Here is a 142,922-nt window from a genome sequence, read left to right as displayed (position 1 = left end):
ATTAATTAAATTTATTCGTACGTCATGGATTTTGGCTGTCCAGCTAAACACGTATTTTTTAAGTAAATTATTATTTAGTCTTTGATTATATTAGTATTAATAATTTTTTTTAAATATGTAATTTAAAAAATATTTCTCTTATAAACTAGCCAAATTAATTTTTATATTCTAAAAATATATTGACATGTTTATTTTTAAAATTTCTTAACTTATAAGTTAATTTAATTAAGTATTTTATTATATTATTTTTATTTAATATTTAAAATTTCATCATAAATTTTATTTAACATTTTTTAATTATTTTAATAATAAATGTACTTATAAGTTATTTTTTATTAAACATATTAACTATTTATCAATTACCTATAAACACATTAACCAGACACTTAAGTGCTTTAAATTTTAAATACTTATAAATTTAAATTAACTTATAAGCACTAATTTTTATAAGTTAAGTCAAACACTCTTTTAATTTTATTTCATTTAACTATTTAGTTCTCTATCCCTCCATTTATATTTGCCAATTTAACTGTAATTAAGAAACTAAAAAAATAATTAAAAGAATAAAGTGCCAACATTGATTCAGAGAGAAATCAACTCTATAATCAACTGTTATAATAAAATTGTTATATTTATATCAGTTTCACTAAATAAAATTCTCGGAAGCATTTTTTTAACATAAGAAAACAGGTTAGGGCATGTAATTTGGAGAGAAAACACGCGAGTCACTAATGGTCGCGTGTGAATGCCAAATTGATTATAAAATAGAAAATTTTGGGAAAACTAAATCCTAGGGCTCCAGACTCTTCCGTTTGCCACTATGATTAACAATTACAATAAAAATGTTATATGCACATCAATTTTACTAAATAAAAATTTTAATACAATATAGAATAGATTTGTATATAAATTTTTATTTAGTGAAAACTGATGTACATGCAACGATTTTATTGTAATTATTCATCATGATGGGACCTATATAGAACTCACCATAATTAATAGTTATAATAAAATCGTTGTACATACATCAATTTTATTGTATAATTTTTCATCGTACTGAGGTTCTTTTGGCAAAAATAACTCAACCCTAGTAACCACAATCCATCTTTTCAAGAAGCAGAGAAGAGAAATCAATTGGGAAAAGAACTTGCCAATTAAGCCCTCAAGAGTTTTATCTTTTCAACTTTCTCTTATGTATTCTATTTCTATTTAAGATGATTAGTTTAGGTTTAGGTACTATGGATTTAGTGATTGATTCTTGTACCATGCTGAGCTAAATATTTTACTAGGGAATCTTGATGTAACTTGAGATTTTATCCAATTTCATATATCGACTTGATTTTTTTCATCAATGCGAGAGTATATTATTTGTATTTCATTCTTTTGAGTATTGATTAATATTTAAATGATCTTGTTCTTTAATCCATATAGGAAGGGAAGGTTATTGAATTGAAATATACAATAAACTCCATATGAATAATCGGACAGAAGACCTCTGAGAAATCTTTTGAATAATTATATAACTTAAAGAATCAATTAGAATTTATTTTTGCTATTGAGAGATGAATAATAAATTGTAATTGATATTTTTGATATATCTTGGGAAAGAATATTGAGTAAATTACGATTGTTCTTCCTTAGATGTGATGATCAAAGTTGCATTGTCAATAGAATAAGTTAAATTGGATTAACTCAAGTGAAATCAAGATACCCTAATAATACTGGTTTTTATGGGTCAGAGGCTCTTTATTTCGTTTTCATAATTCATAGTTAATTAGGTAAATATTAATACAATAATCCAAATAATAATAAAATTACATGTATTTTTGATAATTAATGTTTAATTTCATGGGATCTAATGTTTTATTCACTTTTATATTCTGTGATTTCGTGCACTTACGAATAATTATCATTATCGGACAATCCTTATATTTATGTTAACACTCTATAAAATTTTGATTAAAAATTAATTTTTATAAATTTAGTTTTAATTAAATTTTAATTAAATTTCAATTGTAAATTGCAATTCTAATTTGAACCCAACTATAGTTAGGTCTACTCCTAACTTGACCTACGTATGCATTAATTATATCCGAGATGTTGACTACAACATAAAAAAGATCTATTAAGGCAAATAACAAGAACTTAGAAGGATTTCTAGACAAGTATGAATCTTTCCGATGCATTTAAAAAAAGAAATAATGCATTAAATTAATTATTAATCACCTAACCATTAATCTAATGAAACTAAGTTGATGCATCTAATAGAATAAAATTCGAATATTACTATATGAACTATGGCAAGATACCCAACAATAAGAAGACAACAAAAGGATGCCAATTAAAATCTATTAATTAATAATTTAATAAATTTTAAATCAGTACGTAATATTAAAAATATTTTTAAAGATATGAGTTATCAAATTCAAGTTGTAATTAGAATTGTTATATTAAAAATAATTATAAATTTAAATTTTTAATACTTTCATTTTCTTTTTTTTTTACTTTAAAAGTTTTTGAAAAGAAAAAATATATTTCAAGAATATTTGCACTATAAGATAGATATTTCACCATTAAACCATATAAATTAATACAACAATTATCAAATTGTAAGAACATTAAAATTAACTTGAAATTACTTAATTTCAATTGTAGTAAGTGACGTTATAGTGTCAGAAGTAAACGAAATTAATTTTTTTGTGAGTAATTTGTAATTATCGTCCTTAAACTTTAAGGACTATTTTATGTTAGTCCCTTAATTTTAATTTATTACTACAAAATTATTAAATTTTAACTTTAGTATCTCAAAAATCCATCTTTACCTGTTTTAGCAAGTTAGTAAAGGGTTTGCTAGAAGTTAAAATTAAAGTTAAAATTACCACTGGTTTTAGCTAGGAGAGGGAAATGAAAAGCCACGAGCTTCTCTGTCCCAATTTAGTCACCACAAATAATGATCAAGTTGAGACCCATCTTCATCCTGCAACTCGTTCCCATACAAATCTATAGCCATTAGAAAAGAAAAGATCAAAACTCTAAAGAAAGAGAATATATTAGGTCGAGTTGCGACTTGTAAACTCAACTAGGATGAAATTTTTGCTTTTCAATGCATTATAATTAAACTAAATAAATAATATAACTTTAATTAAATAATTAATAATATAAATAAAATTAATTAATTAAATTTTAATTTTTAAAATTAAACTTTCAATATATATATATATATATATATATATATATATATATATATATATATATATATATCTATATATATATATATATATCTTAGATTAATAGATTAAATTTTATGTAAAAATATTGAAATTTAAATATTTTTATTTTTAATATTTTTATTAATAATAAAATAAAATATTTTTATAAATAAATAATTATATTCTTAATATTTATAAGGTGTTAATTATATACATTAAAAAAAATAAAAGAATGAAAAGTGTTAGGAGGGTAAGTAGGTAATTTTGGCTTTTAATAAACCATGCAAAGAGGGACTTTTGTGATACTAAAACTAAACTTTAATGATCTTTTGATGATAAATTGAAGTTAAATGACTGAAATGAAACATCCTAAAGTTTAGGGATGACAAGTGCTAATTACCCACTTCTTTGTCCATAAAAAGGCCCGGAATAATCCCAGTCCAACGTGTTAACGAGTTAAAAAAAAAAAAAAAAAAAAAAAAAAAAAAAAAAAAAAAACAAAGAAGAGAGAAATGTGTTTGAATGCAGTGACTGCAGCAGATAAACCACATGCAGTGTGTATCCCATTCCCAGCTCAAGGTCACGTAAACCCAATGCTTCAACTAGCTAAAATCCTCCATTTCAAAGGCTTTCACATAACTTTTGTCAATACAGACTATATCCACAAACGCCTGCAGCTGAAATCCACAGGTAACAGCTCCCTCAATGGCTTCCCTAACTTCAGGTTTGAAACAATCCCAGACGGACTCCTACCCTGCATTGATGAGGATGGTGATATTGAGGCTCCTCAAGACATGCCTTCTCTCTTTCACTCCATTCTAAACAACTTTTTAACTCCATTTTGCAACCTCCTTTACAAGCTCAATGACACTTCGTCTTCTGGAGTCCCTCCCGTGACTTGCATTGTGGCCGACGGTGGCTTGACCTTCACTCTTGATGCAGCTCAACAATTTGGAATCCCGGTCGCTCTTTTCTGGGTGCCCAGCGCCTGTGGTGCTTTGGCCTACACCCAGTATCGTCAACTTATTGAAAGAGGTTTAGCTCCCCTCAAGGGTATGATCTCTCTTTATCCATTTCAAAGTATATATTGCACCGATTTTGGATGTAGAATATGTGGAACACACAATGAGAGTTAGATTTTTTTCACCGAATAACTTTATAATAAATAGATGAGAATACTTAAGATATTTCTGCTACTTACATTTGCTATTTACATTTTAAAGTTGAAGAAAGATCAATTAATTCATTTTAAATATCTAAGAGTATCATAAAAAATATTTACTTGTTTCGTTAAAGTTTTTATTAATTAATGACATGTCAAAGAAAATCTAAAATTTGACAAAAATAAATCTTGTTAGATTTATTTCATTAATTTTGTTATCATTAAAATCACTTGATCTTACACTTGGATTTTGCATATATAAACACAAAAAAATAATTATTAGTAACAAAATTTTAAAAAAAATGTATATGTATTTTATTTATTATTTATAATTATTTATTAAATACAAAGATTAGTATTTATTAATTAAAGTATATAAATAATGTATTCATATTAAATATAATTTTTTTCACTTCATCTCAAACACAATAATTACATGTAATAAGCTCGTTATTAGAAACTTATAAGCTATATTTTAATAAATATGTTAAATTTTGAAGTGAATACTGGTAAAATTATATTTCATTCATTTTTTATTATTTATATTTGCCATTTTATTATTATTTGCTGCTAATGTGAGACTTAGTACCTGTTTGGTATTGCATTTGAAGGTTCAAAATTATTTTTCTGAATAAAAATATCATTTTAAATATTATTAAAAAAATAATTTAAAAAAAACTATTTTTTTATTTTAGTATTCTTATGACTAAAATTTATCAAATTTAATTTTAAATTATTTTTTAATATTCTTTAACTAGTATATCTAGAAAAGTGATTTTTTTAACTGTGGTTTCAACAATAATGTCAAACAAACCCTTAGATTTCTATAATTATAAAAATTTGATATATATATATATATATATATTTAAAATCTTATATATCAAATTTTACATGGACTATAGGGTGGAAAAATGGACAATGTTCTAGTATCAAAAGAGCAATATTCAGATTAAGCAAGATCTATGTATATTTATAATTAATCACCTAGATTAATCCTAGTAATTTCAATTTAAACTAAAAGGTTATCCTAAACTTATGTAATTGATCAACTTCTTGTGCTTCACACAGATGCAAGCTGCCTAACAAATGGCTATCTTGAAACTAGCATAGACTGGATTCCAGGCATGAAAAATATCCGTTTAAAAGATCTTCCACCTTTCTTCAGAACTACGGACCCAAATGATGCCTTTCTTAATTGGGTCTTGACAGAGGTAGAGAAAGCTTCCAGAGCTTCTGCTCTGATTCTGAACACGTTTGATTCCCTGGAACATGATGCGTTACGAGCTCTCTCCGCGATGTATCCTCGTTTACACACCATAGGTCCTCTTCAGTTGCTTGTTGATCTGATCAAAGACAATGAACTGAAACATATGGGTTCGAGTCTATGGAAAGAACAACCTGAGTGCCTTACATGGCTTGATTCAAAACAACCAACTCCGTTTTGTATTTAAACTTTGGTAGTACCACTACAATGACACTTGATGAACTCACTGAGTTTGCTTGGGGACTAGCCAACAGCAAAAAGCAATTCCTGTGGATAATAAGGGCCGACCTCGTCACAGGTGGCTCAGCAATTTTGCCACCTGAATTTGCATCAGAGATAATGGATAGGGGCTTGTTGACAAGCTGGTGTCCACAAGAACAAGTCCTGAAGCATCCATCGATAGGATGTTTTTTAAGTCATATGGGATGGAATTCAACTCTGGAAAGCTTTTGTGTTGGAGTGCCAATGATTTGTTGGCCATTCATGGCAGATAACCAGACAAACTGTAGGTATGCTTGCACTGAATGGGGTATTGGCTTAGAGCTTGAAAAGGTTGAGAGAAATGAAGTGGAGAAGCTTGTAAAGGAGCTGTTGGAGGGAGAGAAAGGTAAAGAAATGAAGAAGAAAGCAATGGAGTGGAAGAGAAAGGCAGAAGAGGCTACAATTCCTGGTGGTTCCTCTTACAAGAACTTGGATAATCTTTTGGAGATTCTTCTAGGAGACAAAAATAAAAATTAATAAGATAGTTTGTTGTCAACTTCAATGCTAATTTCAATCATGATCACTGAATCAGTCAGTCAACTTCAATGTTATTAATAAATTTCTATATATTTATATTGATAAAATTATTTTATTTTGATAGAGTTATTAATCTTTTTTTTTTTTTCTTTTTGTGTAGGTACTTGACTAAATATTAGATCCCAGGATCTAGTGACTATATTAAAATAATTTTATTTGATTATTATGTAAAACATTAATATAATTGAAATTCTATATAAAACAATTGTGTGATTTTGTTAAAATAAAACATAATATCAAGTGAATGTGCTAATATAATCAGGGCTAATTATAGAGGGAGACTAAAATTTACAGAGTCATATTATTTATAAATTATATATTTTACAATTTTAAATAATAAAAAAATTTAATAAAAAATATCGATTACACCCAAGTTAATAAATACATTCAATACACACAACTTAATACTTAAAACGTTAAATAAAAAAATTGATAAAAAGATATCTTATATAGGGACTAAAATGAAATTCATCTTTGAGAAACCAAAAAATAAACTAAATAAAATTTTTATTAAATTATATAGATCAAAATAAACATATTAAATATTACTATTTAAGAAACAATTGATTTTTTAAAGTGATTATGCACCTTATAAATTGCCATTTAATTTGTTTACTAAATAAATATAAAAGTTTAAGAATTCCCCCTTTTTTTTTTTTTATTCGGTGCAGTCAATCTCATCTATCCGAAATATAAACATTAGGTCGCTTGGAGAACCAACAGGGGGTGGTGGCGCAGTTGGCTAGCGCGTAGGTCTCATAGCTGCTTGAGTTATCCTGAGGTCGAGAGTTCGAGCCTCTCTCACCCCATTGTTTTATTTTTTCTTCAATATCATACGATGCGTCGTTTATGTAATTGCTTTGTTTGCCCACCGTGCGTGCCTGCCTCTCCTTTCCAAAATGGCTAATCGCACACCTCCTATACTCGACCTCTCCTACTCACCAAGCACCACAGTCGCCACCACCACCACCACCAAAATGGCTGCTTCCACCGCCGCGCAACCACCAGGCCTAGCCTTGGACTTCCTCCCGTTCATAGACATGACAACGCTCTCCCAATCAGAGCTCCGTGCCCTCTCCCTCTATTCTTCTTCCTCCTTCGGCCCCCCGCCTCACCGACGACATAGTAACAGTCGCCATAGACCGCTTAACCTTCAATGAGACCGCTGGCTCACGCCGCCAGACATACTCCCGCCTTTCGTCCCACCATCATCATCGCCACCGCCTGGCCGGTCTTCTTCCCAAAACCCCCAATTCCTGCAGTCCCAGTCCTCCTCCCTCCAACCATCATTACACTGACACCGATCACCTCGAAAACCACTCCATCATTAGTTTCCTCAAGCAATTCCTTTCCACCCACCCCGAATTCCAGCAATTGGATTTGGTAGACTTCGATAGTTTTAGCCATCTCAATGATGCCATTAATTTCAATTCTCATCCGTCATCACTAGCAGCCGTAGTAGAAGCGCCTTTGGTTAATCGGAACTTTAGAATTGGGGAAAGGAAGAGGAAGAGAGGAAGGAAGCCGAAAGTGAAAGTAATAAGTGCGGAGGAGAGAGAAAGTGCGGGGATTGCGAACAAGAATGGGGTTGTGGTGCATCTGGTGGGGTTGGCGAGTCTGGGGGATCCATTCAGGGAGGAATTGAGGAGGAGAACTGAATGGATGGATAACGAGGAGGAGTTGTTGGGATTTTTCAGGGACCTGGGAGGGCAGTGGTGTTGCAGGAGCAGGAAGAGGAAGAGGAAGATTGTAGATGCTAGTGAGTTTGGCGACAACTTGCCCGTTGTTTGGAAGCTCCTGCTCGGGCTTAAAAGGAAAGAAGGCCGTGCTTGGGTTTATTGCAGTAGATATATAAGGTGCTGCTTCTTCTTCTTCTTCTTCTTCGTCTTCTTATTCTTCTCTGGTTTTCTTTTTCGGTTTAATGTGATTTGGCGGTTTGGTTTCTGATAAATTAAAGGTAAACAAAGGAAAAGTAAAAGGGTAAACTAGATCATGTTTGGTGTCTTGGGTTATCTTTTTTGGCTGTTTTTGTATGAGGTTTCTTGGGTGGTGAATTATGAGATTATAAATATTTTCTGTTTTCTTGGACAGTATATGGTGAACAATGCATATTTGAGTTCTTTAAGCTTATGTTATCTTTTCATAGCCTTATTCTTCCCCCTCCCACCCCACACCGCGCCCCCCCCCACCCCCACCCCCACTCCTCTTTCTTTTTTTTTCTCTATTTCTGTAAAATGATGATGTTATATGAAGTGACATAATCTGTTTTCTGTCTTTCTTTTATCTCCGCTTCTATCATATGTGATGCCTAAATAAGATTGCTTTCACATATGTACATGGGCTTGTTGTCATTTATGTGCATTTTAGGAATGCTTTCAAACAAAGGAATTGGATGTGGAACTATTCAGAATTTATTTTATATGGTGTTTTATGTTTTTCAGATAGATTCTGAGTTTTGTTATTCTGGTTTATGATCATTGTGCTTTGTATACCTTAAGCTGGGATTGGGAATTGAGATGAGTTCCCAGTTTTTGCACCTTCATGACAGGAGACATAGAGAAGAATTTAAGGTAGTGACAATGTGCTTGTTTGGTATAAATGACTATCCCATAGACAACTTCTGATACAAAAGAATGCTCTAGCTATTTCCCTTGTAAAGTTTAAACTATCTCTGGTGTTAATATTTTTATCCAAAAAAAAAAAAAAAAACTCTGTTGTTAATACTGCTCTTGCACTGAGTCCAACGAATAGGATTGAGGATACTGGTTTTGATGCTACTTCACCTTCACTGATCAAGTTTCTGGCAAGAAAATGACAAGTGAAGAAAATCTAATTGTTATCAGCTTCTATGAGCGAAACAAATCTAACTTAAAACACAAAGGGATGCCTATCAGTGTGATCTACTGTGCAAAAGCCTAATGATTATCATTCATTACTTCTCAAAATTTTGGATAGAGTAAAGGCTTTAACAGTATATTGAGATCATAAATAAAAGTATCTATCTTATATGTTCATCATGAGTCACGATGATACTTCAATTTTATGGAAAAAAAGGTAACCTCTTATGTCCCTCTTAACTTTGCTTTACAGGGTTCTTATTATTGGATGATGCATATAGTATTGCTCAGTATGCATTAGATTTTTAAGCCACTGATGTATAGTAAGCCTACCTCTTCATATGGAGAAGGTAGCTTGCAATGTTCTGTTTCCCATCCCTTTGGCATAGTGATTCAAAACTTAAGGTAACTTGGCTATTTAATTTAATTTGAAAGCTAGAGTTGGTAACTGTGCTAGTAATTTGTTACTGGAGTTTGAAACATAAGTGTTTAATCTCTGAAGTACAATATTTAAATTTTTTTTATTGAGCATGGAAATTAGTTCTAACTGTTGCTGCTGCTGTTCAAGGTTTGACTATGCCACTATTGGGATGTCTTTTTTCCATGTCCTCTGAGTTGTCGTCACATTTATAATGCTTTGAAAGTAATGTGTTTAACCCTGGCCTGTTTAAGTTTTGCAACTGTTGACCAATCCTCTTTTTAGGAGTTTAATGACTTGTATCATTAACAAATTGATTGCAGTGGCACTGCCCAATTCTTATGCATGCCAGGTTTCTTCTCCACCAATTGATTTGTTAATGATTTCTTTTTTGTTATTTTCCTCTCATTAATATGCTCATATATTTTCTTTTATATATGGGTTCTCTCTCTGGGCTTATTATTATTATTATTATTTTCCTTTTTTGATATTATCCAGCCTAGCGGACAACAATTTGTATCTTGTAAAGAAGTGCTGCATATTTGCAATCATTTTTTGGACCATATGGTGCTCGACAGGTGATGGATCATGCAGGGGACAATACTCAGCATGTCCACAGAGTAGCTTCTGAAAGTGTAAGTAAATACTTGCTTCACAGCTTTGTCAGGTTTAATCTTGTTCAATAAGCCTTACTGTATATGCAAAACAGTATGCAGGTGCAACCAGGAAGGATGATGTTCAGGGGCAATCTAGTGAACATGAGAAGGCTGTTGCCTTGCTGAGAATTGACAATTTGGAGTTGGCAGGGGTTCCAATGCATGACTTTTTTGAATGCCACAAATGTAACATGACATTTGATGAAAAGAACACATATTTGCAGCATCTTTTGTCATTCACCCGAGGGACACAAGGAGTGATAGACTTGGTTCTTCAGTTGGTGATGGTGTAATAGTTAAAGATGGAAAATATGAATGTCAGTTCTGCCATAAGGTATTTCAGGAAAGGCGGCGGTATAATGGTCATGTAGGAATCCATGTGAGGAATTATGTGAGAGGTATTGAAGAATCACCTGGTAGCAGGATGGCTTTGCTAAAGAGAATTGACTCTTCAAAAAAAGATGAAATGCATATAAGAATCTCCAAAATGGGTGCTTCAATTGAAATAGCTCAGAATTCCATTCAAGAAACATCGTCTTCTGGCCCTAATGGTGAACCCAATAGTGGGTTTTCTTCTAGTAAACAGAATCTGGCTCCTAATCAAGAACTTTTAGCTTCTGTTTCTGATTGTGAACTGAAATCTGATTCTTCTCTCAGTGAATCCGACATAGAATGTGGCATGATTGACGAATCTCAGGAATTGGAGTTATATCAGCAACAAAGTGATCATATGATTGATAAAGGGATAGGAATGATTGATGATGCTAACAATGTCCTAGATGTTGCGTTAGATTCTTCATTTGCTATTGAGCAACATGGTAATACATCTAAAGCTCTTGGTGGAACATATTGTCTGGCAGTATTCACTGATGAAGTGGACAATTCTGTCATTGAGCAGGAACGAGGTTCTGAATGTTGTTCCCCTGCACCAATGAGTGATCAGAAACTTTGTAGCATTGAGAATGATGTCAATTTGGTTGGCACAGACAAACAAGAGAACTGTGAGACTGACAAAGTGGATAAAACGAGTAGTGTAGAGGTTGAAATTGGCATTGTAAGCAATGATAGGGATGCAGATAATGATATTGTACCAGAAACTGTGCAGCAATCTTTCAAGGAAGGTGGTGGACTTTAGCATGGGGTTCCACAGCCACCTGTATCCATATTGCAACAATCCTGGGGTTTTTCAGCACCCAGTGTGAGGTTAGATCAGGTATTCATGGGATCATAGTTGTTTTTGGTTACTTTTTTATTTACAGTAAATTTGAACACTTAAAACAATATTTCAATAATCTTTGAATTTTTTTTCTCCTTTTTGTTGGTGATGGGGAAAAAATTATTAGGAAAGAGAATGTACACTATGTGACTGAGAGTGTCCTATTATGTTTAAGAAATATGCTTAATGCTACAACACAACCATCTAAGTTTTCATCTTACTTTGCTCTACATTCAAGTCAAATTAATTTGTCTTTTGTGATTAATACATGCTGATGGTACAGGCTACGTTGGAAAATATTTAAAATTCTGGGAAGATGGACGGTACATGTGGAACTGAGAAGTGCTGTTTAATTACCTCCCCCTTGTCTCCTCTTCCTGCTGTGGTTTAATTTGCATATTCTAGGGAATTTTCCCCTATATAACTTCATTGCAGATGGTAGACTGAGCCATCACGTCATTCTCTTTGCTGACAATGAAAGAATTGCTGGTTTAAAGACCATAGTGATTCCTATAACAGATGTGAAAGAATTCTGGTTTAAAGACTAGAAAAGAAATCTGTGTCTGACATTCTCATTCCACTTATTTAGGAATATGAATTTGCATATTGACGAGGGATACCTGCTGAAATTTTGCGGCCAAGATTATCGCTGTTATCTTTATGTGCGAACATGCAAGTATTTGTTGCTGGTAATTACCATGTATCTGTAAATATTGACAATGAGGACCAGTTGGATGTACATACTACACAATGATGTATATCATAATATGATTTTTTGTGTTGCTCTTGTTTTGTTGTGTGCAAATAGAGTAGTCTTTTGCCCTATTTCTTCATGAAACATGAACTGGGTTTCAAGAATCATGATGTCTAGCTCTTGGCTTTAATCCCTTGTATAACCAGCCGTCGATATGCAAATCCGAATTGTGTTTTCGTCTTCCGTTTCAAAGTAGCTTCAACTCTTGAAGAAATTAAGTGCAAGAGTGTACTGTGGTATCATATAACAGATTTGAAAGATAATTTTGTTCCTTAAGTATAGAGACGAAGATGAAGGGGAATCAACTAGCCTGAAGTCAGAAAAAGCAATTAAGCTGATTTGTGTCTCTTGCCTGGGTTGAATAAAGGGTAGGGGATTTGATTCTTCTTAATAAAGAGACGAATCTAGCCGAAAGGGAGGAGAATGGGTGGAAAATAATTTTTTTATTTTAATAAAATGAACGGTGGCGAGCTCAAAAACTAAAAATTAATTCCAGCCGCTCAATGGATATTATAAAAGACTTAAGTTTTTTTTAATAGAGATGGAGAGAATACTTCATTAATTAGAAATAGAATAAAAAGTATAAATTAAAATATTATATTTTTATATAAATAAAATTAATTATTCATATCAAAAATAATATAAAGAATTTAAAAAATTTAATGTTATTGATAGAATATATAAATTGATTAATAGGCTAATTATGTTTTTTAATCTGCTATATGGATCAATTATGGTTTAACAATAAACTCATCATTAAATTTATCGTTAAATTTTAATCTTTCGATATATATGTTTTTAATATTTGTATTTTATATAAGGATATATATTATATAATTTAATTTATCATTAAAATAAATATATAAAATTTATTCGTAATCATATTTTGAAATATTTTTTATATATTTGAGACATTTTTATGGGTTTCTTTTTTGGTTTTTTGCAATGTGAGTATGCGGGTGAAAATGCTTGTTAAATATTTACTTTTAATTTTTCTAATTTGTTATTCTAAAGAAAAGGGATTAGATTTGACATTTTAGAAGATTGATTGATAGTTTTCCATAAGAATATTTAAAGTGGTTGATCTTGATTTGTCAAGCATTAGTCATGCCTGACCTTAATGAATTGTCATATGAAGGAATTTCATTTTGAAATTTAATTATCCGTTGATTTGATTTCTTCTTTTACCAAATATGTTAATATTGATAATAAAATCTAATTAACCAAATGTAGACGAAAAGTTAAAGTCAATCGATATTTGGCCAACAAATAGAGAAGAATCTGGTTCTGTTCTCTCCCTATAGCAACTTTAACAAGGTAATGACAGAATAAAGAAATGAATATGTAGCAAGGATTTCTTCTTTTTATTTCAGGCCAGATTTACTATAAATTTAAGATATAAAATATGTAGTGAGATTCACTTATTAAATATATGAATTTCATATATTTATATTTTGAATTCATAATATATCGGTAAAAATTTTTCGTATGTCAAATTAAAAGGGAAGAGCCAAATATATTTTAATTTTATTAGATAGAAAAAAACGTGAAACTTCATATATTTTTCTTTTTAAAAAATAAAATAAATTTAATTTAAAGTAGAAAATTTTATTAATTATATGTCCAAGATTTTTATTGTGGAAATCGCTTATTAAATCAGATCGATATGCCACTCTTTTACATTTAAAAGTCCTGGTCGACATATTTAATAAGTATGTTGGAGTCTCACATAAAAAAAATATAAAATTGAAAGTGAATATAAAGTAAGAGGGAGTCAAGTCATATTGGCTTAATTCATTTTAGTAGATATAACTTTGAACTATAATAATTGAACAATACCGATAATCTTTATTACCTTCTAGGTTTCATAGCAAAAGTACACTATTCTTTTTTTTATATTAATGACATAAGTGTTTATACGAGTGTTTAAAATTTAAGAGAGTAGATTATTAGCTCTTCAAACTTTAGTTTTAAGATAATATTTAATGTTTTGACAATCAATTTAATAATTATTTTTATTGAATATTTCTGCTTTCTCAACAAACACTAACTCATTGTATGTCATATATCCAGCTTTTTTTTTTATTTTTTCCTAACATGGGAAGAATTTTAAAAGAGAAGTACTTAGTATATATGCATTGGATGTTCACACACAGCATTTTGGGCCATATGATATCAAATCAAAGTTTCAAACTTACGAGCTTTTCTATACTTCGTTAAACGCATCATCACATCATCTTATAATTTCAAAGAATTTCGAAGAAATTAATAAATTAAAAGAGAAAAAAAAAATCCAAAAGTTAAAAATATGCCTTTTTTAAAATCGACACAAATCGAGAAATGCACTTACCATCGATCTAAGTATGCGAAAATGCTTTCTATTAAAGCAGCATTAGGAGAGGCCTCATGAACTACGAATCATCAAAGTTCTATTAGTTAAGTGTTTGCTTGGTGATCTTGTCTCATCAATGTCTACTGATGAGAGAATGAATCCAAGTAATAAGTTTGTCCTCATGAAGGATACTAGAGGATACAGTTGTGGCAGATGCCGACAACGATTATTCCCAATTACAATAAATGTCTCAGAAATCCAGTTCCAATGCCCAGCATGCCAAAGAGTTGCATCTAGTCCAGGTCGACCATATGAAGGAAGCTGTAATAATACAGCAGATGGCAGAGTTTCTAATGTTGTCCAAAAGTACAGGAATAAGTTTTTCGGATGCCATGATCGTCAAAACAGTGATTCAGAAAAACCCAACTCATTGAATTGGAATCCTTCTCCTTTACAGTCCTCCTCATCTCCATCGTCTTCTCGATCTGATCAGAGACCAAGAAAACGAGCGCTGCTAATCGGAGTAACTTACAAGAAGTGGAAGTACAGGCTAAAGGGAACTGTCAATGATGTCAGGAATATGAGAAGTTTGTTGATCGAAAGTTTCGGTTTCAAACCACAGAACATCCTCGTTCTCACAGGTAATTTGATCCGTAGTCCGTAGTTGATAGGTTTTTGAAGATCAAATGCAAAGTTTGGTAAAGATCAATCATTAGTTCTCTTTATTTTTTTTTCATTTAGGTGGAGACTTGGCAGCTCTCTGAAAACGGCTTTTGTAATACTGATTTAAAGCTTACTGGTTTTATATACATTGGTGCAGAAGATGAGACAGAGCCAAATCTAACTCCTACAAAGAAAAACATTGAGATATCCTTGCAATGGCTTGTGAAGGATTGCAGGAGGGGTGACTCCCTGGTGTTTTTTTTCTCCGGCCACGGCTTGCGACAACCGGATTTCAATAGGGATGAACGTGATGGGTTTGATGAAACTATTTGCCCTGTTGATTTCTTGAACGAAGGAATGATTCTTGATAATGATATTAATTCCACCATTGTTTGGCCGCTTCCTGAAGGTGTCACTCTTCATTCAATTGTCGATGCTTGTCACAGCGGAACCATTCTTGATCTTGTCTATGTTTACAACAGAGAAAAGTAATTTCACCCTTTTTTTTTTAATTCTTTTTTCTCAGTTTGGAATCTATAATTTTATAAGAATTGAATTCAATTAATTTCTTTTTAGTCAATTTTCATATTTGAAATAATTATATAAAATTTTTTTTTTCAAATGATTTATTTCAAATGAAATCTATCTATTTAATTAATTAAAAATGCAAGATTGCACTAACAATTTCGGATGACTTAGTTTAATCATCATTAAATTGTAAAAAATAGGGTGTAAACACCAAAATAGTAATACAACTTTTTCTTTTTGAAGGAATCACAATATAAGAGATAAGAATTCAAAGGAAAAAAAATTACTTAATTAGAATCTTGAAATTTTAATTTTATAAAAAAAAATTAGAACAAAATTGATGTTATATTTTCCTTTTCATAAAATGCATATGGATTGAAGATGCTAATTTTGTTGCTCGAAACAGAGATAAATGGGAAGATAATAGCCCTCCAAATGGTACAAGGAAACATACAAATGGTGGATTGGCAATTTCTCTCAGTGCTTGTGAAGATAACCAAATGGCTGCCGACACCACGGTAAGATACATGTTCACGCACTATATTCTTAATATATGTACATGGAAAATTCTCTTTTACATGCAGTCCACCGTAGATGAAGATATATAAAAAAAAATTTAGACCTTGTTTAGTAGCAGCTTTTAAAATAGTGTTTAGATCATATTATTTATACTATTCGATGATATAAGTATTTATATTAATATTTAAAGGTTAAGGAGTAGATTATAAAAAGTTATCCCTTCCATTTAATATTTTGATTATAGTGAAAAAGATGATACTATTGTATTTATATTTAACAATTAATCCAACTAATTATTTTTATCGAATAATTCTGCTTTAAATCACTATATAAATAATTAACCACTTAACTGATAAATATTAGAACATCTAATATTGTTAAATAGAACCCTGCCTCTTTCTTTTAAACTTCTGTTCTTTTTTTCTTTCTTTATTAATATGAAACTTTAATTAGTTCCATGATCCAACATTTAGCTCAAACAAAGCCAAATAATCTATTGCAGGCTTTCACAGAAAAGGGAATGAATGGTGCTCTAACCTATATTCTAATAGAAATTGTGAAGAAACACCCAGAAACAACATACAGTGACCTACTTGATAAGATACATGCGACCATTGATGACGTCAATAACAGTGGATGCCTTTTTTCAAGGGTTTTAAGATCCATGTTCCACAACAAGATTTTACAGGTTCAATGCGCTTCTATTCTATATGTTTATATATCGATCTTTGTTTCTCAAGGAACACATTTTAAATATGATTTCTGATATAATGCTCATTGATGTGTGCAGAAGCCTCAACTTTCAGCTTCAGAACCATTTCAAGTTAAGAAAAAAAAATTTATTTTGTAATCATAATAAAGAACCAGATGATGATCAGCTTCACTTCAAAAGAGTACGACTCAATAAATATGACAAGAGCAATGAGAAATAATAAGGTCTTTGTGGATCATCCTACCCATGCATCGTCACTCCCAATTTAATTCTAGTGCAAGCATTGTCTCAAATTATTTAGGTTAAAATGAAATTCGAGTACAATTATTTTTGTAATCTTAAGAACCAGAAAGTTCAAAAATCATTCAAATTAATGGACATTGGAGAAAATTTTGTCACAGAAACAGAGAATTGTAGAATTTAGACATTAGCAAAACTTTGTAACTGCTGAACTCTTACTTCAATTGCCTCTTGGATGATAACAAGGATATGTGGTGTACAAGATCTGTGAACCAGATAACCACACGACTGATGCCAGGGCTTCTGGCAATGCTCAGAAATTTTCCTGAGCACCTCCCATAATAGACTTTTTGGGTTCAGAGCTGTGTCTGGCAAGCAAGTGGAACATTTGGGCAACAACAGAGTCGCTTCCAAGAAACCAAAAAAATAAGTTATTGTTAAGGAGCCAATTGCCGGCAATTAAAAAACTTAATTAAGGGTTTCAGCCGTTATTTTGAACTGCTAATACTGAATTTGAAAAAACTACTTCAACTTGATAACCTTATGGTCAAGTGGTTCGAAAACCTTGGCTTCCAAATCTTGTACAACTGTTTCTAAAGATTGAGTGATGGATTCAAAGATTGAGGTTGAGAGTGCCTAGAGTTATGCCAAGCTTTCTTTAGGTAATGGCTAACTAGAAAATTTTTGTTGAATGGACCAATTATAATACATCAATAAAAAATATATATTTTTTCTGTACTCATTTAATTACAATCGAATAAATTTAATACTTTAATTTATGTTATAATAAATAAATATAAATGATTAAGATCAATAAAAAATTTGAGGGGTTAATTAACGAAAAAAATAAAATTTACTATACATATTAAGATTTTTTTTAAAATATTTATAGGAGCCAATAGAAAATCTAAGAGACTAATTAATTAAAAAAAATTACACCTATAAAAAAATTTATAAATGTCTGGGGGAAGGGAAGGCCCCCACTTGCACTCCCAGTTCCGCCTCTGGCTCTGGGTTCTTCAAGGTGTCTATTCATGGATCCTAGCTCGGCTTCTCCCATGTTCTCAGGTTGTTTTTCTTTTCTGGGGCCTCTTGATCTTGCATGGACCTTTTGTGCTTCTCGATGTTTTTGAAGCTTCTCCGCCGACTATACATTGGCAGCACAACATTCTTGAGATTTTTTTAATTTTATTCAAGACGTTGTTTATCTTAATTTATAAATTAATCAAATAAATTTATAAGCTCTATAAAAATATATACACGTTTGTTTATAAATTTTTTAAATTTATAAATTAAAAAAATAAATTAAAATAGACTAATTTTTTATTTTAATATTTATAAAATATATACCTATAAATTAATTTCACCAAATATTTTAATTTATTTTCATCGTTTAACCCATTAATGCCCCCCTAGTGTCGTCCCATCATAATCTCTTTCTGAAAGAGAATTTCTACAAAAAATTTTCTTGGAGTGGGGCGCTTTTGTTGAACAAATTTCATCATATATCTCATTTATATTATTTTTAATTATTTTTATAATAAATATATTTACAATGTATTTTTTTTTAAATACATCAATTTATTACCACTCACTTATAAATATTATAATCCAATATTTAATTATTTTAAAATTTAAATATTTATAAGTTCAAATTAATTTATAAGAATTAAGTACTTATGAACTTATTTTGATAAATTAAGTCAAATATTTTCTAAGATTTTCCATCATAGGACGTTTCTTAAGTGCTCCATCTCCTTTAAATTATCAACATTCTTGAGATTTTCTTTAATTTATAAAGGACTCATTTCTCCATTTCTGCCATTAATTGCACTTGATTAATCTGGCAGATTGCACTAAAAATGCTTAGTCTTTTAGAAAGAAATGACATGATATGATTAACAAATTGGTCTTTTCTTCCAAAATCAATCCAATTTTCAAAAATTAAACTGGACTTTAATTCTGAACAGATAGAACAATTTATTAACAAAATTAAATATTAAGAACACAATCATTATATTTTAAAAATATAAAGACCGACTTATGTATTTTATTAAATTATAAGATACACTAAAAAAAACAATGAACAAAGCCTGGGCCTAAGCAGGTCTCGGTCAAGGTGGGTTAAAAGACCAAAACTCTTACCCAAGCTACCATATTTAGAGAAAACGATTTGTTTGGAAAAAATAATTAATTTAATTCCAAAATGTTATAACATTAATATTCCGAATTAACTGTAAAAATTTTATAGCAACATTAATTTTGTTGTTATAATTTGCTATAAAATTAAAATATAGTATTAACATAAACAATTATTGTTAATGATATATAAAAAAATTATGATAATAATTATTATTATCATCAATAAAATTTTTATAGTAATAATTGTTGCTATGAATAGTTTTTGCTATAACTATAATTTTATTGTAAAATAACTATAGCCATAATTTTGTAGTAACAATATACAACAATTTATATATTATTGCAATAAATTTATAATGATAAATTTTATAATTTTAACAGTAAAAATTTTTGCTGCTAAATTTAACATTTACTATAGTGAAAATAGTAGATAGATCTAGAGATGGCAACGAGTCAAATTTTTGAGACTAGTTCAAATTTGAGGAATAATACTAGTGATGGATTTGGTTCAGGTTCAAGTTTACATGTTGGGTATCCGTTATCCGAATATCTTTATATAAATATTTAAATAAATATAAAATATATGTTTTTATAATAATTTGTAAATTTTTTATATTTTTTATTTTATATAAAATAAATTTAAATATTTATGGAATTATTAAAATTTTAAAATATAAATTATCAATAAAAATATTTTTTTATTTAGATTATTAATTAAAATATATAAAACTAAATGGGCTCGGGTATTTTTTGGTAATAATAATCGGGCTTGAAACGGGTTCGGATAATTGATAATAAATTTTAATCAGATTCGAGACGAGTTTGAATTTTAAAAATGTTAATTAAGTTTAGGTAAAGTGATTTTTATGGATATCCTACCCGTTACCATACATAGATAGATCTATAGTGTTACAAAAAATATGTAGTCAAACTCAAAACTGGAAAACTAGGAATCCAAGAAAAGAATGCACCACTTATTAAGATTAAAGAGAAATGCATCTGATTCTCCCTTCTTTATAAGGTGGCAGAATAAATAAGAAATGAATCAAAACAAAAGGAGGCATAAACTGTAAACAATGAAACTGTAATCGAAGAAAGTATGATTCCATTTGTGAGAATATAGATCTTACAAAGCAATCCAAAATCCAGAAAAGAACAAAATGCATGGTGATGGTGTCTACTTGCATCATTTCTAATTGATTCTTTTACAGAGTGTGTAAAGAATTAAAGCATTGTGTCGATCCAGTTCTGTGTGGTGGGGTGCACAATTTGGATATTGTTGGACTTGGTTGGACGATCTTTTATTAATTTAAATTAAATTGTTTAAATCGTTTTAATTAAAAAATAAATTAATAAAAGGAGAAAAAAATCTTACATACATTAGATATTGTCTCTCCACTATTTATAGTTGGAGGTTCATGTAGCTAGGCTAGATACTTTTAGAAGATATCCCCAAAGAGCCCATGGTTTTGTGATGGTAGGTGGACAACAATTCCCATGAGTTGCCTATAGTTTTATCCATGGACCATAAGGAAACAAGGCTTCCATGGTTGATGAGCAGGAGGTTCAGTCACCTGGTGAAAGGAATCTCAATGTTCTAGTGCATGTTCCCCAAGGAAAGGTACGAGTGGTTCCATGTACACAGCATCTAACAATGGCATTCCAAGAATTATTTTTTTTTTTAAACCATAAATACTATGCAGTGACTTCGCAATTTTTTTACGATTTCACAATTAAGTTTTAATCACCCAAAATAAATTTATATTGTCCCATGTAACACACACACACATATATATATATATAGAGAGAGAGAGAGAGAATTGTGGGATAAAAATTAAAATTTTTTTTTATGATATTTGAATTAGAATATCTATTGTAAATACTTATATTTATCATTAAATTTTGATAATCAAGAGGATATTTTAGTATTTCTCAATTAGTTAACCATAATTAAGGTATAGAAAACACAAGAGAAAGGATAAAGCTTAAGTGGATTAGAATCTCAATGAAACTTAATGCACAAGACAAAGGATAATGCTTATAATATTTCAACTTGCCTACACAATTTCCTGTCTTTCGTATCTTCCTATTTGCATAGCATTTTCGCTCATCAGAATTCCTGAAAGCGAAGATGTGTGCTAAGTTTGATAAAAAACTTGTACAGAATAACACTGAAGAGAAAGGAAAATTTTTTAAGAAGCTTGGCTTGGTTTGGAAGTTTATCTTCAAGCCTAAGAATAAGGAATCTCCGGACACTAAACCATCCTCCCCTTTGGATGCATCCAAGTTGGCGGAAGCCCCGGTGCCGGAGGACGGGAGGAGAAAACATGCACTGCTTATCGGGGTGAGTTACAAAGGCACGAAGTATGAGCTCAAGGGAACTATCAATGATGTAAAGACAATGAAGGATTGGTTGATTAATAACTTTGGATTTAAGGCAGAGAACATTCGCATTCTCACAGGTACATATATACATATCTTCTCAATCATTTTTCTTATTTGAGTTCTTGTAGCTCTGCAAGAGACTCCAAAATCACTGAGTCAAAGATGATTAATGTCTTTGTAAAGCTTTATGAACAACCTGTCAAGAACATATTGAAAAATAATTCATCTTGTATTTAAAGCAAATAGAATTTTACATTTTTACTCCTAAAGATTGATTGTTTTCAATTTTATTTGCTGAAACTGTGTATAAATAGAAGAAGAGCCAAATGAAGAATTGAAACCAACAAAGGAGAACATTCGGAACTCAATGAAATGGCTTGTGAAGGACTGCGGAGGACGTGACTCCTTGGTGTTCTACTTCTCCGGACATGGCTTGCGACAACCGGATTTCGAGAATGATGAGCGCGATGGGTTCGATGAAACTATTTGCCCGATCGATTATCTCACAGCAGGCATGATCCTTGACAATGAAATTTATTCCACCATTGTTCGCCCACTTCCTGAAGGTGTCACACTCCATGCAATTGTTGACGCTTGTCATAGTGGAACTGTTCTTGATCTATCTTATGTCTACAACAGAGAAACGTAAGTGTGTTTATTTACATTAATTTTCTTTTTATATGTATACTCATTTATCTCTTAGTAAGACTTATCAACCAACTAAATCGGTTGCTAATCCACTAAAATCAGTTGCTAATTGATTTAGCAACTGATTTAATAATCGATTCAGTCAGTTGCAATGAGTATGATTGTAAATAGTATCCAATAATTAAATTGATTGCTAAATTAATTAAAGTTAAAAAAATAAAATTTTTGGTAAAAAAAACTATCGATTGCTAGTAGCAACCGATTTAGCAACCGAAATCGATCGCTAATAATAACTGAAACATAATCAGTTGTAAAAAATTTGATACCTTTAATTTTGTAATTTTACAACTATTTTTGTAAATCTATTGCTATTCACAACTAATTTAGCAACTGAAAAATCGGCTGCTAATTTTAAAAAAATTATATAAAAAAAATAAAATTTCAAATAAGAAATAAGAAAATTCAAATAAATAATTTTTCAAAAAATTACTACAATAATAAATTATTAATGGAGATTAGTACTAAAACTTAATATAAAAATATTATAAAAAACTACTTATAATAACTATTATAAAAAAATATTAACAAAAAATTAAATATAAAAACATATTTATAAGACAAATTATTTAAAAAAACACTATATATATATATATAACCAAAAAAAATAATTAAAAATTAATTCTACAAATAATTTACTAACAAAAAATATATTTGTATAAATATTTTTATTTTATGTAAAAGAAAAATTAATTAAATAAAAAAAATTAGAAATAAAAAGAATATGAAGAAGAAAAAAGATGAGAAAGAACAAGATGATGAAGAAAAAATGATGAAAAAGAAAATAAATAAGAAAGAAAAAGATAATGATGAAGAAGAAACTATATGAGAAAGAAAAAGACGAAGAAGAAAATAAATAAAAAAATAAAGAAAATAGATAAAAAAATGATAAAGAAAATATGTTAGACAAGAAAAGATGATAAATAAAAAGGATGAGAAAAAAATGATGAAGAAAATAAAAGGAAAGTGAAGAAATAAATAATAGGGAAAAAAATGAGTAATAATTTATATAAGTAAATTAGCAACCGATTTTAGAAACCAATTATCGGTTGTAAATTTTTTTAAAAAATTGGGCAGGAATTTTTTAAAGAAAAATTTTATAATCGATTTATAATTAATTGTAAAATTGGTTACTAATAGCAATCAATTTCAATTGATTGCAAAAATCGGTTGCAAATCAAAATTTAAAAAACAAAAAACAAAAAATAAAAAATGGGCATAAATTTTTTGAGGAAAAAATCGATTGTAAAATTAGTTGCTAATAACAAACTATTTTTAATCGGTTTCAAAACTTGGCTGCTGTTAGTAATTGATTCATAAATCCATTACAAATAAAAATAAAATAAAAAATTGGGCAAAAATTTTTTGAGAAAAAAATCTATTGTAAAATTGATTACTAATAATAACCAATTTTAATCGATTGTAAAAATGGATTGCTAATAAAAAAATAAAATATTTGGTGAGAATTTTGGAAGAAAAAAAATCAGTTGCTATTGGCAATCGATTCGCAAATCTCTTACAAGTCAAAAAAAGAAAATAAAATTAAGCGAGAATTTTCGGGAGAAAAAATTTAGCAATCGATTTACAATTGATTATAAAAATCAGTTGCTATTAGTATCCGATAAGAAATCGGTTGCAAATAACAACTTATTTTAGCAACCGATTGTAAATCAATTATTTACTTTGTAGCCAATTAAAATAATTTTTTAATTTAGCTACTGATTCCCCAAATCTTAAAATTGGTTGTTATTAGCAACATATTTTATCAATTGATTTTTTTATTAGTTGCTACTAATAACATATTTTAAAATCGATTGTTAATTGTATATTTAAGGTTTTTCTAATATGGATTAACAATCTATTTAGTAACCAATTATAAATTGATTGCTAGTAATAATTAATTATAAATTAATTGCTAACAATAACCGATTTAGTAACCGATTCTTGAATCGGTTGCTAATTTCTTTTAAATTAATTATTGTATTAAAAAAAAAAGAAATCACAAATTGATTATAAAATTGATTATTAATAACAATCGATTTTAGTTAGTTACAATAATTGGTTAGGAAACTAGTTGTTTTTTGTAGTGTTTAATACTTTATAACGAGAGAATGACCTATGGTTATTAATAATTTTAATTTTTGTATATATTTTTTATTTTAATATATAAAAATAATATAATATCTTAATTTTTATTAATGATTGCATATTTATTAATAAGTATAAATATAAAAATACAAATAATTAATATATATTAATATATTATAACTTACCATGTAATAATTACTAAAGAGAGTAATTATTAAATGTCATATAACTTTTAGAGAATTAATAACTTAATTATAATTTAAAGTAATTAAATAATTAATTAATAAAAAATAAAAAAATTAATAAAAAACGTGATAAAGTTTTGGGAATAACTTCTTATTTTATATATATATATATAAAATTGATAATGATAACTTGTATTGATACATAATAATCAATAAATTAAATTTTTATTTGATGCAGTGGTAATTGTTGTAAATCACTAATAATTAATGGCAAAATGTTAACAATTATAGGAAATATTCGAAAATTAATTAATTGATATATTAGCTTTGAGTGATATAATTATAATTTTAAATTATTAATTATTGATGTTTACAAGCTTTATTTAAATTATATATATATATATATATATATATATATATATATATATATATATATATATATATATATATATATATATATATATATATATTAACTCTATCAATTCCATTAAATAGACAATATTTTTCTTATTTTAATTGATTATACTAATTAAAAATTCAAAGTCAATTTTTAATTTTAGTTTATCATAATTTTTTTTTTCTGTACAATTTTTTGACAATACTGCAGATTGATATATATAAAATTTTTCTATGAAACAGGAAGACGTGGGATGACAACAGTCCACCATCTGGTGTTAAAAAAAATACAAGTGGTGGATTGGCGATTACAATCAGTGCTTGTCGAGATGATCAAATGGCTGCAGATACTGATGCAAGTGTTTCATTTCGGTTCCTATTCTTCATTTTAATGCTCTTTTTTTTTTTTTTTTTTACTTTTCCGAATTGCCATTCAATACTATTAAGGATAAACCCATTAAATTAATAACATAATAATAGCAGAATTTATGTTTTAAAATGCAATAAATTGAGACTTTTCATTTAAATATTTAATTAGAACAGATTTTCGTAGCATAACATGATAACAGTGTGCTGATTATTAGACTGTACATATATATCTTTTTAATGCATTAGGTGCTGAATTGCAGGCCTTCAGTGAAGATGATGTGAAAATGAGTGGAGCTTTAACCCATACTCTGACAAGTCATGTGAGCAAAGGCAATGAAATAACATATGGTAAACTACTTGACGCCATCTATAAGGACATTGAGGACGCTGACAAACGAGGCTGGATAGTCGGCAGGCTCTTGAGAAAACTGTTCAATGCGAGGTTATTACAGGTTAGCGAATTCCTTTAAGAACTTAAATTCAAAAGAATCATTTGTAAATTTTACTAAATTTGATTGATTTCTTTTTTTTTTTTTTAATATAAATGTGTGCAGAAGCCTCAACTTTCTACCTCTGAACCCTTTGATGTTTATCAGAAGCGTTTCTATTTATAACAAGCCAGAAGATTTGCTGTTGGAGGAATGAGAATTGATTGAATTACATGACTATGAAATGAAATAAGGTTGTCTTTGTGAATATACGCCATGTCATGAACCCAATATGAGCTGCTGAATCCTATATTGATCATCTCTTCTGTGCACCATATATCCTCTGCATGTCATGTATACAAATGCAACATAGAGGAGAAATGGGGAAGAAAGGATGTATTATTTTATAATATGTACGTATGTGTGTCCTGAATTATCTTCAAAAGTTAAGTTTTTTTTTTTTTTTTAAATGATAGCTTTTATACTTTTTGTGTATTTTTTGAATAAATCATTACAACAAACTTATACTGTAATAGTATACTTTATATGCCATTGAAAATTAAAAATATAACGTTAAAAAGAATTATCCGTAAGCACGTAATAATATATATAAACCCCATAACCTAAAATTTTTAACAATAATTTCACACTAATTTATATCATTATTATGCATCACTACAAAAAAAATTACAACTGATTTTTGCAATTGAATGAATTTGATTGCTAATAATAACCGATTTGTGACTTCAGTTTTTTTAGTAAAATAGTTAGTTTTAAAAAAATTTAGCAACAGATTCAAGAATTGGTTGTTATTGATTTTTAAATCGGTTGCTAATCGATATTAGAAAAACCTTAATATATGATTGGCAAATGATTTTAAAATTAATTGCTATTAAAAATTAATTAAAAAAATTGGTTGCTAACATTAAATAATTTAGGGAATCGATTATTAAATTAAATAATTATTTTAATTGGCTCTAAAATTTAACAACCGATTTAAGTTAATTGCAAAAATCGGTTGAAAATAGCATCTAATTTGCGAATCGATTACTAAATTTAGAGCCTCATTTTAAAAGGCTCCAAATTTGCAACTAATTTCTTGTTAGTTGCTATTAGCAACTAATTTTTGCAACCGATTTAAATCATTTGCTAATTTACCTCCAAAAAAATTTCACCTAATTTTTGTTTTTTTTTTATATGCAACTGATTTGTAAAATGATTACTAACAGTAACTAATTTTTATAACCGAATAAAATCAGTTGCTATTAGCAACTGATAGGAAATCGGTTGCAAACTTTCCCCCAAAAAATTCCCACCCAGTTTTTTTGTTTTCTTTTCTTTTTATTTGCAACCAATTTGAGAATTGGTCCCCCCCCCCCTGTTAGTAGTATGCCCTAGAGCATATCATTTAGTATATATATTGTACATATTTTATTAATAAAAGATATTTTTACTTTTCCGTTTACATAATATATTTATATATAATAGAAAAAGTCCATTGATATTTTGTTAGAAATTCTATTCTTAAGTTGTTAAGAATATGAGGGACAATATTTTTAGCACAAAGTATCATAAATTGGTTCACAATCGAGGATACTTCACAATAAGGACATGACTTATCCAGAAAGATTGTAATCATGTTTGTTCCCAAGTTATTTATATGAGATGTAAATAAGATGGAATGGTGAGTCTCATGCCATATAACAAACATGATAGGCACTTATACATGATAAGTAGGTCGAACCAGTGGTATTTATGATAAGCACATGGAGTTTATTCTTGTCAATGTATTGTCATAAGTCATATTAGTGCATATAATCTTTAGCCCTGAGATAGCATAGTTATCTTGTATATAGGTGGTTTGAGTTTGATACTGCTTTCATACTTATACTGTGTATGAGTATATGGGCATGTGTTGGCTCCTACTAGTTATATATGGAGGTAGGTGTTGATCAAGATTGAATCTGTTCCTCTAAGTAAATAGGGATAAAATCCTATATTCATTTAATTGTTCTTGATGTTTCAAGTTCCTGGCCAGGATAGATAGATTTAATTAGAAAAGAGTTTCTGATGAGAAAAATCTTTTTAATCAAGAACTAGAATTAAAAGAGAACATAATATTCATAGCAAATGGGGTTTGACATAAACCATGACTTCAGCTCGAATTGGGATTTTGTAACAGAGAGATTCTAGTGCATGGTAACATATGATTATAGGTTCATTTAAGGTAAACCTTATTACTAATTGGGTGACCATGGCTTGCTATGCTAGGTGTTAACCATGGTCTATGAGGTGCATAAAATGATTTAGAGAAATCATTTATGGTAATAAAGAGTTCTGATGATATTAAGAGTTGATATCATGTCTCATTGCCAATTAGTGATGAGCTTAGTAAGTCACACACATACACAAGTAATCACCAAATTAAATATGATTTAATTAATTAATTAAAGAGTTTAATTGATTAATTAAATAGGTTTGATTTGCAATTAGATTGCAAAGTCCCTAGCATGGCTTGAAATCAAATCTAAGTTATTGGATGTATAGTATAAGTTAAATTTATATTTAAAGTGTTTAAATATGAATTTAATTAAAGAGAAATTAATTAATTAATTTATATTTGATATAAATTGATTAGAAGAAGAGAAATAATTATTTTAGGTTGAGAACTCAAAATTAAGACACAGGGGTATTTTGGTCATTTCACAGGGTGACACGTGGCACCATGAGATGGTGACATGTGGCACTACACATAAGCTTGCCATATGTCTTTTAATCTTATAAGATGATCAAAGTCAAGATTAAATATAGGTTTGACACTTGGCACAATGTGATTGGGTCAATTAAACCAAGAGCCAATCAGAAAGTGATATGTGGCAAGGGTTTAAGTGATGACCTAGCTATATAAGTGTTGTTATGAAAGAGTAAAATGTGTGGGCTGCTGTTCTTCTTTGGTGCCGCCACCCAAAGAACATCTCCCTTCTCTTCTTCTTCATCTCTCATCAATTCAAAGAGATTAGCCAACAATCTCTTGAATTAAAAATACTAGAAATCGTTTCTAGTGTCCTGTATACATCTGTAATCTCTCAAAAGGCAAAATTTGATTTTCTAATTGATTGGAAAAGCCTTAGAAGCTGTTCAAGGGCTGCCATTGGTGATCTTGGTGTGGACAAGCTAGAGGTACAACATCTGGTGTCCTAGGCGCATCCGAAAGATGCCAAACACACTGCAGTACATCAAACAGGTTAGTGCAATTGTTCTTGATCTAATCTAGGGCTCTAATGAATTAATTTGTTAATTCTAAAATATTAAATGGCAAATATAGATCCAAAAATATATTAAAAGAGTTTTAATATGTTGTTTATCATTGAAATCAAATAGATAAAAATGAATCTTGCATGATGCATGTGACCCTAGTTGAAAAATTTTTGAATTCAATGATCTAAACTTATGTTTTTCATGCTTTCGCTCCTTCAATTGGTATCAGAACCACTATATTTACTATTTAGATTGTTGATTATATGATTTAATTGTGTGGTATGATTATGAGATGATAGATCCATTGCTGGTTGCAAATGAATGGTAGTGGCTTGGTGATAAACACCATTGGTGCGCACACTTTGTGGTCACCAATGGTGTGCACAAGGTTTGGGTTCTTAATTTATAATTGCTGTATGATATAAAAGCTCATCATATGTCTAATTAAATTGTTTAATTAGAGATTTAATCACACAATTAAATTTTGATTCAGATCTGAATTTTTAAAATTGTTTGAATGTGATTCAAATCTGAATTTTAAAGTTGTTTGAATATGATTCAAATCTGAATTTTGAAAATTGTTTGAATGTGATTCAAATCTGAATTTTAAAAGTTGTTTGAATGTGATTCAAATCTAAATTTTTAAATTTGTTTGAATGAGATTCAAATCTGAATTTTTAAATTTGTTTGAATCATGTTCAAATCTGGATTTTTAAGTTGAATATGAGATATTCAATTTAATTTAAGTATGTATATTTTATTTAATTATTAAATAGTGATATGCATGATGGATGATCATGGACTATAAAAGACCAATGTAATTGGATTTATTTATTTTATATTTCATTGGGTTGTAAATTAATTAATTTATTTTAATTTATTTTGGGCATGTATTATAAAGGCTATAATATTTTTTGGGTTGTAATTTCATTTATTTAGTTCTTGTAAATTCGCCTTGGTATGCCAAGGATTAATATGTAATTGGATTGCAAGAAGATCAAGGAGGTCAAGAGCATTGGTGGAACCAGTGAGAAGAATTCAAGAACAAGTGTTGATTATGTACTCCTTCAGCAACTCTTGTAAAATGAATGAATGAAATGCACCTAGGAATGCCCTGATTCAATTCTTAGTGACTTAGAATTGAATCCCTTAGAAAAGTCCATGATAATACCATATTTATTTATTATCCATGAATGCATGAGATGTATAGGAATGTATGCAAGTATATGATATATGCATGCTAATTGGATAATGTGCAAAGTGAGACCTTAATAGTAATTAGGATGACCACAAAATCTTCTAAACAAATGATTAAGTTGGAAATGCTATAATTAAAGTAATTATAACATGGGCCCACCATTGAGGCGATTATTTTAAGAAAATTTAAATACTTGTATAATATGCAATTAATTTAAGAGATTTTCTTAAGAATAATTGTTAAGCATGAGATGTTGTAAATAAGTAAATGGTTTGGTGGCCAATATTGGATGTACCTGAGGACATTAAAATTATTTGCATAATTACTGGCTCAATGGGATCAACTTAACTAATGCAAGATAAGTCAATAATTGATGTACCTGAGATTTTGAGCATTAGGGGCTAGGTAAAGGATTGAATCTCACATGAGATGTGATGGGCAAGGAGTTGCTCACTTATAGTTTATTGTAATTCCAATAATGGATGTACCTGAGGATGGTCAATAGAATTATAAGAATTCAATCACCCACTAGAAATCCATCCAACTAGGATTTCCGTTTTCTACTTTGGAAGTGTAGGATTCGCTAAGTTAGTGGGAGGACCAATTTAATTAAAAGACCATAATCATTTTGGTTAATTACATGATACATTTACTAATTAATCTAGTTATTTTCTACAGTTAATTTTTTGATAATAATGAGCACAGAACAACCACCACCATCCAATATCCTTGCAAGCATACTTGATCACAATAGATTGACAGGACCTAATTTATCTGATTGGCTAAGAAATTTGAAACTTATCCTGAACCTTGAACATATAGGATATGTTCTAGACTCAAATGTTCCTAGTCCCTTACCTTCAGAGGCCACTCAAGAGGAATATGAAACTTTGGACAAGTGGAAGGAGCATGATATGAGAGCTAAGTGTTACATGCTTGCTTTCATGAGTAATGAGTTACAGAAGCAGCATGAGAACATGCAGAATGCGAGTGAGATCCTCCTTCACCTACAAGAGTTGTATAGTGAGCACAGCAGGAATGCTAGGTATGAGATATCTAGACAGTTATTCCGCATGAGGATGTTTGAGGGACAGAATGTTGGGGATCATGTCCACAAGATGATTCGGCTGATTGAGTAGCTGGAACATCTTGACTTTAACATGGATTTCCAACTGCAGACGGATTTGATCCTCCAGTCCCTTCCTGAGTCATTTGGTAATTTTGTGACAAATTTTCATATGACTAAACAGGAATGCACCTTGGCTGGTTTACTCAACATGCTAATTATTGCCCAAAAGAATATGCCTGGCAATAAAGGAAAAGAGGTAGCTTTGATTACATCTTCTGCTGCTAGAAAGTCCAATAAGAAAAAGAAATCTTAGATTCCTGGTCCTTCCAAGAAAATAGCTAAACAGAAATGGAAGACTAAAGCTGATGAAGGTAAAGGAAAGTGTTTCCACTGCTAGAATGATGGGCACCTGAAAGAGGAACTGCCCATAGTATAGCAATCTAAAAGAAAGCAATGCTATGGTGAAAATCAACTCAAGTTCAAAATATATTTGGCACTTAAGGTTAGGTCATGTTGTAAAAGATAGGATTGCAAAGCTAGGGAAAATGAGGATTTTATCCTCATTGGGTTTTGGACCTACTCTAACTTGTGAATCTTGCCTTCAAGGCAAAATGACTAGATCACCCTTGTTGGACAAGGACTAAGAGCTGAAAAATCTTTTGGAACTAATACATAGTAATGTATGTGGTCCATTTAAGGAAATGGTTAGAGGCAGTTTTCATTACTTTATTACCTTTACTGATGATAAATCAAGGTATGTGTATTTGTATTTGATGAAATACAAACATGAATCCTTTGAAAAGTTCCAACAATTTAAATCTGAAGTAGAAAATCAAACAGGAAAAAGTATTAAAGCTCTTCGATCAGATCGTGGAGGTGAATACTTGAGTACTGAATTTGATGAATACTTAAGAGAGCATGGCATTGTTTCCCAGCTGACTCCTCCAGGAACACCACAGCTGAATGGTGTATCTGAAAGGAGAAATCGTACCCTATTAGATATGGTACGTAGTATGATGAGCTATACTGATATGCCAATCTCCTTTTGGAGATTTGCATTAGAACCAGCTTTGCATATTCTGAATAGGATTCCATCAAAATCAGTATCTTCCACACCTTATGAGATATAGCATGAAAGAAAACCAAGTCTTAAGCATGTTAAGATTTGGGATTGTCCAGCTCATATCAAAAAGCTGAACACTGATAAATTGGAGACTAGATCAGAAAAGGGTCGATTTGTTGGATATCCAAAAGATAGTTTTGGATATTATTTTTATTTGCCTACATCACAAAAGGTTGTGGTAAGTAGAGATGCCATATTTCTTGAACAACAGTTTGTTTAAGAAGGAGGCAAAGGAAGGCAAATAGAGTTAGAATTGGAGAATTCTAACCAACCAACAGATCAGATTGATATAGATCCATCTAGTCAACCTATACCGATTGATGAAACATCTACAGTTGTTCCTTGTAGAACAACCATGGTATCTCACCCACCAGTGAGATATGGTTTCCTTCATGAAGAAGAACAAGAGTTGCCTACTCATGAAGAAGTAGATCATGGAGATGATCCACTTACCTATGAAAAAGCTATATCAGATATAGACTCTTCAAAATGGATTGATGCTATAAAATCCGAGATTGATTCCATGTATAAGAATCAAGTTTGGAATCTTGTTAGCCCACCTGAAGGTATTGTACCTATAGGTAACAAATGAGTTTTCAAGAAGAAAATTGGTTCTGATGGAAAGGTAGAGACCTATAAAGTAAGGCTAGTAGTGAAAAGGTTTCGCCAAAGGCAAGGAATCGACTATGAGGAGACTTTCTCGCCTGTTGCCATGCTTAAATCAATTAGGATTCTATTAGCAATAGCTGCATACTGTGATGATGAGATTTGGTAGATGGATGTCAAAAACAGCTTTTCTCAATGGATAAATTGAAGAAAACATTTTCATGGAACAACTTTAGGGTTTTGAATCCCAAGATAATTCCAAAGTGCGCAAGCTAAAGAGATCCATTTATGGGTTAAAACAAACTTCGAGGAGTTGGAACATCCGTTTTGATGAAGCCATTAAGTCATTTGGTTTTATCAAAAATGAGGATGAACCATGTGTATATAAGAAGGTTAGTGATAGTGTCATCACTTTCTTTGTCTTATATGTGGATAATATTCTGTTGATAGGTAATGACACAGGTATGTTGACAACTGTAAAGGTATGGTTGTCAAATACATTCTTCATGAAAGACTTAGGGGAGGTAACCTATATTTTTGGGATTCGCATCTATATAGATAGAGCGAAAAGAATAATTGGTTTATCCCAAAGTCTATATTTGGAAAATGTATTAAAGAGGTTTAACATGCTCGATTCCAAGAGAGGATTGTTACTAGTGAGACATGGTATCCACCTTTCTAAAGAGATGTCTCCAAAGACACCTGAAGAAATATATAAAATGGCCAGGATTCCATATGCTTCGGCTATTGGAAGTTTGATGTATGCAATGTTGTGTACTAGGCCGGATATCGCATATGCTGTTAGTTTGACTAGCAGGTATCAATCAAATCCAGGTTTGGAACATTGAATAGCTGTCAAAAATATCCTTAAGTACTTGAGAAGAACTAAGGATTTATTCTTGATTAATGGAGGTGGAGACTTGCAATTGGATGGTTATACTAATTCTGATTTCCAATCAGATATCAATGATAGAAAGTCTACCTCTGGGTATGTGTTCATTTGTAATGGAGGGGCAGTCAGTTAGAAGAGTTCTAAAAAGAGTACGACTGCAGATTCCACTACAGAGGCCGAGTATATTGCTGCATTAGATACTGCAAAAGAAGCTGTTTGGATAAAAGGAACCCCGGTCTCACCAGAAATCCAAACACATAGAAAAGGTGCTACCACATTATCAGAGATATAGTTGGGCAAGGCCATGTAGCCATGTAGAAAATAGCATCAGTTGAAAATACAGTTGATCCATTCACTAAGCCTTTGTCACAAGTACAATTAAACCGATATCTTGAGAAGATGGGTCTAAGGTATTGTAATGAATGGCTCTAGTGCTAGTGGGAGATTGTTAGTAGTATGCCCTAGAGCATATCATTTAGTATGTATCTTGTACATATTTTATTAATAAAATGCATTTTCACTTTTCCGTTTACATAATATATTTATGTGTAATAGAAAAGGTCCATTGATATTTTGTTAGAAATTCTATTCTTAAGTTGTTAAGAATATGAGTGACAGTATTTCTAGCACAAAGTATCATAAATTGGTTCACAATCGAGGACACTTCACAATAAGGACATGACTTATCCAGAAAGATTGTAATCATGTTTGCTCCCAAGTTATTCGTATAAGATGTAAATAAGATGGAATAGTGAGTCTCATACCATATAACAAACATGATAGGCACTTATACATGATAAGTAGATCGAACCAGTGACATTTATGACAAGCACATGGAGTTTACTTTTGTCAATGTGTTGTCATAAATCATATTAGTGCATATAATCTTTAGGCCTGAGATAGCACAGTTATCTTGTATATAGGTGGTTTGAGTTTGATATTGCTTTCATACTCATACTGTGTATGAGTATATAGGCATATGTTGGCTCCTATTAGTCATATATGGAGGTAGGTGTTGATCAAGATGGAATCTGTTCCTCTAAGTAAATAGGGATAAAATCTTATGTTCATTTAATTGTTCTTGATGTTTCAAGTTCCTGGCCAGGACAGATAAATTTAATCAAAAAAGAGTTTCTGATGAGAAAATTTTTTTAAATCAATAACTGGAATTAAAAGAGAACATAATATTCATAGCAAATGGGGTTTGACATAAACCATGACTCCAGCTCGAATTGGGATTTTGGAACAGAGAGATTCTAGTGCATGGTAACATATGATTATAGGTTCATTTAAGGTAAACCTTATTACTGATTGGGTGGCCATGGCATGCTATGTTATGTATTAACCATGGTCTATGAGGTGCATAAAATGATTTAGAGAAATCATTTATGGTAAGAAAGAGTTCTGATGATATTAAGAGTTGATATTATGTCTCATTGCCAATTAGTGATGAGCCTAGTAAGTCACACACATACACAAGTAATCACCAAATTAAATATGATTTAACTAATTAATTAAAGAGTTTAATTGATTAATTAAATAGGTTTGATTTGCAATTAGATTGCAAAGTCCCTAACATGGCTTGAAACCAAATCTAGGTTATTAGATGTATAGTATAAGTTAAATTTATATTTAAAGTGTTTAAATATGAATTTAATTAATGAGAAATTAATTAATAGAGATTAATTAATTAATTTATATTTGATATAAATTTATTAGAAGAAGAAAAATAATTATTTTGGATTGAGAACTCAAAATTAAGACACAGGGGTATTTTAATCATTTCACAGGGTGACATGCGACACCATGAGATGGTGACACATGGCACTACACATAAGCTTGTCATATGTCTTTTAATTATGTAAGATGATTAAAGTCAAGATTAAATATAGGTTTGACACTTGGCACAATGTGATTGGGTCAATTAAACCAAGAGCCAATCAGAAAGTGACATATGGCAAGGGTTTTAAGTGATGACCTAACTATATAAGTATTGTTATGAAAGAGTAAAATGTGTGGGCTGCTGTTCTACTTTGGTGCCGCCACCCAAAGAACATCTCCCCTCTCTTCTTCTTCATCTCTCATCAATTCAAAGAGATTAGCCAACAATCTCTTGAATTAAAAATACTAGAAATCGTTTCTAGTGTCCTGTATACATCTGTAATCTCTCAAAAGGCAAAACTTGATTTTCTAATTGATTGGAAAAGCTTTCAAAGCTGTTCAAGGGCTGCCATTAGTGATCTTGGTGTGGACAAGCTAGAGGGACAACATCTGGTGTCCTAGGCGCATCCTAAAGGTGCCAAACACACTGCAGTGCATCAAATAGGTTAGTGCACTTGTTCTTGATCTAATTTAGGGTTCTAATGAATTAATCTATTAATTTTAAAATTTTAAATGGCAAATGTAGATCCAAAAATATATTAAAAGAGTTTTAATATACTGTTTATCATTGAAATCAAATAGATAAAAATGAATCTTGCATGATGCATGTGACCCTAGATGAAAAATTTTTGAATTCAATGATCTAAACTTATGTTTTTCATGCTTTCGCTCCTTCCCCCAATACCTAAAAAAGAATTAGCAATATACAATCGGTTGTTAAAATCTATTGCTATTTCGTTTATACAGATCACTTCTCATTTTCTTTCCCCACTACTAATTTTCTTTTTCTCTCTTTCTTCTCTTTTCTCTCATTTTTCTCATTATTTTTTTCTTTCTCATCTATTTTATTCATCATCTTTTTATTTCTAATATATTTTTTTCATGTTCTTTTTCCTTCTCATCTATTTTCTTCTTTATCATTTTTCTTATTCATCTTCTTTTTCTTTCTCATCTAATATATTCTTCATCTTTTTTGTCTTTCTTATTGATACGTATCCGCAAGTGCACAGATTTGTATAAGTAATAAAGAGTGAATAAGATATTGTTCCACGAGAATTGTCTTTAATTATCAAAATTTATGTTAATTTGACTAATATCTAGACAATCGAATTGGATTAAATTTAAGAAATTAAAATTGAACTAAGGATGAAATTAACTAAAATTGGAAATTAACTATTGAAGCAATGACAACTTTGTGTCTAAATTTAAATAAAAATGGTTAGGGATATTGATTTCACTTGACCCAATAATTAATCTCAATCAATTTTATCTAATAATTAATTTTGATTGCTCTTGTAAGGGTTAATAATCAAAAGCATTTAATAAACCCTTTCGGACATCATCAAACCTTCTAACTAAAGAATTAACCCATATTTCTCAATAGAAAATTACTCAATTAATTGAAGCATTAAGAAAAAGACTATTTCAATAAAACCTCGTAGACCCAACTTAGTTTCCACTCTTAATTGAAACTATGATAATTGTTATCAAATCAAACTCATAATCATATTTTTCAACCATAGATTATAAATTTAATATCATTTAAGTATTTGGCCAAGATACTCAAAAGCAATAAATTCAAAAATAACAACTATTAGCAAAGTAGAGAAAATTATATCAAAATCTAGAGATTAAATCAAGTCAAGTTACGTTAAATCCCTAGCTAAAATATCTAGCCACTCATAATGTCAAAATTCACACTAAAACTCAACAAATTAAAACTCGACATCATTCAACAAAAATATATTTCTCCCAAAGGAAAAAAAATTAAAAGGGATGAAAATAAAAACTTTGTAGGATGGAGATTGATGTCTTCCTCTTTCAAGCTTCCAAAACCCCCTTTCAAGATCCTTACTCAAGCAAAAATTGTGAGTTTTTGAGTGTTTGGGAGCCTCCAAAACGTCTCTTTCCCTTCTAATTCAAAAAATCTCCAACTAACTCTAATTTTGACTCTTTTCCTTCACTTGGTGAGGTTTCACAATTCTATTGGGAAAAAAATACCCTCAAAAGAACATCTCATGGCCAATCATGCATGCAGGAAGCAATCTCATGGTTGGTCATGCGCCCTATTAACATCATACAAGAAGCCATATGAATTTTCAATCCCACAGCTGACCATGTGAATCTCATGGCTGGGAGGTGAGATCTTCTGTCCAAATTAAACTTCTCGCCAATTTTCATCAATTCTTGTATAAAAAAACATAAATTTCAATTAGATAAAATAAACTCACTTTCAACTTAATTAACTATAAAATGTAAATTAAAAAAAATCATTAAGAGACTAAATATTTACATAAATTAATAAAATTTACTCTATAAAAATACTATATATCACTTATCTATTTTATTTAATTTGTTTTTTTATTATAATTTATTTTTTGTTCATATATATTTTGGTTAGTAAATTATTTGTCGTGCTAATTTTTAGTATTAATTAATTTTATAATATATATATACATATTTCAATTTTTTTACTAATTTGTCTTATAAATATATTTTTATATTTAATTTTTTTTATTATTTTAATTAATAATAATTATTAGTAATTTTTTTTATAATATTTTTATATTAATTTTGTAGTACTAATTTTTCATTAATAAATTATTATTTTAGTAATTTTTAGAATAATCTATTTATAAGAATTTTTATTTGTTATTTAAAAATTTTTATTTTTTATTTTTTTTAAACTAGCAACCGATAATCGGTTGCAAATAGCAACCGACTTATAAAGTAGTTGCAAAATTGTCGAACTAAATGTACCGTTTTTTTTACAATCAATTATGTATCGGTTGTTAAATCAATTACTAGTAGCAACTGATAATTTTTAATAAAAAATTTTAGTTTTTTTTAATTTAATTATTTTAACAACCAATTTATCAATTAGGTGCGAATCGATTAGCAACCAGTCTCATTACAATTGACAAAATTGGATGCTAAATCAATTAGCAACTAATTTTAATAGATTAACAACCGATTCGGTTAGTTATTATTTTTTGTTTTCTCATAGTGCATGATATTGTATATATTATTTATTACATTATATGTTATTTTGATGTCTAAATATATTATCTTAATGTTATTTATTACTTTAATATCATGTAATTATAGTGAATATATAATTAATTAACATAAAATGCAATTCCTTTTATTTTTCGCAAAGGATATTTTCGAAACAGTTTATGCACCTATTCTACATTTTCTCTCTAAATGAATTTCTTTTGTTTATGTTCTTTCAAATAAATATCATCTTATTTTCTACCAACATGAAGAGGAAGAAAAAATATTTTATTGAAAAATAATTTCATAACTATTGAAATGTGTGTATAATAAATTTTATATTCTCTTTGAAAATTATATAGAAATTACTTATTGCATATTGTTAAAAAAATTAAAATAATGAAAGAAGAAGTAGTGGAATGAGATATTAAAAAGCTATTGTACAATCACGATAATAAATTTAGACTTTAACAATATATCTTATATATTATTAAAAATTTAAAATATATATGTTATTAATAAAAATTATCAATAAACACATAGTAATGTGCATAAATTCTGTAATATAAAATTTTTAACAACACTTTTAGACTAATTTACAGCACTATTTTATATATATATATATATATTTTTTTTTTTTTTTTTTTTTTGAATTGCAAAAAATGAGGGCTCTCTAAGTATGAAAGTCATAACTCCCTTAGACCCAAGACTTAGAATCGTCTGTTGACATTCTCGATTTAAAACAATTCCATAGAAAGAGACCTACCACTGAATCCAAAATGATATTCAATGAGATGAATCATTGGACAATCCATTGCCTCCTTCTATTACACTCCTCCTCTTATTGTATAACGTTGTATATATTGTTTATTACGTTATATATTATTTTAATGTCTAAGTACAGTACTTTAATGTTATTTATTATTTTAACATTATATACAAAATAATGTTGAAAAAATGCCGTTAAAACCTTTATTGAAGTGAATATTACATAAATAATTAATCATAAAAGTTTTAATTATTAGCATAATGTGGAAATTGATCTTTGAAGTTGTTGCCATGTTTAATTTAGTATGGCGGGTTTGGCTTCAAAGGAAGCCATAAATTTACACAAATTCACTAGTGATGATATGAGCTCCAAGGCACAAGCAAAAGGCCCATAAAAGCCGTATATAGTTGGGCCCTTCACAAATCATAACAATGAAAAGTTCCATTTGAAGGACTGGGTTGCTCAAATGATACGAGGCAACTAGCTATATATAGAAATCCTTCATTTTTTAAGCTGGCTTTAATGGGATTTTGACAGGAACCGAATCGATAAAAGACAAATAAAATCAATTAAATACAGGTATACATGAGAAGTTGAACAACATGACTTGTGATTTAAACGAATAAAATAAAATTTCTGGTGTTCATATAACAACTAGGACAAATATTACCAGACCAAAAGATTTTGGATTCATGCGTATTAATCTTCTACGAAACTTGACAATGACCTTTCAGAAAAAATGATTCTGGATGGGCTTATATATTCTGCTGCCGCCACTTTGATTTTGATGATAAGTTCTTTTTCATAAGCTAATTACCGCTACTACTGTAGCCTTCAATTCCATGAGCTGCGCTAGTAGTGCTAATTAATTTGAGTAATATTGAAGTTCTTTTTAAAATTATGAAATTTCATTATAAAATTTAATATAAGTTAATTATAAAAAAAAAGTTTTAATTAGTTAATTATTTAATTAAAATTAAATGAAAAGTGTAAAATTAATTATTAAAAGAAAAAATAAGTGTATTGTATATTTTTTATTTAAAACAAAAAATGGCAGAAGAATTTAAGAAATTAATGATATTATTTTTCATGTTTTCAACTAGGTTAATTTCTTATATTTATGTCAATTGTTTTTTTTTAATTATGTGAGATGCATACATATCTGTAACTTTTTCTTTTTTACTACAAGATCAAACAAAAGCACAAGAAAAATAACGCATGTTCCTATAACCAACTAAAGATCTTGAATTACAAAATAACTATGAAAATAATTGTAATTATACACATAAAATTTATATAATTTTTATTTTTAATCAGACTAGAAAGGTGAAATTTTTTTATCTATATTACTACAATATCCAAGAAAAAAATTAAAAAAAAAAAAAGGATTCTTGGCTGATCCATGAAAAATAGGAAGCATTGTGAAGTGGAGAAGCCTTTTACCACAGGATTTTGAACCAAGCTTTTCACTGGAGAATCAGTAGCTTACGGGCATTAGTGCACCAGCTATCATAAGCTGGTTGGAGATTAGGCCAATCAGAAGAAGGGGAATAAGTGAAGTGTTGTAGCCACAAAGACAACACTTGCTCCTGCTCCTCTTCCTGGTCCAATGTCTCTATGAGCTCTTCCAGTATTTTCTCTAGCTCTGCCCTTTCGCTAGTGCTGAGAACAGGTACATCAGTGCCATTACAAGCTTTGCATAACAATGGCAACCATGCCATTAGCATCTTCTTATTTACTTGCCTTTGTTGTTGTTTTTTGTCTTCTTCTATTTCTTCTACTCCCCATTCTTTGGCTTGCTTGAACAGAAATGCTGCATATGTAACTCTATCTTAACCTTCCTACATAAGTATACATGCATGAAACTAAAATACAAAGGGAATTTTTTTTTTATTGTCTAAAATGCACTATAGTAGATAATTTTCTTTTTTTATTTATAATCTCAACTTACTAATTAGAATAATTAGATGAATTTGATCTATCAATCCCTTAAAACTTAGGGAACATTTGGTACGTGGTTAATAAGAGATAATTTTTTATTAATAATAAAGAGAATTTCATCAGTAAAAAACATTACCAATGGATCACCAACAACACAATTAAACTGGTCTAATTTGCTTGTGGCTAATATTTACTAACCACATTTCTCAACCGTAAGTAATTTTTCGACCGAATGTTCATCGCTAAATTGGTAAACTTGACGTCGATTCTTACGTTTGCTAATCATGAATGTGGCAACATTTTTACGGAGTCCTGACTGTCGTTAATTACGGACTGAATTATTACCATCGGTAATTTTTGACAAATCAGAAGGCATCGGTTTTATTGGCAATTAATTATATAACCTTATAGGATGGTAAGGAGAAATTATATAGTACCTGCTATTCCATGTTAGCATTTAAACATGGAATGAGAACCTAATAATCAAGTATCCTATTAGCAATTACAGTTATTTAAAAAAAAAAAACTACTAATTAATTATTATTTTTTGGAATTTACTACCAATTAATTATTATTTATGGGATCCACTCACATAAATGCGTCAATATTTTTTTGAGCTGTCATTTCAAGCAGATTATCTTGAATAAGGGTGCGTAGATCATCCACGTCTTCACCATATCATTTTGACATATTAAGTATGAAAAAAAAAAAAAAAGAAAGAATTGGAAAAATGTTATTTGTAGCTTTTTCATCTTAAAATTTTATACTAATTAAAAAAAATTGGAAATAATTTAATGAATATACGTGATTAAGAAAAAATTTTATGGAAATCTATTATAAATTTAAAATATAAATATATAAAATTTATATATTTAATAATAAAATTATATTATATATCTTATATTTTAAATTTAAAATAAATCAAATAAAAAAATCATATTACTATAATGCACAATAATTTTCAATAGCTAAATCAAATAATGGATTATTAGGCACGCATTAAGCAAATTATTTTTGGTATGAAAAATGAGAATCCCAAAATGTGAGTGGAAACTAATGTGTCTATCAAACACATGGAGTGAATGGTCAATCAAAGACATGTATTGAAAGGTAAATCTTGTCTCATATTGAGGGCATGGCTCATACCCTCTTACCACCACACTAGACAACTCCAACACGTTAATGTCCATTTGGAAATAGTTTCTGTAACTCATCACAATAGCTTTTTGTTTGACAGGTAATTCAGAAAATCGTTTTCTTGTGAAATCAGATCACATGAAAAGTCAATACATATCACCCAACTTGCATTTCTTGTTTTTCGGCCTTAACTGTTAAGCAATTACGGATAATATGACTTGTATTTTGACAATCTACGGCCATGACGTGAGACAAAACCTTACTGCTACACAACTTTGCCAACTCTAATGTTAATTAATAACTTGAGGATGTAATTACGTCTAAGACTTCCCAATTAATTAATAACATATGAGCCCTAGTTTACCAAGAATTTTTTTTTATTTTTAATTTGAGCCTTATATATAGGTGTATGCATGGCACTATAAAACAATTAAATCTGGACCTTAGGAACTGCATATAAAGTCCTACCAAAATTGTATACAAAAAATATACTATTGAGGCAATAGAATAATATTCATTAAAAGAAAAGCATATTCTTTGGCTCAAATTTACCTATCATCCTTCACTGATTAGCCTTTATTCTAATAAGGAAAAGCTTGTTTCCTCCTTGAGAAACATTGATTAATGATTGATTAGGATAAAATTAAATAAAACAAATTTAACTAATTGGCAAACAAAAATTTAACTTATTGGACCCCTCCATTTGTTAAAAAAAATATCAACCCATTTATTAAAATTAAATAAATTCTTATAATAAGAATTTTTTTTTTTAATCATTCAAAATGCTTAAAAAGAGAAAGAAATTAGATTTTAATCCAATTTTTTTGCTACAATTTAATTATAATTAACTCAACTCCCTGCCTAGTGAGATTATGAAAATTAAGTAGCCAGAAATTAGGGAATTATAACATACCTGCAATCTTTAGCAATGAACCCTGTAGACGCGGCTCAGCCGAGAGAGCGAAGTAAGCCAAGTTGGAAGCCGAGGCCCACCTACAAACAGCTTCCTCCCCGCAACCGCAGGCAGCCAACTTCTGCGACAACCAAAGCAGCTCCGCCGCCAACTTCTCCTCTAACCGTTCCATTCCCTCTCTCGTCCTCCCACCGAAGGCCCCCAATGTCCCATCTTTTAGAGACCTAACCGCTCTTAAAACCCGGTTTAACTGGTTCTGAACCTGCCAATTCACGTCCGGTTCATAGCCGAGCTCCATCATGGACGCTTCAAGCTGGCTAAGAGTCCTCTCAAAAGCCGCTGATAAACTTGTACGGTTGACTAAACGCAAAGCCTCAGCATCCCCACTCTGATTCTCCTCTATAATTTTCTCAGCCAAAGATCGAACAACTTCATACTTCCTGGAGCTAACAGGGATATCATTAATGAGCGACAAGATCTGGATAAGTGCTCGAGCAATACCCGAATCGGCGCCGCCGCTTCGGCGAGTGTGGACGGCGTAGGTTTCAGTTTTGGGAGATTTGAGGAGGTGATTATGATCAGGAATAGGATTAAAAGAAGCCAAGAAAGAAGGAAGTAAACGCAAGAAGAAGAGAAAACCGGTTATGAAGAGATACCGAATGAATTCGAGGAGTTTGTACTTTTCTCCAAGATTAACGAGGGATTTATCAGCGTAGATGAAAGCAGGGGCGACCAGGTTTCTGAGAACCAAAAGGGCTAAGGCTGTGGGGGTGGTTTCCATGACGCCCATGGGTGATGGCCGGTGGTGAAAGGTGTGAGGAAGTGGTGGTGGGTGGATGCCGTAGAGACGACGATTTATAAGAAAATGGGAACGTAGAAAATTTTCATGGGAATTCGAATGCACTTTGCCGTGTTGGTGGGGACAACTGTGGTTAATTTTGCGGTGGAGAATGTTTGGGCTTCATTGAGAGGCCATATCTATAATGTAACCATATTTACATTTCACGGTTCTGCTGAATTGAGGCTGACCATTAGATTGATTTTTTATTATTATTATTATTATAAACGTCTTCGTTTCAAACTCGAAATCCTACCTATCTTGAAAATAATTTCAGTAGTATTAAATTAAAAGTTTATTGATATCATTATATTATTAATAATATTAATTTTAATTAAATAGAAATTATTAAAAATATAAATTAAAATGAACGGATTTAAGTGTGATATTAAATATTGATTTGATTTTTTAATTTCGCTTAATGAATTTCTTTATTTAAATTAATGAGTTCTCAGCTCTATTTAAATTAATGAATTTCTATATATTATATTAATAATATATATAAATTATCTCGCGTGTATATATATAAAATAAATGATAAGATAATGTTATAAAATGTCATGTGGGATGCGATGGAAATAGTGAAATTTGTAAGTGCAGATATGCAAATGCACATGGAAGTAACAAAGAAGCAAATGGATTCCACAAGAGTTATCCTAGAAAATTTCATGACTTTTTGTGATGATAACAAGGTGAGGTGGTAGTGGTCGAATGGTTGTAGAGGTAGTAATGTCTAAGTAGTGATCAAGTGATGTTCATAACGGTGGTGATAGTAGTAATGATAGTGATAGGATGAAGTGATGGTAATAGTGGCAATAATGGCTAAGTAGCGATGATAGGGGTTGTAGTTGTAACGATGATAATAAATAAAAAAAAAATTAAAACAAGCGATGATGATAATATTTATTTTTTTATATATAATGATCATTATCTTATTTTAATTATAATTAATTATATTATATAATTATTATTTTATTGTATCAAAATTTTTTATTATTAAATAATATAATTAAATATATAATATAATTATGATTATATTATAATTTTAATTATATTATATCAACATCATATAAGTGAAAATAAAAATACTAATTGATCACTAATATGATCCAATGCCTTAAGTGTGCCTCTAAAAAAACTAATGATTGTCAAGTAATCATTAGAAAAACTGATTTTTAATCTTGAAATGGGAAGTATTTTTTAAAATTTAAAGAGCATTTTCTCATTTAAACAATATTTTCTTATAATATTTTTATTTTTTTTTTCAAACAATACAAAATATATAAAAAAAAGCAAAAAAACAAAACAAAATTAATATGCCTTTTTTGTCGTTTTGATTATTTTCAACATGTATCATGTTTGTCCTTCTGATCTTTTTTGAAAGTTTTGGCAAAATTGAAGCTATAGGTAGGTAGAACTTGTACCCATTGAAAATTTGTTTGCGCTAGCACAATTTCATATTTTTAATTGTCACATTATGGCCCGTTTGATACCGAATTAAATACACTTTTCAAAAATTATTATTTTCAATATTATTAAATTTTTTTTATAATTTTATAATATTCTTAAAAGTAAAATATATTAATTTAATTTTTAATATTTTTAATTAATATATTTTAAAAAATAATTTTCTTAATATTAATATTAGATAGCCGCTAAAAAAATTATATTTAGAATTCTTCATGGAGACTAGGGGCCGCCATGGCTCCAACGCTTTCAAATTCTTCTATTTAAAATTTTTTAAAGTTATTGTTAAAATATAAATACTTATAAAAATATAAAAATTTATTTATCTTAAATTATATATAAATTCAATTGTTAAGTATAAATTATAATTAAATATTATTTATTATCTCGTATTAATTTAGTTAAAAAATATTTTTTATTCATTAATCACTCACAATTTAAAATAAAAATATTCAATTTTTTTGCTTTTCACTTTATTTAAAAATATGTTTTATTAACTCTTTTTAATAAATTAGTGAATAAAATTAATTAAATTAATAACTTCATAAAATTATTATTATTATTATTCAAGTGTAATAGTTTAGAATGGAAATAATTTTTCAGAATACATATAATATTTTTTTAAATATGATTGAATATAAATAATTAATTAATGGTGTGCACACTTTATACATTTAATTAAAAAAGAAAAACACATGATTAAATCATGAAAATCGAGAAAAGTCTATTTAATTTTTTTTGTCATTCTATTTATTTATGGTATAAAGCGTATATGAAATTAAATTAATAGACGCTTTTTAATTAATTTTAAAAGTAAATTATTGAGTGTGACTATTATAAATTCAATTTTATAAGAAAATAAATAGCATGCAGACTTTATATATTAAAAGAAAACAAGAAAAGTACATGATTAAATCATGAAAATTGAGAAAGATCTATTTAATTTTTTTGTCATTCAATTTATTGTAAAAAGCATGCACGTTTTCTAAATAATTTTATGTTTCATTTGTTTCATAGAAATATTTTTTTAAAAATATTTTTTAAATTTTGTAGCGTTTGGAATGCCAAAAAAATTGATAATTAAAAAATATTTTTCTAGTTAAAGAAAAAATTAAATTATTTTTAAGGAAAATAACTTTTTTTTTAAGGGAAAGTTCTTTTATATTTTTTAGACTGATAATCTTATTAAAATGTAAAAATAATTATACATACATGAAATAAACACATACTATTAATTTAACATTGTAATCAAATAAAAAAAATATTTTCACAGAAAATATTTTCTATAAAAATTATTTTTCATATACAAATTATTTTATGTGAAACCAACATAGTCTTAAAGGCAAATTAATTTATATATTTTCAGATGAAATAAATAGCATGCTGACTTTATACAATAAAAGAAAACAAGATAAGTATATGATTAAATCATGAAAATTGAGAAAAAAAAAAATCTATTTTGTAACACCCCTAATTTTTACATTTATTATTTTTGGGTAAAAATTGATATTTTACTCTCTGAGTCGAACGCTCACTCCTGTTCAATATTTTTCCAGGCCACAGGAGGATATTTTTGAGGTTAACCTGCTTATCTCCCTCGCAGGTCGTTTATTAATATTTATATAAACCTGTAACTCTTAGAATTTCCGCATGTGTTAGAAATATTTATTTGAATTGGGTCTGTAATATAAATTATCATTTTAAACCTGTAAACTTATTATTTTATGCATGTGTGTTGGGCTAGATGAGGGAGCTGAGCTCCCATTTATTTTTATGTTGTTATGAGTATGTGGAGGGTGAGCTGAGCTCCCCAATTGATTATATATTGTGTTTACAGGTCAGGTGAGTCAAAAACTCCCTGTTGAAAGGTCCATTTTATGGCCGGACTCTGTCCGGTTGAATTCTTGAAATTGGGCCCAAATGGGCCTTAGAGTTGGGTTAAGGAATAGTTAGGCTTACTACGGGCCTCGGGGGCTTTAGGCTTGCCCAGGTCCTAGTGCCGGTCCGGCCTATAGGTTGGGTTGTGACAAATGTGGTATAAGAGCTTAGGCTCCAGATTCATAGGGAAAATTTGTCTAAAGTGTTGGGAAGAGTCTACTAGGAGTCACATGCGAAAAATAGAGTCCACGTTCATCTTGCATTGTCATCTTTGCTTCTAGTTTCTACTTCATATATTGTGTGTAAATATGAGTTTATAGAGCTGTGTAATATGTAGTTTTGAAATTTTGTGGGCTAATGCTGCTGAATTTTAGGAAAATGCGTAGAAGGTGAGAGCCGCCATCGCACTGTAACAGATATGCCTGACGAGGTGTCGGCACAGGATGAGGCACCTGCCCTGAGGAGGCGGGTTAGGAGGCCTAGAGCTGCTCAAGTAGAAGAGCAGCTGCCACCAGTTCAGGATCAGTCTTTTATGGCACAGGGTCCCATGGACCCAATGGCAGCTACTCTAGCTGGGTTGCAGAGAACCATCGATATAATGGCACAGTATATGGTCCACCCTCCCCAGCAGCAGTAGTCCACCGCACCGAGAGAGGAACCTTATAAACAGATAATCAATTTCAAGAAGTTGGTGCCTGGTACTTATGATATGTCAGACGATGCATATCGGTTTTTGGATTCCTGCAGACAGACAGGAACAAAGTTGCAATTGACTGATAAAAGACTTATAGAGTGTATACAGCATGTCATGGGGCCTATGCCTAGACAATGGATGAATGACTATATATTACCTCGGATGGAGGGTTTGTTGTGGACTCAGTTTGTGGAACTGTTCATCAATCGGTTTGTACCAGAAAGTTTCAGATATCAATATGGTCCACCCTCCCCAGCAGTAGCAGTCCCCCGCACAGAGAGAGGAACCTTATAAACAGATAATCAATTTCAAGAAGTTGGTGCCTGGTACTTATGATATATCAGACGATGCATATCGATTTTTGGATTCCTGCAGACAGGCAGGAACAGAGTTACAGTTGACTGATAAAAGACTTATAGAGTGTATACAGCATGTCATGGGGCCTATGCCTAGACAATGGATGAATGACTACATATTACTTTGGATGGAGGGTTTATCGTGGACTCAGTTTGTGGAACTGTTCATCAACCGATTTGTACCAGAAAGTTTCAGAGATCAAAAGCAGTGGGCCTTTGAGGCCTTAAAGCAGAATGGCAGGTCTGTAGATGAGTATGCTACAGAATTTTTGAAACTGAGCAGGTATGCCCCTACAGCAGTAGCTACAAAAACTATGAAGGTGAATAGGTTCCTAAAGGGGCTTGACAGGAGGTATGCAAACCTGGCCATGATGTCTAATCAGTCTTTTGATGTGGTGGTTGATCGAGCCAGACAGATTGAGATTAGTTATGCTGTGGATGACAGTGGAAGAGCAAAGAAGAATAGAGCAGAGGGTTCTTCAGGTGTTCCCCACATGGGTACTACGGATAGTGGTGGCCAAACCAATTATAGAGGAAGAAGCAGGAATAAGAGGAGTGGTTTTAGATACAAATCTCGAGGATTCAGACCAGGGTACGGATCCAGCAGTGATCACAGTTCGGGGTACAGCAGTTCTAGGTCTGGTTCAGGATCCTCCTTGGCACCTTGTGCACAGTGTAGGAGAAGACATTCAGGACTTTGTATGATGGGTTTAGGAGTATGTTTCAGGTGTGGCCAACCAGGTCACTTTGCTAGGGAATGCCCCTTGTTCAGCGAGTCACAAATGGGGTCACAAGGTTCTGTTGCAAATGTTCCTCGTCAGTTGTATCCTGGTGCTTCCAGCATGGCAGGCAGTCAGTTCAGTGGCAAACAGGGCCAAGGACAAGGGGGACATGGATTTGGAGGCAGATCAGGAGGTAGAAGTTAGTATCAGGGCTCTGCCACCAAGGATAGGGGTCAAGCTCGAGTTTTCACCCTAACCCACCAGGATGCTCAAGCTTCCAATGCAGTTGTGGTAGGTATTATTCTGGTCTGTTCCTATGAGGCTCGTGTTTTAATAGATCCGGGTGCTACGCACTCATTTGTCTCCCCAGTGTTTGCCATGAGATTGGGTAGGAACCCTACAACTTTAGAATGCCCTTTGTCTGTAGCTACCCCACTTAGTGACAACATAGATGTAGACATGGTTTTTCCGGGTAGCCAATAGTAGTGGATGGAAGGATCCTCCCAGTAGACTTGGTTCCTCTACCAGTAATAGATTTCGATGTAATCTTGGGGATGGATTGGTTGGCAACTCATTATGCCACTTTAGACTGCAAGAACAAAAAGGTGTATTTCCACATACCTGGTGTGGAAGAGTTTAGTTTTGATGGTGACAGGAGCGTGGCTCCATATAATTTGGTGTCAGTAATTAGTGCTAGAAAAATGTTAAGGCGTGAATGTCAAGGGTATTTGGCATTGGTGAGAGATACATCTATAGAAGGTGTCAACATGGAAAATGTTCCTGTTGTCAGAGAATTCATGGATGTCTTCCCTAAGGAGCTTCCAGGGTTGCCACCAGGAAGGGAAATAGAGTTCTGCATTGATGTTGTTCCGAGTATAAACCCCATATCAATGCCGCCTTATAGAATGGCACCAGCAGAATTGAAAAAGCCAAAGGAGCAACTACAGGAGCTTTTGGACAAGGGTTTTATACGTCCGAGCACTTCACCCTGGGGTGCTCCTGTTCTATTCGTGAGAAAGAAAGATGGGTCCTTGAGGTTGTGTATTGAATATAGACAGCTGAACAGGGTGACAGTGAAGAACAAGTACCCACTTCCTCTGATCGATGATCTGTTTGATCAGCTCCAAGGGGCTAGATTCTTTTCCAAGAAAGACCTGCGATCAAGCTACCATTAGTTGAGAATCAGGAATGAGGATGTGTCCAAAACAGCATTTAGGACAAGATATGGTCATTATGAGTTCTTGGTGATGTTTTTTGGACTCACTAATGCACCAGTAGCCTTCATGGACTTAATGAACAGGGTGTTTAGGCCATTCCTGGACTGTTTTGTCATCGTATTCATAGATGACATTTTGGTATACTCTCAGACCGAGGAAGAACACGTGTGGCACTTGAGGATGGTGTTGCAGACTTTGAGGGAGCACTAGCTGTATGCCAAATTTTCAAAGTGTGAATTTTGGCTAGCAAGCATCTCATTCTTGGGACACGTGGTTTCTAGTGAAGGCATTCAAGTGGATCCCAAGAAAATTGAAACTGTAACTGATTGGCTTAGGCCCACAAAAGTCACTGAGGTGCGAAGTTTTCTGGGCCTAGCTGGCTACTATAGGCGTTTCGTGCAGGATTTTTCCAGGATAGTGGCTCCCCTAACTAAGTTGACTCGGAAGAATGTTCCATTCATTTAGACAGATGACTGTGACGAGAGTTTCCAAAAGCTTAAGGAGTGTCTAACCACCGCCCTTGTGTTGACACTACCGATGAGTAGTGAAGGATATACCGTGTACTGTAACGCCTCCAGAATTGGCTTAGGGTGTGTTTTGATGCAGAATGGAAAAGTAGTGGCTTATGCTTCAAGGCAGCTGAAGAGGCATGAGCAGAACTATCCCACCCATGATTTGGAAATGGCGGCTGTAGTCTTTGCACTAAAAATCTGGAGACACTACCTGTATGGTGAAGTGTGCGAGATATACACCGACCACAAGAGTTTGAAGTACATCTTCCAACAGAGGGATTTAAACTTAAGACAGAGGAGATGGATGGAGCTTCTAAAGGACTATGATTGCACCATCCAGTACCACCCTGGGAAGGCCAATGTAGTAGCAGATGCTTTGAGCAGAAAATCTTCTGGTAGCTTGGCGCACATATCAGCGGAGAAGAGACCGTTGATTCAGGAAGTACATGAGTTGATGGATCAAGGTCTAATCCTAGATCTTTCAGATAAGGGGGTATTGTTGGCTCATTTTTCAGTGAGACCAGACCTGCGAGATTGGGTTAGAGTTTCCCAGCACAGAGACCAACAATTGATGAAGATCATAGAAAGAGTACAACAGGGTGAAGGTGGTGAGTTTGGATTTGCCAATGATGGCACCCTAGTGCAAGGTTCTAGGATATGTGTGTCCGATGTGGACAGTCTCAGAAATGAAATCATGCAAGAGGCACACTATACATTGTATAATGTCCACCCAGGCTCCACCAAGATGTACCATGATGTGAAAGATAGCTATTGGTAGAATGGCATGAAGAGAGACATAGCAGACTTTGTGTCCAAGTGCTTGACTTGTCAAAAGGTAAAGTTTGAACACCAGAGGCCGTCAGGGAAGCTGCAAGAACTCCCTATCCCAGAATGGAAGTGGAAAATGATTACTATGGATTTTGTGACTGGGTTACCTCGTATCACGTGAGGATATGATTCGATATGGGTAATTGTAGACCGCCTAACTAAATTAGCTCATTTCTTGCCTGTGAAGACTACATATTCTATGGCACAGTACGCCCGACTCTACATTCAAGAAATAGTCAGATTGCATGGAGTTCCTGCTTCCATAATATCTGACAGAGGGCCCTAATTCACTTCTCGGTTTTGGAGGTAGTTGCAGAAGGCACTTGTCACACAGTTGAACTTTAGTACTGCTTTCCACCCTCAGACAGACGGACAGTCCGAAAGGACAATCCAAACCCTGGAAGACATGCTTCGCATGAGTGTTTTGGATTTTGAAGGTCAATGAGATGATCAGCTAGCTTTGGTGGAGTTTTCCTACAATAACAGTTACCATTCCAGCATAGGGATGGCACCCTATGAGGCACTATATGGAAGAAAGTGTAGGTCTCCTCTGTGTTGGATGGAAATAGGAGAAGCGAAGATGCATGATGTAGACCTAGTGCAGTACACTGCAGAGATAGTTTCTTTAATCAGGAAACGATTGAAAACAGCTTTTAATAGGCAGAAGAGTTATGCAGACCCCAGACGGAGGGATGTAGAGTTTACAGTAGGTGACTATGTATTCCTCAAGGTTTCTCGGATGAAGGGAGTCATGAGATGTAACACCCCAAAATTTTATTAATTATGAGTATTTTTGATATTTAAATTTTATTTAAATTTTAGGAATTTTTTTGAGATTTTTCGGATTTTAAAAATCGGGTTCGATTTTTCGAAAATATAAACTTTGATGATTTTTAAAAATTAATTTAAAGACCACGTGGCAAAACTAAAAATATATTTGGAGTCTACGTATTTTTCTGAATTTTCTGGAATTTTTTCGGAATTTTTGGACCTCGTTTTGGTCCCGTGAGTAAAAATTCAAAATTTTGTATTCGAATCGAACCGGCCGAATCGAACCGATCGGATCGGACCGGTCGAATCGAACCGGCTCCTTTCCTTTTTCTTCTCCCGCGTCTCTCTCTCTTTCCTCTTTCTTTTCTCTCCTCCTCTCCTCGCGCTGCCGCTCCAGTTCTCGGCCAAATCGGGCCGATCCGGCCACCGATTGGACCGGGTCTTGTGTCTAAAATCATCTACTCGGCGAGAGCTTTCCATAGACACCAAGAACGCCGAAATCCATCGAGCGGATTGTCCGATTTTTGCTCGGGAAGATTTTCGCCCATTTCGACTTTTGGGCTAGATTTCTCAAAAACCGTGAATCCCACGAAAACCGAGGCTACCAGCACGCTCAACTCGACGAGAGCTTCGCTGGATATTATTTTCAAAAATTTCCGATAACGTTTTTCGGTGGGTCCCACGGAACTTCGCAGTGTAATTTCGAGCATTAAATGAGCTTAGAAAATTCTGAAAAATTTATGTACTAACCCCCGTGTTATGGGCTTCGTGTAGGTATCCTCGATTCGCGGAAATTCGACAGTTGACCGTTCGCAAATTTCGCCGCACGGACTGCACGGAAAAGTCTCCGAATTGGACCGAGGTTTTGGCTAGCCGCCCATTGTCGACGTCCCAGCGTTCCTCAAGTCGAAATCGCAAAGGTAAACCCGAACCTTGCTTTTTCGTAATTTTCTAGTGCTTAAATAGGATTAAAAATACATAAAATATAAGAGGTAGCTTATAAAATTATGATTCTTTTGCAATAGCTTAGTAATATTGCTAAGGACCGTGGGGCAAAGTTTTATAATTTTTAGAGCTTGTTTGGGCAGTTTTTGCAAAAATGATCAATAATAAGGACTAAATTGAAATTTTTCGTATTGTGATGGATGATTGATTTGATGGGCCCAGGAGGGGCTGTGTGATATGATTGAACTGTTGATATATGGATTGTGAATATAGAAGTGCGTTTTTAGCCCTTTTTCAGGTTGGGTAGGTCCTAGGTATAGGGAGACTCACGGATTTTCTGCACGACTTAGGACGACTTGATCTTTTCTTTGTTTGTATTGAGTCAAATCGTATTAAATAATTGTAATATAATTGTCGTGAGCCGATGCCTTTCTTCCTCCGCCACCGTCCACGGTAATTTGTCGTCAAGTTTGTGAGTAAAATATTAATTTTAATTGTAATTTCGGTATTATTATATGTTCAGCATGCCCATGCATCACTTATATGCATATATTTATGTAGTTAAACTCTAGGCACGATTTATGATGCATTGATAACTGTTAAAGTGCCATGATGTTGTTGTGGTAATTTTGGAGCAGTGTGCGTGCGTTGGCGTGCGTGTGATGTGGTGTGGACTATGGATAGGACGGGTAGTCACGGCTTGAGTTCTTCACCGACCCGATCCTTCGAGGGTAGTCACGCTTGAGTTCTTATTTGGGACCCTCGATTTGGTTTATTAAGCGAAAGTCCGCTTGAGTTCTTCACGCACCAGTTGGATTTAAGAGAGTCAGATAGGGATCACCCCATATGTTATGATTGATGCTACAGGTGTGTGAGTACTCCAAATTACCTTTACGATGCTATGATGTGAATTTATTCGATGTTGCATTTCACTCTACAGGGTGCATTAGTTTTAGATAGTTATAGAGATTATGGTTAAAATTGATATTTTACTCTCTGAGTCGAACGCTCACTCCTGTTCAATATTTTTTCAGGTTACAGGAGGATTTTATTTTGGTTAACCTGCTTTTCTCCTTCGCAGGTTGTTTATCAATATTTGTGTAATTTTAATTACTCCTAGAATTTCCGCATGTGTTAGCAGTATTTATTTGAATTTGGTCTGTAATACTTTTATCATGTTGGACCTGTAAACTTAAATATGTTATGTATGTTTGATGGATTGGATGAGGGAGCTGAGCTCCCATTTATTTTATGTTGATGAGTATGTGGAGGGTGAGCTGAGCTCCCCAATTGAGTATTTATTGTGTTTACAGGTCGGGTGAGTCAAAAACTCCCCGTTGGAAAGTCCATTTTATGGCCGGACTCTGTCCGTTTGGTTTCTTGAATTTGGGCCCAATGGGCCTCAGAATTGGGTAAATGAACAGTTAAGGCTTACTACGGGCCTCGGGGGCTTTAGGTGGCCTGTGTCCTAGTCTTGGTCCGGCCCATAGGTTGGGTCGTGACAAATGTGGTATCAGAGCTTAGGCTCCAGATTCTTAGGGAAAAGTTGTCTAAAGTGTTGGGAAGAGTCTACTAGGTGTCACATGCGGAAAAATAGGGTCCATATTCGTCTTGCATTGTCGTCTTTGCTTCTAGTTTCTGCTTCATATATTGTGTGTAAATATGAGTCTATAGAGCTGTATAATGTGCAGTTTTGAATGTTGTGGGCTAATGCTGCTGAATTTCAGGAAAATGAATGCGTGAAGCAGAGAGCTGCACGGATGTGCTGACGAGGTGTCGACAGATGAGGCGCCCGCCAGGAGGCGGGTAGGAGGCCTAGAGGCGCTCAAGTAGAGGAGCAGCAACCCCAAGAGCAGTCCTTTATGGCACAGGTCCCATGGACCCCATGACGCCTACTCTAGGCGTGCAGAGAACCATCGACATGATGGCTCAGTATATGGTCCATCCTCCACAGCAGCAGCAGTCCACCGCACCAAGAGAGGAATCTTACAAACAGATCATCAACTTCAAGAAGTTGGTGCCTGGTACCTATGATGTGTCAGACGATGCATATCGGTTTTTGGATTCCTGCAGACAGGCAGGAACAGAATTACAGTTGACTGATAGAAGACTGATAGAGTGTATGCAGCACGTCATGGGGCCCATGCCTAGACAATGGATGAATGACTACGTGTTACCTCGGATGGAGGGTTTGACATGGGCTCAGTTTGTGGAACTTTTCATCAATCGGTTCGTGCCAGAAAGCTTCAGAGATCAGAAACAGTGGGCCTTTGAGGCCTTAAGACAGAACGGCAGGTCTGTAGATGAATATGCTACAGAATTTCTGGAATTGAGCAGATATGCCCCTGCAGCAGTAGCTACAGAAAAGATGAAGGTGAAAAGATTCCTAAAGGGGCTTGACAGGAGGTATGCGAACCTGGCCATGATGTCTGATCAGTCTTTTGATGTGGTGGTTGACCGAGCCAGACAGATAGAGATCAGTTACGCTGTGGATGACAGCGGAAGAGCAAAGAAGAACAAAGCAGAGGGTTCCTCAGGTGTCCCACCCATGGCTACTACAGACAGTGGTGGTCAAACTACTTACAGAGGAAGAAGCAGAAATAAGAGGAGTGGTTTTAGACACAAATCCCGAGGGTTCAGACCAGGGTACGGATCCAGCAGTGGTAACAGTTCAGGGCAAGGCGATTCGCTGCAGTTCAGATCCTCTTGGCACCGTGTGCACATGTGGAAGAGGACATTCAGACCTTGTTTGATGGGGTCGAGTATGCTTAGTGTGGCCAACCGGCCACTTTGCTAGAGATCGCCGTTTTGATGAGCCACAGATGGGGTCACAGTGGTTCATTGCAAATGTTCCTCGACAATTGTATCCGGTGCTTCCAACATGGCAGCGATTCGGTACAACAGGCCGAGGACAAGGGGGACGTGGATTTGGAGGCGATCGAGGTAGAAGTCGATCGTGGTTACGCCACTCGGGGTAGGGTCAAGTCGGGTTTTCACCGACCCACCAGATGCTCAGCTTCAAATGCGGTTGTGGCGGTATTCTTACAGTCCTGTTCTTATGAGGCTCGTGTTTTAATAGATCCGGGTGCTACGCACTCATTTGTCTCCCCTGTGTTTGCCATGAGATTGGGTAGAAACCCTACAACTTTAGAGTGCCCTTTGTCAGTAGCTACCCCACTTAGTGACAACATAGAAGTAGACATGGTATTTCCGGGTAGCCCAGTAGTAGTGGATGGAAAGATCCTCCCAGCAGACTTGGTTCCTTTACCAGTAATGGATTTTGATGTAATCTTGGGGATGGATTGGTTGGCAACTCATTACGCCACCTTAGACTGCAGGAACAAAAAGGTGTACTTCCACATACCTGGTGTGGAAGAGTTTAGCTTTGATGGTGACAGGAGCGTGGCTCCATATAACTTGGTGTCGGCAATTAGTGCTAGGAAAATGTTGAGGCGTGGATGCCAAGGGTATTTGGCATTGGTGAGAGATACCTCTGTGGAAGGTGTCAGCAAGGAAAATGTTCCTGTTGTCAGAGAATATATGGATGTCTTCCCAGAGGAGCTTCCAGGGTTGCCACCAGGAAGGGAGATAGAGTTTTGCATCGATGTTGTGTCGGGTACAAACCCCATTTCAATGCCACCTTACAGGATGGCACCAGCAGAACTGAAAGAGCTGAAGGAGCAACTACAGGAGCTTTTGGACAAGGGTTTCATACGTCCGAGCACTTCACCCTGGGGTGCTCCTGTTCTATTCGTGAGAAAGAAGGATGGGTCATTGAGGTTGTGTATTGACTACAGACAGCTGAACAAGGTGACTGTGAAGAATAAGTATCCACTTCCTCGGATCGATGATTTGTTTGATCAGCTCCAAGGAGCTAGATTCTTTTCCAAGATAGACCTGCGGTCAGGCTACCATCAATTGAGAATCAGGAATGAGGACGTGTCCAAAACGGCTTTCAGGACAAGATATGGTCATTATGAGTCCTTGGTGATGTCTTTTGGACTCACTAATGCACCAGCAGCCTTCATGGACTTGATGAACAGGGTGTTCAAGTCATTTTTGGACCGTTTTGTCATCGTATTCATAGATGACATTCTGGTATACTCTCGGACCGAGGAAGAACACGTGTGGCACTTGAGGATGGTGTTGCAAACCTTGAGGGAGCACCAGCTATACGCCAAATTTTCAAAATGTGAATTTTGGCTAGAAAGCATCTCATTCTTGGGACACGTGGTTTCTAGTGACGGTATTCAAGTGGATCCCAAGAAAATTGAAGCTGTAACTGATTGGCTTAGGCCTACAACAGTCACTGAGGTGCGAAGTTTTCTGGGGTTAGCCGCTACTACAGGCGATTTGTGCAAGATTTCTCCAGGATAGCGGCTCCCCTAACTAAGTTGACCAGGAAGAATGTTCCATTCATTTGGACAGATGACTGTGAGGTGAGTTTCCAGAGGCTCAAGGAGTGTCTAACCACTGCCCCTGTGTTGACACTACCTGTGAGTGGTGAAGGATACACCGTATTGTGACGCCCAGAGTTGGCCTAGGTGTGTTTTGATGCGAGAATGGAAAGGTAGTAGCTTATGCTTCAAGGCACAAGAGGCATGAGCAGAACTACCCCACCCATGATTTGGAAATGGCGGCTGTAGTCTTTGCACTAAAAATCTGGAGACACTACCTGTATGGTGAAGTGTGCGAGATATACACCGACCACAAGAGTTTGAAGTACATCTTCCAACAGAGGGATTTAAACTTGAGACAGAGGAGATGGATGGAGCTTCTGAAAGACTATGATTGCACCATCCAGTACCACCCTGGGAAGGCCAATGTTGTAGCAGATGCTTTGAGCAGAAAAATCTTACGCGATTTGGCGCACATTTCAGTAGAGAAGAGACCACTGATTCAGGAGGTACATGAGTTGATGGATCAAGGTTTAATCCTAGATCTGTCAGATGAGGGGGTACTGTTAGCTCACTTTTCAGTGAGGCCAGACTTGAGGGACAGAGTTAGAGTTTCCCAGCACAGAGACCAACAATTGATGAAGATCATAGAAAGAGTACAGCAGGGTGATGGTGGTGAGTTTGGATTTGCCAATGATGGCGCCCTAGTGCAAGGTTCTAGAATATGTGTGCCCGATGTGGACAATCTCAGGAATGAAATCATGCAAGAGGCACACTACACACTGTACAGTATCCACCCAGGTTCCACCAAGATGTACCATGATGTGAAAGATAGCTACTGGTGGAATGGCATGAAGAGAGACATAGCAGACTTTGTGTCCAAGTGCTTGACTTGTCAGAAGGTGAAGTTTGAACACCAGAGACCGTCAGGGAAGCTGCAAGAGCTCCCTATCCCAGAATGGAAGTGGGAAATGATCACTATGGATTTTGTGACTGGGTTGCCTCGTACCACGCGAGGATATGATTCGATATGGGTAATTGTGGACCGCTTGACCAAATCAGCTCACTTCTTACCTGTAAAGATTACCTACTCTGTGGCACAGTATGCCCGGCTCTACATTCGAGAAATAGTCAGATTGCATGGAGTTCCGGCTTCCATAATATCTGACAGAGGGCCCCAGTTCACTTCTCGATTTTGGAGAAAGTTGCAGGAGGCACTTGGCACACAATTGAACTTCAGTACAGCTTTCCACCCTCAAACAGACGGACAGTCCGAAAGGACAATCCAAACACTGGAAGACATGCTTCGCATGAGTGTCTTGGATTTTGGAGGTCAATGGGATGACGACTAGCTTTAGTGGAGTTTGCCTACAACAACGATTATCACTCCAAAGATAGGGATGGCACCCTATGAGGCACTATATGGAAGAAAGTGTAGGTCTCTCTATGTTGGATGAAATGGGGAAGCGAAGTGCATGATGTAGACCTAGTGCAAGACACTTGAGGTAGTTCCTTTAATCGAGGAACGATCGAGGACTTTCAAGAGATGTAAGAGTTATGCAGACCCCAGACGGAGGGATGTGGAGTTTGCAGTGGGCGACTATGTATTCCTGAAGGTTTCTCCAATGAAGGGAGTCATGAGGTTTGGAAAGAAAGGCAAGTTGGCACCTCGGTATATCGGACCTTTTGAGGTTACTGATAGAGTTGGAGCGATTGCTCACGGTTGGAGCTACCACCCAACCTCTCTCACGTTCATCCGTGTTTCACATCTCCATGCTCAGAAATACATTCCCGATCCTTCTCATGCATCGTATGATGTGATAGAACTAAAGGAAAATTTGACATTTGAGGAGCAGCCTGTAGCCATAGTGGACTACCAAGTGAGACAGCTGAGATCTAAACAGATCCCTATGGTTAAGGTTTTGTGGAGGAGTCAGTCAGTGGAAGAGTGCACCTGGGAGTCAGAACGGGACATGCGTAGCAAGTACTCTTATTTGTTCAATGCATAATCATGTACTTTATTCTGCCTTGTGTAAAAATTCGAGGACGAATTTTCTGTAAGGGGGGAAGAATGTAACACCCCAAAATTTTATTAATTATGAGTATTTTTGATATTTAAATTTTATTTAAATTTTAGGAATTTTTTTGAGATTTTTTGGATTTTAAAAATCGGGTTCGATTTTCCGAAAATATAAACTTTGATGATTTTTAAAAATTAATTTAAAGACCACGTGGCAAAACTAAAAATATATTTGGAGTCTACGTATTTTTCTGAATTTTCTGGAATTTTGAATTTTGGACCTCGTTTTCGGTCCCGAGGCAGAGTAAAAATTCAAAATTTTGTATTTCGAATCGAACCGACCGAATCGAACCGGACCGGATCGGACCGGTCGAATCGAACCGGCTCCCTTTCCTTTTTCTTCTCCCGCGCGCGTCTCTCTCTTTCCTCTTTCTTTTCTCTCTCCTCCTCTCCCTCGCTGCCGCTCAGTTTCTCCGGCCAAATCCGGCCGATCCGGCCACCGATTGGACCGGGTCTTGTGTCTAAAATCATCTACTCGGCGAGAGCTTTCCATAGACACCAAGAACGCCGAAATCCATCGAGCGGATTGTCCGATTTTTGCTCGGGAAGATTTTCGCCCATTTCTACTTTTGGGCTAGATTTATCAAAAACCGTGAATCCCACGAAAACCGAGGCTACCAGACGCTCCACTCGACGAGCTTCATGGGATATTAATTTCAAAATTTTCCGACAACGTTTTTGGTGGTCCCACGAACTTCGCGATGTAATTTCGAGCATTAAATGAGCTTAGAAAATTCTGAAAAATTTATGTACTAACCCCGTGTTATGGGCTTCGTAGGTATCCTCGATTCGCGGAAATTCGGCAGTTGACCGTTCGCAAATTTGGGCGCATGGACTGCACTGAAAAAGTCTCCGAATTGACCGAGGTTTTGGCTAGCCCCATTGTCGACGTCCCAGCGTTCTCAAGTCGAATCGCAAAGGTAAACCGAACCTTGCTTTTTCGTAATTTTCTAGTGCTTAAATAGGATTAAAAATCCATAAAATATTCGTGGTAGCTTAGAAAATTACGATTCTTTTTGCAATAGCTTAGTAATATTGCTAAGGACCGTGGGGCAAAGTTTTATAATTTTTAGAGCTTGTTTGGGCAGTTTTTGCAAAAATGATCAATAATAAGGACTAAATTGAAATTTTTCGTATTGTGATGGATGATTGATTTGATGGGCCCAGGAGGGGCTGTGTGATATGATTGAACTGTTGATATATGGATTGTGAATATAGAAGTGCGTGTTTAGCCCTGTTTCAGTTGGGTAGGTCCTAGGTATAGGGAGACTCAGGATTTTCTGACGACTTAGGACGTACTTGATCTTTTTCTTTGTTTGTATTGAGTCAAACTGTATTAAATAATTGTAATATAATTGTCAGGTGAGCCGGGACAGCCTTCTTCCTCCGCCCAGCCGTCACAGTAATTTGTCGTCAAGTTTGTGAGTAAAATATTAATTTTAATTGTAATTTCGGTATTATTATATGTTCAGCATGCCCATGCATCACTTATATGCATATATTTATGTAGTTAAACTCTAGGCACGATTTATGATGCATTGATAATCATAAAGTGCCATGATGTTGTTGTGGTAATTTTGGAGCGGTGTCGTGCGTTGGCGTGCGTGTGATGTGGTGTGGACTATGGATAGGACGGTAGTCACGCTTGAGTTCTTGGGACCCGATCCTTCGAGGGTAGTCACGCTTGAGTTCTTCACTGGGACCCTCGATTTGGTTTATTAAGCGAAAGTCCGGCTTGAGTTCTTCACGGCACCAGTTGGATTTAAGAGAGTGTATAGGATCGGCCCCATATGTTATGATTGATGCTACAGGGTGTGTGAGTGCTCCAAATTACCTTTCTGATGCTATGATGTGAATTTATTGCTGATGTTGCATTTCACTCTACAGGGTGCATTAGTTTTAGATAGTTATAGAGATTATGGTTAAAATTGATATTTTACTCTCTGAGTCGAACGCTCACTCCTGTTCAATATTTTTTCAGGTTACAGGAGGATTTTATTTTGGTTAACCTGCTTTTCTCCTTCGCAGGTTGTTTATCAATATTTGTGTAATTTTAATTACTCCTAGAATTTCCGCATGTGTTAGCAGTATTTATTTGAATTTGGTCTGTAATACTTTTATCATGTTGGACCTGTAAGCTTAAATATGTTATGTATGTTTGATGGATTGGATGAGGGAGCTGAGCTCCCATTTATTTTATGTTGATGAGTATGTGGAGGGTGAGCTGAGCTCCCCAATTGAGTATTTATTGTGTTTACAGGTCGGGTGAGTCAAAAACTCCCCGTTGGAAAGTCCATTTATGGCGGACTCATCCGTTTGGTTTCTTGAATTTGGGCCCAATGGGCCTCAGAATTGGGTAAATGAACAGTTAAGGCTTACTACGGGCCTCGGGGGCTTTAGGCTGGCCCAGGTCCTAGTGCCGGTCCGGCCCATAGGTTGGGTCGTGACATGAGATTTGGAAGGAATGGCAAGTTGGCACCTCGGTATATTAGACCTTTTGAGGTTACTGATAGAGTTGGAGCAGTTCCCTACTGGTTGGAGCTACCACCCAACCTTTCTCATGTTCATCCTGTGTTTCACATCTCCATGCTCAGGAAATACATTCCTGATCCTTCTCATGTGCTATAACCGGATGTAATAGAGCTGAAAGAAAACTTGACGTTTGAGGAGTAACCTATAACCATAGTGGACTACCAAGTGAGGCAGCTAAGATTAAAACAGATCCCTATGGTTAAGGTTTTGTGGAGGAGCCAGTCAGTGAAAGAGTGCATCTGAGAGTCAGAACGGGACATGCGTAGCAAGTACCCTTATCTGTTTAATGTGTAATCCTGTACTTTATTCTGCCTTGTGTGAAATTCAAGAACGAATTTTCTGTAAGGGAGGAAGAATGTAACATCCCTAATTTTTAAATTTATTATTTTTGGGTAAAAATTGATATTTTACTCTCTGATTCGAACGCTCACTCCTGTTCAATATTTTTCCAAGCCACAAGAGGATATTTTTGAGGTTAACCTGCTTATCTCCCTCGCAGGTCGTTTATTAATATTTGTATAAACCTGTTAACTCTTAGAATTTCTGTATGTATTAGAAATATTTATTTGAATTGGGTCTGTAATATAAATTGTCATTTTGGACCTGTAAACTTATTATTTTATGCATGTGTGTTGGGCTGGATGAGGGAGCTGAGCTCCCATTTATTTTTATATTGTTATGACTATGTGGAGGGTGAGCTGAGCTCCCCAATTGATTATATATTGTGTTTACAGGTCGGGTGAGTCAAAAACTCCCCGTTGAAAGGTCCATTTTATGGCCGGACTCTGTCCGGTTGAATTCTTGAAATTGGGCCCAAATGGGCCTTAGAGTTGGGTCAAGGAATAGTTAGACTTACTACGGGCCTCGGGGGCTTTAGACTGGTCCAGGTCCTAGTGTTGGTCCGGCCCATAGCTTGGGTCGTGACATATTTAATTTTTCTGTCATTCAATTTATTATACAAAACATGCATGACATTGAATTAATAGACATTTTCTAATTAATTTTAGAAGCAAATTACTTTATAGATTTAAAAAAAAATAAAAGAAAATTGTTTCCCATGTAAATTTCATAAGAAGATTTTGACAACTATATAGAAGTTTTGTTTATTTATTTATTTATTTTGAGAGATGTACAAAAAAAGAAGCAATGGTCTCATGTCATATAAGAAGCAATGGTCTCATGTCATATAAGAAGAATTTGGTTATATATGAATCTACAAATCTTGTTAGTGGAAGAGATGGTACTGATGAGTTGATGGAGATGTAACTGAATCAATGAGGAATGATTTTAAGTGCTTAGCAAACTCCTTGGCCTTCTCTAAGTTTACTGCATGCCCAGCATTCTTAATTACCACTAATTCTGCACTTTCTCCCACATGCCTATCACAAGGATTATGCACCTGAAAATGGTTAGCTAAAACTACAATAATTAAATAAATAAATAATGAATTTTCTTGCATAAAATTTAGAGTAAAATCTACCTATTAAGAGTCTCACATATATATATTTTGATTAGATTTTTCTTGTTTAGATTCGATCTATTATGAACTCAGAATACAATATATATGATGGTGTGACTTACTTATTAAATACATGAATTTAATATATTTATATTTTAACATAATGTGTCATCTTAATGAATCGAATATCAAACTATTAGTGAAAAGTTCAACAGAATTAATCCTCAAATAAGAATATATAAAAATAAATGACAAATTAATTAAGCAAGAGTTGAGTCTAACCTTTGTAATCTGTGCCCTAGTTCCAGAGGGAATATTTGATCTTGCTCTCCCCAAACTATTAACGTTGGCTGCTTGAAGGAGGGTGGGAATTATAATGTTAGTGAAATTATACTTCACAACATGGTAAAAATTTATCAAATTTTTACCAACACAAAATCTAGAAATCAATGAGAGCTCTCGTAAAAGTTGTTTAAATTAGAATTTTTAATTTCATTTCCACACCATAACTTTTCAAATTCTAATTCTAATTTCAATCAGAACCAACAATAATAATTAAATTTTAATCTCAAATTAATTGAAATCAGTTATATAATTTTTTTTTGTCATTAACTCTTAGACACATTAAGTCCGCATCGATATCCAAAACTTATAAGTTATTCAAATTCTAACTTTCGTAGAAATCAATAAATTAAATATATATATATATAGTCTGAAGATTGGTCAAAACCTGGGTGATCCTTGGTAGCTTAGAAAGCTTTCGACCCTTGAGTATAGCCTGAATTAGCTCTCTCTTCTCCTCAGCAAATTCTGTGCACATAACCTGTCCATGTAAAAAGATCACATACAGCGCGATTTAAAAGTTAGAATTTTGTAAGAATTAAATTCAATTGAAATATATAATTATTTATCTCTGAAATTTTCTTATCTCAAGTATAACAAATTAAATTTAATATGAAATTATTTAAAATTACATCAAATAATTAGATAATTATAGTACTATATCTGTTATAACTCAATATACAAATATGTAAGATTCATATATTTAATAAGTGTATATCACATATATAAGTCTAATGCATTCATGGCAGATCAAGTTTATGCATGAAAATTGTATCTTATAAATAACAAAATGAAACATAAATATGAAAAATGATCACTTACATCAATGTAATCTGCAAGAAAGAAAGAGGGGACTCCTCTGGTTGGCTTCACAAAAGAAAATTTCATCAACTCTCTTAATTTCTCTGGTGTCTGTGGCAATAAAATGCTGGCTGCTTCATCCAAATTTGATACCTTAAACAAACCATTTTCCATATCCTTTTCTTCCAAGCAAACCCCAGCACAACACAACACAATCTTCTCTACAGCCGTAGGAAACTGTGCTGCCAAGCTATACCCAACAAATCCTCCATAGCTGATCCCTACAAGGCTCATTCTATGCACTCCTTGTGACTCCATTAGCCTCATCAGACTCTGAGCTTGGAAAGATTCATGCCTTTCAGGCCTCGACGTGTAGGACTCGCCGAAGAAGAGGAGGTCCGGCACGTAGACGTTGAAACGATCAATGAAGTGACGGAGATGCTCACCGTATTGCCACATTGCATTGGCACCGAAGCCGTGGACAAGAACAAGGTTTGGTTTAGATAATTTCCTGGTTCTTGGCACCCAACAATGCATGATGGTGCCATCTCCGAAATCGGAGGAGATTGATCGGAGACCGGCGTTGCCAAATGAGTAACGATAGAACCAATCACGGGAAGCTGTGAAGCTGAAACATCTAGTCATGTTTGAGATGGATTATGAGAAGAAACTATGAAATTATATATACGTTTCAGTAAATCTTGTTAAGATCTTGGGTGCTTCTTGTTACAGAAATCCAGGGAAAGTTCAATATCAGGAAAAGAATAGGAGGGTGGGATTGAAAGAGACCCACAAATCCACAGATCCACCAAACTAAAGCAAAGCATAGGTTTCGCAAATTCACAAGCAAATGCAACAGGAAATAATTGAAGATGCATACGCCATTGCCCGAAATATTTGGTTGGATGAGAACAAAGCTCCTAAGTATAGTCACAGGTGGCTTATCTACGTAATTACGTGAACGATAGGAACTGTAAGCATGAGAAGTTTTGCTCTCCCACTCGACCAAGAACTGGAATTACAACACAAGAAAGATGTATATATGTATATACTTCTTCGCCGATCCTTTTTTAATAGTCAGTTTGATCAATTTAGAGAATGAATTCAATTTGATACTTAAATTTAACAACTAATGCACTGCATCGGTTGGTAGATGAGAGAGAGATATCTTTTTCATATAATTTGATGTTAAAAGTAAATGCCACTAATGTATCTAATATAAGTTTGACTTTATATAAAGTTAAATATTTATATTAAAATTTTGCACAAATTTGTGTAAAATTAATTAACTTATATATAATAAATGCATAAATTTAAAGTATAAAATTTAATAATTATTAAATTCATTCTCTTGTCAACCCCAACTTTTCATAATCACACTTAAAAAAAAAATTGAAAAAGGGACACTAATCTCGAAATCTCTTTAGTTTTGATAATAACTTCAATACTGTGTGCTTGCGATATAAAATTGTGAATTAAAAAAATTATTATAGGAAATTTCAATTTTATCTCTGAGCAGGAAGGGGGAAAAACACAAAATTTCGTTCATCCATTACTAAATGCCATTGCTTAGAGAACTCGGGGGAATTTATGAGCAATGGGAAACTGGAAGCAAGCAATGTTTCCTGGACAAAACGAACAACAATCCCTCATCCACCGTAGTTCAAGAACAAAGGCCATTGAAGCCTGGTAACCATCACAACAGTGATGGCTATTTTTTTTAATCGTGTATAATTCTTCAACTTAAATCCAGGATTGAACTTTTTGTAGAGTGAAAATGGAAATAAAGGCACTATGTGTTCAAAAGCTGAGGTAGTGTATACGTATTAAAATCTATCTGATAAGAATCCGCATCCTTTCTTGCCAGAACAAAAAAGCAACTTTGGGTATCATCTAGTCTACAGCCTTTTCACTGTTGTATTGAATCTCATCTGATGAGGAAAAACAAAAACCGAGGAAGCCTTTTTAAGTGAAAATACATTGATTAGAACAAAAAGGTATGCACAAACAGAGAGCTTCACGTCTCTTTCTTCTTGTTTCTTTTACACAAAATGTGTATATTGAGAGAGTACACCTTCAATTGAATCTTCAACAATGCTGTACTACTTTTTTTTTCAATGGGGAGAAGAAAAGAGTAAAACATCAACTCATCAGTTTTCTGAGTCTTCTTTCAGCAAGACTAGCTACCTTATTATGTGGTTCAAGAACAAGAGCACTCTCAAAATCTGTAAATAAGGAGAAACGAAATTCCTTGTAAGAAATAAGGGTGGAATAGAATACAACAATGAATACAAACAAAAGAAACTTTCTTTGTGTGTGCCTGTGCTTGTGTATCATCACCAAAGTAAAACCTCGATAAGCATGCCTTTTGAAACTCTGAGAGATTAAATCTGTTCTCCTAATAACATAAAACTTGATACGTAGGATGTTAACTTTCGCCCACTGGCCTTACCCTAAATAAGTCATGCACCATCTGCCTAACATACCACTCATCACTTAGGGAGGGCGATTGTAAAAGTACACCACCTAATTGCTTTCTTTGGTAACAAGCCTGATGTTAAAAACGCAGGCTCTTCAACTAGAAATGATCAAACATACAAGACCCTTGTTTCATTGCCAGTGCAACGGCATTGGATAAGATGTAGAAGAAACTAAGGTTCTAAAACCTTCTAATATGCAGGGAACAAATTTATTATTCTGGCTCAGATTGAGAGAGCTGTCAAAGGTTTTATATGCCCATAGGATAGGATTAGCAGTTCATGGCTCATAGAACTTGGAAGGCTACCTTGGCCATTAAATAAACTACAGCAGATAGTAAAGACATTTCATACGCCATGCATGAAGTAAATAGTAAAAGTAATTCTTCAAACATGGAGAGTACACAACAGAAACAGTTAAATAGGGTAAAATGATAACTCACCTCGAGCAGCCTCTTGATAGCGGACAAGTGATTCTCTAGCTGTTCCACGCCTCAGATATGCCTTAACATTCTGCAATGAAATAACAGAACATTGTTAAAATTACCATTCAACAATTTAAAATTATTTTCTGCACATTCACTGCATCTTGAGACTTTTCTAACAAACATTGAGATAAATTGGCGCCAATCTTGTTCAATAATACTTATCTGACAAAACTAAAACATAAATTTATTCAGGCCTTTAAAATTACAAGTTGCAAAGTTCGTTAATACAATTAAAACTCCTAAGTGTAGGTCAGCAACCAGGAATCTTCCTGAAAATCTGCAAGAATGGATACTGGAACTTCAGCATCGGTTTGCAATTCCCAAAATCAAGGTATGGTAAAGTGAAACCTACATTTTATTGGAATGTTTGGTTGGAATATATGCTAATCTTTGGTGAGCCCTAGGAATGTACATGACTTCAAAGTGCAGATATTAAATCTGCTCCTCTTACAGATTTGTCCCCCACCACACCCACCCCCAACCAAAATTTCACCTAACATTACAACCCATATTAAAATTAGCTAATTAATTAAAACATATCAAAGGTGCTGAGTTTATAGTAGTCGTCAATAGTTACTTTAACATCCCAAAAGACTCCAGTAAGATCCTTCTAACTATCATTAGTACAAGGTGATGCTTAAAAAAGAAAAGAGCAGGACCATTTTATATTCATTACCCATTCTGACTTAGTTGGATACAAATTCAAGGAATGAAAGGAAACAAATATAATAGAATAGAAGAATGTTTGTGCAAAGTAATCTTCGCAGTTCATCCAATCACCTTTTTATCAAGTGATATTGCCTTGCTGCAGTCTTCTTCAGCTTGCTGAAAGCTGCACATATTGAAATCAAATGGTAAGGAAACAATCAAGCACAGACAAACATAGTGAAAATACATGTTAAAAACCAGTTAAAATATCAAACCATCCTAATTCTAAGTAAGCTGCTGCCCGGTTGCAATAGTAAGTTGCATTTTTTCCATTCAATTTAATAGCTTCAGTGTAGTAATTAGCAGCCTTATTCCACTGCTTTCCCTTAAATGCAGCATTCCCCTGAAATGAAGTTTTTCAATAATAGGTAAAACCAAAAAAGTAAATTTACTTCATTTTATTTTGTTTGAAGGATAATAACAAAGTCTTCTCATACACTTGAGACTTCATATAATTAGAGGGGATGGGATGGGAAGGGAATTGCCATCAGAAATGTAATTGGCAATTTTCACAGAGCACAGTTTAAACACTAACAAAAAGATTATTTAAGTGCAAAACATTCCTAAATGACTAGAGCATAATCATACCCCACAATTAAACATTATACAGACTCAATGTTTGGCCTCCAAGGCACCAATATTCCCCTAGAAGATCCAAAGCCAAAAAGATAATTGGCAGTCTAATAGAGAGAAAAAACAAGATTTGCAGTTCATTAATGATATAAACCAAAATTGCATAGTTTAAAACCTAAAAGAGAAGGAAATAGAAGGGAGGTAGAAGCATGAGAAATCAAGCTATTACTCATGACCGGTTCCAAGCTTGTCCCTCAAATGTCAATTGTCAAATCACATCATTCATCAGCAACCATATCACTAGTTCCAAACATATGTATCAGAAGTAAATACAATGCCTCAAACTACAGTCCATGCCAGCCAAAAACAGAGGCTATAAAATAACCTCTATACATTAGTAAAAGTTAACAGCATGAATGCATGAAAAGCAAACTCCTCAAGCAGAAGTATAGCAAATTAGTAATAGTAAAACTTCAGTTTGTTTGTTTCCTTTGGAAAGGAAGCCATATATTCAATGAAAAAATTTCATTGACCAGTCATATTAAGCTTTCAAGTTAACCCCACAATTTTTTGAGTAAAGTATAGAAAATCACTTCTTCAGCAATTACCTGATTCGCTAGTACATCAAGAATGACATCAAATAAACAAGGAGGGATTTTTCAACTCAAAAAAGGAAGGAAAGGAAAGAAGAAAAAAATGGTGAACAAACTTTATTCAAGACATGTTAGTAAGCCGAGGCACTAATGTTCAAAATAGCAATATACTGCCAGTGAACCAACCTTTTCTTTCAGAAGTTCAGAGGCATCCATATTTCCATTGGTATATGGAAGTGGTGCAGAATTAGAAACAATTTCAACTTGCTCTTGAAGAGATGTGTACATGTCCAAAACAGTATCAAGAAGAAACTTATCAGCTCCATGGTACGAGATAAATGAAACAGAGATGGGGCAACCATCATGCTTTCCCAAGGGAACGGTAACCTGACAGTGGGATGCAAACATATAACGCGTACATGCAAATCAGTATAAAATTTAAACCATATGGATGAAAGATAAAAACTGATCACTAAGTTACCTGACAACAAGCAGACATGCTTGCGATGCTTGATGGTATCAATGCTCTATCATGAGCCTCTGCAGGATACCCTTTCTTTGCATTAAGCCTAAAGGGAGGATCTGCAACTGTGGGAATAACCAACATTCCATCGTCCTGCCAACAAGAAGGCTAAAAGACTGAAAAATAACAGCAAAAAATGGTATACAAATAAATCCAATCAACTAATCTAAGCTAACTTAAGTAAGCTTTAATAACAGCTACATGAGATCAGGAAATAAGTGCCATAGCATAATTGTTCTATTAATTGTAACAGAGAAAGAGAATCATTATATATTATAGATTGAAAGAGAAAAACCAAGTAGGTAATAACTACAGCTTCATCTCTAATGCCCTTGCTCTTTATATTATATACTTTTAATATCTGTATTATTCATTGAATTATGAGCTATGGTGAGAAGCATCTCACCTCTTTGAGTTGCAGTTATTGTGTACCAAGTGTTGTAAATATGATGAGTTTCAGAAGTGCAAAAGGAAGTCAACCATTTTCATGAATCACTTATGAAAGCATCACAAACCTAGCAACAATACTATTAGGGTCAGAAGCATAACGATAAAATATCAATAAAAAGGGCAGTTAGTAGTTACACAAGTGAAAATGCAGTTAGGTAATTCAGAAACTTCAATATATCAAAAAGGAAATATCCAATTGCTTGAATTGTATGCAACCAGACAAAATACTAAGACAAAACTGCTAATAAGATTGTGATACCTTTAAGAGACTTTGAACACAAGCTTGCGTCTCAGTCCGGATTTTGTATAACGTCTTTACGTTCTCCTGTTTAGTATTAATAGCTGCAACAACATGATTAGAGACATCAGGTGCTAACTTGGGTTTCACTGATTTAACCCATTCTTCATGGTTTGTTTTGAATTCACATCTGAAAAACAATATATACATTACAGATGTTAGTCCAAATGAAACAAGGCCAGAACTAAAGTGCAATGCCACCAGGGCTTTGTCCCCACATCCAAGGATAGCAACGAAGGACAGCAGTAAAGAATTTGACAAATAGCATGTAAAAAGCATGGGACTTGACTTCTAACATTTGAGAGCAAATAAGAATATTTATCAATAAGCTGAAGAACTTTTGGGCAATTTTCTCAAAATGAAGACTTGCCAACAAGTAAGCATAAATCAGAAATGAGACTCATAGCCGAGGAGGTAAGATGATATCTAAAAAATACCATATGAGTTAGAGTTTAACAGCCCACTTTGTCTTATGCTACTATTAGCAAATTAAACTCACTATAAAAAGGCATAATGTGAGATTTTTGCACATTTGGCTGTCCCATTTCCCACTGTGGCAATAAATCCAGTGAACATGTAATTTCGAGGTTTGGAAACCAGGATTGCTATAAGTTTTGGGAACTTTAGCCTTGGAACAGTAACATGGTAAGCACTGAGCACCACAACCATGCATCCCATAGTTCATACTTTCAACGACACTGACTGGTGTGCAGTAAATATGGAAAGTGGATCTTTCACATTGAACTTGAAGATATGTGCCTCTCTTCAAGCTGCTTTAAGATTGACCAGTTTATATGAAACCGTACTAAAATGACTTTTGGAGGAGAGGAATTACCTCTACCGGTAATTTTAGATAGGCTAATTAAGATTCTTCAATTTTGGCATATCAGACAATACTTTCTTAGCATTTTTGCTAATTTTTGCAGATCTCATATTTTGTAAATGACATTCTAGTTTTGTACATGGTCTAGTAACTTGTCTTTATTCTTCAAAACCACTATTATAATCATAGTCTTGTTATAGGCAATTTACTTACACACCTACAACATCTTTTCCAACAATAACATTACAGTTGTAGTTTTCTTCAAGGCACCTGTTATGAGTAAGGAGTAGAGCAGTTAGGAGGTTAGTCCAGTAGTTAAATAGGAAGATTCTATTGTACTAGTCTATTGTAATTACTCTCCAGTCAATTGTAATTGTAGAGAGCAGTTATAGGATCCAAAGAAGTATAAATAGGAACTTAATTGTAAAGAGGAGACTATCCAATATCATTAATAATCAAAGATATCTCTCATCTCTGAAATATTCTCTTTCTCTTCTCATCTACTCTCTTCTCTTTTCTCATATACTTCTATTCTTTCCTCATCTATTTCTATCTCTCTCTCTCTCTCCCTATTCTTCTGTTTTAGTAAGTGTGCAGGCTTATATGTAACAAATTGGTATCAGAGCTGTTAGATTGATGGGCAACTACTGAAAATTTTTTCATGGGAGTTGCATCTATGGCAGATTACTCTTCTCAAAATACCAGGTTTCTTCTATTATTCTCTCTTCTTCTCTTCTTCCCTCTAATTCTTCTTATATAAAACTCCTTCCTTCTTTCCCTCTATTATTCTTCTTCTTCTTCCTCTTGTTCTTCTGTTCTTACTTTTCTGATCTATCCTCTTCCTCTCTTGTTCTCCTTTCTTCTATTTGTCTTCCCTTTCCTCTATTCAGATTTCTTTTCTATTCTTCTTTCTTTCTTGAATTCTTAAATCAAATTTTTTTCTTCTGTCACTTTCTGGTTCTTTCTTCTGTTTCTTTCCTTTAATTTTTCACTTACTGCATTTCAAGAAACCTGTTTCTTGAAATTCTTGGAATTTCTAGAAACCTGTTTCTTCCTCCACCTTTTCCCTAATTTCTTCTCTTTATTCTTTCTTGAAATTCTTGAAATCCTTGTTTCTGTATCAACTTTTCTTCCCAATCTCTATAATTTTTCTTCTCTAAGAAATAAAATTTTCCAACATCCTACTCAGCCTTCCACAAGATGATCATGGAAGACCATCATTGGGAACAAAAATTACTGGATAGGATTATGGAAGTTGTTGAAAGAGGATTAAAAAGGCAGGAAGAATTGTTATTACAAAAATTAGAGAAATATGATAAGTCATTTCAAGAGAAAATTGACAAAGTGGTGGAAGCAATTCAAGTGGTAAAGGAGAATGTTGCAGTCTTTGATAATGAGGATCCACTTCTTGAAAATTCAAGTGAAGAACAAAATGTCTTTGATGAAACTTCCAATAAGAAAGAAAAGTGTATTGAGATGGAGCAAGATTAGGATTTTGTTTTTGATTTGTCTAGTGCAAGAGCGGAATACCATGAGGAGAAGGATAAAGATGGTGATGATAGGAAACTAGAGTTGACAATGGGGAATGCAGAAGCTAAGCCTGAAATTCTTGCTGCACAAACTTTTGGGGATGTTCCTGACAACAAGAAAGATAAAGAATCTACAAAAAATGTGGTTACTGTAAGCAAGTGGCAGAATTTTAGGAGCCAAGATAGTGAGTTCAGTTGTTGCAATCCTATAAGTCTCATAGAAAATTAATGGGAAATATCAAGAAGGCAAAGGAAGAAAGTTCAGCCATCAAATGGTATTATGATCTTTAAGGAACAAGCAAGGAAAATTTGGAGAAGAAAAAGAAAAAAAAAAAATTCTTTGTTCATTAACAGTTCATACTATCACCTGCAACTTTTAACCAATTCTATGGGACATTTCAGCTGAAGCATATGATGGAAGTTAACATTTGGTATTCCAAAATTCAGGGAATTAACTGGCCAGCAAAGAAACTATGTGGGATTCTCACATTTTGTCAGCTGATAAGAAGGCAACACCTAAAATTCATTTCAATTTCCAACATTTTCTTCATGAGGACAAGAATGATGCCAAGGAGTAGGGAATGTTATGAGTAAGGAGTAGAGCAGTCAGGAGGTTAGTCCAGTAGTTAAATAGGAAGATTTCATCGAACTAGTGTATTGTAATTACTCTCCAGTCTATTGTAATTGTAGAGAGCAGTTATAGGATCCAAAGAAGTATAAATAGGAACTTAATTGTAAAGAGGAGACTATCCAATATAATAAATAATCAAAGATATCTCTCATCTCTGAAATAGTCTCTTTCTTTTCTCATCTACTCTCTTCTCTTTTCTCATCTATTTCTATCCCTCTCTCCCTATTCTTCTGTTTTAGTAAATGTGTAGGCTGATATGTAACAGCACCATGTCATGGCCCTAGCACTACTAGGTACCAAAAATGATGCCGAAACATCAGCTAAACTTTAATTAAACAATGCTCAAAATGTTAATGGAGACATGACAAACACCCATAGAAAAAAGAAAAAAGAAAGAAAGGTAGGAAAAAAGAGCAAATCCATAATCAATATCAAGAGATTATATCAAATTATAAGAGAATTAGAAAAATGTTCACCACAACATGTCAATTTGACAACAAATGAATTAATCAATGCATGCACACAACACACACCTAGAAAAAAGATAAAAATATTCCAGATTACCTTTGTAATGAAACCATCACAGAAGAGAGAGCTTTCAGAGTAGATGTTCCATTTTCCAGGTTTGTAGATTCTCCACGGAACCCTTTAAGACTCGGTACATTGGAAGCAATATACTGATCCAAGTTAATATGCTTTGGAGGCTGGTCTGTGCAATCAACAAGACAATATATCAAGCTCAGCACCAGGAACATAGTTACCCACCCACCGCCCCACCCCCCCCCCCCCCAAAAAAAAAAAAAAAAAAAACCATCCCCACCTGCAACAATTTTGATTGAGGATATCATTGCATTGTATCTAGCATACCTTATTTGGTATAAACTATAATGTTGATGTTAGAGAACCATAACCAGAAACATATTGGAGCTATGCAACTTACACCCAGACAGATTTCCAATCGCTTTGCTAATAACATATTCGGACTTGTGCTTGGGGACCTTAGAAAGCTGAAAAAGATCATCAGCAAATATAAGGCGCCTCGCTCTTCTGGTTTCCACATTATTCAATTGCAGTAAAGCATATCCAACACGATGTAATACAGAAGGATCACGTGCAAGCCATCCTAAAGAATGTCATATAGAGAAAGTAAAGCATAAATGAATAACTAGGAAACAAAATAATATTTGGAACAAAGATAAAATAATGGAAGTCCCTAAAAAACTCAAAGAACTAGTAAATAAGCAAACCAACCAGAAACACTTTTATAGTTATTCAAAACTATCAAAGTAGTTGACTAGGAGTAAATGAATGTGCACAGACACCATTCAAGTTATGAAGATTCAAATTATTTCAACTGTTACGTAAATAAACTCCAAATAATGCAGAAGGAAAAGCAGAAAAAGAGTTGTGGTTTGGAAATTGGAACAGCTGAGCACTATGGAGCCAAGTATGCAAACTTGCTCATTAGTCCAATGATTATCCCCAGGCTTGAAAAATATATGAGCTAAGCTAAGAACCAAGCTTAACCTTAAATCTCATGAAGCCAATGCGCAAAATACAAACACAAACATATTGGGTTTGGTGCAGAATGTGCACCATAATGATGAAGAAACCACATAATTACCTGATTGCTCATTTCTGAGGATTTAACCCAAAATCGTTTAGAGTCGAGAAAGCGAATCCATATAGCCGACCCCAAATTTTTGGGAAAAAGACTTAGTTGAGTTGAGCTCTTGAATTTTAAATTGGCTTGTCTTAGTTTTAATGGTGTCTTTTTTACTGCAAGTGTTGGGGCGAGTCTAGTCTTGATTGTGGGCATTTATTAGAGCCTTCACATGATGAGCTTGTGTAAGCTCAAAAATAATCAGATCTCAACTGATGCAGGAGCAGCCGAAGTCCTTTGTAATAAGGAATTTATTAAGTATTCTTTTCCTTCTTTATTTAGGATTCTTGTTAATTAAGTCTTTATTGATTAGGATTAGTTCTGTGATTAGGATTTATCCTATCTAGAATAAATAGGTTGCTGGTAGACTTATCAGTGCTTTTTTTCTTTGGTATCCAGAATTTTATCAAGAGGTTTTTTATGAACCTTAATTATCTTTTATTTTGTTCCAACCACAATCAAGTCAACCATATTCTATCCTAATTGCTGAGATCTAATTGGCTTAAACTCTTCTGCTACGTCATTAACCAACAAAGCTAGAACACCTAAATATTAGGTTTCATTCGGCTCATTTCTACCTTTTTTTTCCACAACATATTTACTGCAAAATGTAAATATATCCATACCAATGGTGTCCAAACTTTGTGAATTTGGAATAGTTCCAATCATAGATACAGTCCCATGGGATGGTCGAAAGCCAAAGATTCCACAAAACGCTGCTGGAATTCTAATGCAACCAATTGTATCAGTACCTGTAAAAATGATAAGAGCCTTAAAAAATCAGATTGGATAATTTAGAAGGAAAATCACCTGTGCTAGTTGCACATGGAATAGGATCAAGTCCAAAGAAACCTTTCTTCTAACTAAAAGAAGAGAAGGCAACTCACCAACCCCCAAACTATAGCATGCTATCATGTTTCTGTATTTGGTAGTCACGCGAGAAAGCAATACAATAAGCATTAAGCAATTCCTGATAATTTCTGGTGCTTTGGTATGTCAAGGGATCAAATTTTGATCATTTTCTGTTTTTGTTTTGAAATTTTGTAGAAAAGATTGTTACAAGGACAAGAAGACTCTAATAGTTAACCACAAAAGGCTCATGCATTGCTTGCAAAAACCAGATTTGTTAAAAAAGATGGAACACGATTCTGCCGCTAAAGAGTTGTTGAAACACCAATCCTTCTCGTAACTAGGTGGGTTGGAATAGTTCCTTTAGATTTCAACTGACCTTTGATATATTCTAGTAGTGGGCCATAACATAGTATGATAATAAATGCTGTTGAGCATTAGTGTACTAAAACCACAAGTTTCTAAATAATTACCCATTTCAATAGCAACCAAAAAAACAGAGATGACTCATACCAAGTAGATTGATATTCCCACTAACAATTTTAATACTAAAAATTCAAACTACTTTCAAAGCCAAATGAGTTCTTTGGAAATTTTCGAATAGATTATTGAACCAATTCCTCTGATCACATAACATTCAAAAGAGCAATCTATCATAACCCTCCAGTTATATGGGGGCACGGTCGTCCATTAGCATTCAATTTGCACATCTGATTCAATTCAAATTATTATTTGGTACTAGATTCATTCAACAAATAAACAGATGAACTTACCCACGGCAAAATCAACAAGCTCAGCTGCAACAGCCACAGCAGAACCGCTAGAAGAACCTCCAGGGACAAATGATGGCATTTGTGGATTAATAGGAGTTCCATAATGCATATTCTCACCAGTTATCCTAATGTAACAAGCAAACCAAAAAAATAAATAAATAAATAAACAAAACTTGGCCCATGCAGGCACATATGTAAGAGAGAGAGAGAGAGAAAGCAATTTTTTACCCCATTCCTAATTCATCCATAACAGTTTTGCCAACACAAGTAGCCCCATTCTTCAACAGGGCAGTAACTACCATCCCCATCTTCTCAGCAACATCATGCGTTCTCCTCCAATCAGGATTCCCAAACCCCGTCACATAACCCTTCACATCAAATCTGCCATGCCCACAATAAAAGTACACATCAAAACATCATAAAACTTAACTCTTCATTCTTCAACAGAAAACTATTTTCAAACAGTACCATTACACATACAAATAACAAATACAAGCAATCTATAAACAAATGAATTAACACCATATTCAGTTTGAGAGAAGACATACATGTCCTTGATGGCAAATGTGAGACCAGAGAGAGACTGCTTGGCGGCAGGAGGAGGAGGTTGAGGGAAAGGAAGAATCTGGAATCTTTCCACGAATGCTCCAAAGTCCTCCCGGTTCATCAACATCGCCTTCCGCCTCCGCCGCCGCGTCTCCGCCAGCACCACGATTCCCGCTACAGTAACGCCGATCACCACCCATAACTTGGGATTCGAAGCATGTTCTTTGATCAGAGCCAGCGGTTTTGTCATGGTAATAATAAATTACAAAGGAAATGATCGAAAGAGAGCAACGAGAGAGGGACTTTGGGAGGGTTTTAGAAGGAGAAAAGGAGGGATTTGGTAATTTTGGTTTACATGGCTGCGTGCTATCGTGCGACGGGGCTACTGTTAAGGTTCAGGTGAAGCGGCCCCGTGCAGAAGACGCGCGAATCTTCTTTCAGCTGCACAATACACTTGCGTGGATATTACTCCAGAGCCGAGCTCGGCTCGAAGCCCCCTTTTTATTATAATTGAAAATTAAATTAAATTAGTAAATTTTGATCATACAAATAAAAAATTTTATATTAATAATTTATACTTATAATTATACTTTTTATTAATAATTTGTATTTAATAATATAAATTTTCTAATAAATTCAATTTGATTATTATTTTAAAGCATTAAAAGTTTGGTTTGTCATAAATTTTTAATTTAAATTGAATTAATTAACCAAATATTCAGCCCTGTTTTAATTTAATTAAAATTTTAAAATATAAAATATACAAATAATTTATTATATTATACTTTAATTTTTGAAATTAATTATTTTTGTAACATTTTTATCATTGGAAACCAACAAAAGGACTTTAATTAAAAGAAAAAATAGAGAATATATTCTAAAAAAACTAAGAATTCAAGGACCCATTTGATCATGCCCTAATTTTGGAGATTACTAACCTCCATATTATTAATCCATGATTAATATTTTCATTTGAAATTAATTTTTTAGGCAATTAAATTTCTAAAAAGTGATTGTAGGAATGGAATGTTGTATAATTATTATGTTTAATTAAGTTATGGGAAATTAACAATAAAGTGAAGTTCTAAAAAAATATATTTATTATAAATATATTATATTTAACATTCTATAACAACATTATAAATATCTAATTATATATCAATATAATAAAATTTGTTATAATATTTATATAAATAAAAAATATAAATTTTACTTAAAAATGTACTCAATAAATATAATGTATTAGTTAATAAAAGATATAAGATTAAGCAATTTTAAAATTAATTTTTATTAAAATTTAAATAATTATATATATATACATGTCAATTTGGTTACAATTTATTTTTTTTTTTAACTTTTAAAAGACGAAAAAAGAAGTTTTTTCATTGTATAATATAACAATTTTTAATTTTTAAAAATCATAGGATTTCTTTTTTTTTTTATTTACCAAACTTATCTATCTATCTATAAAAATAATTATATAGAATAGCTTCAACCCTATCAACTGATGATGATAAAATGAAATCCGCTGCTCCAATAACGATTTATTAGTTTCACTGAATAACTAAATGAATAACTAAACAAAACAGATAGACATTTCTCTTCGTCTCAGGTCCATAGATTTTCTCAATTGAAGGATCTCTTATATGGATAATATAGGTTCGAGTTGACTGGGCCTAATTCTAATTATTTTGTTCCTAAGATATATATATATATATTAAATGATATCCAAATTGAAGTTAAGGGAGTTTTAAGAAAGAAAATGAAATTGAATGGCAGTACTGAAAAAATACCTACATAGTAAAAACATGTTTTATGGGTATAGAAAACCAGAAACATTCTCAAGAGCAACATTTCAACTGTATATTAAAATATTTTTCTATTACAACAGTTGCACAGTTTTACATAAACACAACCATCTCCACAGTGCTTCATCTCAAGGTGCAAATTGCAAAGAAAAATCAAGGTATATGAATCTACACGCACAAGCAAAAGCAAACCACACAATTATACAGAGAAGGGGAAGGGAAAGAAATAAGCTATTTTGAAGTAATTTTTAGAGTAACAGGACTTCATGAGATTTCAAACTGGTGTTAGCCTATAGAATTGGATCCCATATTATAGCAAAACCCTCATGTTTGTGTCTTAAGTCTATGATCGATCAGGTCTAGGCAAGAATTTTCTCTTTTGCTTTACCCATTGAAGCGAACTACAATGCAGGAGATATCATCCTTACTGCCCTTATTCAATGCCCCTGCTGCTAGTTGCTTGGCTGCCCTCTGTGGATCTTTTGTCTTTCTTGCAATATCAACTGCCTCTTGATTAGACATCACCTTGAATCATCAACCAAAAAAGAATTAAAGGAGCAAAGACGTAAGCACAATAAACATAAGGTGTAAGGTTCTCCCATCAACGTTCTTTGTTGTAATTCTTTAACAAAATCCTAAGCATTGAATTTCATAATAGAAAGAACATCACCTTTGCAAAGAGAGAGAGAGAGAGAGAGAGAGAGAAAGAGAGAGAGAGGGACAGATTACCTTCCATAGACCATCACTTGCAAGTATGAGAACATCAGCATCTGAGTCAATAACAGTATTCTGGATATCAGGGTCAGAGCGCAAGTGTGATTTGAGATTCTTGTCTCCAAAAGCACGAGAAACTGCCAGCTGACCGTTCACTCTTGCAACATCTCCTGAGGCAATACACCAAAAATGAACACACAGTGGTTGTTATGGCAGAAATAGAAATCACAAGGAAGACTATCCCATGGAAATCTGAGATTATATATTGATCCATATTCCATAATCAATAATCAACTTACAAACCAATGAATGAAATCATGCAAAGACAAATGTAGGCATTCCAACTTAAACCAGATTACACCACTTCCTACCCTTCATGGTGAAATGCAAATTCTACAACTTTATTTATTTATATCACATCAGTATGCACACAAATATGTACAGTTGTAATCATACAAAAAGACATATAGCCATTTACTAGCAGTCTGAAATTATCAAGCTCTAGTACGTAACAAGGAAAAAAAAAAAAAAAAGAATACTCTTTAGATTTGTATGTCAAATAGAAATCTTGTGCATTTAAAATCAACTTTATTTACAAGAACAAGACAGAGGCCTCAAAATTTGTCAAGCAACCTGGCATGTTCGAGACAAAGCCGCCTTTCTTCTCTATGCTACCCCGCTCAGTGTTTGGCTCATGATCAGTTGTCATCTGTATTGCTTTCCCTCTTCTTGAAAGAACTGCTCGAGAATCTCCAACATTTGCAATCCATAACTTCTGGCCATTAATCAGAATTGCAGTGACAGCCGTTGACCCACCAGATCCCAAGTCAGGACTATGTGAGAGAATAGCCTGGTCTGTCTTCTCATAGGCTTTTAAAATGGACTTGTTAGTATCTGTCCAAAACTCCTCCTGCAATTCATTGCACAAGTTAAGGCATATGCCTTCTCTAAACATTCATGTAAGTAACATTATGATGTCAAAATAAAATCAAAGCAAATTCTGCTTATTTTCAAGCCATTTTCTTACAGGAGGAAAAACTTCCAGTAATATTTTTCTTTCAACATATATGAATAACATCACTGATAAGTGTCATGATAAGTTGTTACATAACCTTCATTTTTTTATGGCATGGTTATCAACATGATCATTTTGCTTCTGTAAATTTCATGAATAGTTTTTCATTTTGTGGAGATGCTCAAAACATCAAGTCCTAGTGTACATGGGTGGCTTTTAATATAACATATTCCTTTTACTGATTGGGAAATAAAATCTAAAAGGAAAATATGTAAACAAATAAAACTCATTTCAACTCACATCCTTTAAGATATTGTTAAACAAGTTCTTCTGAAGATAGGCAGGTACACTATCTCCTAAATGCCCATCATAGATAGCAAAAAGTCCAAGCACATGTCCTTGGATCTGAACAAACTTTGCAACATGATAATCCTCCATAGGATGATTTGCTTTCCCTTTCACTAGGCTAAAGCCATATTTAGCAGGGCCCTGATGGCTCCTGCCCTTGCCAGAGCTACATGAAGATTGCCCTCCTACAACCTGAAGAGAAGATAAACAGTAAGTTCATATTAAACATGCATAGTTTATGTTAGTAAAATGCCAAAACAAATGTCTAAATTCAGTCATCACTATCAAAAAGTTCAATCCCCTAATTTTATTTGATCATTAACACCAAAAGTTTAAGAACTACATGCAACAAATAACTATTCCCATATCATTATATCTAAATTCAGGACAGTGAAGACCTTTATTAAGTGAACTGATGAAGTTTTCTATTCACCATGATCTGTGAAAAAACAATTTAAAAGAAAAACAAAAGATGAATTTGACCTTAAAAGACTTGAGCAGGTGATTTGATAGTTACTTCTAATATGCATATCATTTACTTCATTAATCTAGCTCTCAAGGTAAACAAGATTTGATCTATAAGCTGACAAAACTGTTGCTTCAATAGAAGGGGAAAAAAATTAAATTACATTCAAGTATTTGAATATAGCTACTTATCTTCGTGGCTGCAACATCAATTAGACATATGAACAAAAATTTTGCACAGCATAGAAGAGGAAACCTAATCTATCCAGCCTACCCTGTTAAGCACAGCAACCACCGAAGAAGAAAGCAAATTCTTCCTTATAATGTAGAAGGAAGCTTAGAATTGTTGACGATTCTACTAACGTTCATATGATACATACACAGCAGCAATGGCACTTCCATACATTATTTTCAGGATAAACCTCAAAAATCTAAAGAAATTTAAATGTGACTAGAAGGTACCCTACAACTACTTGTCTCAGCAAGATTCTTCAAAACATGAGGCCAACCAACAGTGCAACCACAATTTTATTTCAGCAAAATAAGCTTTATTAAGAACACACAATAAACCCTATTGTTAGTTTGCAAAGCCTATATAACAAAGGGCAAAAGGAAGACACAAATATATGAGAAACCAGCTTTACTTTACTGTATCAAATGATTATTTTGGAATCCAATTGAACTAACAAAGAAGCCTAGTGCTAAAGCCTATAAGAAAACAGAGCAATTTAAAAGAAACTCATGTATAGATATAGAAATCAAATAGGAAATTGACGAAAGGTCGGAGATGTATTAACCTGATTATAGACAGAATTACAGCAACATAAATGATCCATATAATTCAGCCCTACCTTACCACCTTTCTCTTCCTCTCAGCATCTACTTATCTCTTCTAACCTCAAAAACCTCAACACTCACAAAAACCTCACTTATAAGATCATCAATTCCACAACTTGCGCCATCAAAAACAGCAATTATAATAATCTAAACTACAAAATCCAATTCCAAAAACCACAAAAATCCAACAAATGCCAAAACAAAAGAGAATCACCAACTGGGTATTCAAGAAATTCCCTTTCCAACCCACCAAACACCCAATTCTACGTGAAAGAAAAATAAAGAGTTGCCCAGGACTTGAATTGCCAATTCTCGAGTCCTACCTATATTTTATATTCATATACACAAACAAGTTATTTGTAGAAATTGATGTCTATTTATAGAAGTATATATCAGTATTTATTCAGAAAAAGAATCAATCTTTGAAGAAGAGAGACCAGGTAGAGTCTACGAGGGGCAAAGGAATTGGCTTGCCAAAAGGCAGAGCTTACCCTTGTTGACTTTTTGTTCTTTTACGCATGTTTTGTTGTTTATTACTATTTTTACCCTGGATTGTCATTATTCCAACCTGTTTATTTTGAGGTTTCCATTTATAAGTTTCTTACAGCTATGGCCATCTTTTTCGCTTTGAGCCTGAATGGGTCCTTTTCATAAAAGTCTGCCAATTTTTCAATCGGTGAACAATTGTGAAAAATTATTATTTAATCTGTGCATTTTAATTAATTTTATTATTTTAAAAAATATATTTTTAATTTTTATTTTTTAATTCTTAATTATTTAATTTTGTCATTATTTTTGAAGTATTTTTTTTCTCAACTCAATTATTTATTTTATATGATTTAAATGATATAACTATTTAATTTTATAATTTTAAATTTATTAATTATTCAATTTAATTAATAAGAAAATTTACTTTAAAATAATAACAAGAACTAAATAATTGATAAAGTAAATAAGAAGGGTAATATATTTTAAAATAAAGAAATTAAATAGTTAATTTTATTAAAATATAAAAATTAAATAATAATTTTCCTGTTTATAATAATTACATAGAAATTTTTGGTCTTAAGCTTATATTGAGAAGACCAAATTAGTTTACCAAATTTCGTCATAAAAAGGCTGCTAGCACTAACTGTTTGGCTTTTGCATTTAATATATATTTCAAATATTTCAGTGACTGGTCGAGAAAATAAAATAATTATTATTCAATAAATGCAAAATTTGCATTAATGGGTACTTGCTATTTATATGTTTTTCACAAAACTCAAAATCCATGCTCTAAAATGCGAAAGGCATTTTAAGAGAAGTGGTTTGAGCAATGGGTACCCTTATTTGCAATTATTTAACCAGTACATGAAAGTTCATGTTCTTCAACTGAAAGAAGCAAATTCAAGAATATCTGGGTTTTGTTCAAGTTGGGTCAGTTCTTCCTTGGGCCTCAATCCCCTGGCCATCACTAGTATCCCAGAAAATGACACCATTTTCCTGCTCCATTGTAGTAGTTACCCAGTTGGGCTTTCCCCAACCAAAATCAACTTCATAAAATGCAAATCTACGCCAACTGCTAAATTTTAACATCCTGACCTTAGACTTCTTATACACTTCCCCTAATTTTCTTTTAAAAAATCCAGCCATTTTCAATCTTCATGGAACTCCCTTGCACCCTCGTCTACCTTCCTTATCGACTTGCTAATTTTTTGTGCTAATTCATTATAGTCGGTTGATTTACCCACTGAGCATTTTGCTGTTGTGACTTTGCAGATATTTCCTATACATTGCTGTGGCAAAGGTGGATTCAATTTCTTTCGCAGATTCACCACACTCATTGCCACATGATAATCAACGGTTTCATCTGTTTCTCTAGTTGCAGCCATTGAAGCACCCCAAATTAGTGCAGGTACAGCCTCGTAACGCGTTAGTCAACGTTAACCAACCCGGATTTAGTCCATTGCCAACTCTTTCTCTTAGAGCAGCAATCTTTGAACCATCAAACACAAACCTCTTCGTCGCAATTTCAAATAAGAATTCTTCGTTTGAACAATCAGCCCACCATGATAAGCCTTCTGCTGTATCAGTAGGAGGAAAGAGATTGGTGCAATCCAAGATCACACCATTAACATCAGTATCAGCAAAACGAGCAACAGCACCCCAGCGTTCAATAAACGATGCTGCTGTCGATGCATCAGCAATCAAATGCTTAATGCGGACAACAATAACCATCCCACCACAACTAAAGTAGTTCACTTGAACAGCTAAAATTTCCCCGGCACAATATGGAACAGAATTCTCATTTGGCTTGCAGGGCAGTAGTTGCTGCGGCAGTTCAAAGTGAGGTTGCTTGAGGAGCATAGACAAGTCAGCAGCTACACTTGCTTCAATGAAACTTACTCCCTCATCATTGCAATCAATCCCAGAATTGTTCACCTCTCGTCCAGCAAAAGGGTAAAAGAGGGTTAATGTCTGCGACAAGGATTTCTTAAGAAGACATGATCTTTGGCTGGAATCTTGGCCATTGGAAGGGTAAAAAAGAAGGACAGGGATATAACGCTGAATGGCTAGCTGATCAATGACGGAAAGCTTGTGAGTTCTAAGGTGGTTTGGAGTTGGAGAAGAAGGCTTAATGGTTTCTTTGGCAATGATTTGGATTTCCATTTTCATATCTATTTTCTTTAATGAAAATCTCCTACCCTTTCTATGAAACTGAGAGATTCTCCTCTAAATTCTGTGATAAGAAGCCAAGCAGGCCTTGAAGTTGACATATTCTGATCAAGAAAATGATGTTTATATATACACAGGGCCGCATTAGCGATCCAATAATTAAACAACTGCGTGATTGACCTGGAGATGATTAAAGTGGTGGGATATCCCATCTCATTCTGATGCCAAATCTCAAGCCTTTATCATTTAAATAGACAAAGATCACATAAAGGTGGTGGGATATCCCATCCCATTCTGATGCCAAATCTCAAGCCTTTATCAGTTAAATGCAGCTGAAAAGTCATGCTGGGAGACAACTTGAAGAACACCAGATTGTTCTGCAACTTGATGAGCAAGAGATAAAATAATATAATATTGACAATGCACGGACCATTTCATGCCATCTCAATTCTCAAAAGTACTAAACACGTCAAGCTTTCTATAATCAGTTCATTCTCATAACAGATTAAGATTGTTGATTTTCCTGAAGCAATTTTACTTAAAGAACTCTACAAGTTTTTTCAAAAAAATCAGGAGAATACAATACCACAAACCATGCTAATATAAGTGAGGACTGTTCATGTTCCTGACCCAGAATCATCTCCCAGAGAGTGGAAAACCTGAAACCCTGCAACAATTTAAGAAACTTGTAAATCCTACATCTCATACAAATACCCTTGTAACCCTGCAACAATGTTTTGTGGTTCATCATGATCTCTCTCTTTACATGCTCATCAATATGGAAAATCAAAAATACAATACAAAAATATATGAATCCAAAACCCTGCTGCTGCAGCAATAATAATGCAAATAAAGAAAAAGAAGCTGCAGTTGTATCCTGTTTTATCATTACATTGACAACAGCTTAGCCAAACCATATTTTAAGTTTTTTTACTGTATATAATCCCGACTACAACACCTTTAATACTTGCAAATACACAAGTTTTTCCAACTGCTGGTGCTACCCCTTAACACTATTTTATACAAGGAAAAAGAAAAATCACTTATTTTAGTGAAAAATTACATAACCAGATTAATCAAGTAATTTATTATTAAATAATGGCAAATTTCCATTGAAATGTGTAAATTATTCGTTTTCTTATGGAAATTCTTTCTACAAAAAATTTCCATTGAAATGTGTAATTTATCTATTTCTTATGTAAATTCCTTCTAAAAATTATACATCATCATATTATGATCTACATAAGGGAGGAAAGATTACTTACTCGAATGAAATATTACGTAACTAATTAATTGTATAATTTTCTGGATAAAAATGATTATATAATTTTTTTCATGAAATCCAATAAGTTTTTATTAAATCTGTAAAATATTTATTTTCTATTTATGTTTTTAGAAAAGTAAATATCTCTTTAATGTAAATTAAATAAGAGTGAAAATTACTTATTTTATGCAATTCTTATTAAGTTACTTAAATATTTTAAATGAGGATATGTATGAATGCATCTTAATATATATATATATATATATATATATATATATATATATATATATATATATATATATATATATATATATAAACAAAGCCCCGCGCAAGGCAAAAGGGGTGTCTAAAAAGGTTGTTTGGGGGAAAGGAAAAGGACAGAAAAGGGAGGGAAAAAAAAGACTGAAGGCAAGAATTTGCAAATGGCAACATGGTAATCTCCTTGCAACCAAAGCTCACAGCAAAGATTGAGCTAAGGTAAGCATGTCCGTTCCGCAATTAACGAATATGCCACTCCACCAACAACAACACCAAGTCCTTGTTCTTCTCTTCTCTTATTCATTAGCGCGTGTCTTCTACGTGTTTCACTTCTCTTCTCTTCAGATGGCCATACCCAATAACCCCATCACTCTTTCTGCAACATAACCTACTTCTTTCTGATTCTTTTCTTTCTTGTTCTTGAACACAGAGCAATTAGTGATCAATGGAATGGAGTTTGAGAGCTAAAATTTTTGAGATTGGAGAGAGATGGGATTATTACAGTGGAAATGGAGTCCATTGGTGGGATGAGATCGATGACTCAGAAGAATGGCAAAGAGGCATTTTCTATTTCTTGTCTGCATCTTATGCCTTGATCTCCATTATTGCCCTGGTATTTTTTTTTCTTTCCCTCTTTTTTTTTTTTTTTTTTTTGTCCTTTATTGTTGATGAGTATAATTTTTGTCATAAAAGATAAAGGGAACTTCGTTTCATGTTTGACAAGGTCCTTTTTTTTATTCTCCAAATATCTATATTTATTGAGGATGTATTCTTAATTAGAGGAAAACTGCCATTACCTATAAGTTTCAATTCATGGAAGATATAATGTTGTGAGACAGATGCCTCCGAAAGTGAAAACCATTTACGGGTTTTAGGTCTTTTAACGAATGGGCATGTTTCACTATTTACATAATTCTTTACTGGAAAGAAGTCCTTTCTAAGGCCTACCCTCTCTTAGCTCAATTTTATTTTTTTTATTCCTTTTAAAGAACACTAACCTGGCTAGCTGTAATGCAAGAAAAGAGTGCTTAAAAAGGCTAGCATATTTTATTTTTCAATTTGAATGGTATGCATGAATTTAGCTTGGAAACAGTTGAAATAATCATCTTTATAGTTAGGCACTACCTGCCTTTTGGCAACAGTTTTATTGGATCTAGTATGACAAGTAATTCCAAAATATTCCTGTCTTTTATTCTTGATTAACTTTGTTTCCATGGTATAGTTGGTATCACCATTAATCATATAAAAGTTGTTAGACAAGGTACATGGCTTGAGCTCGTCTTGGTGTTTTGCTTGAGAGATTTGCATGCACTGGCCTCTTAATTGAGCTAAACTCAAACTTTTAGCTGCAAGGAAGCCAAGCTCAACCATATGAAATTATACATTGGTGCTCAATCAATATTCATTTGCTTTTGTTTAGTCTAGAGTGGAAAGGAAATTTTTATCTAATCACTTTTGTTTTCTTTAACTACCAGTTGACAATTTGCAAGAAGGATTATCTGTTTCCTACATTAGAAACTCCATGCCAAAAGGAAACAACCAAAAGGAAACATGATCACATAACTGAATTGTACTTAATCATACTTGATCTTTTCATGGCACATGAGGCAGACGTGTATTTCTATCAAAATGTGTGTAAATTGAAGCTACCTGTATATTAAAGAATGCTCCTTTTCTTATTATATATCATTCTCTTCCCTTTTGCTTCATACACTGGTTGATACTTTTCTTCAATTCCTATACGGTATTCAGGTTGTTTTGGGATGATTTCAGGTTATATTGCCAGCTCTTGTGTTCATTGTTTGTTGAGAGTGTATCAATTTTTATCCATGTGTTGAGGACCCTAATAATTTTGAGTCCTTTTTTTCCTTTTTTTGGGACAAACTGTAAGCTTATGCATTTGGGAAAAATACTCAACTTAGTGATCAATCATGAGGATAATTTAAACTCTTCTTAGATTATTAAGACCTTCTAAATGTTCAGTTCTTCTTTTCTTTTGGTGTGCAGTCTCAAACACACCAAAAAAAAAGTGAGTGAATGTAGGGAGTTTCACTAACATTATTTTATTGGTAGAATCCAGATCTTTTTTGGATGGCAGCGTTTGCTTCTTGCTCATCAATACCTTCCAGGCCAGTAACTGTGAAAGCCATTATTGCAAAATATAGTGCAAGGTCTTTTACTCTATATTTGGAAGCAAACTATAAGAAGAAAGGGAAGCAGCAGATAGAAAAAGAGAAAAATCGAGGAGGTGAATAACCTCTTATTTTGGTAGAAAGGAAGCTGAAAGAAATGAAAATATGGTGATAACTCATGATACCGTCGATATCTGGATGAATGACCATTGGATAGGATATAACTTATGAGAATACTGAAATACGGGTGGTAAGGTTATCTATACGATTAGTACTCTGGGGTATCTTGGTGAGATATTAGGAGGGCTGCGACTACTTCCGAGTGGTTTCAATATGACTGAAGAGAGATCCGACCACATCTCTTGCAAGACAACAGAGGTTAGAGAGTCAAGGAGATTCTCCCACTCAGCACTCCGATGCTTAAGTTAGTGCAGGATAGAAAGTTAAGGGCAATAAGAATAAATGAGAAGGGGTAGTAAGAATGTTTTACCTGAGATAATAAATGTTTATATATACTATGATAGGACCAATAATGAGTAAACACATGAAAGTTTATGCCAAGTGAGACTGTCTCATTCAACTAAATCTCTGCTTAGAGTTAGAGTATTTCATACTTGAGGTAATGATGGCTTTGACACACTTGGAATGGTGGTGATGTATAGTATGTGGGTATAGGTATGCTAGGGTAGGTGAAAGGTGAAGCTGACTTGTAGACAACGGTAGGACGAGTGCTTGAGTCACCATAGTAGCATATGCTCTTAGCTTAAATGTTACTATATATTGAATAGGAATCCCAAAGACTTGAAACCAAGTTCATTTAGCAGGTAAACTAGGTTGGTCAGGGGGTCATCGGGTAGTAGTGGTCGACTTCTAAGGTCAGAAGGGCTCACACGATTACCAGGTAGTGCATAGGGAGTATCCGATTGGTTGTATCAGGGCTCTTTTTAACATGTCATGGGCTTTGCAATGACTAATATATAAATAAGTACATGCAGCCCGTATTGTGTTTAATCGACTATCCCCTGCAGGGTATTTGAATGGTTGTATGCAGTACGACTCTTTATAACACATATGGCACCAATCTAAGTAGTCGGATATTTTTTATTGTATCATATAGTAGAAGTTGTTATTTAGTTACAATTACAATCACAATCTTCTTGTAAATAGGGTACAAGTTTATGATATCCACTTCCCATTTTTGTTCCCCTCTCAAACCCTGAGCTAAGAGTAATAAGCACATAGTGTTAAGAGTAATGCATGTTAGGAAGACAAAGTTTCTAGCAACACAGGCACATCTGACTTACCACCCTATTGCATTGTCCAATTACCTCCACGTATTGAGGCTTCAAGTGGCCACTTAGGTTTTGGTTTGTCACTTGTCTTTAAATGATATTGCTATCTTGTTATCATATTTACATAAATGAGGTCTGAAATATCTTCTTCTTCTTCTTCTTCTTCTTCTTCTTTTGCTCCCTATTTATGCTCACTATGCTGCATGGTGCAGAAAAGAACTTAGCATTCTTGTTTCTTCAGTAGCATGAATGTTGTGTGATTTGCAGGTACAACTTTTTCGTATCCAATGGAGACTATCAGAATATGGATGGACAACGCAAAAGGTTTTCCACTTGATGAATTTTGTTGTGAATGGACGTAAGGGCTATTTATTATTTGTCAAAGTTTGTCTTAATCAGCTGTGTAAACTTGCTGAAATCAAACTGTTTTTGACAGTGAGGGCTATCCTTTTTGTTCTATATAAGGACGTGTTTCTTATTAGACCAAAGGTAAGTTTCTCATTTAGACTTACTGGTGTTTTGAGCTCAAGTATAAAATTATATAACTTCCTCTCCTTGTACAAAATTACTATTTCCATCTTCATCATCCCACCATCATGAGGAGACAAAATTACAATTAGTTAATAGATGATATCATAAGACAGCTATATCTGGGTTTTGAAAATGAATTTATTCATTAATTTTTCTATATGGCTTATTAGTTAATCACTCAGTCGAAAAATAAAAGAAGATTTCTTAACTTTTGTATCACAAATTCCAGGTAAAAGATGAATTATTATTATTATTATTATTATTATTATTATTATTATTATTATTATTATTATTGTTATTGTTATTGATAAATACTTTGTGAAACCTAAGTGTCATACAGAGGAGGTTGGCAAGGTAGTTAGATAATGGATCTGATAAAACAGAGAAACATATAGCTATTAAATTATCAGCATGTCTTTGTAGCAGAATTTTTCCTTTTTCCTCTTCTTTTCAGTTTCTCTAAAGCCTTCTTTGGTGGATATACTACTTTATTGAAATGAAAGCATTTATGAATCTGTGGTAATAACATGATTTCTTTGATGATTTGCTGTCTGCTCTTGATAAAACATCATCTTTATGTAGGCCCTTGCAATTGTGCTTTTGGATCTTCCCAGTCTTCTATTCTTTTCGACATATACATTACTAATTCTGTTTTGGGCTGAGATATATCACCAGGTATACCAGCTATTTTTACACTGTGAATTTCATTTTAGTTGCTACGCTGCTCCAACTAATTTTGCTATTTTCTCATGTCATTGCTTTAGGCAAGAAGCCTTCCCATTGATATCCTCAGGCCTGCTTATTATATTATCAATGGATTTGTATACTTCACACAGGTAAGAAACAATTTCGTAATTTGTTGTTAGTCATATCTTGACCCTATGTAACTTTATTTTTTGAGTTGCTCTCCATAAGTCCATGATAGATTCTTAAACATTCAGTCATGATGACAGGCATGCATCTGGCTATACATAAGATTTAGTGGAAGTCCTGCTGGGGAGGAACTGGCAAATTCCTTCTTTTCAGGTCAGTTTCTTCATCAGTGATAAAAATGATTATGTCCTTCTTCCTCTTTTTCCCCTTATGATCTTTGTGATCTAAAATAGTGATGCAATTTGAACTCTAGATCCTAGAGGCTTGCATATAGACGTGTAATTTTTAGTGATGTTATCATGAATTCAATAAATTTCTAGCAATTTGTTCAATCATATATTTATAAGGCTGTTTGTTGATCTAATACTTTGACTTATTATGTAGTTATTTCGTTTTGTACTGCTGTGGGATTCTTGGTATATGGTGGGAGGTAACAGTTGATGTCAAAACTAAAGAAGTTTCAATATTCCATAAGGTGATGCATATGCTTACTAGATTTGTTTTCTGCTTTTTAGGTTGTTTGTCATGCTAAGGCGATTCCCCATTGAATCTAGAGGTCGTCAAAAGAAGCTTTATGAGGTTTGTACTGGAGGTGTCTATTTGCTTTGTGATGTAACTGTAGTCAGTCAGAATTATGCTCTTGTACTTCTGATATTTGTTTTTATTTTTCTGAAGGCAATTGATGTAGGAAATCTTAGAGATTTTAGGACTACTTATTTTAGCAAAAAATATATATATAGGAAACAGTAGTTTATTTTATTTAAAAGTTCTATTTGATTTGTGATTCCTAATTAGAGTTGGAATTAGGGTTCTTAATCCTAATGTAATCAGGGTTACCAAACTCTATAAATATATTTTAGGATCTCTACGTATTTATAGATTTTTATTATGACTATTGATTATTAAATTTAAGCAAATAAATTGAGAATTAGTTTCTCGTCAATTTGAGAATTTGTTTCTTACCTCAAATCCCGTAATACCTACTGGTTTTATCAGTAATTCTCTTTAGAAAAAATTGACAGCTTGTTTTTCTTCCTCAACTGCTTTAAACTGGACTTTCTGTTAACACTTGTTTTCTACTTGAAGGGTTAGGATAGTCAATTCTCTGATACTTCTATTGATCTTTGGCAGTAAAGATCTAAATGACCAACTTTTTTCATGCCAGGTTGGTTGTGTGACAGGAATTTGCTGTACTTGTTTTTTGATTAGATGTTTCATGGTGAGTTTCATTTGATTGGAAGTTTACCTTCAAAGTCTTGCATCTTTGATGAAGACATTTTATGTGTATGTAAATGCTTTAGGTTGCCATCTCAGCATTTGACAAGAAAGCTGATCTTGATGTCCTCTATCATCCCCTTCTCAATCTTATCTATTACATGGTAACTTTCAGCCCCCTAAAGTAAGTGGAGTCTTAGTGTGTGCATTTTTTACTTCCTTGCCTGTACCAAAATAAACAAGAAGTGGCAGCAGAAATTCCTGTTTGCTTAAACTTGTACTTTTGACAATGCTCATATCAACCTGAACACCAAGATTCAAGATAAATGTATAAAATGACATCAAGTTAGACTAATGATCATCACAACAAGCTCTAATGGCAAATGTTCAACTGTTATAACTATTATTTGGGTTATCTCACTTGCTCCATCTTCAGGTATCTTGTTCTTGCATAGGGAAGAAACATGATTCCTTGACCTTTTTGTCTCAAAAAATAGTATTTTTCATAATTTCAGGCTGCAGCTTGCAGCTGATATGTTTCTTAATTTAAAAAAGAAAAAAGAACTAGTATCATCAAGGTTCTGCAGAGATGCATCTATTTGTGAGACAACTAATAGGACACTTCCAGTAGGATTTTCTTGGAAAATGCCCTGTTGGATTAACATCAAATTCAAGAATTATTGGGAGAAACTTTCCATTTTGAACAAATAAATGATTCTGAGCTCAAGACTTTTGTCCTTGTAGATTTTGATCATTTCTATTCTTTCATCTCCTTGTTTTTCCTTTTTTCCTTGTAAATATATGCAGATGGTGGAGCTTTTACCATCTTCTCTGGTGCTCTTCATCTTGCGGAAGCTGCCCCCAAAGCGCATCTCTGATCAATGTCACCCCATAAGATAAAAAGAGGGATAAAAGGCAAAAGCATAAAGGAAAAATTTCAAAAGATTCTTTGATTGCCCGAGTTATTGGTCATTTTTGTGTTTTTTTATCACTTTCAACAGAACATCCATCATTCTCTCTCTCTCATGTATATTATAATTACCTTGAACTTAATGAATTGCACTGTTGTGTTAATTACATTCATGTGCTGGATTAATTTTATAGAGGTATCAAACAATTTCAAAATCTTTATTTGTTGCTTTTGAATCAGTTGGGTTTCCTTTGCTGGACAAGACACGAGTTATTTTGATTTAACAAGAATTTAATGCTTTTTTATAGTCTGTCTGAAAGTGGTAAGCCCCAGCTGAGGTTTCTTAAACTGGAAATGAAGGATTTTCATTGGTAAAGAGGAATAGCATACAAAGGAAAGAACCATAAACAGAATTGAATGACACAAGACTGCTCTAAAATGCTAGAGGCATTTTAAGAAAAGTGGCTAGGGCAATGAAGACCCTTATTTGCAATTATCTAACTTTAAATGAGAGTTCATGTTCTTCAACTGAAAGAAGCAAATTCAAGAATATCTGGGTTTTGTTCAAGTTGGGTCATGTCTTCCTTAGGCAGTGCCACCCATGCCTCAATTCCCTGGCCATCACTAGAATCCAAGAAAATGGCACCATTTTCCTGCTCCATTGCAGTACTTACCCAAATGGGCTTTCCCCAACCGAAGTCAGCTTCATAAAATGGAAATCTACACCAACTGCTAAATTTGAACATCCTGACCTTAGACTTCTTCCCATACTCTTCCCCTAACTTTTTCACAAAATCCAACCATTTTCCATCTTCATGGAACTTCCTCACACTCTCATCGTCTACCTTTCTTATCGACTCACGAATTTTTTGTGCTAATTCATTATAGTCTGTTGATTTCTCCATTGAGCATTTTGCTGTTGTGACTTGGCAGATATTTCCTATACATTGCTGTGGCAAAGGTGGATTCAATTTCTTTCGCAGATCCACAACACTCATTGCCACATGATAATCAACAGTTTCATCAGTTTCTCTAGTTGCAGCTATGGAAGCACCCCAAATTAGTGCAGATACAGCCTCAAAACGCGATGGTCGATCTAGATACAGTCCATTGCCAACTCTTTCTCTTAGAGCAGCAATCTTTGAACCATTAAACACAAGCCTCTTCATCACAATTTCAGGTAAGAATTCTTCATCTGAACTATCACCCCATGATAAGCCTTCTGTTTTATCAATAGGAGGAAACAGACTAGTGCGATCCAAGATCACACCATTAACATCAGTATCAGCAAAACAAGCAACAGCACCCCAGCGTTCAATGAAAGATGCTACTGTCGATGCATCAGCAATCAAATGCTTAATGCAGACACCAATAGTCATCCCACCACAAATAAAATAGTTCACTTGAACAGCTAGAATTTCCCTGGCACGAAATGGAACTGAATTCTCATTTGGCTTGCAGGGCAATAGTTGCTGCAACAGTTCAAATTGAGGTTGCTTGAGGAGCATAGACAAGTCAGCAGCTACATTTGCTTCAACAAAACTTGCTCCCTCATCATTGCAATCAATCCAAGAACTGTTCACCTCTCTTCCAGCAAAAGGATAGAAGTGGGTTAATATCTGCGACAAGGATTTCTTAAGAAGACTTGATCGTTGGCTAGAATCTTGGCCATTGGAAGGGTAAAAAAGGAGGACAGGGACATAGCACTGAATGGCTAGCTGATCAATGATGGAAAGCTTGTGAGTTCTAAGGTGGTTTGGAGTTGGAGAAGAAGGCTTAATAGTTTCTCTGGAAATGATTTGGAATTCCATTTCCATATCCATTTTCCTTAATGAAAAATCTCTTAATCCTCTTTATTTTCATTGATTTTGAACACAAAGTGTTTGTTTTATATGAGACTCAGAGATTCTCCTCTAAATTCTCTGCAAGAAGCCAAGCTAATCTTGCATTTGACATTTTCTGGTCAATAAAATGTTGTGTCTAGATCGATAGAGCTGCACCAGCTATCCAAAAATTCCACAACTGCGTGATTGACCCGGAGTTGATAGAAGTGGAATATTTTGCTTCTCTTTGTCAATTCTCAAGCCATTACTCACTTTTAAACTTTCAATTTAAAATACATTTTATATATTTTTTAATTTATGAGTAAAATTAAAAATAAATAATTTAATTGTTTAATAAAATTATTTTAAATCCTATTTAATTCAATTTTATAGAATGAATTTCATGATAGAATTCATTTAAAAATAATTTTTTTTGTTTAGTATTTATTTTAAATGAAATAAATTTTACGTTTAAAATAAATAAAATAAAATATAATAAAAAGATAATTTTGTTACTTAAAATATATACGATTTAAATTTGAAATTCATGTACAAATTTTATCAATTTTGATGGAATTTGATTTTTATAAAATTGATTATTAAGAATTTCAAATGAATTTTCATTTAAACCAAATACTAAAATTTTAAATTTATAAATAAATTTTATAAAATTTTATAGAATTTATTTATACCAAGATAATTTTTAAATAATTTAATTATTTAATTAAAAAATGCTTAAAAGTAATTTAATTCATTAAAATTATCAAAAGAATATGTAATTAAGTGTTACAGATGTTATAATGAGGACAATGTGAATATTTTTAAAAATTATTAAGATAATATAATCTTTTACTTTATTAAATAGTAATTTTAAAATAAATATATAAATCATCAGTAAAATATTTAACTTCTGATTTCTGACTTAAGTAATTTTTTTCTCTTATAAATCGAACAAAATATTCTTTAAAGTAATAGATAAAAATTATTTATTGGGAAAATGGATAAAAAAATTTCTAACATTTCTTAATTTTTATAATTTACCTTATTTTTTTAATAATTTCACCCCGACCTATGTAGACCGAATTAATTCTACCCTACCATCAATTTCAGCTGTTAAAGTTAATAGCTATGCCTAATCAGGTTTAGAAGATCTAATCATACATTTTTCATAATAAACGCTACAAATTGAAAAGAAATCCCTAACCCAAAAACTTAGATCCCCAAACAATGCTGAAAAAGAAGCATGAAGAAGAAATGGACTCTGAAGCAATCTACCCAAACTTTCTTCTTCGGGTTAGTCACACGTTCATTAGGTTAGGAAGTTGATTGGGTCCAGCCATTGAAGGGCTGGACTTTGTTGGACCTTGCAATTTAGACCCATGAATGAATGGTCATTTCATATCATATTTAGGAATGGCAACGAGAAGATTTCGATGCAGGATCGCTCCTCCCGTTCTCGTCTCACAAGAGCATGGAGCGAGACGAGTTTCCCGCTAAGATTTTTTTTTTTTTTTTACTTTTTATTGTAATTTATTAATATATAATATAAAAATATTTATTAAAAAATAAAATATAATTAAAAATACAAGCTTTACTCATTATTTTAATAATATATCTATATATTTTGTTAAAATGTAATATTTAAATATATATAAATATATAAAAATAAATTATTTTTTAATAAAAAATAATAATATATTACTACGCGAGGTGAGTTATAGAATTTTAAAGTAGGAAAAAGATCTTCTCATTTCTATTCCGTATAAATCGAGATCAAAACAAGATTAAAAAAAATTATTTGGATTTGAGGTGAAACGGGCGAATTCTAAATTTTTATCATCTCTAGCCACATTCAGCATAATGGATTATTACAATAATTTTTTTTAGTGAACACATATGATATTATGAATTAACTTTTGAATATTATATTTTATGTAATTTATTAATAAAATGTAGTTTATTCACATAAAATATATATACATGAAGAAAATACTTGCTCATGGCTTGACCCAATAATTAAATTTCAATCAACATCATGACAGAATATGCACTTATTTACCAAATAATTAACTTTTAAGGCAAAAAAATATCATACACGTAATTTTTAATTTCTTTCAATTAATAATTATATTATAAAATTGTCTATTTAAGTATTTTAAAAATAACTTCAATTTGCACAGCGCCATTGATAGTGCAATTTAATCAAGAAAATTTATAATTTGGTTTCTAAATTTTACTTTATACTATATTTTAATTTTTAAATTTTGAAAAATTAATTATTTTATTCTTAATTTTTATATTATATTACACTTTAATTTGTAAATTTTAAAAAATAAATTATTTAAACCATAGATTTTGTAATATATTATACTTTGGTTCCTGTAATTTTAGTATATAAAATAATTTAATTTTTCTATTAATGAATGAAGTTAATGTAAATATTAAAATTATATGAGCTAAATTATTCTGTATATTAAAATTAAAGAGGTTAAATAATTTATTTTTAAAAATTTAAAAATTAAAGTGTAATATAATATAAAAATATAAATTAAATAATTAATTTTTTAAAATCTATGAATTAAAATATAATATAGGATAAAACCTAGAAATTAAATTGTAAAATTTCCTTAAATTAATATGTTTGAGTTGAAATTCCTTTGTTGGACATCCAATTTTGTAACGTTCTTTTAAAATGATGGGGTTATTTTGGTCCTTTAAAGGAAGTTGCTCTTTTAGCAAGTTGCTTTGCTTTCTTTGTAATTTTTAGAATGGGCTTATGGTAGTTGGCTTTATATATATATATATATATATATATATATATATATATATATATATATATATATTTTGAGGCTCTTTCTCAAAATTTTACAATCTTAATCGTTAAAAATGAGTAAGATATTTTCTAGTATTTAATGATTAATTTTATTAAGATAAATTTAAGTAATATATAATTGATTGTAAAATAAATTTATTTAAAATATAATATATATATATATATCGAATTTAAATTTTATATATTAAATACTAGTTACTTAATTTTATTTGTATAAATAATTAATTTTTATTTGTATAAATAATTAATTAGATATAAAATATATTTATTAATATTTGTATATATTTTGAATAATATATTTTAAATAAATATAATTTAAATAATTTTATAAAATCATTAAGTTTAAAAATAAATTATTAATAAAAAAATATTTTTTCTATTATTTATTAATTAAAATTTACAGAGCTAATAGAGTTTGATTAATATTTAGATAATGATAATCGAATTTGGGATAAATATAAATAATTTATAATAAATTTTATTTAATTTTCATAATAAATTTAAATATTAAAATTATTAATAAATTTAAAATTCATAATAAAATAATTCTAATTTTAATTAAAAAATAACAATAAAATTGGTAAAATAAAAGTATATATATATTTCACACCAATCACAAAGACATATTTATAATGTATAAATTCATACGATAAATAAGTGATATAATTGGACAAAATAATAAATTAGCAATGTGCATGTGTGTATATGAATGACAATTATTAGATTGACTTTGATAATACATCTCATGTTCTTGTATTTAAAATTGTATGAGAATACGTAAAAATATTTTAGAATATTCTTATAATTAATAAAAATTTATAAATTTATATTCACTATGATTACATGAGATCATAAAAAAAAAATATTATAATTGAGAGCTAAGTCAAAAAATACATAAAATAATATAAAAAATGTTCATAAGTTTGATTATTTTAAATAAAATTTTTATATATTAATAATAATAATAATATGTTAAATAGTCAATGAGGATTGGTTCAATTGGTATAATTTATTTAATGCTTTAATTAAATTGAGAGTTTAAATTTAATAGTTACACCTAAATTTTATAATAATAATAATAATAATAATAATAATAATAATAATAATAATAATATAAAAGGTGTGTGGAGAGAATCAATCATGGGTTAGATGCTTGCACGTTAGAAACGTTTACTTGGATTTGGATTTGGAGGCATTTGAAAAAGCTCAAAATTAGCTTTTAATGTGAAAGAATAACTGAACCTATGGCGGAAGCAATTACATTCCACGTGCTACAAATGTAAACGTAAATAATAATAATAATAATACTAAATATTATTATTAAAATAATTAATAATTAATAATAATCAAATTATGATGCATAATTTTTTTCAAGTAATTATTTATTAATTGCTCAATAAAAATACCAAAAAAATAACTAAAACTTAATTATTTATATAAAATATTTAACCTTTGACAAAAATTACAATGCCTTACCTGATTTAAAAAAAAAATTTATTGAAATTGTGATAGAATTTACTCGAAATTCATTTTTATTTTTTTTTAATGGATTTTGATGCATTCTCCGTTATTTCATTTTTCTCATTTTATTTTTATTTTTAAAATTCATCAAATTATATTATTTTAAAATTACTTTTATTTATATTATAAACACGTTATTAGAAATAATTTATTCATTCTTATTAAATTTTAAAAATATGTATATAAGATATATTAAAAAATTATTATTGTCATTATTTTGTGTGTATATATATTTTATTTATCAATAATTTTTTTTTATTTTTTTCTAATAAGAATGTTCTAAGAAATTCAAATGGGAATAAAAAAAGACCATTAGTTGAAAGAATGAAGCTCGCAACCTGTTTAATTATCAATTTATATATTCTATCAATATTATTAAATTTTTTAAATATTTTATATTATTTTTTAAGTGATTAATTTAATTTATAAAAATATAATATATTAATTTATATTTATTTTTGTATTTTATTTTTAATTAATAAAATATCTTTAAAAATTGTCTCTTTCACATCATAGTTAATATTCTAAAATAATCAGACAGACAAATATTGATAATTAATCCTAAATAATTTTACCTTTTTTTTTTATTATTAGGCCAATACATAAAATTAGCTTATAAATTATTTAAAATAAATTATTGTATTTCTAATTTTTATTTTAGTTTATTATATCTCAAATTTTTTATCTATTACACTTTTTATTTTTTCTTAATTTATAATCAATAAATATAATTTATCAACTAAATAATAAATAGTTAAATAAATTATTAAATTTAATTATTTATAAATTGAAATTACATAAATGAGGGTACAAAAAATTATAATAATAAAATAAAAAAAATTGGAAGTGTATTAAATTTTATTTTAAATAATTTAAAATTAATTTATATATTCAATCTTATTAAAAATTAATTAATGTTTAATTGAAAAAATAAAACAACGTACCGTTAGCCACCGCCCACTGCCCACTCCTAATCAGGGTTCGAACATCTTGGCCTTTTGAATACGTCATCTGTCAGTGTCTTCCATGGCCCATTTTATGTAGAAAGGCAAAAATTAAAAGAAAGTAAAAATAATAAAAAAGGAAATTATCCAACCAATCTGTACCACGTGTATATCACCCAAACCTTCTGGTCGTAACCGCCCGAGTCTGACCAAAATAAATCAACAATAAAAATAAATAAATAAAAACAAAATCGCACTCCTCTAGCTAAAGCCGCGAACCATCCTTCTCTTTTACTGCAAAATCCACGGCCTCTCTCTCACTCTCTCTCTCTCTCTCTCTCTCTCTCTCTCTCTCTCTCTCTCTCTTTGCGCTCACTCTCATCTTCTAGTTTCAGAGCTGAAAATGGCGGTGTTCCCATCCATGGAGGATTTCTTGAAACAGTGTGAGCAGTCTGGAGATACTGCGTACGCTGCGTTTCGTTCTCTGTTGGAGCGGTTGGAGGATCCCAAGACTCGACCGCAGGCTCGAATCTTCCTTTCTGATCTCCATAAGCATGTCGGTGACTCCGATCAGTGCCTTCAGAATTACCATTTCCGGATCCAAGATATCTTTTTAGAACAATACGAAGGTATATATACTGAATCTTTCCTTTTCTCTGCAAGTGATTCTGTGGGAATTGGAGAGAATGAATGAAATGAAATGAGTGCTTTAAATTTATGGTCAATCAGTCGAGTTCTATTTTGATTGATCCTAGTTTTTCGAGTTATATATATATATATATATATATATATATATATATATATATATATATATATATATATTAATTGTTGTATGTTGTAATTAGTGTTTGTTTGCTGAGAAATGACGAATCGGAAGAAAAAGAAAGAAAATAAGATAAATAAGACGGTTGACTTTGTGCTCATTGCATGGTTTTTGCGCTGTTGTGATTCTGAGTAGTTGATTGTATAGTGTCTAACAATGTTTGGTGGCCGAGGATATTAGAGGAATCTGATAGGAAAAGAAGAAAGTAAAATGATAATTCCATTTTTTTTTTCTGTTGTCTTTTTGCTTCTTATTCTTTTTCCTCGTTTAATCTGTGTTTATGCTGCTTTTTCTTCCGTTCATTTTCTGCACTGATTTGTATTTTTCTCCTTTTCCTTTTAAACTCTTGGCCTGGCATTTTTATGGGGTCCTTATAATAAATAGTTTATCATTTGTTGTATTTTTTGAGAAATTACAATATGGTTCTTGTAATTTGTCATAATTAATTAAAGTTAAACGGTTAATCTTGATAAATAATAGGGATGGTATTGTAATTTTTCATATTTTCTGGGTTCGGTTTGTTAATTGTCTTGGGTTTTACTATTTTGGCATTTTGGTTTTGTCTTTACGCTTCCGAGTTGCGGTTTCCAAGAAACGATGAGCGAGGTCAATCCAATAAAAAAAAGGAAAAAACTCGAGTATTGCGAAATTCGATTTCATCCTTATCCCGATAATTTTCAGGAAAATTCTCTCTTTTGCTTCTTGACTCGCGTACCTAAGACAACTAAAAATAATGGAGATCATTCTTCCTTTTTTTTTTTTTTTTTAATTGTTATGACCATTGCTATTCCTTCAATTTCGTTATAAGCTTGCCAATGACTCAAATCCGTTGTTCACATTCTAAAAGAGCAATCTGTTGGATGCATGAAAGTGAAGCAAAATGCATTCAAATTTTGGAAAATATCAGTTTGAGAAGAGCAGAACAGAACACAAATACCTGCTTTACGAGATGTATCTGTATATATTGCAACATTTTCTTGTTTGAGTTATTAAATATGTGATCCATACCGTGAACCATTTTTTCATGAACTCTGGGTTCTTAAAATTTCTAGTCAGAGCAGGACCTCAGACAAGTGCTGCAGCATTTCCAAAAACATGCATGGAAACTTATCCCAATAAAATGCACTACTTAATTTGTTTTTTTAAAAGAAAGAAAGAAAGCATAAAAATTTTTATGTCATTCATCATTTGAACTTTCAAACTATATGAACAGAAAAGCCCACTGAGTTCTTTCTCTTTCCTGTTTTTGCTGGAGGATAAAAATGACAATTTAAATTTCTTTCATCTCTCTAGCTTTCTCGGGATTTTACTTAGAAAAATGTTTATTCACCTTAATAACAATCCCTTATAAATCAGTTAATTTGGCTGTTCCTGACTTCTTGTCTTCTAGAACACATCCACTTGTTCTCTTTTATTCCTCAGTAACATATATAGACATTTTATTTCTTGATTGCTTTGAATGATTATCCATAGTTCATTGTTGTCTTACCTATTTATTTTACAGAAAACTGTCAATCATGGACCTGTAAAATAGTTGTTTATTAGTTGATTTGACACTTTTCTTTGCCAAGTGAAGGTTATCAGGGAAGAAAGAAATTGACAATGATGGTGATCCCTAGCATTTTTATCCCTGAAGACTGGTCATTCACTTTTTATGAGGGACTGAATAGACATCCTGATTCAATCTTCAAGGACAGGACAGTTGCTGAGCTTGGCTGTGGAAATGGATGGATATCCATTGCAATTGCGGAGAAGTGGTTGCCTTCAAAGGTCTGTTATTTGCCCTAGTCTTGCCTTGGTCCTTATTTAGTGGGCTTTTGTGGAGTCTATCATTGTTACAGCCTTCTGTCAGTTAGCTTTAACTGTTTCCTAAATAACCTTTTGCAGGTCTATGGCCTTGATATTAACCCTAGAGCAGTAAAGGTATCCTGGATAAACTTATATTTAAATGCTTTGGATGAAAAAGGTCAACTCATATATGATTCAGAGAAGAAAACTTTACTGGACAGGGTGGAGTTTTATGAATCTGATCTACTTGCTTACTGTAGAGATCATGACATTCAACTTGAACGAATTGTTGGATGCATACCACAGGTATCATTGCTATGATGGTTGCAGGAAACTATCAAAAACACTTGATGGAGTTAGTTTATCCAGTAACTTGTTGGTATTTTATATTTTCGTAATTGTTATTTAGACTCTTGCTTTGCTATTGCTTCTTTTCCTCTTGCAGATTCTTAACCCAAATCCAGATGCAATGTCTAAAATAATTACAGAAAATGCAAGTGAAGAATTTCTGTATTCACTGAGTAACTACTGTGCACTTCAGGTTGGGAGACAATTTTAATTAAATGCAACTATCTGTGGTTTAAAGTTGTTAGTGAATCAGCATGTAAGTAGTGCAACTTGGATACTTGATTGTATTTTGCAGCTGGAAAAATGAAATTGGGGCTGTATGGTTTAAATATGCAAGCCTCCACACATTGAAACAAGAAAAAAATGGTTCTTTCTATTTGAAAACTATTGCTAGGAGTCTGATGGAATTCAAATAGTCAGTGATGTACACAGTTGAAGTGCTAGTTCAATCACTATCTCATCATAGTTAATCAAATTAAATGGTATCTAGTAAACCATTTCAGTTTGATTTTGCTTGCTGAGACCAATGTCAAGATTTTAGAACTTTGAATCTCATTTATGCTATTAGTAATTCAAATTAAGTTACATAATTATCTTTGATTCTATTGTATCTATAGGAAATTTTCCATTGTCGTAGGTACCTAATTTTATTTGTAATCATTTTGATTGGATGATCAAGTTGGAAAGTGAATGTTATGGAAATGATGATTTCTATATTCTCAAATATTTTTATAAGCCACTATAGAGTTATGCTAATCAATCAACTTGCACTTTTGGAATAGATACACATTTGGAAGATGCTGGTTGAAACACAATATTAAATATCTGCTATCAGTATCTATATCTTTAAATAGCTTTTATTCATGGCTTTGATTCTAAAGACTCATTTGGCAGCATAATTTTGCTTTCTCATTGAATTTTACATTTATGTGTTCTATATTTTGTAGAATGTTACTTTGAGTAGTTTATATTTTGGTCTAACATGAATACAGTATAATATTTGCTTATGTCCTGTCATGTTCAGATGGAAAGGTTTCATCACCAGGGTTGTTGTTGTTGTTGTTGTTTTTTTTTTTTTTTTTTTTAATGAGTATTATTTACAATTCTATATGTGGGATGAGTCCAAAGAAAAGGGGGCGAGTTTAGCAACTCTGAAAGCTAGTTGATCCAGGATTGAGTATGGAGTTTGATTTTTGTTTTGTTATTTTTGCTAATGTAGGGATTTGTTGAGGATCAGTTTGGCCTAGGTCTAATTGCTAGAGCTGTTGAGGAAGGAATATCTGTAATCAAGCCTATGGGGATTATGATTTTTAATATGGGTGGTCGTCCAGGGCAAGCTGTTTGTAAACGCTTGTTTGAACGCCGTGGTTTTCACATTAACAAGCTTTGGCAGACTAAAGTTATCCAGGCATGAAAAACTTTTAAACTGAAAACTGTTTCTTCTTCAAAATGCTTTCCTTTTGAAACTTTTTGTTGCAGGCTGCTGACACAGATATCTCAGCCTTAGTTGAAATTGAGAAGAACAGTCCGCACAGGTTTGAGTTTTTCATGGGGCTTTCTGGAGATCAGCCTATTTGTGCTCGAACAGCATGGGCCTATGGGAAGGCTGGTGGTCAAATTGCTCATGCTTTATCAGTTTATAGTTGTCAACTTCGTCAACCAAACCAGGTCTGTGCTTCATTTAAGTCTTCATTCTATTAAGTGGATGTTTATTGCTTCTGGAAAATCATTAGATGGATGATTATCTTAATAAATTCACAGGTTAAGAAAATTTTTGAGTTTCTTAAGAATGGCTTCCATGACGTCAGCAGTTCTTTAGATTTGTCTTTTAAGGATGATTCTGTTGCCGATGAGAAGATCCCCTTCCTGGCTTATCTTGCTGGTGAATTGAAAGGGAGCTCAAGTTTCCCTTACGAGTCACCAGCTGGCAGCAAACATTTCCGTAATCTAATTGCAGGCTTTATGAAAATATATCACCATATTCCACTCAATTCCAATGTAAGTATCTGCTTAATCAATTAGTTGCTTATGCTGTTGTGCTCTTGTTCTTAACAGAATCATCTGAATGAGGCTTCTTCATCCTCCTCTTTTTTCCTTATAATCAATGTTATAATGCTTTCCGTTGTGGTCCAAATCATAGTGAAAATTGTAAATGCTTTGCACGTGGGTTCAGTTCAGTCCAATCTCTTGTACTACTTTTCAGCAAATTATGTGGTTTTCACCTTTGTGCTCTATCTGAATGAAGAAAAAGTTATTATGTCATTTATAGTTTCTGGAATAGTAGTGCTCTATCCAAAAATGACATTCTATTAACCACTCTTGGTTAGTACAAGTCCACAACATCTTTATTTTCAATGATCTTTCCACAGCCTTTTTCTTTTTTAATTTATTTGAGTGGCATTGACTTGTTTTAAATGAAAATAATATGGTGTACAATTTTGCTATCTAGACATGTAAACTTTTCATTTTAGATAACACATTCATGATTCTTGATTTCATGGCTAACTTACTATCATTTAATTCAACTTGACCGCTAAATCTCTTGCAAAGTTGCAGTGTTGTATGGATTATAACCAATTTGCTTCTTGGGTACTTGACCTATATTTTTTATTTTCAGAATTATGATGCCTATAAAAGATGGTATGAAAGTTATTCTAGTGTTATGCTTTTTTGGTTCTAATGTTATATAAGCTACGTTGTTGACTTAATTTTTTTGATTCTTCTGCAAGAATGTTGTCATCTTTCCTTCAAGGGCTGTTGCAATTGAAAATTCTCTTCGATTATTCTCACCTCATCTTGCAATTGTTGATGAACATCTTACTCGACACCTACCTCGGCAATGGTTAACATCTTTAGCAATTGAGGTATGTTGTATTTATTATTCTACACTAATTTGTTGTTTATAAGGAATGGGGCATCAAATTAATAGTTTCAGCACCAAGAATATTCCAAACTTCATAAAATTTCTTATGATGCTTTTGAAAGGGAAAAAGCTAATATAGGCATTCCAACTTGGCTGTTGGTGTATGGTTGTTATGTTTTGGGCTGACAATGAGTCATCATTATTGTTAATACTATCTGGCATGTAAGAATGCCTAGGCCTAGACAAGGAAAATTTGTTATAATTACAATCCCACATCAATAAATTGGGTTTAGGGTTGGGGTGTGTGTGGACTGTGGAACCTCCCGTTGGGAGAAGTTTGACAACCATTCATAACTTACACCCCACATTTGTAATGCGAGGGGTAGTTCCTTAGAATATTTATTAGGCCTCAACTGCTAAATCAATAGCCGTTAGGTGATAGGCTTATTGTGCAATAATGATATCAAAGCCAAAATAGTCGTTCTGATTGTTTGACCTTCTAGTAAGAACGGGCCTAAACTAGGGGAGGTTATGCAACCTGAGTTCCAAATTGATAGTTCAGTGAGAAGCTATTTGGAATTTTTTTTTTAATACTTATCGAGCTATTGCAAATCTACTTTGGGAGGCAAAGGAATCAACAAAATAAGTACCTTTTCTATATTAATCAATTTTTGTTGTTGTTATAGTTGTCATATGCATGCAGTTTCTCTTTCATGGCCATAGATAATTTGCTGTTTTACATTAGTTATGTTTGTTTGTTTGTCACTTTTAATTGTTAAAACTTAAAACCATCTCAAAGAAGAATTCTACTTGATAGGCTTATTACTTGTACAACTCCGCCTAAGTAATTTGCGTTTAGCCGGTCCCAAGCCCGGATAAAGGAGAAGGGTTGTGGTAGATAGGTGACAACCAGCGTAAAAATTTTGTCACACCTTATGATATGGATTCAAATAATATAAACGTTGGGGCGTCCTCTACTAACGACGCGCTATATCGGAGCCCGGGTGTAGTGAGAAATATGCAAGGGTGTAGGGCGTTCACCGAAATTGACGCCCCATGCCTGCGCCCGGGTGTGGTGTTAAGTGAGCAAGGATTCCCACATCATGGACGGGTGTGGGTAAAGAAGTTAGTCCATAGGATAGACAGTAGAACAGATAGTGGAACAGAACACAAGATAGACATAGAAAACAATAGAAGATATCATAAAAGGAGACCAATTAAGAAGGAACAGGATAGGAGGAGGATCACGGTAGGTACTTGGAATGTTGGATTACTTACAGGAAAATTAATGGAGCTTGTGGATACCTTGGAAAGGAGAATGGTGAATATTGCTTGCATTCAGGAGACTAAATGGGTAGGAGAGAAAAGCAAAGAAGTGGGTAATTTATGGTACAAACTGTGGTTTACCGGAAAGGAGAGAAATAAAAACGGAGTGGGCATAATCATAGACAGGACATTGAAAGACGCTGTAATAGCTGTGAAAAGAGTAGGAGATAGAATTATACTAGTAAAGCTATTACTAGAAGGAAAAACAATAAATGTAGTTAGTGCTTATGCCCCACAAATAGGACTAGATAGTGAGAGTAAACAAATGTTTTGGGAAGATATGGATGATTTAATGCAAAGCATACCAAATGAAGAGAATATTTTCATTGGTGGAGATTTGAATGGACATGTAGGAAGTGATAGGCAAGGCTATGAGAATGTTCATGGAGGTTTTGGTTTTGGCAGTCGAAATAAGGAGGGAAAAAGCATCCTGGATTTTGCTATGGCATACGACCTAATACTAGCAAATACCTACTTTATTAAAAGAGAGTCACATTTAGTGACTTTCAAAAGTGGGTAACATAGAAGCCAAATCGATTTCCTCTTAACCAGGAAGACAAATAGAGCTCTATGCAAGGATTGCAAGGTCATTCTAGGAGAGGCTTTAACAAGTCAATATCGGTTAGTGGTCTTGGATGTCAAGTTTAGGAACAATTCAAGTAAGGTCAGAAGAAATAGTGTAGCTCGAACAAAGTGGTGGGAGTTCAAAGGAGTAAAGCAATTGAAGTTCAAAAATGAGCTTCTCGAGTCTGAAGCATAGAAGCTGAATATGGAGGCCAATGATATGTGGATACAGATGGCATCAAAAATTAGAAAAGTAGCTAGAAAAGTACTTGGAGAGTCTAAAGGACATGGACCACCCTCAAAAGAGAGATGGTGGTAGAATGAGGAAGTACAAAAGGTAGTGAAGAGAAAAAGAGAATGGTATAAGAAATTACCTAAATGTGATAATAATGAGGCATATGAACAGTACAAGATAGCAAAGAAAGAGGCAAAAAAGGCAGTTAGTCAAGCAAGAGCACAGGCCTTTGAAAAGTTATATGAGAAACTTGAAACTAAAGAAGGGGAGAAAGATATTTATAGATTAGCAAGGAGAGGAGAAAGGAAATGTCAATATCTCAATCAAGTTAGGTGCATTAAGGATAAAGAAGGAAAAGTGTTGGTGAAAGATGAGGACATTAAAGAAAGATGGAGAAATTATTTTAATGATCTCTTTAATAATAGTCAAAATGGTAATAGCGTGAATATAGATTATAAAACGATAGAAAAGAATGTGAATTATACTAGAAGGATTAGATCTTCAGAAGTAAAGGAAGCACTTAAGAGAATGAAAGTGGGTAAAGCCTGTGGACCCGATGGAATACCAATTGAAGTGTGGAAGTGTTTGGGAGATATGGGAGTGGCATGGTTAACTAAATTATTTAATAAGATTTTAAACTCAAAGAAAATGCCTGATGAATGGAGGAGGAGTATTTTAGTACCTATTTTTAAAAATAAGGGAGACATACAGAGTTGCTCGAACTATAGGGGAATTAAATTCATAAGCCATACTATGAAGTTGTGGGAGAGAGTTGTGGAGCATCGACTACGTTGTGATACTTCTATCTCTCTCAATCAATTTGGCATCATGCCTGGTCGTTCAACTATGGAAGCTATCTTTCTCATTAGAAGCTTGATGGAGAAATATAGAGATGTGAAGAAAGATCTACACATGGTTTTTATTGATTTGGAGAAGGCTTATGATAGTGTTTCAAGAGATGTCCTATGGAGTGTATTAAAACAAAAGAGCGTATCTATTAGGTACATGCAAGTGTTGAAAGATATGTATGAAGGAGCAAGTACTATTGTGCGCACAGTGGGAGGAGACACAAGAGATTTTCCGATCTCAATTGGATTACACCAAGGATCAACTATAAGCCCTTACCTTTTTACATTAGTTTTAGATGAATTGACGAAACATATACAAGAGAGTATTCCTTGGTGCATGATGTTTGCGGATGATATTGTTCTGATAGATGAGACGCGAGAAGGAGTAAATAGAAAGCTAGAGCTTTGGATAAGTACTCTAGAGTCAAAGGGCTTTAAGTTAAGTAGAACGAAGACAGAATGCATGCATTGCAAGTTCAGTGAAGGCCAAACTGGGGATAGGGAAGGAGTTAGTTTGGATGGAGTGGTACTGTCCCAAAGTAATCACTTTAAATATCTCGGCTCAGTCCTTCAAATAGATGGGGGATGTGAGGAGGATGTTAGTCATAGGATTAAAGCTGGATGGTTGAAGTGGAGACGTGCCACGGGAGTTTTATGTGATCGCAAGATTCCCAATAAGTTGAAAGGAAAATTTTACCGTACAGCCATACGACCGGCTATGTTATATGGTAGTGAGTGTTGGGCATTGAAGGAGTCATATGCGTCTAAGATAAGAGTTCCAGAGATGAGAATGTTAAGGTGGATGAGTGGCCATACTAGACTAGATAAAGTCCGTAATGAAAGTATTAGAGAAAAGGTAGGAGTGATACCAATTGAGGATAAGTTGAGAGAAGGGAGATTGAGGTGATTTGGTCATGTGAAGCGCAGGCATACGGAGGCTCCAGTTAGACAAGTAGAGCACATTAGGTTAGAGGATAGAAAGAAAAAAAGGGGTAGACCTAAATTGACTTAGAGGAGAGTAGTACAACATAACCTAGAAGTATTACAAATTTCCGAGGATTTAACCCAAAATTGTTTAGAGTGTAGAAAGCGAATCTATATAGTCGATCCCAAATTTTTGGGATAAAGGCTTAGTTGAGTTGAGTTGAGGCTTATTACTTGTACATATGGCATAATCTGAATGGCTATGAGTTAGATGTTCCTGAGACATTTACCACATTTATTTTGGAACTTAGCAAGCTATTGTGCCTGCGTTATTCTATATAATGCCTATTGATTTTCAGATTTCAAAGCATTGCAATGTTACTTTTCTTAGCATGTTGATTGCCATAAATTTTCATGGACATGTTTTATGAAAGAAGGATAATTGTCTTCAAAAGAATGAAAAAGCTAATTGAGCGGTTTCCTGCTATATGTATCAAAATCCAACTTCATTTAGAAGCTGACTTTTGTTGCTGCATATCTAATATTTACTATTATCTTTTTATCATACTGTAGGGTACAGAAAATTATGACCCATCAAAGGATGCAATTACTGTCATTGAAGCACCAAAACAGTCTGATCTAATGGTAGAGCTGATAAAGAAACTCAAACCACAGGTGGTGATTACTGGGATGGCTCAATTTGAGGCCGTGACTAGTTCAGCTTTTGTTCAGCTCTTAGATATTACTAGAGAAATTGGATCTCGTCTTTTCTTAGACATATCTGATCAGCTTGAGCTATCCAGCCTTCCAAGTCCCAATGGAGTCCTAAAATATCTTGCAGGAACTCGTCTACCTTCGCATGCTGCAATCCTTTGTGGCCTAGTAAAGAACCAGGTATTTTTTTTATAATAATTAACTGATACTGTCAGTTAACAAGTCTTTCTAATTTATGTATCTAATCGGAACTGGGAGTCATGAAATTTAACTTCACCTCAGTTTCTTTAGCATGCTGTTATTTTACAGATTTTCCGTGTTAATAAAAATTATGCTGGTTCCAGGTTTATTCAGATTTAGAAGTAGCTTTTGTCATTTCAGAAGAAGAGGCCATTTTTAAGGCCTTGTCCAAGACTGTGGAAGTACTGGAAGGAAATACTGCACCGATCAGGCAGTTTTATTATGGTTGTCTGTTCCATGAGCTTTTGGCTTTTAAGCTTACGGACCGACGTCCGCCTGCAGAGGTTTGTCACTCTTCTACTTATTATTCATTTGTTGTTAGACATTGGCCCGTATCATGCAGCTGAATGTGTGCGTAAAACTTTTGCTACTTCTTAACTAGATATTATTTAGCCATTAGCAATGTAATCAAACAGTAAAAAGTATCTTTTGTTAAGTTAATATATGGGAAAAAGGAGACCTAAAAGTGTGAACTTTGATAAGTTGTTTTATAGTGGTACATTTAGTTTTGGAAGAAAAGCAAGTTAGGTCTGGATTATCAATTGTGGTTGTCCTGAATTTATAGCATGACATCTGGGAGGGAAATGTAGAGTATTCTGTACTTTGTTTGACTTGCTGTGAAGTTTGGACTGGACTATCTGTTTACCACAAACTTTACGGCCTGATTTCTGCAAAATTATTTTCAAGCCTTGAAATGAATCCATCTTGAAACTCATACATGAGTTACTACTGAAGAAGATAATGACAACTGGTACTTTTTGTTTTCTCCTCTTCCAATTCTAGTCATTTGCCTGATTGTTCTCAATATTGATTATGGAAAAAGTCACTGGTCATTGAACTATTTAACATTTCATGGTATCAGTCTGCGATTTCTTAAGTGTTGGTGATTTATTGTTTTTAAGTGTTTCTGTAAAGCTGCTTTTGTTATTCCTGTGGGCAAGTTTGATCACCAATTTTATTTTTTATGTTTCCTTCAGAGAGAATGTGAAAAAGCCAAGTCAGTTGAGGCGATTGGGTTTGCTAGTTCTGCTATCTCAGTCCTCAATGATTCTGAGTTGTCAATTAGTGAGGAAGAAAAGTCTTCCTTGATTCACATGGATGTAGATCAAAGTTTCTTGCCCATTCCTTCTCCTGTCAGGGCTGCAATCTTTGAAAGTTTTGCAAGACAGAACATGGCTGAATCGGAAATTGATGTCACTCCTAGCATCAAGCAATTCATTGAGAGCAATTATGGATTTCCAACTGACAACAGCACAGAGTTTGTATATACAGACTTCTCACAAGCCCTGTTTAATAGACTGATCCTCTGCTGCATCCAAGAAGGTGGAACATTCTGCTTCCCAGCTGGCTCAAATGGGAACTATGTATCTGCTGCCAAATTTCTGAAGGCAAACATTATAAGTATCCCTACTGACTCTGCATCAGGTTTCAAGTTGACAGAAAAGCTACTTGATGGAGCACTTGATACTGTGAGTAAGCCATGGGTGTATATTTCTGGTCCTACAATCAACCCTTCGGGGTTGCTTTACAGCAACAAAGAGATGGAGAACATATTAACTGCTTGTGCAAAATTTGGGGCACGAGTTGTCATTGATACTTCATTCTCAGGGTTGGAATTTGATTTGGGAGGATGGGGTGGCTGGGATTTGGGGGCAACATTATCAAAGTTGACTTCCTCTGGCAACTCATCTTTTAGTGTATCTTTGCTTGGAGGACTGTCTCTTCAGATCCTAAGTGGAGTACTCAAATTTGGGTTTCTGGTTTTAAACCATCCTTACCTGGTCAATGCATTTTATAGCTTTCCAGGATTAAGCAAACCTCATAGCACTGTCAAATATGCTATCAAGAAGTTGCTAGGTTTGAATGAGCAGAAAGCAAAAGACCTGACAGATGCTGTTGCAGATCAAACTAGAAAACTGAAATCCAGATCCCAGCGCATGAAAGAGGTAACTAATGGTTATTATGGAAGTTTTCTATTTTACTTATGTTGGGGCCTTTCCATTTGTCATTAACTAGTTTTTCTTGGTATACTTTTCTGAAGCTCACAACCAATACATTGTGTAGGCTTGAGACCTGAAAACAGCCACTTTTTTGTAAATAATGCCGAAGGGAAGGGTTCTTTTCAGACTTTCTTCTCAAAACTCTACCTTCATGAGACTATAGCTTATTTAATACTAGCTACCTAACTGTACAGCTGAAAAAAAAAAGAATGCGGCTACTATAAGCTCAACCTCGTATGAGAAATGAGGTTAATAACTGTTAAATCAAATATTTGCATCAAGATTCGTGCATTCATTATACACACTTCTGCATAAATCTCAATATAAATATTTAATCTAACGGTTATTAAACTCATGGACATAGTCATAGTCATAAAGTAATAGTAAATAAGTTAGAAAAAAATAAAAATTATAAATGAAATAAATTAGAAATTATATATTAGTATAATGTATATATTAATATTGGTATTTGTATATATCACAGTAGAATGTATATATTAATATTGGTATACATATAAATTAGTATATTAATTATATTTTACTTTTCTCCTATGAGGTTGGGCTTGTATTAGATGCACCCAAGAGAAAATTTGTTGCTTGTCTTGGGCCTATTTGAAGCCCCCAACCACTCAGAGAAAGGGAAAAGGAAGAGGAGAAAAATCACCCCAAACCCCCTCTCTGGTGGACAGGAAAAATTTCCCGGTCGCTGTCGAATAAAAGTGAGGGGATTAGGGGAAGAGGGAAAAGAACATGTCAACTCTAATCAGTTTTAATTATTTGATATGGAAAAAAAGGGTGCTACATGGATGCAAATCATAAAAAGATGAAACAATTATTAGTAGTTTTTTAATATTCTAAATGCATGGTGGTATTATATAATGATAATTAAATTCCCATCCTTACTCTGGTTTTTGAATGTTCTGAATTATAGACAAATAATTATTGGTGTTTCCATCTCCATGCTGCCAGACCAAGTGAATCTTAACCTTGGAATCTATTTCTCCACATTTCTTTTTAATGGCCCACTAACTGAACAATACATGAGCAACATTCATCCTTGCATTTTCTCCCCTAATATTTTTTATTGGCGTTTTTGCCAGACACTAGAGAAATGTGGATGGGAGGTGCTCCAGCCTTATGGTGGTGTGTCCATGATGGCAAAGCCTTCTGCCTACCTGAACAAGGCTGTTAAGATCAAGCGTACAGCTGATGATGATGTGCAAAATGCCACTACTTACGAAGTTAAGCTTGATGACTCGAATATCAGGGAAGCCATTGTCAAGTCCACAGGTTTATGTATCAACAGCGGCTTATGGACGGGAATTCCTGGCTATAGCCGCTTCACTTTTGCTCTGGAAGAAAGCGACTTTGAGCGGGCACTGGATTGCATAATTAAATTCAAGGATATCGTCAGTAAATAAAACGACTTATTATAATCATGAGTTTATCTGATTCAGTGTTTTCATGACTTGGATGTCGTGAAATAAAGCAAATCTGCAATTCAACTCACAGAACTCACAGCAATTTATACAAGCCAGCATCAGCTGAGGTATTTTCTTTTATCCTTCTAAAACCATTCCAATCCATGTTTCTTTTTTGATTGGGTTTCGGCTCAATTACCAATTATTTCTGTACGAACTGTGAAAGTGGATTTTATTGAAATCTTGTTAAATGTTCATTTTGTTTTCTTCCCCTTTCACAGGGTATACTTTCCTAACATTGATGGTTATTTATCATTGTTCCAGAAAAAAAAAGGGTATTGCATTTGCGTTATTTTTGAAATTACATGAATATGGCTTTGTGATTGTATCATGCACAAGTTTGATCTAATAGAGATGGATCGTTAATTTATATATAATTTAGAAAGATGTTTACTGTGAAAATTAGGCTCTTATGTATAATTTTTACTTCGATATCAATTTTACTCTAAGTTGTGCATATATATCATCTGTCACAACCACAATTATGTGAAACTCTTTTTTCATATTTTTTTATGTTCAAATTTTTATGAGTAAGGGATCATTGGCTAAATTGTATATGCACTATATTTGAAAAAAAAAATGTTCTGGAACGTTCTTGAAAACGTATCCATTGTGTTTTGTGTTATTTCCACGTCACGCGAGAAGCAACCGATCCTTTCTCTAGATCACTCTTGTAGATTTATCTCTCTTTTCATTTCAATACCCACTAGATAAATCCAGAAGCACATACATACTTACCAAATTTATATAAATCCAATCTCCCATCTCTCCCCATTTCTCAAAAGAAACACACAACAGACACGCTGAGTATCTCTTTGCAAACCAATCACCAAAACCTTCCTGTCTTGCCTTTCCAAGAAACCTTGAATTGTGCTCACAATAAAAGAATGGCCAACCCAAGATTCAAGAACATGTCTTTGCTCATTGCAACCTCAATGCTTCTATGCTTGATGGCCACCCAAGCCAATGCCCTAATACCATACACAAGGTCCCTATGGGACATTATGATGCTCCCAACAGAGGACCCCTTCAGGATTCTCGAACAAGCCCCACTTACAATCCCAAAAGGGGATGAAGGTTTTGCACTTGCTAAGGCAGATAGGAAAGAAACACCAACATCGCATGTTATCTTCTTGGACATTCCAGGGATCAAGAAGGATGATATCAAAATTGAAGTGGAAGAGAATAGTGTGTTGAGGATAAGCGGAGAGAGGAAAGGAGAAGAAGAGGTTGAGGGAGAGAAATGGCACAGGGCTGAAAGGACTAATGAAAAGTTCTAGAGGCAGTTTAGATTGCCTAACAACGCAGATTTAGATCACATTAAGGCCTATCTTGAAGATTGGGTGTTGAAGATTACTGTGCCTAAGTTTGCTGAAGAGCAGAAGAGACAGCCTAAGGTAATTAACATTGTTGAACAAGGTTCTTCTGGTCAGGATATCAAAGCTGCAAAAGCTGAGAATGTGATGTGAATTGTGATCTTACTCTTGTTCTTTTTCTGGTTTGTTAATTGTCGTGTGTTGTAAGTTAATTACAGATTAATAATTAATGCTTACAGATTAATAATTAATGCTTATAATTAGCTATAGAATGAAAAAGGAAAATGAATGTGCTTTGTACTGAACTGTTTGTAATGACTTTGATCTGAGAGCAGTAAGATTAAAGAGCTGATCTTTTTTGTTACTTCAGTTGGAATTAGTTTATGAAAAATATTTTTTATTAAAAATATTTTCTAAAATATTTTATATTATTTGTAAAAATATTTTTTTATGTTAAATTAATGATATATAATGTTAAATTAATAACATGTGTTTATTTTATATATTTATATATATAAAAGTATTTTTATATTTTAATAAAATTATTAAAAATAAAAAATAATTTTTTCTTTGGAAAAAAATTATTTTTTTTAAATAATTTAATTTTTCCTTTAAATTATAGGTATTTTTTTAAGTAGTAATTTAGATACATTTTATTATTATTTCATGAGATTCCAAATGAAAGAGTTTAGAGGTAAAATTTCTATTTATAATTTTATTTTATGTTTACATTGGCAAAATAAATGAACATTTTATTTGGAACGCTAATAATTTTTAATAAAAGAAGGCATAATAAGAAAATATTAAATAAAATATATTATTTTAATTAAATTGATTATATTTTTTTAATTTACAAAAAAATAAAAGTAAATATTTTATCCGATCATAAATAATAATTATATTTAATTTTTTACTTTATTTAAAATTATTTGTTATGTTTAAAAAATAAAGAAAAATTAATTATTTTTTTATTTTTATTTTATCTCTATAAAATATAAATAATATTTATAACTAAATAAGAAATAATTACTTAATTTAGATAAAAAATAATTAAATAATTTTTATTTTTATAAAAATAAAGTTATCGATTATTTTATTTTAATCATCATATAAATTTTAAATGTAGTTATTATTTATAGACAGAGGTATATATTTATAAAATGAGAAGAGCATCTATTTTTTAAAATTATAAATTATAATTTAAGTACTTTCATATTTTATTAATAGTTTTATTTAAAAATATAATTTAATTCAAAATTTTAAAAGTATTTTTATTTATTTTGTTATTTAGGAATAAAAAAATAATTTAATTTAGCCAATGGAAATCAAAAGCGGTGAGCGGCCACATGTGTTTGCTTTTTCCGGCGAAAATATAGACATGAAGGAGCATAACGGTTAGCAAACAAAAGTGGAGATGGAGATGGAAGACAATCAAACCCAAATCCAAAACCCTGAAGATATTGATGCTTCCAACGGAGATACTATTGCACAAAACCCTAAAAGTCCTGTCTCTTCCGATTCCGACGCCGACTCGGAGGACGAGTCCCAGCAGACTGATGAGCTTAAAACCTTGGAAGCCGAGCTTTCCACAAACCCCTCCAACTACTACCCTCATGTCCAAGTAAGTAAATTTTTCACTATGATTGTATTGTTTTCTGTTTCTGTTGTTGAGAAAACTAGGTAGAAAACTAGAAATGTTGATGAAGAGTACGAAGATGGTGGAAGCATTTGATTTTTTGCTGCTCTGACCCATAAATGGGAATCAGACTGCTGTGTGGCTGTCTTTTCTTGTGTGTTTCTTTTGTCTAGGTTGCTTTTTTTTTTTTTTTTTTAATTTTGAACTGATTGAGTGACTACTGGCCTTTTTTTTTTTAATGGGATGTGCTCAACTTCAATATGTAAATTTGATGTTACTTTTCAGTACATAAAGCTGTTGAGGAAAATGGGTGAGATAGAGAAGCTGAGACAAGCGAGGGAAAATATGAATGCCGTATTTCCATTGACCCCTGCAATGTGGCAGGAATGGGCTAAAGATGAAGCCTCTCTTTCTATTGGGTACTTATATCTGCCTCTCTGTTCTTTTTGCAATCACAACTGCTACCAGCTCATGTTCCCTTACTAATATTTAGGTAGAGAAGTGAAAAATTCAGTGCCAGGAATTAGTTATTGTGCTTTTTAAGAGACCAGAAAATAGATAAGAAGATGAATGATGAATCATAAAACTTGTGTAGCATCTACACTTGGCGACAGATGCAAATCCCTTACTTCTTATGCTTATAAAATTTGTTAAGTAAAATTTTTGGTTTTTGACGCACATGCTTTCGTGATGTTGTTGGGTGCATCCTGCATGCATTGTCATAAAACATGTTGCCTAGTGTGTGAAAAGAAAAAGGGAAAAGAAATTTTTTATAGAGGTTGCATGGCAAATATTTGACCGGTACTGAAGTAGAAAATAGAAATGCTTATGCAACAACTTTAATTATTAATAAAAAATTGTACAATTATTCAATACAAGATTACTTATGGATTGTCAAAAATAATAAATAGATTATAGAAAAACATCCTCACATTAACCACTTTTGACTAAAGTTCAGGTTTCTATTTTTGGAGCCAATGCTATCAGAACTTACAAAACTTTATAGGCCTTTTGTAGCTAAACTCTGCCATCTTGCTATGGATAACCATGATGTATGTAACATAGCAGTGTATACATAGTAGCATATATAAGTTATATTTTTTATTGTTCCCTTTGGTTGTTGAACTGATTCATTGCAATTTTTTAATTGAACTTTTCAGGGCTGAGGTTTTTTCAGTGGTTGAGAAGCTTTATGAGCGAGGAGTATTGGATTATCTGGTGAGTTCCAGTTGATTTGTAGTTTAAATCACATAGGTGATCAATCAATTAACTTCTAAATCATAAGCATAGCTCTTTCAAGACTTTTCACTAACCATATAGCATATTTAGTTTAAATTCCAAGGATTGTGATTGGTTGTTGATGAAATAAGGGTGCATGACTGTAAATGTTGGAATGTTAATAATCCAGTCATGAGATAAATTCTGTTCCCATAGGATTGTTCTATTATTGTTTCCAATTGGAATACTTTTAATCTGTGACATATAACTCTTATTAATATTTTTCCTCTTCTTATTTCGGTGCATGGCAACACAGTACAATAGTAGGTATTTATTGTAAACTATGTAGTTTGATAACATCCATCTCCATTACCTGAAACTTGCAAGACATTCCGGGGAGTTCAAGTGAGTTTGCTACGTTGCTCCTGCCTCACTCTACTTGTTCTTCTGGTTTTAAGAGATGATAGAATATTGATTTAAAGTTTGTGGAAGGTTACTAGTCAATCAAGAGTAAATGAGCAAAAACCATCTCTAGTCTCTTCAATAACGAAGTCAATAACATCAAACGAAAAAGTTTTAGCAACCTTCAACTCTATTATTACAATTATCATGACGATGATGTGTGACTTTCCATATATGTGTTTGTGTATAATTGCATTTTTTTTTTCTGAAATTAATTGCTTTGGAAGTTAAAAATAGCTGACTATACTATATTTTTACAGTCTATCCCTCTTTGGTGTGACTACTTGAATTATATACAAGAATATAATCCTTCAGTGCGTGAATGTTCTTCTGATGGCATTTCGAAAGCCAGAAATATTTTTGAGCGTGCTCTAACTGCTGCTGGTTTGCATGTTGCTGAAGGCCATAAAATATGGGAAAGCTACAGGGAATTTGAGCAGGCTCTTTTATGTACCATTGAAGAGGCTGACACCAAGGTCAGAATTAGCTGTTTATATACCATTTATCTATGTTCATTAGGCCTCTTCTGTTTTGTCTCTCTAAAGACACACACACACACACACACACACACACACACATGTTTCCAGGAAGTTTCATTTGATTGTTTTGCAGTTGACAATCTATTGTAATATTGCCTAAATCAGTAGATAAATTGAACTTTCAATTCAATTTTAGTAGAGAGGATGAGGCTCATCATTTCACAGTTAGTATGATGATGGTCTGCAATATATGATGGTGTCTTACTGTCTATGGTGTTTCTGTTTTTCTTGCTAATTCATATTTGTCCTATTTTCTAAGGTAGATCTGTGTTAGGGATAATAGATATGTTATTATATTTGACATTGTATTTCTTTTAGATTTACACTGCATTACATTGCAGGCAAAGGAATTGCAGGTCCAGCGTATTCGAGGCATTTTCCACCGTCAATTATCTGTCCCACTTCTTAACTTGAGGTCAACATTTCTTGCCTACAAGGCTTGGGAAGTGGAACAAGGGAATGTTCTAGATGCTGAATCAAATGACATTGATGGGATTCCTTCTCATGTTGCTTCTGCATACCAAAAGGCCATGGAAATGTGTAATGCTCGTGTTCAGCATGAAGAACAAATTTCTAAAGAGGATATATCTGAAATTGAAAAACTTCAAAATTTCATGGTAAATAGAACCCAGCACTATCATTTAGTGGATTCCCCTGATAAGTTATGGCTATTTTTTGGATCTCTATAATCCCTGTTTTCTGTTTCCTGGGTTCTCATAACATTCTCTCTATCCTTTTTTTTTTCTTTTCTCTCACACTTTCTTTCCTTTTTACTTGATTCCTTTTAGAAACATTTGTTTTGCTTTTTTACCTTGCTGATCATAACAGTAAAGGAAAATTATTATTTCTTATTCAAAGTAACCATGCAACCATGAGTTTCATGCCTTTTGTGTTTTTCTGAAATATTGAGAGTAATTTTCTTATTTTCCCCCCTCCTTTTTTGTGCTTTGTTATTATTAATCTTGTGGGAAAAGAAATAATGATTTCCATTGTTTGTTGCAGAACTACTTAAAATTTGAAAAGTCAGCAGGTGATCCAGCCCAGGTTCAGGTTTTGTATGAACGTGCTATTACTGAATTTCCTATATCAAATGATCTCTGGCTTGATTATACTCGCTATTTGGACAGGACCTTGAAGGTTTTCTCTTTAATTTGGCATTCTCAAGTATTTCAGATTTTAATTTATAGTTTACAAAGGCTGTAAATTAGCTACCTTTGATCCCCTTTCAGGTAGGAAATGTTGTCAGAGATGTTTACATCAGAGCCACAAGAAATTGTCCCTGTGTTGGAGAACTTTGGGTTAGGTATTTGCTTGCCTTGGAACGTAGCCGTGCTTCTGAAAAAGAGATATCCGGTGTATGCATCAGTTGTTACCCTTTCTTCCAAACATTTCCATTTCTGGATGGAGTTTGGTTTAATGATTCGATGGTTTGATAAGTGAATGCTTTTGGCTAATTTTATTCCTATAATCTGGCTAATGAATGGGGTCCATCATTTCCAGTTTATACAAAATTATAGTGTCTATATACACTGCAGATATTTGTATCTGGACTTTTGGCAATGCATGAATAGCTTTTTACAATATAAGCTTATTAGAGCAAGAATAATACTAATTAAGATAGGAATCTCAGATCTTGTGTTTGTCAGTATCTCTTTTTTCTTTATCCTGTTTTTGTGCGACTGTTTATACCTCAAAGGATAATATCTCTTACTCTCAAGCTTCCATGGCCCATTCTAGACTTACTCGAACTATTATTCTATCACTCAACAAAAAATAAGAGCTTTGATTTTGGACCATTCGGATATAGATAGGCAAAAAAGCTGTATTTGTAATATTGATAATATTTTTTTTGACCTAATAACAATAAAATTTCAATCAATTGTCAAATTTCTGTTATGTTCTGCACCTTTTCTTCTCTTTCTATGTGATGCCCCTTACCCGTCTACAGTGTAGCCGAGTAAAGTGTGTCACATTCGGTGCCGGAGCACCCTATTTTATCTTGTCCTGTCCATTGTGAATTTTAAATTTCATAGAAAACATGTGGTAAAATTTTTTTTTATCACAAATTATTTCTGTGGAAACCCGGGCAAAGTCTTCTCTGTTTTATTAGCATCTGGCAGGTTCCAATATTTACCTGTTAAAAACAATTTCATATGTATCTCATATTTCCATATATATCATGTCATATCATCATGTATTCATATCCATTTCAAGTAAGTATTCTTCATTCCATTCATATGAAATTCATCTACAATAATTTACAATTTATTTACAATATCAAAATTGAATTATATATCTCAAAAATGTGCAATAAACAAAAATGCAAAACTAAATATACATGGGCCCTACCAAAACTACTTTGCTGAGGTGACTAGCAGACACTGTCAGATCTGATCAAATCTCTGTCAGGGCACTACTGCTGCGGCTCTGTCTGATCTCCAGTACCTACGCGATGGAAAACCAATGCGCTAAGCGAATTGCTTAGTGGTGCATAACTTTAAGTAATTAAATAAGTAAAATAATAATTCTAGACAATTTTCATAAATTCTAAATCCTTACAAATATATTTGACTTTGGGATCAATTTATTTATCAGGATCTTATCTGTGCATTTATTTCATTTTCAGTCTCTTTAAAATCATATTAGTGCCCAAGTAACCTATAACAGACTATAAAGGCTGGATACACGGAAGTATACTGGTTAGACAACCATATGTCTATCATGTATACAACTGTCATGTCAGGCACAAGGCCAGCGGGCAGGCTTTGAAAGCCAGAAATGAAATTAGGCTCAATAGCCAACGGGCAAGCATATAGCCTGTAGAACAATCATATTTGACATATTTTGTCGATCAATGATTATTCATGTAGACAGTACTGTTATCTGTAGTCTTTAATTGGTATACCAATCGATCCAAATTATATACATAAGCCTAAGTTTACTTTGGGCAATTAAGCATTAACAATTACTTATTAGAAATGTCATATCACTTTGTAGTGGGTAAGTGAGTCCCACATACCTATTTCATGTAATTTAGTGTTTAGCAAAATATTAGGGTTAAAACCCTACCATAAAATAGTTTGTCTTGTGAACCTTTCTTTAGGTTCAGTTTTAATGTCTTAATTTTATCTATCAATTTGATCAATTTGTGGCCATACTTCCTTCACGGAAGTTATTCCTCTATGTATTGTCTCTGTTTTCCCTTTTGGAATCATGTCATTTGGGTTGCTAAAACTCAAGTTATGGTCAAATAACCATAACTGATTCATTTCCTAATTCTGGATTCTTAACTAGGCGGATTTTGAAGTTCACTTTACCAATTTAATTGAACTTGTTGCAGTCACTTTTAGGCTTAGTGTTCTTCATAGAGTTTGTTGCCCTATGTCTTATGGTCACTCAGAATTTTGAATTGCAATTTTTCAAGTTTTGTAGAATTACTTATAGCCAAATCATTGGCCTGGACTCATGTACCCTGTGTCAACAGGATTCCAGTTCAGGTCAGTGGCTTTGACTCAACTTTTTGGATTCTTACATTCATAATTTGAGGAAAGTATCTAAAACAAAGTTGGAGTCCTATTTCTTAGGTTTCCAGAATAATATGGCTCATCCTAAATGGAGTTTTCTAATGGGAGATATGACTAAAAGACTATTTTGGGGTCAAATAGTCACTTAGGCAATTTTCAGAATTTGCATACTATATTGATCTAACCAATTGAGCTAGTTCTCTTGATTTTTGGGTTTTGGTCAAAATACCAATATTGTAGATTGATGTCTTATGAAAATTTTGCTACTGATTTCATTGCATTTGGATTTCTGTAGATTAAGTTATGGCCTCTTTGCCAAAACTAGTCAAGTAAGCCTATGTCTAGCAATTATTGGGCAATATGGTTCTGTGCAGTTTTGTGACCTAACTTGGGCCAACAATTTGATTTGGTTTAAGGCATTTCTGGGCTCTATGGTTTTAATGAAAGTTGTAGTCCTATATCTAAGCTTTCCAATGGTATAAAATTCAAGTCATTTGGACCTGTCTAGTGGGAATTATGGCCAAATGAATGTGTACTGTTCATTTGATCATTTTTCTGGGTTCACTATATGGTCATCCGGATTAGGACAGAATTTAGGTCACTTTTTGGACAGAATTTGAGCTTGGTATCTTCATGAAAAATGGAGCATTTTAGATCTAGTTTCATCTCCAATTGGTAATTGGCCTCATACCAATTGGAGCAACAAAATTTCAGTTATGGCTCAAAATATACACTGGATTTTCAAAGTCTCAACCTGCATGAAAAATATACACTTCCAATTTTTATTTCCTCCAACTCCCAAACTACAAATTGATATTCATGGCACTTCTGACATCATCAATTCATCTCAACAAGTTAAATTCTAGCAATAACACAAAGTCTCCAATAGTTAAACCAAAACCCTAACTCCAATTTATCAACCACAACATATACTTGCAAGTACGTGCAACTTCATCACTCAATATATAACTTACATCTACTTACTCATCAACATCAAAAATCACCATTTACATGCATAAAAGCATCAATCTCCCATGTTTTTATTGAATTTTCAATATTTAAATATCACTCATTTTACTGGACATTTAGGTCAAAAGTCGACTCTAGGTATCAAATGATCAAAATGCCCCTCTTCGGGTTATTGTCAACCTTTTTCGATAATACAGACTAAATCTCTGATTCGATGGTTCTTTTAATTTTATACTGTCTATTTTATTTTTATTTTCATATGTATCAACTCAACTCAATTCAACTAAGCCTTTATCCCAAAAATTTGGAGTCGGCTATATGGATTCGCTTTTTCCACTCTGAACGATTTTGGGTTAAATCCTCAGAAATGTGTAATGTTTCTAAGTCATGTTGTACTACTCTCCTCCAAGTCAATTTAGGTCTACCCCTTTTTTTCTTTCTATCCTCTAACCTAATGTGCTCTACTTGTCTAACTGGAGCCTCCGTATGTCTACGCTTCACATGACCAAACCACCTCAATCTCCCTTCTCTCAACTTATCTTCAATTGACACCACTCCTACCTTTTCTCTAATACTCTCATTACGGACTTTATCTAGTCTAGTATGGCCACTCATCCACCTTAACATTCTCATCTCTGCAACTCTTATCTTAGATGCATACGACTCTTTCAGTGCCCAACACTCACTACCATAGAACATAGCCGGTCGTATGGCTGTACGGTAAAATTTTCCTTTCAATTTATTAGGAATCTTACGATCACATAAAACTCCCGTGGCACGTATCCACTTCAACCATCCGGCTTTAATCCTATGACTAACATCCCCCTCACATCCCCCATCTACTTGAAGGACTGAGCCTAGATATTTAAAGTGATTACTTTGGAATAGTACCACTCCATTCAAACTAACTCCTTCCCTGTCACCAGTTTGGCCTTCACTGAACTTGCAATGCATGTATTCTGTCTTCGTTCTACTTAACTTAAAACCCTTTGACTCTAGAGTACTTCTCCAAAGTTCTAGCTTCCTATTGACTCCTTCTCGTGTCTCATCTATCAGAACAATATCATCCGCAAACATCATGCACCAAGGAATACTCTCTTGTATATGTTTCGTCAGTTCATCTAAAACTAATGTAAAAAGGTAAGGGCTTATAGCTGATCCTTGGTGTAATCCAATTGAGATCGGAAAATCTCTTGTGTCCCCTCCCACTGTGCGCACAATAGTAGTTGCTCCTTCATACATATCTTTCAATACTTGTATGTACCTAATAGATACCCTCTTTTGTTCTAACACATTCCATATGACCTATCTTGGAACACTATCATAAGCCTTCTCCAAATCAATAAAAACCATGTGTAGATCTTTCTTCACATCTCTATATTTCTCCATCAAGCTTCTAATAAGAAAGATCGCTTCCATAGTTGAACGACCGGGCATGAAACCAAATTGATTGAGAGAGATAGAAGTATCATGACGTAGTCGATGCTCCACAACTCTCTCCTACAACTTCATAGTATGGCTCATGAGTTTAATTCCCCTATAGTTTGAGCAACTCTGTATGTCTCCCTTATTTTTAAAAATAGGTACTAAAATACTCTTCTTCCATTCATCAGGCATTTTCTTTGAGTTTAGAATCTTATTAAATAATTTAGTTAACCATGCCACTCCCATATCTCCCAAATACTTCCACACTTCAATTGGTATTTCATCGGGTCCACAGGCTTTACCCACTTTCATTCTCTTAAGTGCTTCCTTTACTTCTAAAGATCGAATCCTTCTAGTATAATTTACATTCTTTTCTATTGTTCTATAATCTATATTTACGCTATTACTATTTTGACTATTATTAAAGAGATCATTAAAATAATTTCTCCATCTTTCTTTAATGTCCTCATCTTTCACCAACACTTTTCCTTCTTTATCCTTAATGCACCTAACTTGATTGAGATCTTGACATTTCCTTTCTCTACTCCTTACTAATCTATAAATATCTTTCTCCCCTTCTTTAGTTCCAAGTTTATCATATAAATATTCAAAGGCACGTGCTCTTGCTTGACTAATTGCCTTTTTGCCTCTTTCTTTGCTATCTTGTACTATTCATATGCCTCATTATTATCACATTTAGGTAATTTCTTATACCATTCCCTTTTTCTCTTCACTGCCTTTTGTACTTCCTCATTCCACCACTATCTCTCTTTTGAGGGTGGTCCATGTCCTTTAGACTCTCCAAGTACTTTTTTAGCTACTTCTCTAATCTTTGATGCCATCTGTATCCACATATCATTGGCCTCCATATCTAGCTTCCATACTTCGGACTCGAGTAGCTCATTTTTGAACTTCACTTGCTTTACTCCTTTGAACTCCCACCACTTTGTTCGAGCTACACTATTTCTTCTGACCTTACTTGAATTGTTCCTAAACTTGACATCCAAGACCACTAACCTATGTTGACTTGTTAAAGCCTCTCCTGGAATGACCTTGCAATCCTTGCATAGAGCTCTATTTGTCTTCCTGGTTAAGAGGAAGTCGATTTGGCTTCTATGTTGCCCACTTTTGAAAGTCACTAAATGTGACTCTCTTTTTATAAAGTAGGTATTTGCTAGTATTAGGTCGTATGCAATAGCAAAATCCAGGATGCTTTTTCCCTCCTCATTTCGACTGTCAAAACCAAAACCTCCATGAACATTCTCATAACCTTGCCTATCACTTCCTACATGTCCATTCAAATCTCCACCAATGAAGACATTCTCTTCATTCGGTATGCTTTGCATTAAATCATCCATATCTTCCCAAAACCTTTGTTTACTCTCACTGTCTAGTCCTATTTGTGGGGCATAAGCACTAACTATATTTATTGTTTCTCCTTCTAGTACTAGCTTTACTAGTATAATTCTATCTCCTACTCTTTTCACGCCTACTCTGCGTCTTTCAATGTTCTGTCTATGATTATACCCACTCCGTTCTTGTTTCTCTCCTTTCCGGTAAACCACAGTTTGTACCCTGAATTACCCACTTCCTTACTTTTCTCTCCTACCCATTTAGTCTTCTGATTGCAAGCAATATTCACCCTTCCCCTTTCCAAGGTATCCACAAGCTTCATTAGTTTTCCTGTAAGTGATCCAACATTCAAGTACCAACCCTGATCCTGCTCCTTCCTAATTGGTCTCCTATGATCTATGTCTATCTTGTGTTCTGTTCCACTATTTGTTCTATTATCTGTCCTATGGACTAACTTCTTTACCTACACCCGTCCATGATGTGGGAATCCTTGCTCACTTAACACCACACCCGGGCGCCGGCATGGCGCGTCGCTTTCGGTGAACGCCCTACACCCTTGCATATTTATCACTACACCCGGGCTCCGATGTAGCGCGTCATTAGTAGAGGACGCCCCAACGTTTATATCATTTGAATCCATATCATAGGGTGTGACGAAATTTTTACGCTGGTTGTCACCTACCGCAACCCTCCTCCTTTATTCGGGCTTGGGACCGGCTAAGCGCAAACTACTTAGACGGAGTTTATTTTCATCTGTATTAATTAACTAAATTTTCTTTGACATTTTTAATGTCATTTGTATCTTAGTAAGCCTTTAATTAAGTCCCGGAAATTATTTCCTAGGGTTTCTCGCAGGTCGGGGATCGTCAACTGCCTATGCAGTGACTTCCCGGTACGGTCACCCATCGCCGTGGTTCCGGCTCCTCTAACCTAGTTACATTTCATTTCTTTTATTTTCCCTTAATTTTTCTTGGTCTTTATTTCATCAATTTATGTCTCCTCACCCTAGTTTAAGTGTAGTTCCAGATATTCTAGCTGTCCGAACAGACGTTAGTCATCGGAACAGTAGAATGTACGGACTACCTACTGTGAGGGCGTTACATTCTATCTCTGTCTATGTGTATAGTATATCTATCTATCTCTGCTGTGGACAGGGAGTTTAACTTGTAACCTTCTCTTGCTACTGATTAGACAATGCTGGAAACTGCATTGACAATTGATTGACTGATTTTGTTCATTGATTTCAGGTCTTTGAAAAGTCCCTACAGTGCACTTTTTCGACACTTGAAGAGGTAAAACTGTTTCATTAACTTTTTTGCAGAACTTGGTGTTAGTGTTCTGTGTGTGTTGTTTCAATTTATCTGCTTCTTTTGCATTGAAGGCCTCCTTTTTTAACTAAACCTTTTGGTTTCAGTACCTAGATTTATTTCTCACACGGGTAGATAGCTTGAGGCGAAGAATCTTGTTTGTTAATGAAGCAGAGGATGTCTTGGATTATTCAAAAATAAGGGAAACCTTTCAGGTTTGTATCAGTGTGGTTTGCTTTGTAATGCTTGAGGATCTACATGAATTGATCCATTGTAACCTTAAAATCACAGGATATGTATTTGCCTTCAGATTTTATATGTAAATAATTAACTTGCATGTGTCAACTAGTTTCCTATAGTGTATACTCTCTGTGCGACATGGGGAAGCAAGTGGATGTACTTATGCATTGTTTATTTTAATTCTAACATTTTATTATCCCACTGTCAGTTTGCATCAGATTACTTATCACCGCAACTGAAGAATTCGGATGCTTTGCTGCATCTGCATGCTTATTGGTCCCGTCTAGAGCTGAATTTGGGAAATGATTTAGTGGCAGCCCGTGGAGTTTGGGAGAGCTTGCTTAAGATCAGGTTTGACAATATCTAGCTTCTTGGGGAAGTTTTTTTTTTTTTCCCATTTATTCAGGCTTGTTTTCTGTAAATTGTCCCTTTCTATTGTTGTTTTTATCATCCTGTTTTCTTTTGGCAGTGGTTCAATGTTGGAAGCTTGGCAAGGTTATATAGCAATGGAAATTGAATTGGGCCATATAAAGGAAGCAAGGTCCATCTACAGAAGATGCTATTGTAAAAGGTTTCCTGGGACAGGTTCTGAGGTATGCTTTCTTCCTTGAACTGCCATCCTTTTTCTTTGTGATGTGTTTCCAACCTTTTAGCTTGTTAATCAAACTTTTATTTTTTAAGAAGTGGTTGAAATGTAGCTAAAAAGACCACCACCTCACCCTATGAAACTCTTTTTAATCTTTTTCTAACATTATGAAGCAGAAAAATGTAAATGGAAGTAAGGAGAACTTTGAAATAATAAAGCGCAGATCAGAAAATCTCATTACTATTGTACCCTGCTTCTGCATTGAAGGTATAAATGTCAAAATATAAGGGTGGTTAGGTATTAACTATTTAAAGAATTTAACAAATATGTGTATATATGGTTTTATTTTCCTTGTCTTGCAATCGTGGAGGAACTTCAATTTGATCAAATTTGATCCTTAATTTTAGGAATAGAAATTGTAGAAATTTATTGAAGGCTTAAAACCATGAATCAACATCAAAGCAATGAAAGTTTTGCCTGTACTGACTACTAAGCATCATAGAAGAAATCTAGTGCACAATTAAAGCCCAATTTATGGAAGAATTAACAGCAAACTTTTTCTTCCTTGATGGCATCTGGGATACTTCGTTTTTAACTTATTGGTTCAATGATTTTGCCATATTTTATGACATAGAAATATAGATTAATTTTTTATGCACTGGCAGAAATGTATATAATGAAACAATTGTGAAAATGGTTAGAATGCAAGTTTCTTGCTAAAAATTATATAGCGTCCTTGACTCCTTGGATGTTTTAGGTTGTGGGAGGTGAATTCTGATAACTAGATAGGAAGTTTGGGCCCTGATGAATATGGTTATTATCCTCTCTACTTATGTACAATGACAGTAATTTGTGTTTAAAGCCTTGCTCCAGATTTCATAATGAGGAACATTTACTAAACATACTAATTTATGATGTAAAAGAAATGATCTGTTGACCTAATTAAACCTCTCGCAAGAAGGAATAATGGTCTTTGATAGGAACCATGAGTGTCCTTTTCTTTTTCCCCCTTATTTTGGGTTTTGGGATGGTAGGGTGGTGGGTTGTTGTATTGGGTAGGTAAGGTAACTTCTACAAAAGCTTTGCACTTATGATATGCGTGTGCCCGCATGTGCATGTAAATATGTATGTATCAGGACATCAAAGAAAAGAACAGTGATGTTAATTATAACTATATTGATTTCTTCTTCTTCTCTTGACATTTTGAGTAATCATATTTCATTGGCTTTTAGTATTGTTTTGGGTCTCTGAGTTCTTTGGAGGTTTTAGTAAATATCTATTATAAACTGCATTGTGGATTAGATGATACGTTCCTTCCTAATTAACAGAATCATTCAGGACATTTGCCATTCTTGGTTGCGCTTTGAGAGGGAATTTGGTACACTGGAAGATTTTGACTATGCTGTGCAAAAGGTGCACTTTCCTACTGTCATTTTGTTGTTCCCTCTTGTTTGGCATAAGAAACTCCATTTTCTTTGTTTAGATACTAATGTTGTACCTTGCAATCATCTTCCTTTTTATTAATGGATGCATTTGTGCATTGCTAATAGAACTTGGGTATGTTGATATGTGGATTGCATTTTCCTACATATAGACGTGGAAGTGATTTCCATCATTATTACTATATTATATTGCTCAGATTGTGGAGTAGTCTTGAAATATGACAAGCATGAAGCAATTTTGGTTTATGGTTGCATGTGGAGGAAAAATATTGTCTGCTATGGGTGTATGTGGGGAAATGCCTCTTTAAGTCTGGTGATTGGACTGTAGAAAATAAAAAGAACATTGCTATCGGTTATATTGATTGGTTAGCTACTGTCATATAGGATTTTGAAAAACTTGTTTGATGGTCAATGCTTGTCTATGCATAGCTATTCTGGAACCCAGTTAAATTTTCGTTGAGCTCCATTTTTAATTATGTTTTCTTTATCTCTCTCTCTGTCTCTCTCTCTCTCTCTCTCTCTCTCTCTCTCTCTCTGTTTTTTTCTTTCTAGTAGGCGCTGCCTTGCTATACTCCCAACGTACATGGATTGCAACCCCTCTTTAATGCTTTTTAAGATTCTAATTTTTATTTATTCAAATTCAAAATTACTATATTATTTCTGTTGAAGCAGTTATGTGGACTGAGGCTGCTTTACCACTTGCTAGACCTTGAAAATTTATATTCACTTTTAGTTGTATGCTGCTTGTATTTTCTGGTGGTTGAGACTAAGTGTTCACTTGTATACAAGACGTGAAGAGATCCTTGTACCTGCTTAATTTTGTGTAATACCAAGTATTATTATTATTATTATTATTATTATTATTATTATTATTATTATGTTGAGGATGGTTATAACACTTGTTAAAAGGATAGATATCTTTTGCCTTACCCTTTCTCAGGTTATTCCCCGTCTGGAAGAGCTACAATTATATAGGATGCCACGGGAATCAAAAGCATTTGCTGCATCAACAGATGAGAAAGAGGATCCCATTAAGAAAAATGTTCGTGAAAAGAGAAAGGAAGGTCTAGAATCTACTGATGAACAGTCTCCAGCAAAGTGGCAAAAACAAACAACTCAAAGCCAAAAGAAAGGGTGTGAGAAGAATAAAGATCAAGCACAAATTCTAGCTGAAGTAACTGAAAAAGAAGAGGTCAAAGCCAAGGTTGAAAAGACAGACAGCATCCATGAAAAACAGCTGCAAGACTCTTACACTGGGAGAAACAAAGTATATACAGACCAATGTACTGCATTCATATCAAATCTTAATCTTAAGGCAAGTAAACAATTTCCCTCACTTATCCTGAGTTTAGTGCAGGAAAGAAGTCAATTTCTGCTAATTACTACACCTAGAAAAGTGGGCACATGAATTTATGATTCCGTTATTAAAAACTTAAAAACTTTTGCAGGCAAATTGTGAAGATTTGCACAAATTTTTCAGTGATGTTGGTGGGGTTATTTCTATTCGAATACTGCGTGATAAGTTTAGCGGAAAATCCAGGGTATCTCTCTCTCTCTCTCTCTCTCTCTCTCTCTCTCAAGCTCACGTATGCTTGGGCATGCACAGATAGACACATAAACACTTTCATTTCGTCATTTCTGCATTTTTCCTGTCTCATTACATGCTTTCTACCATACATAAGATGATGGCTACTTTAGTGAATGGCATTTTAGTACTTTAATTTGGAAGTTCCATATTAAATATTTTAACTTAAATTAATAATATGTATTCCTTTTGGAATTGTGCATGCCTTATATGTATTTCGCCATTTTTTGTAGCATACAATGGATGGATTTATAGAAACATAAGTTCAGCCCTGGTACACAGCAAACATAAAAAAACGTATGAACAAGAAAGCATAAACAAACATAAAAAGCAAACAAGTTAGTCACTGAAGTCTGAGAACATTCATGAATAGAAAACATGCTAAAACTAATATAAGAAAATGCACAAGCAATTATGTGGAAACTAGCATGCTCATAATTTATAAAGCCTTATGTACAATGTTACTGGATGCAAATCAGGTTAAATTGGAAACATGGTTTTGAAGCTTTTCTTGTTGTTTAATATGGTTTTATCAATTTTCCTTCATCATTGATTCAATGGACTTCTTGTAAATTGTTGCAGAAGGCTTGAACTCCAGATACAGATTCATAGCTGTAGAGGTTTAAAATTAGCATTATGATACATGTTTTGTGCTACAATAATGTGTTGACTAGTCCAAAGAAATTTTTATACTATAAAAATGATAATCTTTTAAATTAGTTAGACATTTTAAATAAATTTAAAAAATGTATTTAAAATATATAATCTAAATTAAAAAAAATTAGAGTACCACAAAGAAATTTAATTTATGAATTTCTTACATATATTTTTGAAAAATATAATGAATAAATATAACACTATCTAAAATGCCAAATAATTAAAATGATTTAAAGATACCAGACTACTCTTTTTAATATATATTAAATAATTGAACAATATATTTCCATGAGAGTTACAATGGAAAAGATTAACACTAAATTTATTAACTGTTGATTGTACTTTCTTCAAAGAGAATCTTATTTAGAGAGCAATTGCCAAAACTAAATTTATTTGTATAGTGAAAATAAAATATTCTATTTGTGCGAAAGCCTCTCTTTTTATAGTGCCCATAAAATTATTGCTTAATTTTAAAAGTCATTTTGTAGCTGCAATAAAATTAAATTATTTCATTCATTACATAAATAAATTAAAGGTGTACTCATTATAATAAAAATAAAAACATTAAATGAAACATAACTTATGAGTTTCCAATCATTTATATTAGCAATACCAAAGGTCATTTTTTTGGGTAGACCCAATGGAGACAAAAGATTTGTATTTGTTTATAAACTCTCCCGGCACATCATTATCTATTAAATAACCTTATACATTAATTAAATCAAATAAAGATATGAACACATTTAAATGAGTATAACTTAAACATTTTTAAATAACTTATATTGGTATTATCAAGAGTTACATTCTATTAAATAGCTTTCACAAATGTGATGTGAAAATTTTTGAAATGCCACAGGTAAGAAAAATAGAGTGCCATTAGGCAACTTTTTACTAATCCTTTTTCATAGCCCAGCTTTATAATATTTACTTATATAGATGTAGATATGTCACTAGTAGACGGGTCTATGAAATCTATTTTTCGGTCCTACCTATGTGAAGTTTTATCTAGTCACTGTTTAATTGGCTACAAAAGATTCCTGTAATTTTTTTTCTTTTAAAATTTAATAAAAAAATCCACATGTTAGAATTTACTGTTTATTTACACTGGAAACGTCCCATATAACAAAAGAGAGAACTTACAAATATTACTATTAAGAGAATACAGCATATAGAAGTCTGGTAGCTTATGTATGTAAGGACAGAAGTTTCAATTGAAATGAGCATGCTTTTTATTGCTTGGGAACCTTTAACAACTACTTTTTTGTTTTTTCAATGCCATTCTCACCTTATGTTTACTTTATGAAGGGACTGGCATATGTGGACTTTTCAGATGATGAACATCTTGCTGCGGCCATATTAAAGAACAAGCAGATGTTACTTGGGAAGAAGCTGAGCATTGCACGGTCAGATCCTAAACAAAACAAAAAAGGTGGTCATAATGTTTCAAAGCAACATAGTAAGTTAAACGGTCTATGTAATTAATATCTTCTCTCTCTCTCTCTCTCTCTCTCTCTTCTCTCTCTCTCTGTGTGTACTTGATGCGCAACAGGCAAGTGGGTTTGGATGTGCCATTTATTAATATCTACTGCAAAATTTTCTTCTGTTTTTTGTGATCATCAAAGTGGGAAGCTTCATGCACTGAGAGCACTTTTTTATCATCTTCAAGCCTTTTGCTTTTATACATAGTTTGTCTGAAAATATTGACAGTACATCAAAATGACAGTATGTTGCTATCTTGTAATGGATGTTTATATGTTAGGAGGTGAAACTATTCACGTTAAAAATTTGTATAGGAGAAAATAAGAAGGCATTGGGGGGTAGAAGGGTCAAATTATCAATGTTAAGAGTTATCTATCAAATTACTTTGAAGGAAAGAATTGCATTCCTGAGTTATCTCTTGTCATAGGATTAAGCTATTCTGGTTATAAACAAACAAAACTCTTATGTCAAAATGGAACACAAAGGACTGAAAACAAACTACACCATGGGATGGGTGGAGTAACACTGGACTTGTCTTTGTTAAGTGGAGTAAAAATACTTGTTTGTATTCATTTCCATGTTTGGAGTTGGAGTGAAAGTTCCATGGTTGTTGGAAGTTAGATTTGAGTCACAACATTGAACTAATCACTAATCATTGAATGATCTTTTTAACGATGTTGGCTCTCTCTCTCATTAATCATCATAGCTGCTTTGACTTTTAACTTTATTCTAAAGTAGCCATGTCAAAAAAGGCTACACTTAAAACTATTTAGAAAATGTGAAATTTTTTAAATAGGCTAGCCACACTGGGCCGTATACCTATATCAGATACGTTTATCCAAGTCCAATTTGATAGCATTTAAATTGAAAAGCATTGTTCATTTCCTGTTTTACTAATGGATTTTGTACGTTAAAGGACTCATCAATGTTATACCAATATTCATCTATGTGTTCTATTGTCTTGTGCTTTGGGTATTTGCTACTTGTATGCTTCTAAAATCTTCCGTTCTGTTTAGTGCTCCCTTTGCTTAACATATACCTCAAATCCATTATTCAGTATTGATTCCCACAGTTTGATGCTTGGTTTATCATGTTTTATTGTTTTTCTCATAAATTTAACTGGCAGCACACACTACTGGCATGAGTGGTAACGATGGGGAATCTGCATCTAAAGTGTCGAATGAAACTTCCAAGGGGTCCAAGGCACCAGAGCTTCCAAACTCTGCTGCTCGTAAGCAAGATGACAACATCCAACTCAAGGGTAAGAGCACATTTTTAGTACCAAGAAATGTGATGACAAACAAACATAAAAGTGTTGAAGAGGGGGATGAGAAGCCAAAGTCCAATGATGAGTTCAGAAAATTGTTCATTAAAGATTGAGGTTTGACCATCTTACAACTGCAACCAAAGGAGTTGATGGAAAAATTGTTCCTTCAAATATTTTTGGTATGAGCATATAAAAGAAGTAAATACATGTTTTCGGAGAAGAAATAGTTTTCCTACCTTGCTCAGGTAAAAAAAAAAATCTCTTCGGCTGTGAAGCCCACCGTTCTAATAAAGAACTGGTCTTCTGGGATTGTGTTGTTTGTAGGATAATCCTATTTCTTGTTATGAAATATGTCTAATATGCTTGATGTTGAATGTCTTGACCAACCCTGTAGCTTTCCGTCTTCTTTTTCCTTTTTCATTCTATTTCCCATGTATTGCTTGCTCTTGTTTGACGAGCAGTTTTCTGCATCATGTCTTCTATTTTATCTATTTATCCTGCCAGATGTAAAAATGCCTTAGGTTTAAAATTTTGTTGTGTCTATGGCAGTACAAAAAAATTGCAGCATGACAAGGATTATATGCTTATTATAATATGCATTTTGATTTCATATTATTGTGTATATGTAGGAAATGGGCCAAGTTTGTCATTATCAGTTGTCAGTGGTATCAAATTGTTTCAGAAGTTTTTAAGAGCCAACATTGAGAAAAAGAAAAGGTTAACTTTAATCGATTCAAGAAAAAATAATGATAATAATAAAAGAATTGAGATCAAACAACTAACAATTGCTCTTAATAATTAAATCAAACATCTCAATTGAAAGCAACTTAAACATCTTGCATAAGGTGATCAGTGATGGAAACAAAACAGCTCATAGAGACTTCTTATCAAGGGCTAAACATGTTTGGTGGTTCTCTGCTTCTTTTCCAGAAAAACCTTTTCACAAGGGCAATGATAAATCAGAATAAGCAATGTTGCTTTGGGCTCAGGCTTCTGAATGGTAAGTGGGTTTAATTAATTACTACACTGTGTTTGAATCTGTTATCAAATGGGCTATGCTTTTGTAGTTAAGGAGCGCAGAATTTGCTAGTTGTGGTTAAACAGGCAAAGTTCTCTTTTATTTTATGTAATGCTAAGTCAATTAGTTGGGTCTTGGTCAGGACAGTTTCTTCTAAATGGCCCCATGTAAGGCTGAACCAAACCAAATTCTGCCAGACCCTGAACCTGAATCAGCTGTTATAATAATAAAGTAATGAAAACAAGAAACCTGTCAGCTGTCACAAATGGCAGACTGCTAAATAATGAGACCCCTTTTTTTCAAATATCTCAAATTTCTCTACAATTTCAAGTTGTACTATTATTGGTTGTGACTTTGATGAATCCAATCCCCTCCAAACTGCAGATGTTATGACAGAACTTCTCATTTTCAATGCCAAAAACACAAACTGCATTAAATATTGAATAATTTAAAAAATAAAGGAAAAAAAAAAATCTTTGTGGGTCGCAGACTGTATGATCAGACTTTGATCACCAGAAGAAAAAGAAACAATGGGGTCAGAATCTTTCGCTACTCCTATGCAATAGCAGTTCTGCTCATGTGAAAAAACAGTGGTGAAAAGTAATTATACATAAAAATGAAAAAGCTTGTGCATTTTCCCTGCTGCTATGGTACTTTCAAAACACCCAAAAATTCACTTCACTGGGCTTTTCTTGCACGTCTCATTTTGCTGCACACATCACTCCTCCAACCCCACCCCTAAAAGACAAAATAAGAAATAAAAATCAAAGGAATGATGTTGAGATAGATTAAGAAGTAACCCATCAATGCATAAACAAATTTACTTACAATCTTATTAATTAAAATTTAAATTCTAAAACTGAAGCAAAAGGGAGATATCTTTTACTGGTTTGTATTGGGTAAAGTGCTAGATATTATCCATATTGGTAGCCATTAGTACTCTTCTGCTAGTGCAATAGATGAGTGATTCAGAAATGGCAAAGACAACTATGCTTCAAGAAAAAAAAAAGCACTTTGTGAGTTGTGACTGAACCTCAGGATCTTTGCTGCTGCTCATTCCCAGATTCTCTCTTTTTTTCATTTTTTTTATTTTTCAGTGTAATAATGATTGGAATCCACTATACAGGCTTTAGCTACGCTAACACAATTCTCTCTTTGTAACTCTTCTGCTTGGAGAAATCAATGAAATTCAGTTCTATATATATCCTCAAAAGATATTTATGAGAAAATTTCATTTTTCGATGTAGTTAAATGTAAATTACTTCTTTGCATATATATATATCACAAAACTCCTACAAGCTTTGGAGATGATTGATGTGCGCAGTCCTATTTTCATTTTTACATAGAGACTATTTTCATAAATTGAACTCGTAGCCTCTAAATCATAAATGGAATAACTTTCTTATCTACAAATAAGAAGCAAAGTTGCTTCACGAGTAGAATCATTAGTAAAAAGAGATGCAGAGAAAAGGGGAAAATGTAAAAAATAAAAAGAAAAAGGAAAGGAAAGAGGAGGAGAAGAAGAGGAACCAAAATTAATGCAGAGAGACAGAAAAGCTTTAAGCATGCGTTTTCAGTTTCTTTCTTTATGGGATCATGCAATTCCACTGTCCTCTTCTCTCTTTAATCACTTTTTCTTTTCTTCTTTTTTTTTTTTAATTTTAAATAATTTAATTATTTAAAATTATTCCTTCAATTTTAACTTAATATTCATTCCTATTCTTATTTTTTAAAATTGGTTTATTTAATTTTTTGTTATTATCATTATCATTAATAAAACATAAAATTTAAAGAGGTAAAAAAAATTAATAAAAAATAAAAAATGATAATTTAACTTTTTTAATAAAAAAAAGTATTACTCAATCATCAAAATAGCCATATAAATTTATAATTATTAGTATTAATATAAAAAATTTTATAAAATCCTTTTTATAGAGCTTTCCATCAAAATTATTATAATCTTTTGAGATCACACAATTATGTAAAATTGATCAATAATAATTCAATCTAATAAATATATATATATATATATATATATATATATATATATATATATATATCCATATAAGAGATAAAAACAATAGACAACTATATAGAGAAATAACTCCATATAGAGTAAAAAATAAAATAAAATAAGACTTCACATGGAAGAAATAAGAAAAAAACAAAAGCAAATTTGCCAATAATAGAGATGCCTTTGTTGATAACAAATAAAGAAAAAAAAAAAAGATAGAGCTACTACTGATTAATTAGCAAAGATAATTCTAAACTGAATTTAGAGATAAAAGGTGTTTGATCCAATGATAATGCTTTAATTTAAGGGTAAATTATTTTTTTCATTTATGTGTTATGTTAAAATTAACACTTGGGTCTTTTGTATTTTGAAAAATAGATGAAAACATCTCTAAATTTTACTTCTGTTATACAATTTCATTCCTCCATTCATTTTTGTCAATTTAGTCATCAATTCCAGAGAAATACACATTAATTCTATAAAATAAAATATAAATGTGATATATATATATATATATATATATATATATATATATATTTTAAAAAGTAAATTTGCTTTTAAGTTATAAAAGACAATAATATCAATAATATAATTTAAGTATAATAAGTTAAAAGACAAGTCGATAAACTATATTGCAATTAGTTAGGAAAGTATAACTCAACTCAATTAAGATTTTATATAAAAAATTTAAAGTCGACTATATGGATTCTCTTTCTCCACTTTAAACGATTTTGGATTAATTCATCGGAAACGTGTAATGCTTCTAAGTCATGTTGTACTACTCTCATCTAAGTTAGTTTAGATCTATCCCTACTTTTCTTTTTATCCTCTAACCTAATGTGTTCTACTTGTCTAATTAGAGCCTCTGTATGTCTACGCTTTATATGACCAAACCACCTCAATCTCTCTTCTCTCAACTTATCCTCAATTGATACCACTCTTACATTTTCTCTATAAAAAAGTACAATTTATCAAATTACTTCTCTTGTACAAATAAAATAGAATGACATAATTTTAAAAAGCTAATTTAATAACACAAACACAAAAGAATTTTCGCAATTCCTAGAAAGTTTTATTTCCTTAGTAACCAAACAAGATATTTTTACTCCTTAGCAATAGTAAAATTTAAAAAAATAATAATAAAATAACAAAATAAATTACAAAATCAAAATTTATAAATATTTTATATATTTTCAAAATATAAAATTTAAATATTAATTAAAAAAATATTACATGAATAAAAAATAATTTATTCTAACTTTAATTCCATTTCAAGTTGACCATTTGAGAGGTAAATAGGGGGGAGAATAAAGAGAAAGAAGAAAAAACAAAATTTCAGGAAAAGAAGAGAAGAGAACAAAAGCAGCATCCCTCTTTGCATCTCAAGCAAGTCACCTCATATTTTATTTTTATTAATTTCTTGGGTATGGAAAAATGAAGCTGTGTGCATATCCATGGCCTCTCTCTTGTATCTAACCACAGTCAAATTTCAAACCCTAAGGAATTCTCCAACTTCCCCCTTTCTCTCTCTTATTTTTCCCTTTTTTTTTTTTTCAACTTTCTCTTTCATGCTTATCAATATATCTGGATAAGATAGTTGCTGAATTCTAATGATCTTTTTGTTGTGCTTGCACATTTATGAATTAAACAAGCAGTTGACTTGCATAATTTTCAAATAAAAAACAAACTGGTCATGACTTTAACCATTGGATTTGATATATATTTTTTATAATTATTTTCTTTAAAATTATTTTTTATAAAAAATTTTAAAAAATAATATCGAATCTAGCACTTGTTAAATGAATAATATGTCTTTAATTATTAAATTAAGTTAAATTATGATGTTAGTGATTTTTTTATTGGGTGCAAATATACATTCTTTACAATTTAATTAAAATGTGAAAACACTTTGCAATTTCTTAATTGTAATTTATATTTATTTAAACAGTTTACATCTATTTATCATTAAAATTATAATTTTGTATATCAATAGAGTGTATTAAATAAACTTTAATTGATCATTTCTTTAAATATTATTTAAATTTTTTAAAATTTTCATGAGAGAAGTGAGAATGATATGTGGTAATTAATAACAACCTTATCATCTAAAAAAGAATAAGGTGGAAAAAGCCACATTATTCAAACCCACAACATTAATTTTGCAAAGACCAAAACCCATATGTGGGCACCCTTTTAATATTGTCTCATATTGAATGCAGAAAATATATGCATTAATACAACATCAAATTAGGTACATAGTTCTTGTGGCCTTGATTCTTCTATAAATTCTTAGCACAAAAAGAAAACCAAGCATATATAAGTGAGGAATATCCACCCAACAAAGTAAAGTCATATAGTAAAACAAAATAATAAAAGAGGAATATCCACATATAAGGGAATACAAGGCAAATTTGCTTTTGACCTTTTTTAAAAAAAAAAAAAAAGAAATAATATTTTCCTAATCATTCTCATTATACATTAAAAGTTATTTCAATCAGGGATAGATTAATTGGTCTTCTTTCATCTGAAGTGAGGAAATCTTAAGTTTAAATTTTTTTCATTTATCTATTTTGAGATTATTTAGCTATATGATAAAAAAGAAAGAGAATTATATTCTATTGTATAATTCATATCTAATTCATTATATCTCTAATAAAAAAAAAATGTGGGTGGTGCAAAGAGAATAAAAGAGATGGATACTAATGGGTTGTGTAAAAGGAAAGGTATTAATTTTTTT

General features: G+C 32.9%; 12 protein-coding genes, 1 non-coding gene and 2 pseudogenes across 24 annotated transcripts; 9 read left to right on the top strand and 6 right to left on the bottom strand.

Moving 5' to 3' along the window:
- The first annotated feature begins 3,721 nt into the window (after positions 1–3,721).
- Positions 3,722–6,373, top strand: LOC110648374 (7-deoxyloganetin glucosyltransferase-like; annotated as a pseudogene).
- A 783-nt stretch (positions 6,374–7,156) lies between these two features.
- Positions 7,157–7,242, top strand: TRNAM-CAU (transfer RNA methionine (anticodon CAU)). The gene is given in 2 exon segments: positions 7,157–7,194; positions 7,207–7,242. It is a non-coding gene; the product is annotated as a tRNA-Met (tRNA).
- Positions 7,243–7,375: 133 nt separating this feature from the next.
- On the top strand, positions 7,376–12,342 carry LOC110648373 (uncharacterized). Of its 3 annotated transcripts, XM_058133974.1 has the most exons (5): positions 7,377–8,289; positions 10,012–10,040; positions 10,187–10,323; positions 10,398–11,557; positions 11,844–12,342. In XM_058133974.1, exon 4 carries the CDS (start codon positions 10,769–10,771, stop codon positions 11,477–11,479), a length of 711 nt encoding a protein of 236 aa, XP_057989957.1. In that variant the 5' UTR covers positions 7,377–8,289; positions 10,012–10,040; positions 10,187–10,323; positions 10,398–10,768; the 3' UTR covers positions 11,480–11,557; positions 11,844–12,342. The 3 variants fall into 3 exon arrangements, with proteins under 3 accessions (XP_057989956.1, XP_057989957.1, XP_057989955.1); XM_058133973.1 differs by lacking the exon at positions 10,012–10,040 and having other exon boundaries at positions 7,376–8,289; positions 10,398–11,547; XM_058133972.1 differs by lacking the exon at positions 10,012–10,040.
- A 2,281-nt stretch (positions 12,343–14,623) lies between these two features.
- LOC110648372 (metacaspase-1-like) lies at positions 14,624–17,311 on the top strand. Its single transcript, XM_021802587.2, has 5 exons — positions 14,624–15,287; positions 15,467–15,797; positions 16,244–16,355; positions 16,859–17,044; positions 17,147–17,311. Exons 1-5 carry the CDS (start codon positions 14,783–14,785, stop codon positions 17,204–17,206), a joined length of 1,194 nt encoding a protein of 397 aa, XP_021658279.2. The 5' UTR covers positions 14,624–14,782; the 3' UTR covers positions 17,207–17,311.
- Positions 17,312–21,504: 4,193 nt separating this feature from the next.
- LOC110648368 (metacaspase-1) lies at positions 21,505–26,490 on the top strand. Its single transcript, XM_021802584.2, has 5 exons — positions 21,505–21,912; positions 22,150–22,480; positions 25,453–25,564; positions 25,839–26,030; positions 26,133–26,490. The coding sequence occupies exons 1-5, from the start codon at positions 21,582–21,584 to the stop codon at positions 26,190–26,192; spliced, it is 1,026 nt and encodes a 341-aa protein (XP_021658276.2). The 5' UTR covers positions 21,505–21,581; the 3' UTR covers positions 26,193–26,490.
- A 14,536-nt stretch (positions 26,491–41,026) lies between these two features.
- LOC110648378 (uncharacterized) lies at positions 41,027–44,745 on the bottom strand. Of its 2 annotated transcripts, none has more exons than XM_021802591.2 (2): positions 43,791–44,740; positions 41,027–41,612 (listed from the first exon to the last, which is right to left on the bottom strand). In XM_021802591.2, the coding sequence occupies exons 1-2, from the start codon at positions 44,578–44,580 to the stop codon at positions 41,266–41,268; spliced, it is 1,137 nt and encodes a 378-aa protein (XP_021658283.2). In that variant the 5' UTR covers positions 44,581–44,740; the 3' UTR covers positions 41,027–41,265. The 2 variants fall into 2 exon arrangements, with proteins under 2 accessions (XP_021658283.2, XP_021658284.2); XM_021802592.2 differs by having other exon boundaries at positions 41,513–41,640; positions 43,791–44,745.
- Positions 44,746–64,082: 19,337 nt separating this feature from the next.
- On the bottom strand, positions 64,083–66,558 carry LOC110650335 (uncharacterized). Of its 3 annotated transcripts, none has more exons than XM_058133998.1 (4): positions 65,651–66,558; positions 65,217–65,309; positions 64,769–64,836; positions 64,083–64,426 (listed from the first exon to the last, which is right to left on the bottom strand). In XM_058133998.1, the coding sequence occupies exons 1-4, from the start codon at positions 66,272–66,274 to the stop codon at positions 64,381–64,383; spliced, it is 831 nt and encodes a 276-aa protein (XP_057989981.1). In that variant the 5' UTR covers positions 66,275–66,558; the 3' UTR covers positions 64,083–64,380. The 3 variants fall into 3 exon arrangements, with proteins under 3 accessions (XP_057989981.1, XP_057989980.1, XP_057989982.1); XM_058133997.1 differs by having other exon boundaries at positions 64,090–64,406; XM_058133999.1 differs by having other exon boundaries at positions 64,319–64,440.
- An 866-nt stretch (positions 66,559–67,424) lies between these two features.
- On the bottom strand, positions 67,425–79,017 carry LOC110650334 (outer envelope protein 64, mitochondrial). 3 transcript variants are annotated; one of them, XM_021805270.2, is made up of 13 exons: positions 78,556–79,016; positions 78,236–78,388; positions 78,008–78,132; positions 77,012–77,137; positions 75,663–75,845; positions 75,287–75,431; positions 71,701–71,869; positions 70,950–71,099; positions 70,655–70,855; positions 69,518–69,645; positions 69,375–69,426; positions 68,550–68,619; positions 67,425–67,854 (listed from the first exon to the last, which is right to left on the bottom strand). In XM_021805270.2, the coding sequence occupies exons 1-13, from the start codon at positions 78,801–78,803 to the stop codon at positions 67,772–67,774; spliced, it is 1,833 nt and encodes a 610-aa protein (XP_021660962.2). In that variant the 5' UTR covers positions 78,804–79,016; the 3' UTR covers positions 67,425–67,771. The 3 variants fall into 3 exon arrangements, 2 of the variants coding, with proteins under 2 accessions (XP_021660962.2, XP_021660964.2); XM_021805272.2 differs by having other exon boundaries at positions 70,950–71,084; positions 78,556–79,015; XR_002493928.2 differs by lacking the exon at positions 69,518–69,645 and having other exon boundaries at positions 67,779–67,854; positions 78,556–79,017.
- Positions 79,018–80,397: 1,380 nt separating this feature from the next.
- On the bottom strand, positions 80,398–84,277 carry LOC110650337 (probable protein phosphatase 2C 9). 2 transcript variants are annotated; one of them, XM_021805279.2, is made up of 5 exons: positions 83,701–84,277; positions 82,391–82,630; positions 81,709–81,985; positions 81,091–81,245; positions 80,398–80,886 (listed from the first exon to the last, which is right to left on the bottom strand). In XM_021805279.2, exons 1-5 carry the CDS (start codon positions 83,737–83,739, stop codon positions 80,746–80,748), a joined length of 852 nt encoding a protein of 283 aa, XP_021660971.2. In that variant the 5' UTR covers positions 83,740–84,277; the 3' UTR covers positions 80,398–80,745. The 2 variants fall into 2 exon arrangements, with proteins under 2 accessions (XP_021660971.2, XP_021660972.2); XM_021805280.2 differs by having other exon boundaries at positions 84,232–84,255.
- A 610-nt stretch (positions 84,278–84,887) lies between these two features.
- LOC131173344 (stemmadenine O-acetyltransferase-like) lies at positions 84,888–87,617 on the bottom strand. The gene has a single exon (XM_058135633.1). The coding sequence runs from the start codon at positions 86,396–86,398 to the stop codon at positions 85,601–85,603; it is 798 nt and encodes a 265-aa protein (XP_057991616.1). The 5' UTR covers positions 86,399–87,617; the 3' UTR covers positions 84,888–85,600.
- A 351-nt stretch (positions 87,618–87,968) lies between these two features.
- LOC110650336 (tobamovirus multiplication protein 1) lies at positions 87,969–95,037 on the top strand. 2 transcript variants are annotated; one of them, XM_021805278.2, is made up of 12 exons: positions 87,969–88,139; positions 88,351–88,533; positions 91,612–91,702; positions 91,781–91,833; positions 92,458–92,550; positions 92,640–92,711; positions 92,829–92,901; positions 93,133–93,178; positions 93,264–93,327; positions 93,914–93,967; positions 94,050–94,127; positions 94,771–95,037. In XM_021805278.2, exons 2-12 carry the CDS (start codon positions 88,366–88,368, stop codon positions 94,861–94,863), a joined length of 885 nt encoding a protein of 294 aa, XP_021660970.2. In that variant the 5' UTR covers positions 87,969–88,139; positions 88,351–88,365; the 3' UTR covers positions 94,864–95,037. The 2 variants fall into 2 exon arrangements, with proteins under 2 accessions (XP_021660970.2, XP_021660969.2); XM_021805277.2 differs by having other exon boundaries at positions 94,050–94,147.
- A 175-nt stretch (positions 95,038–95,212) lies between these two features.
- On the bottom strand, positions 95,213–96,810 carry LOC110650338 (stemmadenine O-acetyltransferase-like). Its single transcript, XM_058134795.1, has one exon. The coding sequence runs from the start codon at positions 96,694–96,696 to the stop codon at positions 95,398–95,400; it is 1,299 nt and encodes a 432-aa protein (XP_057990778.1). The 5' UTR covers positions 96,697–96,810; the 3' UTR covers positions 95,213–95,397.
- A 5,464-nt stretch (positions 96,811–102,274) lies between these two features.
- On the top strand, positions 102,275–117,828 carry LOC110634724 (methionine S-methyltransferase). 3 transcript variants are annotated; one of them, XR_009143354.1, is made up of 13 exons: positions 102,275–102,623; positions 104,394–104,587; positions 104,705–104,911; positions 105,051–105,146; positions 106,173–106,361; positions 106,433–106,621; positions 106,715–106,951; positions 107,683–107,817; positions 112,287–112,607; positions 112,772–112,951; positions 113,645–114,613; positions 115,768–116,216; positions 116,370–117,828. XR_009143354.1 is itself a non-coding variant. In XM_058134868.1 (12 exons), the coding sequence occupies exons 1-12, from the start codon at positions 102,398–102,400 to the stop codon at positions 116,086–116,088; spliced, it is 3,264 nt and encodes a 1,087-aa protein (XP_057990851.1). In that variant the 5' UTR covers positions 102,275–102,397; the 3' UTR covers positions 116,089–116,345. The 3 variants fall into 3 exon arrangements, 2 of the variants coding, with proteins under 2 accessions (XP_057990851.1, XP_057990852.1); XM_058134868.1 differs by lacking the exon at positions 116,370–117,828 and having other exon boundaries at positions 115,768–116,345; XM_058134869.1 differs by lacking the exons at positions 102,275–102,623; positions 116,370–117,828 and having other exon boundaries at positions 104,495–104,587; positions 104,705–104,740; positions 104,827–104,911; positions 115,768–116,345.
- LOC110634732 (uncharacterized) lies at positions 116,084–137,763 on the top strand. Its single transcript, XM_058134870.1, has 17 exons — positions 116,084–116,216; positions 118,756–119,085; positions 119,386–119,519; positions 120,261–120,318; positions 121,041–121,256; positions 121,661–121,936; positions 122,322–122,456; positions 122,549–122,674; positions 129,838–129,882; positions 130,005–130,112; positions 130,346–130,488; positions 130,607–130,730; positions 132,062–132,136; positions 133,106–133,480; positions 133,614–133,706; positions 135,713–135,863; positions 137,013–137,763. Exons 2-17 carry the CDS (start codon positions 118,879–118,881, stop codon positions 137,264–137,266), a joined length of 2,520 nt encoding a protein of 839 aa, XP_057990853.1. The 5' UTR covers positions 116,084–116,216; positions 118,756–118,878; the 3' UTR covers positions 137,267–137,763.
- LOC110634733 (16.9 kDa class I heat shock protein 1-like) lies at positions 117,036–117,828 on the top strand (annotated as a pseudogene).
- Positions 137,764–142,922: the final 5,159 nt, after the last annotated feature.

The sequence above is a fragment of the Hevea brasiliensis genome, chromosome 14 (assembly GCF_030052815.1).
Source record: "Hevea brasiliensis isolate MT/VB/25A 57/8 chromosome 14, ASM3005281v1, whole genome shotgun sequence".
NCBI classification, from domain to species: domain Eukaryota; kingdom Viridiplantae; phylum Streptophyta; class Magnoliopsida; order Malpighiales; family Euphorbiaceae; genus Hevea; species Hevea brasiliensis.
Note: the sequence above shows the minus strand (reverse complement) of the source record. Positions and strands in the feature narration are given on the sequence as shown.

What these genes read in the sequence shown, in the direction of transcription:
- LOC110648373 (XM_058133973.1), top strand. Translation starts at nt 10,769, where the DNA reads ATGGCTTTGCTAAAGAGAATTGACTCTTCAAAAAAAGATGAAATGCAT.
- LOC110648372 (XM_021802587.2), top strand. Translation starts at nt 14,783, where the DNA reads ATGTCTACTGATGAGAGAATGAATCCAAGTAATAAGTTTGTCCTCATG. An exon ending in AAATGGCTGCCGACACCACG is followed by an intron (nt 16,356 to 16,858) that starts GTAAGATACATG and finishes AATCTATTGCAG; the next exon opens with GCTTTCACAGAAAAGGGAAT. An exon ending in TCCACAACAAGATTTTACAG is followed by an intron (nt 17,045 to 17,146) that starts GTTCAATGCGCT and finishes TGATGTGTGCAG; the next exon opens with AAGCCTCAACTTTCAGCTTC.
- LOC110648368 (XM_021802584.2), top strand. Translation starts at nt 21,582, where the DNA reads ATGTGTGCTAAGTTTGATAAAAAACTTGTACAGAATAACACTGAAGAG. An exon ending in TATGTCTACAACAGAGAAAC is followed by an intron (nt 22,481 to 25,452) that starts GTAAGTGTGTTT and finishes TCTATGAAACAG; the next exon opens with GAAGACGTGGGATGACAACA. An exon ending in AAATGGCTGCAGATACTGAT is followed by an intron (nt 25,565 to 25,838) that starts GCAAGTGTTTCA and finishes GCTGAATTGCAG; the next exon opens with GCCTTCAGTGAAGATGATGT.
- LOC110648378 (XM_021802591.2), bottom strand. Translation starts at nt 44,580, where the DNA reads ATGGGCGTCATGGAAACCACCCCCACAGCCTTAGCCCTTTTGGTTCTC. An exon ending in TTCATTGCTAAAGATTGCAG is followed by an intron (nt 41,613 to 43,790) that starts GTATGTTATAAT and finishes TTACATATGCAG; the next exon opens with CATTTCTGTTCAAGCAAGCC.
- LOC110650335 (XM_058133997.1), bottom strand. Translation starts at nt 66,274, where the DNA reads ATGACTAGATGTTTCAGCTTCACAGCTTCCCGTGATTGGTTCTATCGT. An exon ending in AGCTACCAAGGATCACCCAG is followed by an intron (nt 64,837 to 65,216) that starts GTTTTGACCAAT and finishes TCCTTCAAGCAG; the next exon opens with CCAACGTTAATAGTTTGGGG. An exon ending in CTAGGGCACAGATTACAAAG is followed by an intron (nt 64,407 to 64,768) that starts GTTAGACTCAAC and finishes TCCTTGTGATAG; the next exon opens with GCATGTGGGAGAAAGTGCAG.
- LOC110650334 (XM_021805270.2), bottom strand. Translation starts at nt 78,803, where the DNA reads ATGACAAAACCGCTGGCTCTGATCAAAGAACATGCTTCGAATCCCAAG. An exon ending in GATTGGAAATCTGTCTGGGT is followed by an intron (nt 75,432 to 75,662) that starts GTAAGTTGCATA and finishes TTGATTGCACAG; the next exon opens with ACCAGCCTCCAAAGCATATT. An exon ending in GCATGTCTGCTTGTTGTCAG is followed by an intron (nt 70,856 to 70,949) that starts GTAACTTAGTGA and finishes TCCCACTGTCAG; the next exon opens with GTTACCGTTCCCTTGGGAAA.
- LOC110650337 (XM_021805279.2), bottom strand. Translation starts at nt 83,739, where the DNA reads ATGGATCATTTATGTTGCTGTAATTCTGTCTATAATCAG. An exon ending in GTAATTCTGTCTATAATCAG is followed by an intron (nt 82,631 to 83,700) that starts GTTAATACATCT and finishes TCTTCTCTTCAG; the next exon opens with GTTGTAGGAGGGCAATCTTC. An exon ending in TTAACAATATCTTAAAGGAT is followed by an intron (nt 81,986 to 82,390) that starts GTGAGTTGAAAT and finishes AATGAATTGCAG; the next exon opens with GAGGAGTTTTGGACAGATAC.
- LOC131173344 (XM_058135633.1), bottom strand. Translation starts at nt 86,398, where the DNA reads ATGAAAATGGAAATCCAAATCATTGCCAAAGAAACCATTAAGCCTTCT.
- LOC110650336 (XM_021805277.2), top strand. Translation starts at nt 88,366, where the DNA reads ATGGAATGGAGTTTGAGAGCTAAAATTTTTGAGATTGGAGAGAGATGG. An exon ending in GGGCTGAGATATATCACCAG is followed by an intron (nt 92,551 to 92,639) that starts GTATACCAGCTA and finishes TCATTGCTTTAG; the next exon opens with GCAAGAAGCCTTCCCATTGA. An exon ending in GATTTGTATACTTCACACAG is followed by an intron (nt 92,712 to 92,828) that starts GTAAGAAACAAT and finishes TCATGATGACAG; the next exon opens with GCATGCATCTGGCTATACAT.
- LOC110650338 (XM_058134795.1), bottom strand. Translation starts at nt 96,696, where the DNA reads ATGGATATGGAAATGGAATTCCAAATCATTTCCAGAGAAACTATTAAG.
- LOC110634724 (XM_058134868.1), top strand. Translation starts at nt 102,398, where the DNA reads ATGGCGGTGTTCCCATCCATGGAGGATTTCTTGAAACAGTGTGAGCAG. An exon ending in AGAAGTGGTTGCCTTCAAAG is followed by an intron (nt 104,588 to 104,704) that starts GTCTGTTATTTG and finishes AACCTTTTGCAG; the next exon opens with GTCTATGGCCTTGATATTAA. An exon ending in GTAACTACTGTGCACTTCAG is followed by an intron (nt 105,147 to 106,172) that starts GTTGGGAGACAA and finishes TTGCTAATGTAG; the next exon opens with GGATTTGTTGAGGATCAGTT.
- LOC110634732 (XM_058134870.1), top strand. Translation starts at nt 118,879, where the DNA reads ATGGAGATGGAAGACAATCAAACCCAAATCCAAAACCCTGAAGATATT. An exon ending in TTCCTGGGACAGGTTCTGAG is followed by an intron (nt 130,731 to 132,061) that starts GTATGCTTTCTT and finishes AGAATCATTCAG; the next exon opens with GACATTTGCCATTCTTGGTT. An exon ending in AGTTTAGCGGAAAATCCAGG is followed by an intron (nt 133,707 to 135,712) that starts GTATCTCTCTCT and finishes TACTTTATGAAG; the next exon opens with GGACTGGCATATGTGGACTT.